General features: G+C 35.1%; 12 protein-coding genes across 18 annotated transcripts in view; 6 read left to right on the top strand and 6 right to left on the bottom strand.

The window, feature by feature from the left end:
* LOC106712427 (antitrypsin-like) overlaps positions 1–6,055 on the top strand; it is a 16,041-nt gene extending 9,986 nt beyond the window's left edge. Inside the window, exons 6-8 of the mRNA XM_045686296.1 lie at positions 2,095–2,304; positions 4,063–4,207; positions 5,800–6,055. Coding sequence (XP_045542252.1) covers positions 2,095–2,304; positions 4,063–4,207; positions 5,800–5,930 — 486 coding nt within the window. The 3' untranslated portion in view covers positions 5,931–6,055. The remainder of the gene's footprint in view (positions 1–2,094; positions 2,305–4,062; positions 4,208–5,799) is intronic.
* Positions 6,056–8,629: 2,574 nt separating this feature from the next.
* LOC106712466 (serpin B10) lies at positions 8,630–16,489 on the top strand. The gene is made up of 7 exons (XM_014505050.2): positions 8,630–8,680; positions 9,461–9,634; positions 9,703–9,915; positions 12,243–12,482; positions 15,580–15,783; positions 16,057–16,177; positions 16,380–16,489. Exons 1-7 carry the CDS (start codon positions 8,630–8,632, stop codon positions 16,487–16,489), a joined length of 1,113 nt encoding a protein of 370 aa, XP_014360536.2.
* On the bottom strand, positions 12,508–14,172 carry LOC106712467 (neuronal acetylcholine receptor subunit alpha-10). Its single transcript, XM_014505052.2, has one exon. It carries the CDS (start codon positions 14,034–14,036, stop codon positions 12,762–12,764), a length of 1,275 nt encoding a protein of 424 aa, XP_014360538.2. The 5' UTR covers positions 14,037–14,172; the 3' UTR covers positions 12,508–12,761.
* Positions 16,490–21,781: 5,292 nt separating the features above from the next.
* On the bottom strand, positions 21,782–25,557 carry LOC106712305 (dnaJ homolog subfamily C member 5). The gene is made up of 2 exons (XM_014504813.2): positions 24,822–25,557; positions 21,782–21,992 (listed from the first exon to the last, which is right to left on the bottom strand). The coding sequence occupies exons 1-2, from the start codon at positions 25,411–25,413 to the stop codon at positions 21,967–21,969; spliced, it is 618 nt and encodes a 205-aa protein (XP_014360299.1). The 5' UTR covers positions 25,414–25,557; the 3' UTR covers positions 21,782–21,966.
* Positions 25,558–25,589: 32 nt separating this feature from the next.
* On the top strand, positions 25,590–26,910 carry LOC106712376 (protein Mpv17). Its single transcript, XM_014504899.2, has 2 exons — positions 25,590–26,389; positions 26,507–26,910. The coding sequence occupies exons 1-2, from the start codon at positions 26,195–26,197 to the stop codon at positions 26,861–26,863; spliced, it is 552 nt and encodes a 183-aa protein (XP_014360385.2). The 5' UTR covers positions 25,590–26,194; the 3' UTR covers positions 26,864–26,910.
* A 1,529-nt stretch (positions 26,911–28,439) lies between these two features.
* LOC106712310 (S-formylglutathione hydrolase) lies at positions 28,440–30,221 on the top strand. The gene is made up of 5 exons (XM_014504822.2): positions 28,440–28,537; positions 28,625–28,848; positions 29,198–29,443; positions 29,536–29,755; positions 29,968–30,221. The coding sequence occupies exons 1-5, from the start codon at positions 28,511–28,513 to the stop codon at positions 30,148–30,150; spliced, it is 900 nt and encodes a 299-aa protein (XP_014360308.2). The 5' UTR covers positions 28,440–28,510; the 3' UTR covers positions 30,151–30,221.
* Positions 30,222–30,415: 194 nt separating this feature from the next.
* Positions 30,416–33,778, bottom strand: LOC106712334 (presenilins-associated rhomboid-like protein, mitochondrial). Its single transcript, XM_014504847.2, has 9 exons — positions 33,626–33,778; positions 33,361–33,553; positions 33,096–33,224; positions 32,855–33,017; positions 32,680–32,775; positions 31,438–31,562; positions 31,243–31,344; positions 30,907–31,004; positions 30,416–30,567 (listed from the first exon to the last, which is right to left on the bottom strand). Exons 1-9 carry the CDS (start codon positions 33,670–33,672, stop codon positions 30,477–30,479), a joined length of 1,044 nt encoding a protein of 347 aa, XP_014360333.2. The 5' UTR covers positions 33,673–33,778; the 3' UTR covers positions 30,416–30,476.
* Positions 33,779–35,548: 1,770 nt separating this feature from the next.
* LOC106712319 (sodium-dependent phosphate transporter 1-B) lies at positions 35,549–43,293 on the top strand. Of its 2 annotated transcripts, none has more exons than XM_014504833.2 (10): positions 35,549–35,659; positions 36,195–36,770; positions 37,245–37,490; positions 37,672–37,854; positions 38,000–38,155; positions 38,730–39,205; positions 41,438–41,667; positions 41,777–41,962; positions 42,055–42,201; positions 42,393–43,293. In XM_014504833.2, the coding sequence occupies exons 2-10, from the start codon at positions 36,578–36,580 to the stop codon at positions 42,481–42,483; spliced, it is 1,908 nt and encodes a 635-aa protein (XP_014360319.2). In that variant the 5' UTR covers positions 35,549–35,659; positions 36,195–36,577; the 3' UTR covers positions 42,484–43,293. The 2 variants fall into 2 exon arrangements, with proteins under 2 accessions (XP_014360319.2, XP_014360318.2); XM_014504832.2 differs by having other exon boundaries at positions 35,549–35,721.
* A 2,163-nt stretch (positions 43,294–45,456) lies between these two features.
* Positions 45,457–51,287, bottom strand: LOC106712220 (integrator complex subunit 8). Its single transcript, XM_045686299.1, has 9 exons — positions 51,098–51,287; positions 50,647–50,856; positions 49,969–50,066; positions 48,886–49,016; positions 47,211–48,795; positions 46,928–47,102; positions 46,504–46,849; positions 46,052–46,295; positions 45,457–45,696 (listed from the first exon to the last, which is right to left on the bottom strand). Exons 1-9 carry the CDS (start codon positions 51,213–51,215, stop codon positions 45,457–45,459), a joined length of 3,147 nt encoding a protein of 1,048 aa, XP_045542255.1. The 5' UTR covers positions 51,216–51,287.
* A 4,961-nt stretch (positions 51,288–56,248) lies between these two features.
* On the bottom strand, positions 56,249–60,284 carry LOC106712335 (lipopolysaccharide-induced tumor necrosis factor-alpha factor homolog). The gene is made up of 3 exons (XM_014504848.2): positions 60,034–60,284; positions 57,600–57,891; positions 56,249–56,463 (listed from the first exon to the last, which is right to left on the bottom strand). Exons 1-3 carry the CDS (start codon positions 60,044–60,046, stop codon positions 56,358–56,360), a joined length of 411 nt encoding a protein of 136 aa, XP_014360334.1. The 5' UTR covers positions 60,047–60,284; the 3' UTR covers positions 56,249–56,357.
* A 1,209-nt stretch (positions 60,285–61,493) lies between these two features.
* On the top strand, positions 61,494–103,567 carry LOC106712222. The gene is made up of 3 exons (XM_014504715.2): positions 61,494–61,958; positions 100,603–100,972; positions 103,215–103,567. Exons 1-3 carry the CDS (start codon positions 61,494–61,496, stop codon positions 103,565–103,567), a joined length of 1,188 nt encoding a protein of 395 aa, XP_014360201.2.
* A 6,612-nt stretch (positions 103,568–110,179) lies between these two features.
* On the bottom strand, positions 110,180–142,770 carry LOC106712426 (matrix metalloproteinase-14). Of its 6 annotated transcripts, none has more exons than XR_001357075.2 (15): positions 142,493–142,770; positions 136,378–136,690; positions 121,869–121,998; positions 119,803–119,907; positions 118,702–118,870; positions 116,821–116,896; positions 115,799–115,876; positions 115,393–115,524; positions 115,068–115,239; positions 114,648–114,851; positions 114,282–114,538; positions 113,834–114,008; positions 112,394–112,586; positions 111,165–111,272; positions 110,472–110,550 (listed from the first exon to the last, which is right to left on the bottom strand). XR_001357075.2 is itself a non-coding variant. In XM_014504992.2 (13 exons), exons 2-13 carry the CDS (start codon positions 136,534–136,536, stop codon positions 110,438–110,440), a joined length of 1,770 nt encoding a protein of 589 aa, XP_014360478.2. In that variant the 5' UTR covers positions 136,537–136,690; positions 142,493–142,770; the 3' UTR covers positions 110,180–110,437. The 6 variants fall into 6 exon arrangements, 2 of the variants coding, with proteins under 2 accessions (XP_014360478.2, XP_014360479.2); XR_001357078.2 differs by having other exon boundaries at positions 113,924–114,008; XR_001357077.2 differs by lacking the exon at positions 112,394–112,586.
* Between the last annotated feature and the right edge of the window lie 1,409 nt (positions 142,771–144,179).

Genomic DNA, 144,179 nt, shown 5'->3' with positions numbered 1-144,179 from the left:
AATTTTTATCAAAATCGGACCACCAGGGACGGAGATTCGCGGTAACACACATAAAAAAAAAAAAAAAATTCAGTCGAATTGATAACCTCCTTCTTTTTGAAGTCTGCTAAAAAGTACTCTGACACGTTAATTGCTATATGTGCGTTGTCGTAAAAGAGCTAACAGAATTATTAAAATCTATTAGACCAAGACCCCAACGTGAAGAAATCGATTGTTTTGACCGTCGATTCTTAACTATGAAATATCGTTTAGCAGATGAATATGAATATTTTTTAATAATCTAACAAACATGTTTTAAAACTATTAATGTTTTAAAACTTGTAAGTTTTTTGGACGATAAGGTCCTTGAGTAAAATAAAATATGATTTAATTATGAAATTTAAAATGTATACCATATGAACGCCACTTTCTCATAAACTAAGTGAAACTCAACGTTTTATTCTTACTTCTACTAATACGAGGGTGGATTGAAAAGTACTCGGCCTAACCAAGAAAATAAACACATACTAAATCAGTTATATTTTTATTTTTCTACATAATCACCATCAAGTTCAATACACTTTTGCCACCTCCCCTTCCAAGCATTTAGATCGTTGAAAAAAAATGATTCTTCCTTAGAGTCAAAATATGCGTCTACAGCTGCTTTGACCTCGTCGTTTGTCGAAAATCTTTGACCTCCCAAGTGCTTTTTTAGGTTAGGGAACAGAAAGAAGTCTGATGGTGCCAGATCAGGTGAATACGGCGGATGCGGTAACAGTTCAAAGCCACAGTTGTGAATTTCAGCCATTGACTGTACTGACGTGTGAACACGGGCGTTATCTTGATGAATCAGGACTTTTCTTCTGAGCATTCCTCGACGTTTTTCTTTTATTTCCTCTCGTAAACGACGTAGTAAGGTTCAGTAGTAATCAGAGTTTATAGTCTGACCTCTTTCAAGATAATCAATCATAATCACACCTTTCGAGTCCCTGAATACTGAAGCCATCACCTTATTTGCCGCTAAAATCGACTTAGCCTTTTTAGGGGGTGGCGAACCAGGTCTTCTCCACTGTTTTGATTGTTGTTTTGTTTCCGGTGTACAGTAATGAACCCATGTTTCATCCATAGTAACAAAACGATTCAAAAAATCATCTGCATCGGCTTCAAATAACTCCAAACAGTCGCGTGAAATAATCAATAGCGTCCTTTTTTGTTCAACTGAAAGCAGTCGCGGAACCCACCTCGCAGACACCTTGTGGAAACCCAACTCGTTGACAATGATGTTTTGAGTTCGTTCATAAGAGATGCCTATAATCTCGGCTATCTCTCTAATTTTTAATCTGCGGTCTCCCATTATTAAATCAAGTACTTTTTTAATATGTTATTTTCGTCAGTAGTTGACGTCGAAGGCCTTCCAGAGCGGGGTTCATCTTTCACACTCTCTCTACCACGCTTAAATTCTGCTATCCATTTTTTGACGGATGAATATGACAGAGCACAATCGCCTAATGTACTGACCATGTCATCATGGATGGCTTTTGATGATAGCCCCTTCTTATGGAGGTACTTAATGACGGCACGCTGCTCGATTTGCTCCATTCGCGGAAATTATGTCCGATTACTTTGTTAATAAATTTATAAAATCACAACTAATTATCGCACACGTTTCGAACTTCACACAATGAACTAGTCTGAACTGAACTAAATAATGTGGGTAGATTTGATTTTTAGAATTGAATGGATCTGTGTTAGGCCGAGTACTTTTCAATCCACCCTCGTATTATAAATGCGAATGTTTAGATGGATGGATGTTTGTTTGAAGGTATCTCCGGAACGGTTCAACGGATCTTGATGAAATTTAGCACATTTGATGTAGAACATAGTCTGGAAGAACACATAGGCTATTTATTAAGTTATTTTTTAAATGCCGCGCGTACGAAGTCGCGAGCAACAGCTAGTGTTATTTAATTAAAAACTATATATTAATAATTCAGCGAAAACTCCAACGAAACCTACGAAAAGAGTTACATCTGTTATGCGTGTAACGTTCTTGTTAGTCAGTTGGGTCGACTTCATTACCATTAATATTTCTAATAGATATGTGTTTTGTTATAGTTATTGAGAATGCATTACGTAGGTGAGAACGCGAGCATGTTGATCGTATTGCCGAACGAGATAAACGGACTGGACGGTGTGCTGAAGAAACTTGCCGACGGCTACGACTTGATGGCCGAAGTTGATAATATGTTCAACACTAAAGTGCAAGTGGCCATACCCAAGTTCAAAATCGAAACTGAAATCGATCTGTGCGATTTACTGCCAAAGGTAAAATTTTACTTGGTATTTATTAAGTATTCTAATTTTTTACTCGTCTGATTTTTTTTTTGTTCAAGATATTTCCTAAAATCGTCCTTTACAATAAAATAAGTTTATACTCAGTCAGTTTTGGCTCAAATGCACACAATAAAGAAATCATTCTTTAACTTGTGGCTTTGTCATAAAAGAGCTCTAAGTATTGTCATCCTTATAGTAGGTTTCTGAAACCAAAATCCTCGTATAAAACATATTGTCATCTCAGAAATTAACGGGTAATTATGGCAATGTTATTGACAGTTTGATAAAAATAAACAAACCTTTACGCCCACATGATAAGAAGTCGTTGACTTATGTATACGCTTCCAACATCGTCTGTTCAATCTTACTAATATTATAAATGCGAATGTTTAGATCAGGGATCCCCAAACTATTTTAGACAAGTGACCACTTTTCCAAAATGAAATGTTACCTCAGACCCCCCCATGGCCATTTTACCTACTTTTAAGATCAATTATTATTATTATTAGTATTGTTTTTCATTCTGACTTAGGTCAATAGAAGAAGACAGAGTGAGAATTAGCAATGCTTTAAGTACGATACGACCACTTTGGGAATCCCTGGTTGAGATGGATGGATGGATGTTTGTTTGGAGCTATCTCAGGAACGGCTCAATGGATCTTGATGAAATTTGTCAAAGATGTAGAACATAGTCTGGAAGAACACATAGGCTACATATTAAGTTCTTTTTTTAATTCTGCGCGGACGGAGTCGCGGGCGACAGGTAGTATAACATTATGGCATTTTAGGACTGTCAATTTACATAAACGTAGATCAAAACACTGACTAATATAAAACATGACGATCATTCCTAATTTAATTCATTCTGTTGAAATAAACAAGCGTGGTATGATTTAACTATTTATTGAACAGTTACTTAAATACACGCATTATAAAAGGTAGCGTGAGTTATGGTTGCAAATACTTATGTCCAAGGGACAAATTGTTGCCTGCGTAGTAAAAAATTCTACTAATTTAAATGTTGCAAATATTATAACAAAATTTATGAGAATTAAATACAAACAATTTAATAATTTATGTGAATTAATTGAACACATTCCTAATTCCGGAGGCCTAATTTTAGTCCTCTTTCCCTTCTTACCCTTTTCCTATAAGCATAAAAAAGTATGGGCAATGGAAGTGGATTTGATGGAAGAAGGTAGGCATAGGAAGGGGAAATATTTACTTTCTGTGCGTCTCCTCCTCCGTCGATTAAAGGTAGGCTTCGCCATTTCGGCAAATTCATGTGTCTGTTTGTTTGTTTGCCACCTTATATTATAAAATATAAAAAAAAAAACAATTTTCACTTTCCATCCAGTGAGTGGACGACGATAAAAGGAAATTTAATGTATTGTTTCACACTACTCACTTTGAACCGAAGACATTGATGTTAAACCCGTAGTCTAAATATTATGCCCAATGCGTAACCCAAAGAATTCTGGTCAAATTCAATGAGGTGTCAACTTTTAACATTACTCATAGTTATACATTACTCCAGATAGATGACTATTCGTCATTATTGAATGATCGTAATACATAGAAATAATAGTATTTGCCATACATACATTTATTTTTATGTAAAAGTTACAACCACAGATACAGTCGAAGTTTTTGATAATAAATCGACGGCAAAAAGATAAGATGTTAGTTCTGAATTTATAATAGTTTATAAAATAAGTAATAAGTATGAATAAAATTATATTATTACAGCTTGGAATTAAAGCCATCTTCGACAGAAACAATTCAGGACTTACTAAAGTGTTGAATACAGATGAAAACTTATACGTATCAAAAGCAGTGCAGAAAGCTTTCATAGAGGTGAATGAAGGGGGCACTGAAGCTGCAGCTGCAAGTCGTAAGATATATTTTTATAGTTTTTGCTTATCTTCTTTGTATATGTCTATGATCCTTGTAAACATTACTCAAGTGGACCATGTACGTGGCAGTTGTGGAACCCACGATCCTTTACGCCGCTAACGTTTGGGCGACCGCGGCAAAACGGAAGGGGACTTTGACGTTGTTGAACCGGGTGCAGACGGGGTTTGCGCAGAAGACTGTAAGGGCGTACAGGACCGCGTCTCTGAACTCGGTTCTAGGGCTTGCTGGGTTGCTTCCTCTGGACCTTCGGGTCCAAGAAGCGGCCTTTCTTCACAAAGTAAAAAATGGTCACCCCCAGCAAGTGCTTGTAGACCTTGAGATGGAGGAACCGATCCCGTACGCCCAGACGCCACACCCTGTGCACCTGGAGGGGCTGCAGTTCGACTGCCTGGCGGACGGTGACGAAGTGGCTCGGCGAGCTGCCGCCGATGTAAATATGCTAAATATTTACACCGACGGTAGCAAAATTGAAGGTAAGGTCGGCGCGGCGTTGTCCGTTTGGGATGGTGCTGCGGAGACTCTCTGCCGGAAATTAAAGCTGAGACACATCTGCACCATATACCAGGCGGAACTGTATGCCTTGCACGAGGCAACCCTGTTCGTAGTGAAGAGCCCGCGCAACGCGTTTGGTATTCATTCCGATTCCAGGTCCGCCCTCCAGATGTGTAGTAAATGATGAGTACCTCCATCCCCTCGCAGTGAAAGCGAGAGAAAATTTGAAAGAGGCTAGAATGCAAGGGAAGGATGTCAGATTATATTGGGTGAAAGCGCACGCGGTGGTGGAGGGAAATGAGAGGGCGGACGAACTTGCGAAACAAGCTGCAATCGGAATGAAGACCAAACCCCACTACGAAAAGTGTCCCATTTCATACGCCAAGCGACAGATCCGTTTGGAATCGCTTGGGTTATGAAATGGGCGCTAGAGGGACGGAGAAACTGCCTCGACAACCAAAGTCTTCTTCCCAGATGTCGTAGAAGCGAATCGCGTCATTAGAACGATGGAGTTGACCCGGTGTTGACGCAAATTTTAACGGGACATGGGGGGTTCTCCGCTAACCTGAGCAGGTTCCGCTACAAGAAGAGCCCCTCCTGCGTCTGCGACCCGGGCCAACAGGAAACCGTGCTGCATGTTATCACTGAGTGCCCGGTACTTGGGGCGATGAGGACCGACACTGAAATAGAAATAGGAACAAAGATAAAAAGAGAAAATTTAATAGTCCGGGAGCCAGGTATATTTTTGGTCAATTATTTATTCCCGAGCGAAACTTCGTAAAATGAATAAGGGACTTATACTATGAATACTCGGGACCGTCAGCTGCGACTCCGTGGGTGGGTTGGGCAGTGGCAGCCTCCCACGCATGGAGATTTTTTTTTTTCAGTAATTTCCTCTCATTTGAAAATTTATCACACTATGTAGTATTTTGAAAGAAAAACATAGCTGACCATAACACGGTGGATTATACGTCAGCTGGCTCCTTGAAGATGAAAAAAATATATATTTTCATTCATTCATAATTTTGGTTGTAAAGACTTAGCAGTTTTTGTATTTATATAGTTTTTCTGGCGCAGGCATGTTGATGATGTGTGGGAGCTCGCGGTTTTCTGCCCCCCACTTCCGCGCTGACCGGCCCTTCCTCTACGCGCTGCTCGACTCGCAGAGTAACCTACTCTTCGTAGGAGCGTACCGCGCACCGGCATAAGCGAGAACATTCTTCAAACATTTATTGAAATCAAAGCAAAATGTTTGTAATCAGCTTTGCATATTTAATTTATCTCATATTACGTTTGTCGTGTCGTGTATGTGCCAATTAATCTTGCAATTTTATGTCACATGTTCGCTTTGGTGCAAATTTCATTAGTATCAAGTTGTATAAAATGCATTCAAAAGGACCATAAAAAACAATCTCAAACAAAATGCACTGAAAAGTAACAAGATAATGTCATGAAAACTCTAAACTCTAAAGAAAGTTCTCTTCTTTCTTGTAACATGTCTATATTGTATAATTATTGTTATTTCGCAGTCGGTGTCGGCAAAAGTAAATAGGTGACATTTTATATTTGAGATGTATTAGACATACTTACGTTTATGTCCCTACTATTAGAATAGAATATTTCATTTTATTAACTCGTTGTGCTGTTTAGAGATTTATTCATGTTAACTTTGAATAATGTAGAGCTCCGATATTTCTTAAATATAATATTGTAACGATCCTTACAAAACATATCTACAAATTTTACAATCACAGATTGCATTTTTTCATTTATATTGTCTAGAATTATAAATACGATGACTGCAAATAACTAAAATTCGATTAAATTAAACTTGAAAGAATTAAAATTGAATTTGCATTTATATTATTTAATATTTGTTATATCAATATCTAAGCAGATTTTTATTAACTATTCATCGAATCCAGAAAGTGTACTTATAGTAAGAAGACAGTGTGAGCTTAGCTTTTGCATTTATAAGATTTTTTATTTATTTATTTGTGTATTATTATTCAATAAATATTTAATTATATAAGTCTTGCGTTTACTCTTTTCTTCCTTAACATAAACTTTAATATAGTATGAGTACATGTTAGATGCTGATGACATCAATGGGGGGGTGAGGGGATGCGTGTTTGACATTCCCTTGTCAAAGTTGTTGGGGAAGTACCATTTGCAGAGTTAGATGAGAAGTTGTCTGCCGCGATTCCATTCACATGGAATAAAAAATAAAAAAATAATTAGTAGATTATGTGTTCTTTCAGACTATGTTTTACATCTATGCCAAATTTCATTAAGATTCGTTGAGCCATTCTGGAGATACCTTCAAACAAACATCCATTCATCCAACCATTACAAGTCCTCTGTTGACTTTGGAACAATACACACTAAACAGATATAATTTCCCCAGGGGTTCTCGTATTGAGGATGACTGCTGCTGTTGGGACAGAATTCGTAGCAAATTGTCCCTTTCTTATTTTAATTATGGTATCAAAAGCTACAACAATAATTGCTGGTACTTACAAAGGAGAAATAACTGAGCATTGAAATAAATTTTTCTAATTACCTAGATGTAAGTAAATGTAAATGATTAACAATTCAAAGAAGTCTGCCAAGTATTTTGAATAGTTTCAACGTCTACCGTGACTAATATATTATAGTTCTATTCATAAATTAAAATTAGATAATTAGACTTATTTTCACTATTAATAATTTCTAAACTGGGTTTTTTTTTAAATCTATTAGCTCGTAGGAATGTTTGACTTGATGCCGTAAGTATAATATGTAGTATGTAGAAATTATGAAAATATTATTTTATTCTGAAATAAAAATAAATTGTATATCATAATAGCTAGACCAAATCGAATCAAAGACTTACAAAATCACAGTACGCCTTGTATTTAAGTGACGGACGTTATCGCGATTATAAAGCATATTAATTAGCTCTCATTAATTTAGCTGTAAGTAGCTAACTTTTGAATATGCGGAACAGAACGTATTTTCTACAGCTGCTTGTGCGATGCAGTGGTGCTCCGACTCGCGTCCAGTTTGGTGCCGCGATTATTGTGATATTTTTATTATGTTTGTTTCTCGTTCGTACACTTCGAGCATGTGTTTAAAAATGTGTACTCGTCAACTTCGATTTGAAAATCTGTAAGCGAATCTAATGGACACATGGTAAATTGATTACAGCAAAGCAGGCATGACTTTCGCCAGTGTTTCGTCGCTCACTGCACTTCTACTTTTATGTTCGAATGTTCGATCCCATCGTTTAAATACAAATTTTACATTTGCTATGCCCAGATATTCATTACTGACCACATTTGCTCCGAGCACACCAATAATGTGTTATTTTACTGAACCTAATTGTTTTTTCACTTATTATTTACATCATCCTGTATATCCAAGTACTTCTTATCCATATTTGGATGCAATTAATAAACGACAAATTGGTCGCATGAGACACAATTACGTCACACCTGCGTTTTCTTCAGGAACACATCAAGCAGGGATACGACCACCGTTTAATTTATATGGAAAATTAAATCAAAACGTTATCCTCAAGACGAATAAGCAAAGCGAAATTACATCGAAAAATGTAATTAAAGCAAATCAGCCAGTGTTTTATGGTGCACTAGGAAATGAACCTTCAAATGCAGTTCCAAATATCAACAATCATCTATTGCAATCGCTTCACAGTTCTGTTTACAAACCTAACACAAATATTATAAAACCAATAAGAAATACCAGTGCACCTGCAACAAGAACGAACGCACCGACAACAGAAATTTTATCCTCTAGCAGTAGTAGCAGGGAAAGTACCACTGTAACAACCAGAAAAACATTAAATTTTAGACCTAACACCAGTTACGAACAATGGAATTCAAATATGTATAGTAATTTTGAAATAATGGCTAAATTTATTCGATCACTTGATTCTCTAGAAAGAAAGTTTTATAAGGTAAGATGGACTACGATGGACCATGATATTTGCGTTTTTAAAATTACTTTTAACAATTTTATGATATAACATGTCGGTTTAAGTTGTCGCCACTAAAAGTCGAACCTTAACTTTATTTGAAATAACACATAATAATGTTTATCGCGATTAAATAAATAATTATTAACATACATATGATCAATAGAGTTCCTTGCCCCTTCTTTCGACCATAAGTTAAGTCGCACATCAATAATTTCCCACTCTTTTTATTGAATTATTTGGTATTCGAATGAGGAGTTTTGAATTTTTTTCCAAGGAAGTGTTCATTTTGCCGAAAAAATAAGTTATAAATTCTAAGTAAGATAAATCCTTGCTAAAATAAAAATTCAAAGAATGTCTATTTTTATCTGTCGATAATAATAAAACACTGAAAATAAATACAAACTTACCTAATGATAAAATAACCCACCTTTTATTCATTACGATTTGAAGTTTAATTTCAGAAATTAGAAACACTCCGATAAACTAATGTGACGTTATAAGTAGGTAGATATCAAAAATTTTAAAGATTGTTATCGAATAATTTGTTTTGCAATTCGCTATACAATATAAGCATGTGTATTATTAAAAATTTATACAGGAATAATCAATCACGTAAATTACGTAATACTGAATAAAAAATATTTCTGGCCTCGTATTACCTCGAAGGAAATCCTAAAACGGCATTGATTCGGTTGTTAATAAAAGTAGAAGAGAATCAACATTGTTTCATCGTATCATTCGTTATTTTGAACCTTTCAGGTCACTTTCGAGAAACTAACATCCTCTAGTCCCGTTGAAAGAAAGGAAAACGGAATAAGTTTTGTCCAAACGGGAGTATTTTTACATTTGGCATTGATGGCACTGTCCACAGAGGTCGACGTCGAAACACGACGTGAGATCGAGGAGTGCATAGCTCTTGAGCTCACCGACAGGGTATAGACTTACATGGTGATTTAAATACAAGCTGAAGATTTTTTTTAATTTAAAGCGTTATTTTACAGGAAAAAATGTACATATTAAGAGAAATAATATCGTCTCTCCCAAAGACCAGTGATGCTCTAAAGTTCCGATTATCATCAAGGTTGGTAGTGGGTCGTAGCCAGGCGCTCAGACCGCAGTTCCAGCACGGTGTGGCGCCCGCCATGCGTCTGCGCATCGACCGAGTCAACACCACCAACACAGCACAAGCATTAACAGATACACTAAATAAAATGGTAGCGTGTCCACATTCATATGTGTATTTTATCTAGTATTACATGTATTTAAATTTTATCAAGAAAAACATTCTGACCAGTTAAACTACAACTAGAATTAAAATAGAATGCTGATGCTTTATCTCAGCACGCTGCATCCTGCAAAAATACTGTCATTCGGTTATTAGCCGACTTCAAAAAGAAGGAGGTTATCAATTCGACTGAATTTTTTTTTTTTTTTTTTTTTATGTGTGTTACCGCGAATCTCCGCCCCTGGTGGTCCGATTTTGATAAAAATTATTTTAATCGAAAGGAAGTGCTTGCAGGTGGGTCCCATTTTTTTGTTTTTTTTTTTAAATAACTAGAAGACTAGTAGATTTTGAATAAGCTTCAAAATTTGTTGCGAAATTTAGGGACATTTTTGCTTTCAGCGCTTACGTAGGCTAAACTATAAGACCTACATCAAAATGACGTATGGCGAATTGTAGCTCTTTAAATGTGCTAAATAAAAGTCCGCGATAGCATATATCTATCTTTTATAGTTTTCTCACAATAACCATTCTTTTCTTTACGAAACATTAATTAAATTCTTGCCCTATTTCCGACGCTATTATTCAAGTTCAGTATTAACCCTTATGTAAATAAATATGTTCATTATCAAGAGAATTTAATGTAGATTATATTTGCAATTGAAACTATATCATTCTGTCTAATAGTTTAGGAGATATCGTAAGAATAAAATTACGCGGAAACGAAAAATGCTACATCGCGTTACAATGAATAGCACAAATTTGCTTTCTGGGCTTACGTAGGTCAAACTATATGACCTACATTAAAATGATGTATCGAGTAATTGTAGATCCTTAAATTTGCTAAATAAAAGTCTCAGGTGGCATATATCTATCATCTATGGATGTCTCACAAAAACCATGTTATTATGAACAAACTTCGATTAAATTGCACACGAAAAACAGCGTCGTAAGCTTACGGCGCTATTATATTATATTCGATATGAATCCTTATCCAAATAAATATGTTTGATGGCTAGAGTATTAAATGCAGATTACATTAGCCTTTAAACTATGTAATTCTGATCAATAGTTTGGAAGATATTAAATTATTAAAAACTACGCGCATTCGAAAAATGCTACTGCGGCGCGCGGCTGGACAAAATTAAAGGCACGCTACGATGTATTTGTTCGTTAATTTTCAATTTGTTTACCGATTTTGATAATTATTTCATTGTTTAAAGGATAAGTGGTTATCTGGTGTATTCTAAATTAGTTTTTGAATTGAAGTACACACATATTAAATAGGAAAGTCCTTTTCTTTATTTGTCTTATTTATGTCCTTATACGTATTAAGGAAATTTGTAATTAAACTTCAAATTCACTAAAAATTGAGAAATAAAACAAACATTTTAAGAAAAAAAAATAGCCGACTTCAAAACAAAAAAAACTATCTCAAACAAAATGCGCTCAAAAGTAACTTAAAAAAAAAACAATTTCAAACAAAATGCACTCAAAAGTAACGTAAAAAAACAATTTCAAACAAAATGCACTCAAAAGTAACGTAAAAAAAACAATTTCAAACAAAATTCACTCAAAAGTAACATAAAAAACAATTTCAAACAAAATGCATTCAAAAGTACCATAAAAAACAATCTCAAACAAAATACACTAAAAAGAAACAAAATAATGTCATGAAAACTTCTTTCTTTCTTTCTTCTCTCTTTCAAAAACCCTCTAAACTCTAAAGAAAGTTCTCTTCTTTCTTGTAACATGTCTATATTGTATAATTATTGTAATTTTGGAGTCGGTTTCGGCCTAAGTAGGGACATAAACGTAAGTATGTCTAATACATCTCAAATATAAAATGTCACCTATTTACTTCGGCCGACACCGACTGCGAAATAACAATAATTATACAATATAGACATGTTACAAGAAAGAAGAGAACTTTCTTTAGAGTTTAGAGGGTTTTTGAAAGAGAGAAGAAAGAAAGAAAGAAGTTTTCATGACATTATTTTGTTTCTTTTTAGTGTATTTTGTTTGAGATTGTTTTTTATGGTACTTTTGAATGCATTTTGTTTGAAATTGTTTTTTATGTTACTTTTGAGTGAATTTTGTTTGAAATTGTTTTTTTTACGTTACTTTTGAGTGCATTTTGTTTGAAATTGTTTTTTTACGTTACTTTTGAGTGCATTTTGTTTGAAATTGTTTTTTTTTTTAAGTTACTTTTGAGCGCATTTTGTTTGAGATAGTTTTTTTTGTTTTGAAGTCGGCTATTTTTTCATCAAAATTCATATGAATTCTCATCTCTTTTATATAAAAGACTGTGTTAAATAGGTAGAAAAAGATTCGAAAGGAGCGATGCGTGATACATTCGAAGAGGAGGAACTGTCGGAGGGCATGCGCGCGGTGTTGCTGTCGACGATGTACGTGCGCGCGCGCTGGCGCTCCGCCCCCACCGTGCTCAACGGCACGCACTCCTTTCTCGACAGCGACTCCGCCCCCCAGCGCACCATGCGCATGATACGCATCAACGACATCATGAGATATACGGAACTGAATGAATGGGACGCAGAAGTAAGTAAACAACTTTACAATGGTATTTGAAATTTATTTGTGTATGAGCTTAACAAAAATCAAAGTTAATGAGTGTAACAGTTAGACTGCGGCGAATGCATTTCTCTATTTTTAGGATACACAGAATGAGCGTATGTTTAACGATTTGTACCTTGTTCATGCTCATAATTGGATCTGTTTATATTTCTTGTCCACATGCGCTAACCTGCCTCTAACTTTTAGCTCAAGTACTTTGTATGTGCAATGTAAATGACAATGATATTAATGAATCCGTAAGATTCAATTATCACGAGGTATATATGAGATTATTAATACGAGGTAAACGATCAACGCCACGATGAAGACAACGCTGTTGAGTAGATTAGCAAACAAAATCCATTCACTCGCGGTGCGAGATTTTTCTTCGTTTAAATTAGAGCCGTTGCCATCGTCTGAGAGGGTTTTAACCTCTGTGGTGTCACAGGGGTCGAATTCTGTGAATACGACATACTTTCCGGGCCCGCTGGTCACCAGGCGGTTGGCGGCGGCGAGCCAGGCCGGTGGGGGCACGACGCGTCGTCGTACGGACATCAGCACCAGCGTCACTACCACTCCCGCCAGCGTCACGATCATCGAGTCCCGGACAAACAATAGGATAATAGGCGTGTCAGCGCTGTGCTTCGGAATGTCGTATCCTATTTCAGTCAGAAATATAAAGTGACCGAAGAGACTGAAGCATATCATAAAGAGTCGCGTATTGTCCTTTATATCGAGAACAAGCGAAGTCAGCGTGAGTATAACGATGGCTATGGACGGCACCACGACGATCGCCGCCGGCCCGGCCGCCTCACGCTTCAGCATAAAAGTATACTTCAGCATCGGGTACGTGCTGTTGGGGCAGCAGCTATACTTTCCGGGCATTCTTTCGTTCAGCACGTTCGTTAGACGCCAACCCGGCCCGTTCTGGTAGTCGTCCATCACGATGGGAGAATTGTTGTAGAAAGTAAAGTTGACCTGCTCGCCGGTGTGCATCCAGGAGCCGAAGAAGAGCGTGCAGTTCTGAGTGTCGTAGGGCCAGCGGCGTAGCGAGGTGCGGCAGATGCCCGAGTGAGCGACGGGAGGCACGCACGTCACGGCGCCGTCGCTGTCCAGCAGGCAGGTCGTGTAAATGTTGTCCGACTGGTACAATGAGGCGTCCGCATTAAACAGAGCCAGTCGCGGCGTCCAGATTTCGTGACTCTCGATCTGAATCTCCTTGATACCACCATAGTTTGATGGAGTCCACTTCAAATATTCGTCTTTCCACGTCAACGCCATCCAGCTATGCAGTGTGAAAGTCTCCTCGAGGGAATCGAAGCTAATGTACTTTAAGACGACTCTTAGTTTTACAGTTACGGTTTTCTTGTGATCTGTCACGGGCCGATTGTCGACATTGTACGCGCAAAGTAAATCTTTGTGAAGTTTAGCTTCATCGTGCAGCGGCTGATCCCGTTCTGAAGGGCAGGTGTCGTCAGCATAACAGCAGATAGAATAGAAATGTAACAGAAATATCAAACGTATACAAAGTGACAACATGATGACCTGAACGAATCCAAATCTGGAATAAAGTTTAACAATGGTATGATCTGAAAACTGAATATAAGGAAACGCCCCCTGAGATAACGCGTGCTCTCGTTACTCGATACCTATTACCAATTGCCAGACATTATTTTAAATTTGATATGCATAACTTTATTAGTACCTACTGGTATCTACATATAGCAATATAATATGCACTTAATTAATTAAATGTTGAGTTATGAAAATGTAACAATAAAGTAAATAAAAAACGATTACACTGCGACTAGGGATTGCAATCCGGCGTCATTTTCAGTCCGGCCGGATACGACCGGATTCCCATCAATCCGGCCGGATCCGACCGGATCCGACCGGATTGATTAAATCAAGATGATTTTCGCTTTTTAGTACAAAATAAGTAAGTTAATCAAGTGTCACTGCACTAACATGTAGGTAGCTTATTAAAAATAAATCACAAATATATAAAATCGACTTTATTTCTTAACCAATGTTAAGACTAAATAGACAACAAGAAAACAATTAAAATTTAGTAGTGTAGGTAACTAGTAATAATTTTACGACGTAACGAGTAGCTTAGTCTTTCTAGATTTCACTTTCACAGATAGATCAATTTATAAGTAACAATATTAATTATCAAGTAACTATAATATCTAATAGATACAATTAACCTTACGTAATTAACTGAAATGAGATCAAAATCATTATTAAAGTATTTGAGAATGCTAACTAACAAGTCTTATAGGTATTTATGATTATAACAGCTAACATCATGATTCGATGAATTTATCGAACGAATGAATGGCAAAAATTATCACAATAATGAGTTTAGGACTCTTTAGTTTAAACAACTTACGATAAATAATTATTTTAAGTAATAATTGTAAAAAAATATAAGTATAAAAAGAAAATCAATATTGATTTTGAAAATAAGATCGTAGAAAACAAATATTGTTAATTGTGTCATCAGCTAAACGACTTCTAATAGAGCTGCAAATATATCCGCACAACGCATTTAAAGTACTTACTCATGCAACAGCTATATTATTTTCCCACAAACTGCTAGCACCGGATCCGGTTTTCGGATCCGGTATATTGGTACCGGATCCGGTAACCGTTAAATGATGCCGGATCCGCCGGATTACCGGATCCGTTTTTCCGGATTGCAATCCCTAACTGCGACATATAAAATCTGAGCGTCGGTGGCTCAGGGGTTAAGCACTTGACTTGCAATCTGCAGGTCCTGGGTTCGAATCCCGCCATGTACCAATGTGTTTTTCGATTTTCGATTTACATATGTACATTTATCCGACGTTCTTACGGTGAAGGAAAAACATCGTGATGCAACCTGCACATATCTGAGAAGAAATTCAATGATATGTGTGAAGTCAACCAACCCGCACTGGGCCAGCGTGGTTGACTATGGCCTAGTCACCTCTAACCTTGGTAGGCTCCGAGCCCCTCGGTGGGGACGTATAGTGAGCTGATGATGATGATGATGATGATGATGATATAAAATCTGAGTTTCATTGCTTTTTCGTAGGCTATAGAAATATTTTACGCGACTCCCGGTCTCTCTCTATTATTGCTGGTTCCACGAGGACGTTCGCTACGACAGCTGGCGGGCCACGTGGCGGACACCAGCATCTACCACGTGTTAGACCGTATGTACACGCTTCGTGTGGCTGTCACGTTGCCACTGTATACACTCCGCATGACGCTCTTGCTACCAAACAAATTACAAGCTGTAAGTAATGCCTTCATATCTCTATTAACTATGATTTTGTGGGTAGTTAGAAATAAATATCTATTACCAAGTACTTGACTCATATATTACATAAACTGAGACCGCAAATAGTAAGGTATATTTTAAATGCAAAAATCAAAAGAAAAGGTCTCTCAGTTCAAAAAATCTCATGAAACACTTTAACTTAGAATCTACTTTGAGATGCTAACACTGTGATAGCAATTATCTGATCATAAAGTTGGATATACCTTTCGATTTCGTTTAATATCTTAGATGGGAATATCTCGGCTGGTAGACGATAGCGATGCGGAGTGTTCCGAGCTGCGGCTGTCCCACGCGGTGCAACGCCTCATGTTCTGGGCTGAGGCCGGGAGAAATGCGTTCAAAGACGATGGTATGTTTAACACTTTCTCACTCCTGTTCCATAAAGACTGTGCCTTCACATACTTTTGTAATGCCACATATGGTAGATGTTGCATGACGATCGTACGGCGACGATTGACGGAAATCGTGTTGAATACAATAAACCTTTTTTTTTAATCCTCTGATACGTTACAAATTATGAATTGCTTATGAATAGTATGTTGTTTACACAGGTATTGAGTGGGACGAAGCGCCGGAACTGGAGCTGGTTGTCAATCGCCCTTACGTCTTTTTTGTACGTTGGAGAAACATCACTATTATGAACGGACATTTTGTTTTATAGAACTAAACTACTTAATATTATTATTTTACTAATTTTTTTTATTATGTTATTGTATTTAATTATTTTAATAGTTTTAATGTTTCTATTTCTACATTTTTACAATGCCTTTTGTTTGTTTACTGTTGAAACAGCAATTCAAATATTTTCCTACATAGAGCAGTGTATATTCTAATTAGGGCAAAAGTAACACGAAATAAAAGCAGGCCAGGACAAATTGCTTACTCATTCATTGCCACGTTGCCAAGTGTTTCTATATGACGATTGTCCTATATTTTATAATACAGTCAAACAGTAAATTGATTAAATTTGAATTGTGTCCTTTATAATTCAGCTTTATATAGTAATTCAACTTTAATTTATAGTAAACTTGAACTTCCCGCCTTTTGTATTGATTGTACTTCTCTTCAATAGGCATCAATTACGTATTCAAATAGACTTTAAATATATCTGGAACAGTAGCACTTGGCACTAAACGAGAATATACTCGAGATTTGGCAACAAAATCCTGCAATAATTCATACTCTTTGTATTTCAATGGTGATCCAGTTTGAAATTATTTGTTACAACCTAACACACGTACGTAATATACGTACAAATACATATGTGTACTTGAAAGAATAAATGTTATAATTTTATGTAAGTGATAATTAAAATTAGTCAAAACATTTACAGGTCAATTTCTGCAGAATATTTCTGATTTTAAACTAATTTTACCAAAGCCAAAAATTAAAGGTTTCAGATTTAAATTTTGTTTGTGTTCAAAAGATTACCTAATCGTAATTGGTCTTAAGATAGTTAATGATTTAAGTACTTAAAAAAAATGAAACAAACACCTCATAGTTATCGTCATAGTTCCATAGAACATGTCTTTGTACGATTGAATTGTGTATCGTCGAAAAAAGAAATAATATAACAATAAAAACATTTATTTTCAATACTTAGATCTATCTTAAAGCTTTATTAATGAAGAAATCTGCAGCCCGCTTAGGCTTGTGCACGGTGTGGGGCTCGCAGAGGATACGGCCGAGTGTGACCGCGTTGACGCCGCTGCGGTGCAGGATGGCGTATAGCTGGTGCGGCGTGGGCCAGTGCGGCACACGCGCAAACACCGCCGTCGCTGCGCCTGCGCAATCGCGCATCACGGCCAGCTCGGCGCCGCGAGGACCGTGCACCACCCACTGGTCCGCGCTCTGTTCGTGCAGTGTGTACTTACCTAAATACATACATTATAATTTACTTATATTATTAAAAAAAATACAGTCGAATTGATAACCTCCTTCTTTTTGAAGTCGGCTAAAAATAAATATTTAGCTTGTCTATGGTACTCCGGAAAAATACGAATTGAATGCAACCTCACTTAACCTCCTGGTCACAATTAAATGTTACTTTTGTCTTCAAAAAGTGCACAAACGCTATACGAATAAAATTTTTGGTGCATGGATAAATATATTTATGAGACACGTTAATTTACTTTTTCTTGCCTTGGGGTTTTCATAAAAAGTAGAACTTGATCATAATCTGTAATATAATTCTTACAAAGATTACTACTAACTTTACTATTATAGTTAATTTATTGCTATTTATTGCTACAAGGATCTCACTTCTTTGTAAATTTTGTCTACTGGGTCCTTGTGAGGACTTAACCCAAAATCCTTGTTGTAACAGCTAAGGGCACTAACTGTTCGACTACAAGGTCGTTAAAATTATATAAAAACATTCAAAACCTGTCACGATGTCGATACTATGTCCTTGTAGAACTAGTTTTTAAAATATTCATGTCCAGATATATGTAGATGTATTATTGGAAAAAGTAACGGACTTATCTCTACAAGTATGCTAGTTTGGAAGTTTTAAATGTAAAATATACTACTCGAATGAGGCATACAGTTGATGAAAATGTTCCTATTTCTTATCAAATTTTAGGTACGGAGCGAACGTTAATTATAACGTTACCTGAAGACAAGAAATCTCAATGTATAGATTTTTCAAACATTTTGTCTCTGTTTACGCAGTAATAAAATATAGGAAAATCACTTTTTCTTACCGTCATCTGATTCAAATATAATTATATTTTCTAGAACACCAGAATCGCTGCCGTCACCTTGAAACACGTGTTTCCCGAGAGGTGAATCCACTTCTAGATAGCAATTGTACCAATCCACCGCTCCACTAAAGTTTCCATACTTATAAATGTATTGTTCTCGATCCTGGATGATCGACAAATTCATTTAGACCTATGTTACTCCAGTAAAACATAATGTCGTCTTAAAATTAAATTTCTTACCGAATTCCATCCGAATCATCTCAGTTTAAAACATGTTTAAACGGAGAATGTAAACAGGGATGACGATATTTTTTATACAGAGATTTTGGCTCAGAAGCTCACGGTTAAATTTAGAACGTAAACAGAGTAATATGTATTTTATTTTTAGTGTAACAAGCAATTAGAACAATTTGAATAAAACTTACCGCATCAGTTATACCTCTAATATTCAACATGAAGCAGTTCACCGCTTTTGGCTGTGTGTACACCGTCATCCAGTTACCCATCAAATTGAACACATCTAATTTGGGCCCTATCCTATAATACGGGCAATATACATTTGTACCATTCATATCTCCGTAAACTATAAAAACCCGTGATATAATACAGAAGAGCAAGTATAATAATGTCATGGTTCACTGATGAGTTGTCTACAGACACCTAAGCCGATTTTCATCTCTTATATACGAGGAATGAAGTTATTCAAACAACTAGGATAACATGATGTGAGGCTAAACGATGTATCAAATTTCATAAAATATTATGATTTTCTTAAGATGGTTCATGTTAAAATTGATGGAAGCCTATGTTTGGGAGTGGACCAGTCTAACGCACTGGTTTGAGCGCTTTCAAGACATTTCACGAATACGTTTAGGTAAGTACATAGAAAATATATATATATATATATATATATACCATAATTTAAATAAGACGAATGATAGTTCAGTTAAAATGTGCTTTAGTGATTTTTGTTTAGGTTTACAACCAAACGTTTTTTTTTTTCAATAAATTAAAGTAATTGGCCATGATTAAACTTGGTTGTAGGTAGCAGCATTCCTGATTATTAGAGGAAATACTTGATTGTTTTTTAGCATTGAATAGCCTGTGAAACGCCACTATCCCTAGTGAAATAGGCTATATTTATTACATTTTTTTATAAACGTAACATGTTAATAATTTTTTATTTTCATTACATTCCCATTGACCACGCCAAATGGGACCTTCGCTGTCGCCAAACGGTGGAGTGAAAGAGAACGATAAATACATCGTACTCGCTCGCTCTCGTATGTTGAATAGCGGGCATTAGTATTGTTATCGATTTAGAATTACAATACTCGTAGAAAGCGAGCCTGTGAATAAATAACAATTGTTAACGCAACATCCTTGTAAAAGATATTAATTATAGGGAAGTAATATAGACTGGTAGATATTGCATGCACGGGCATAAGCCATCTCGGAAAAGTCTAATATATTGCTTAGCTTCTAAAGCGTTATGAGATCCAATTTTAATCCAATTTAAGAATTGATGTCTTCAAATTTTCATTGTCGGATGCTCGATTCTTTGGGAATTCCGCTTTTTATATATGTCGAGACTTATAACACAGAATTATTTCATACCCTAATTACTAACACACTGCTAGAACAAACCATTTTATAATCGAATTGTCAAATATATAGATATAATATAGAACGGGGCCGCAAAGTACTGGAATGGCGGTCACGGACAAGTCGACGCAGCGTAGACAGGGCTCCCGCAAGATGGACCGATGATCTGGTCAAGGTTGCGGGAGTATCCTAGATGCGGGTTGCACAGGACCGATAATTGTGGCGATCTTTGGGAGAGGCGGCCTATGCCCAGCAGTGGGCGTGACCAGGCTGAATAGATAGAATATATACCATAGTAAAAAATCCTTCGTTAAGTTTTGCTTCGAATAAATGATACCTACGACCTTGTGATTCACGAATAATGTAAATCATTATACTACAATTAACATAATATTCCTTACTTAACAATAATGATCCAATTTAAATGGTAAATAATGATGAAAAAAATATTTGAGGGTAACGACATATTTCTGGGCGATATTGGAATGATAATCAGGTGCTGGTTTTACAAGTTTATTAACATCGAATCAACAATAATACTTGGACGTCAATAAATATTAACTCGGTAATCGGAAAGCTAAGCCGCTTAATTACATATATTTATACATTACATAGTTTGTAATCGACTGTTATCTTCTCTAAGAGTTTAGTGTGAAGAATTTTTACATATATTTAGAAATTATTGACAAGTATATAACAAAAGTTATGTTATGGCGCCTAAAGAACGTTTCGTTGGTCATTGTCTCCCAAATGGCACATACTAGAAAAGTGAAACAAATTCATATACAAGAAAACTTTTTTTTATGTTTACACATGTAACATTGCAATCTTAATGCTCATTAGGCTTGATTATATTCATTTTATTACAGAAAAGCGTATCTAGAGATATTATTTTTATATTGAAACACCGAGTAACGTAACATCGTATTTAACATGTTACTATTAGCAAACTTTTTTCATGTACATCATTTTTTTTTCATATGCAAGTACAGTTCCTTATTTTCATCTTGCTTCATTATAAATGCTTCATAACTAGTCGCATTTGTAATTCATATATGAGATCTAAATAATTTCAAATGGGTTATGGAGACCATGCGATATTAGAACATTATCTGTGATTTTTATCCAACACAAATATTATCAGGTGGGTTTTAATGAGCGATGACCTTTACGCTCGCTTTCGTATGAAAATGTTTACTGTATTTATGCATCTTTAATACGGATATGGTGGTATCACATCAGTGTTGATACGTTTTTTTTTTAAGGTTTAAACTAAAGAGGATTATAAATATCGTTTATTTGGAAATTGTAATATAACTAGCGCATCGACTACTACACAAGCTTTAAAAACATTTTTATATTATAAATTACAATTAAATTGTTTATTTTTTTATATAACAGAATAAAACTTAAAATGGAAGAAAAAGGCGAAATAGAAATTGAAAAAATCCTGAATTGAAGATTATCCACGATGAAGCGATAATCGTTAGTTATTAAAATTGAAAAAAAAATGTTTAACGAGCTCTCCATATCATTAATAACTTAAATTTGTAACAGCATATAACAAAACAAAATACATTTATATGGAATTCTTGAAAAAAAAAACAAATAAAACAAGAATTTTTCCAAACTTTAAGTGCAAGACAGGGCAAACTTTAATCATGTAGTGTTACCACTAATAAAAAATGATAGCAAAAATATTTCATAATATAAAAAATACATATAAAACAAAATTAATATTAGGCTTACATTTGTAAAGTGTGTTGTGATGGATTTTAGAAGTCAGTTCTTCATTTCTCTTATTATTATTACACTACTTGTGATCACTTCATGTGTATTTGGGAATACTGCTTCCTGTAACCAAGAGATTACACAATTACACATATTATTATTTCAATTCAGAGATAGAGAAAAAAAAAACACTAAAACTAAGGCATTAGTCAATGATAGATAAATAATTTTACGTAGATATTTATTTGATTGAAAATTATGAAGTGTAATTACATAATAACATTTCCATTACTTCACACTTTGTCATTATAAATACTCATTGACTAGTATCATAACACTATAGAACATGTCAAGACATAACCATACCAGAGTCAGCAACATCAATCTGTTAATTTTCAGTCAACATCTATTGTCTGTTTTCTATTACTTTCACACTATGTAAAAAAAACATGACAACGGAAAATTGTTACAGAAAATGTACAGAGCATGGACACAAGTGCTACATATGTATATCTAATTATTAAATATGTATAAAAGTGGGGTGCAAAATTTATATACTAATAAAAATGTTAAGCTACCCTTTCACTTTTATCATCGCAACATATTAGAATTATAAACTGCCTAAATTCAATGTGGGGAAATCTTTTAAATTTCCCCACTTATTGTGTTCACTTACCATTTCAGTAAACAAAATTCACAAGTATAGATTAAAAAAATCAAATTACTATTATACAAATTTAGTGTTGCCATATACTAGTAAAATAACTCGCTTATAGTATGGAATAAAGCTGACCACTTTTACAATAAGATAATCATTTCTAGTCAGATTGTGTACCAAAATTATTTACCACCTACTTTTACTTAAAATAAAATCAAAAATTCTTTTTTTTTTTTAAATCAAACAGAGATATACCTTATAGATATATCTACAGACCTGGACTATGTAGTTCTAAGTCTAATTTTATATGTTTCAACAATTTTCACATTTTTACAATGTTAACAATTATTCACCATAACAATGATTGATAATATACATAAGCTAAACACACACAAATTCAAGCAGAATGTTTGTTGTTGTTTACATTTAACAACAAATAATAAATACATTATACAGATGGTATATATTAGAAAACATTTTACAATAGTTAAAAAATACTGAAAATATTCATGTTCCATGAATGAAATACTGTAAACATCACACATGTGGACAAATCTCATATTTATATTATAATTTGGACATGACAATTGTGATACCAACAAAACTAACATATATTTGACTGCAAGTAGACTGTTTTACAATTATTATTTAAAAAAAAACTTCTTAAGTAAATTATCAACTTCACTGGTATTATGTAATTAATAAAGAAAGTAATTCAGATAATAAAATGTTCAAAGTTAATAATTTCTTACAAAGAAAATATTGAAAACATTGCCCATTGCAGATGTCATTCATCACAGTGTTGCCACATGCATTGCTTTTGCATTAATAAAGTGATAAGCAAGTGCATCAAACATTGTACATCAAATTTACCTTAATGAGTAAATAAATGGCTTTTATCAACAAACTTGGAATGTTTTTTTTTTTAATCTGAAAAGAAAGCAAAATGACAGAATCCAATATCAATGTTTAAAATATAGCATTTTATAGAATATGAATAATGTAATTTTCTTGCATTACATATAAAAAAACAAACTTGTTTAAACAACTAAGTTGATTAAAGTATCAACAAGATAAAACATTTGCTTATTAGCCTATTTAAGATTTGATGTGATTACCTTTAATTGTGATTACAAGTTAATTAAAAAAAATGTGATGCTAATACTAAAATCCTTTCCATAAGAATGGTAACAGAACAAAAATGCATATCTTCCATTAATTCATGAGTCATGAGTCACATGGTATTTAAATGTGCTTAGAGTTTTAGGGTATGTGAACAATTATTGACCATGTCATACTCTGCAATCTATTTTTAAATGGTATTTGAGCCATATGTTTCCATCAACTATCATTACTAGTACTATTGTGAACATAGATTACACTCATGACATCCTTACTTCAACAATTTTAAGGCATATCTAAAAGCCAATGTAACAATAACCTTATTTATCAAGTAAAAGGATTTTGTAACTGAGTGTACTCTTCAATAAATTAGACACATTGAAAAGCAAAGGTTCAATTGTGAGCTCAGACGTACCAATGTCACATAGAAGCATATAATCATCAGAGGTTGTAGAATTATATTTTTAAAAGAACTAAAAAGTGAGTAAATTTTTGAATTTGTTATGAAACCAAACCAGGTCAATTCACATAATACATACATCACACTAAAGTCAATAAATAAATTATATAACAAGAAAATACTTCAATAAAGTAAAATTTATATTATGGTTATTGAAGATATATGTCAAAACACTTTAATGTCTTGCATTTGAAAGTAGTACAATGTTAATTGTTCCACAGCTACTAATTATATTTTATTGTGATGTACATTGAGAAATGTGATACTTTATCTTACTTGTAATTATTCTTAGTGTAGGTACCAACAGAACTAACATTACAGCTGTAATACAAATGCTGCAAATTCCATTCTATTGGACATTTCGTTGAACACATATTCCGCTAAGATCCAATATAATTTCCCATAAAAAATCTCAAGATTAGATAAATGTATTTGCTAATATGAATAATAACTGTTAGTCACTAGGATTCATTGGTGTTCAACTTTAGCATTTTAATGCCTACCAATGTCAGTTTTTATTTAGAACCAATTTTGAAGTAATTGGGTATATAACAAATACACAGCTACAATTTGTAAGCAATATCATAGCTATAAATGTTTTATCAAACATGTCTTGAGAAATTGTAATCCATCTTAAAATATTATGTAATGATTAAATTTAATTGAAATTGAAGGCAATAATGTTAATGTGAAATTCCATAATTCACCCCACCTGTGTTGAGGCCGGTGTTTTCGGAAGCGGCGGAGGCCACGTTCGGCGGGGGCGCCGGCATGGCGATGGGCGGCGCCTGCTCGCCGGCGGGGCGCCCTTCGCCTCCCGGCTGCACGGTGACTGCCTGTACGCCGTCGGAGTCATCTCTCTCGAGCGTGTGGTAATCTCCGGACTCTTCGGGAGGACGCGGTTTGCATTTGCCGCAGCAGCAGTTACAGCAGCAGCATAAGCAGCAACAGAAGTAACATCCTGTCAAAATACCGCACACCACGACCAAAGCTTTACACCAGGTGCTTGTCACAACAAAATAGGCGTTGACGTTTTCCTCTCCGAATTGTTCCGCAATGTAAAGTCCAAGTGATCCATAATTGTCGTAAATATTTCTCTTCGTCGTGTCACTGAGTATTGTGTGAGCACGATTTACTTCTTTAAACTTGTCAGCTGCATCAGGATTGTTGGGGTTTTTATCAGGGTGATATTTTAGAGCTAATTTACGATAGCTTTTCTTCACGTCTTCTGGCGTTGCAGTTTTGGGAAGTTGTAATATTTGGTACAGACTGTCTCCTGCAGTGGATAATTTTCTTTTGTCCATCGTTGTGAATGTGTTTAATGATGATCCTCGCACAAAGTTAACGAATTTCAATATTATTTTAATGAAACACGACTCAAATACCGATAAAATTATTATCCATTGCTCAAGTAAGCTAGCTAGATAATTGTACAACAGATATCTTAATTTTCAGTATTGCTAGTAATTTTAATGTTGCTATATATGTAAAACTTATTGTGGTAAAAATTATTCATTTTTGGTGTCTTCGTGTAAGTATTAAATGAGTGTATAGGATAACCGCCCTCGTCACTTAATATGATGCATGCTATGTATTACTTGTTTTTACCATTTCATTTTTGAACGTGTAAATACTTCAATTACAGTATACTACAAATTCTTCCCTTTTCTTCTCTTTGTCGTGATATGTCAAATCAATAACTTGTCAATTGTTAATGTCACGTCATTGTCATTGGACTACCAAGGAACCGGAAACCTGAAAAATACTTGATCGTAACCCGCAATTGTAGTTATATACTTATAGCATTGAGTATAAAAATAACTGGCATATGAAATATTGACATAACTGAAACATTATATACCCAAAAATAATTGACTTTTATTTTATTTATTAAGTGGAAATATAGTTTTTAACACGTGTTGAACAAAAATAATAATGTCGACGAAAAATAATGATGAAATTTAACCTGAATAAATTTACCTCAAGTGTATTGTTTTCCATGACCATAGTAAAGTTGTATAAATTAGAACACTTTTAAAATAACCTCATTTTTACAAAGAGTACAGAGAAATTAATATACAAAACATGACTGGTCGACACATTCTGCAATTGTATCAAAAATTTCTTAACAAACATCCATATTTAGTCCAAGCTATTCAAACTGGAGCTCTAATGGGTGCTGGCGATTACATATCTCAAACATTAGTAGAAAAGAAATCTGTGAAAAATGTTGATCTTGTCAGAACCCTAAGGTTTTCTTCAATAGGATTTTTTGCTGGTGTAAGTATAAATACAGTGCACACACAATGTTTTAAATTCACTACTTTTGCCTGTGAAAATTATAACTTCTTATTTTGCCTCTGAATACAATGATGATTATTAATATTTATGTTTCAGGGTCCAGCATTGCGAGCTTGGTATGGGTTTTTAAATAAATATATAGGTTCACAAGGTAAAACTGTAGCACTAAAAAAAGTGTTTGTAGATCAAGCTGTTTTTGCTCCAAGTTTTCTTTTTTTCATCCTTGTCACTTTGGGTGTAATGCAAGGAAAACCTTTAGAACTTATAGAAAAAGATATCCAATCTAATTACTTAGATATACTAAAAACAAATTATTATGTTTGGCCATTTATACAAATTGTTAATTTTTATTATATTCCCTTGCAATATCAAGTTTTGATTGTCCAGAGTGTAGCTCTGTTTTGGAATACATATTTGGCATGGAAAACAAATAGAAATGAATTAACACAATAATATGAATGGTTTACGAATTAGAATTTTGGCATATTATCTGATATACCTTTGTATAATTTACTGATTATAAATAATGAAACTCAAGTATTAAAACCTAGTATTTTTTATTTAAGCTAAAGTAACACAACAGTATAGGCATTATTTTGTTTTGATATAAATTAGTACAAGAAAGCATAAGTTAAATTCTATTAGTACTGCTTGGTGGAAAAGGATGTTTGTTTCCTTGATTGTCAATGAGTCAATGACTGGCATATCACTAATTATAATTATGTATCACATTAAAATAAAATTTATGGACTAAAAATTGGACTTTTTTTAAATTAATTTTACCCAAAAAAGGATCCTAAAATTGTTCAGTGTTGTCATTTACATTACGTTAAAAGAATTACTATTAAATAACTAAATTTTGAACTAATTGTTATTTATTGGTTAATATACTTTCAATGGCAAGTTACCTTTTTAGGTTACAAATCTGGTTTTGGTCTTTTTATGTTAGTTCAATGTTGTTAAATAATAATTTAAAATCAAATCAAAATTATGCAACAATGGGCTTAATTGTGAAGTTGATTGAAATATAATATTCTAAAGTTGATACCTCCTGAACAACCTATATTTAATCGAAATCGATATTTCGACCTTAATCGCCCTTCACTGTTGAGGTTTTTATGTTGGTGTCCATATTTTTCCCTATTGCTCGTGTGTTTGAAATTGGAATAAAATATTTTTTGTCTTGGCATCTATTTGTCGCGCAAGTGGTAATGGTCAAAAAATGGTCCCAACGTCCCGTTACTTTACTAAAATTGACGACCTGCAGATCAGCTCATGGTTCACGTGTGTTCAGATCGGTGAACCGGCTCTCAGCTCAGTTAAATTTCTACTTGCATAGAGTTATGATTTTTGTCAAGAACCGCGAGTCACCAGGCAGCTTGCGGCTCGTCGACTTACGTAGTCAAAGAGTTTAGTTAGTAAAGTCTAGTATTAGTATTACAGTCTATTATATCTTGGTTATTATAGTACATCGCGATGAGCCAAAAGCTGCCAATTTAACTGTTGAGCTGCAGCGCATCGGTCAAGCCTACGTGACCTGAACATTTGAACCGATTGAGAGCTCACCGATTACACACGTCAATATGATATTGAGTGAAGTGAATTGATAATTTTGTCGAATTCTCACAGTCACGTGACTGATAACATTATATTTGGACTTGACCTTCAAAATTGGCTTAAAATTTTCTTCCGTGTAGTTGTAATATACGTCCCAAAACGAATTATAGCAAACGCTCGTTAAGTTGGTGGGTCAAAGTATAAAACGGTTTAAGTCTTAATAAAAAGCGGCGAGGTAAAGGTAGGTAAACTTTAAACTTGATTGAATAATTTTTATTACAACAATCACTAATGTAGTCAAAAATTTACAATTAATGATTTATAACGAAAAGGTTATATAATCCATTTGCTAACCTATGCTCCTATCCCATCCATCTATCGAATTATAAACGTACAAAAATCGTTGCCGGCACACTAACCTAACTTGTAAGATGATTGGTTTATCAAGTGGTTATTTACATTCTGCACAATCACCGTAATATCACATTATTGTTTCATTTTATTACCAGCTCTCGTGCAGTTAAGTCGATTATTTAAGAAAATATGCTACAAGATCTGGATATACGAAATGTTAGTTCCAGTTTGGCATTTAACTTGGAGTAAAAGAGGTAGTTGTATTTATTTTCATTGACTTTATATTGCGTGACTAATTTTCAGAAATTAAGGATGGATTCCTTGGAATTAGTTTCATCAAACAAAATTTTTGGCGGATTACAAAAAGTATACACTCATGAATCTGCTGAATTAAAATGTAAAATGAACTTTTCTATTTATTTACCACCACAAGCTGAGGGAGGGGATGTGAAATTGCCTGTTATCTTTTACTTGTCTGGCCTCACCTGCACTGAACAGAATTTTATTACCAAGTCTGGCTTCCAAAGGTATGTTGTTGTTATAATATTTAAGATGTACTACAAATAGAACTAAGTTATACTAACCAATCAAATTTACAATTAAAAAAAAAACTGTAATCCCAAATTTCTAGAGAAAATGGCATTTTTATATAACTAGCATAAATATTGGTTTAATTTCACAGATTCCTTCCAACATGGAATTTTAAAGGATTGACGAGCAAATAAGTTTTGTGTGAGATTAGTAAATTATTTTGATAATTCAAATAATCTTAATTAGCTTTATATCACTATCATTGTAACAATGACCTTAACATTGTTTATGTTAATTTTTATCTATAATTATTCGTCTCAATGTAATAATTTTGTGTTTTAACAGATATGCAGCTGAGCATGGCATTATTGTGGTTGGACCGGACACTTCTCCTAGAGGAGTTAAAATCCCTGGTGATGATGAATCATGGGATTTTGGTGTTTCTGCTGGATTTTATCTGGATGCAACTAAGGAGCCATGGTCAAATAACTACAGAATGGGTAGTTACTTGAACAAAGAGCTGTATGATTTGATACTAAAAGCTTTTGATAATGTAGTTGATCCTGGCAGGATTGGAATTATGGGACACAGGTAAATATGGTTTTGTCTTATTTATGACAACAGCTGTAACTTTATTATGGTCACGTTTAAAACTTTCTGTTAATTTGTATATTGATTTTTAGCATGGGAGGTCATGGTGCCCTTGTATCCACTTTACGAAACCCAGGGCTGTACAAGTCAGTTAGTGCTTTTGCACCCATCTGCAACCCCACTGCCTGTCCTTGGGGAGTTAAAGCCTTTACTGGATATCTTGGAGATGATGAGAACAAGTGGAAGGAGTGGGATGCCACTGAGTTGGTTAAGAAATATGAGGGACCACCACTAACTCTGTTTTTGGATCAGGTACCTTTCATTTTACCATTTAGTGTATAAAAAAATTGATTTAGCATATCATATTCAACATATTATGTATACATTTTACTCTCCAATTTCTTATGAGAGCCTGTTTTGTTTTACAGTCATGCACTCAGGTTTAAATTCTAGAATAATTTACGAATATTAGTTTTCCTTTGGCTGTAAATTGTAATTAATTAAATTTATATTTTATTTACCAGGGCGCAGCTGATAAGTTTTACATTGAAAAGCAATTACTGCCTGAAAACTTGGTAAAGGCTTGCAGGTCTGTAGAAGTCCCTGTCATCCTGAATTTGCGTGAAGGCTATGATCACTCCTACTACTATATATCTACCTACATCGGTGAACATTTTGATTTCCATGCTAAAATCTTAAAAGCTTAATTGTTCTAATTTGCAATCATTTTTATTGCATTTTTTTAAATGTGGCATTTCCGTTTTATTTACTCATTTGTGCAATACTCATAATGCAATGTAAATCTTTCAGTGACTTATGATATTGCATTTAAAATCAATTTATATTTTTGTACATATGTTATAATTCAATAAAAGAATTTTCATACAATGAAATAGTTTTTTAATTATTGATAATTATTTAGATATCTAAAATAGATATTAAAATAAATAAACAAGTAACATTTTTTTCAGCTCTGCCTATTTTTGTTTAATAGGAAAATATTATTGCATCTATTTGTTGTATTCCCAAATTGTTATCTTGTGTCCTTTCTAAAGTTATGGTAATACTGAAGGAATTTGTCTCGGTTTCCCCAAACATGTTGACCACCCCAGTAGCACCACACTCTGGAAAATATGAGTAAATTACATTATACTAATATTATAAATGCGAATATTTAGATGGATGGATCAATGGACGTTTGCAGGTATCTCCAGAACGGCTAAACGAATCTATATGAAATCTGGCATACATGTAGAATATGGTCTGAAAGAACACAAACGCTATTAAATAAGTTTTTTTTAATTCCGTGCAGATAGAGTTGCGGGTGATAGCCAGTAATAATATAACTCAAGTTTCTAGGCAAAAGGGGTATGCAATGTATTTATTCTTTTAGCTTCTAAATCCAAATTGAATTTGGACTAATTAAGTTATGAAAAAACTATTAAATTATGATTTAATCTCACATTCCAAATAAAGCTCCTCCAAGATGCGCTGCATGGTCGAAGAACCTCCAACCCAATACAACTCCAGCTAAGTCAATAGCCATTATAGCTTTAATAGCCTGTATTTAAAAGAGATGTACAGATATAAATTAAAGACACATGAAAGATTATGATATATGCAAAAATATGAAATATGTACACTGTTTAACACTTTTTTACATAAACATTTTAGTGACACTGATATTAACAGCATAAATCAAAGTTAAGAAATATAATTAAGTAGTAATATCATAAAGTTTGAAAATGTATAATGTATTTGTATATGCAATATGGTAAAAAAATATTTAAATCACTTACCGAACCCGCAGCAAATGTGTACATTGGTAAAAAGATTATACTTAATCTTGTGTCAGGATATTGTAGACAAACAAATGACAAAACGGACATTATTGCACCGGACTGTAAGAACATAAAACATGTTTCACATTTATAATAATCTAGTATGTTTAAATATTTTCTTCTATTCTTAAATGTCTAAATAAATCAACTTACAGCTCCTAGACTTAAGCCTGGTTGATTAAGTAAAACTTTATATAGCACACTGGCAAAACTACTTATTACACCTGCACTTAAGTACATGGCGACAAACTGTTCTTTGCCAAGAGATGCCACAGCAGCTGAAAAGATATTACAATTAAAATTGTCAGTATTTTGTCAAATAAAAATTGTACGAAACTAACAATTACTTTAAATATCATATCGAGGGGTGAAAGGCTATTTGTTTTAAGCGACATTTTTTGCGATATTGACTTTATATATATATATATATTAGGGTGATTCAAAAAAAATTTTTAATTTTTTTTTTTAACCGATACCCTCTCAAATGATTCTATTTGATATTAAAAAAATTCTCACCAAACCCGAGCCCTATAGCTCAACTCTAAGGGGTCGCTACTGTTTTTTTTATTTTCCCATTTAATTAACATGGGAAAAATCGTTTTTTGTTTTAAATTGAATTTACACATAATTAACGCAATTTTTTATAAAAAACGATTTTATATTCTTAAAGTACAGTCTTCGAGCTTTCCAAAACTCTATTACAAAGTACAATTATCTTTACATAAAGACTAATTACAGCTATTTAAAAATCACTAAATTTCGAAATTTGAAAAATGCTTGGAATTTTTTTTTTTTTGCACAATCCTCAAAATTTTTACTTAAACTATTAGTAAGCATTGAATTTTTATTTAATACAAATTTCGAAAATGGTTTTTAGTACGTAGTGTAGGTTGCAGCACACATGATATCAATAAGATAAATGAATTAAGTGTATGATTACAAGTAATCATGGAATATAATTTTGTCACATATTTTTTATATTAATAATCTAAATAAATAATTGAACATGTTCATTCTGGTTAATAGTTTTTTATTAATGATAATTAGAGTACAATGTAGCAGTTAAGATAAATACGCCTTTCTGATATGTTGTTAATAAATCGGTTAAAAAAAAAAAATTAAAAATTTTTTTTGAATCACCCTAATATATATATTCAGAATCAGAAAAATTCCCTGATTCTGAATATATATTTAAGTCAAAGAAAAATTCCCTGATTCTGAATATATATTTAAATCAATATCGCAAAAAATTTCGCTTAAAACAAATAGCCTTTCACCCCTCAATATGATAATTTGATGTTTACTTCGATGTATTTGTAATTCTACAAGTTTTAATATTAAAAAAAAATAATTTAGTGTGGCAAAAGAGACTAATAGTATGTAAATTAAAAGTACCTGGCATGAAGCTGTAGAGAACATACATATTGGCTGCCAAATGAAAGGGTGAGTAATGGCTGAATGTGGACAGTACCATTGGAATACATTTTGCAGCTGAAAAAAAAACACTTGTGTATTTAATAATAGTTTAAATAAGAAAATAGAGTAGATGTTTGTTAAATCAACTATATACCTCCTCCTGGGTTTGAACAAAAGTATTTAACCATGAAAGGTTGTAGGGATCTTATTCTCCAAGCCCCAAATACTAAGAGATTAGCTGCAAAAATGGGGTAGAACACTTTGTCACTTGGTCTAAGTGAGTTCCACCATTTAGTTAATTGATTTACTTCAGATTTCTGAAAAAAAAATGTATAATAAGTACCATCAAGGTGAAAATGCAAATGTGGAAGTGAATATGTATTGATGTAACTTACTGAATGTGTTGAATATTTTTTTTGTTGAGAATTCAGCCAGGTGCCAGGTTTTCTGAGCAATGAGGCAGCATGGGTACGCAGATTTTCATATTCCCAAATAACACATCCAACAAGACTTGCTGTGGAAACCTAAACCAAAAATATATAGAGAGGTTGTTCCTCGCAGATAAACATTATTTGTAAAATTGTATTTTATGTGTGTATTCAACAATAGGTGATTGAAGAATGTGAAAGTGTGTTAATAGAAATAAAAACAACCACTTACCCCTACAGTAAAAAGAAACGGTTTCAATAATCCTTTAGAGTTTAAAGGAGTGGACTCGTAGCTTAGATTGTCTAAAGGATTTGGCTCGAGTCTTGGTCTCTTTGCACCGCGTCGGCTGTTGTGAAATGAATTGTGGAGTTTAAGACGTCCGCATCCTAATCTGCTTGAACCTAATTTAATAAGCTCTGGTTTGCTAAAAATTATTAAATATTTAAGTGGAAAATTACACAAAAGGTATTAATATTTCATCACTGATTTATCTTACCAACAGATTGTAAGCTCTCCAAAAGACCGGACATTTCGAAAAAACATTGTAAAATGTTAGATTGTAGTTGTTTTAATTCCAGTGTTACATATTTTATTTCTATATAGAATTTTGTTTTATATTTTTATATGTGTAGCTACAAAAGAATTAAAATCTGTGACTTTTGATATACAGCTTCTAGCTAAATAAAATGTCACTGTCACTTGTCAGTGTCAGATTTGGTCGCATCACATTGCGTTTGAAAGTTTGAAAATTAAAATAAAAGATGACAAATGATGCCAATCGTTTAATCTTTCCTTTAAGATTTTACCAGAATTAACATATCTTTTGATTTTATGTCCCAAGACCTCTATGTTGTAAACCCTAGGGCCCATTTTCTCCTTAACGACTAGCCATCTGCAACTCTTTAAAAGTCGGTTATTGGAAAAAAAAGCTTAAATCACATACTACCGTATTTTCTACAAATACCCACTCGTGTATTGTCAAAGACATTTAATAGATAACCTTTCCTCCTTTCCTTCCTTTTTCGTCAAGTAAATGACTTATAGGAGTCATAGTAGAATCCATACACAGATATACATATACATCTAATATATAAAATTCTCGTGTCACAGTTTTCGTTGCCATACTCCTCCGAAACGGCTTGACCGATTCTCATGAAATTTTGTGAGCATATACAGTAGGTCTGAGAATCGGCCAACATCTATTTTTCATAACCCCCCCCCCCCCCATTTTTTTAACTGCGCGCGGACGGAGTCGCGGGCGACAGCTAGTACATGTATATATAGCATATATTATATAAGTATCTACTACTAGTAAGTATCTTTTTAAAACAAACTTTTGCACCAACAGGTAAGTTTAAGCCGACGCGTCGCTATGACGTTTTTGGCGCCCATCTGGATTGGGAGAAGTCTTGCGAACAGAGATACATTGTAAAAAGAGCGCGCGTGTGTTTTCTTTGCTATTGATGGCAGTTGGCGCCAAAGATATAATATTAAATAATTTGTCCATGACAAGTAGTAAATAAGTTCACATAAAAAAAAAGACTATCTGTCGGGCTCAATATCTTTAAGGGGTCTCCTTTAGTGGATATTTAGCATGAGTTTAGAATAAGGTTTAATTATGTTTAACGTAAGTTTATTTAAGAATTAGTCTCACTTAAGAAATATGTTTATTTTTCTGTGTAATGAACTTTTGACTTATTTGCAATGATTTAAAATTTATTAAAAAAAAATTGCTGTAAATGATCTCAGATTCTTCTGCTTTCTAAATTCACAGCTTCGCGTACTTTTAATTTTTACACATTTTACTTGCTGGAAAATTCAATATGGGTTTCGCGTATTATAACTTGAAGATATTATTCGGTAACTTACATCTTACTAATATTGTAATCTTATTAGTATTATAAATGCGAACGTTTGGATGGATGGCTGGATGTTTGTTTGAAGGTATCTCCGGAACGGCTCAACGGATTACGGAGAATATAGTCTGGAAAAACAAATAGGCTACTTATTAAGTTTTTTTCAATTCAGGGCTGACGGAATCGCGGGCAACAATCGTATAGACTAAATATGGCTTTGTCAATGGGTAAATGGATATGAATAACGGTGTTATTTCTCTATCTCTCGGGATGTTTCTTTTCAGAACTAAAGGTATCTCATAAGAAATATTTTTCTACAATGTTTATTCAACCTTTAATGATGGCGAAGCAATTTACATTCGCATTTGTAATAGTAAAAGCAAGCTAAAGGAAATTATTGCTTTTATTAAGTGTGTTTACATTTTGTGAGATTATTTAGCTGTTTTACTTTTTAACTGTTAAGGGCCATGATTTTTTATCTTGCTATTAGACTGTTACGATTTCAGGAGGGGTTCTTTTGCAAACAATCGCAAATCGAGTGTTCCACTCAACATGGGGCGGTAAGGGGGTGAGTGCGCGGCGGGGTGGCGGTGTCCTCGGCGCATGCTCTATTGTGCCGGAGGCCTGACTTGCGCGACCCCACGTTACTTCAGTACACAGCTGAGAGGCCCAAGGTGATATATCGTGCTTCTTAGATCGTAACGTTCCGTGTTAAAAAATATTCCACTTTCCAAAAGTAAGTACGCGTCATTAATACGTTACCTTAATTAATTAGATGAGATAAGTATTTAAATAGCTATCACTAAAAGTGAAGACTTAAAATAGATTGGCATTCACGCTTGCTTAAAATATAACGTAGTTATATGTAATATGGCATTAATGAGTGTGTGACGCAAATGCTAGTACAAATCTTAATTTGGAGACACATCGTCCTGTTTTTTTTCGCTGCCCTTAATATTTTATAGCTGGAATATTGAACGGAACGGATAATCAATAGCAAGGATGCCATGTGTAGGAAGAGGCCACATGGTAGACAGAATTTCATCATGATTCGTATTCGAATTACAATTTATCGACTAAAGTGAAATTGTATTGGTAACTTAAAATTATAAACACCTTTAATTTCTTTTTATTTCCCTTCATTATATTTTCATGTTTAATTTTAATTTTCTACAAAAAATAAAATTGATGTAATTTTTTTTTTTACAGAGATGAAGCCAAAACTATCAAACAAATACCTCCAAATCGTAACGCGTCTTAAACACACAAAGTTGTGACGCACAATTACCAACACCCGACTCGAATTATTTTTAATATTTTAATCATTTATAAATGTTAGGAAAAATACTTTTACTATCTTCTTTATAACCTTTATCTTAAGTCTGTATTTAATACCTATTTTTCTAAGGAACGATGACTGTTTGAACTTGGAGAAGGGGATTGTTAGTGAGAAGTTTTAACCATTTTTATAGAAAGAAGCAAAGCTCATTGTTAGTTGTTTCGTTGCGTAAACATAAATAGAAAATCTACATTGCATAGGTGCTATATAAGGGATTGAAAATAATAAAAATACAATAGAATAAAGTAATAGTATGGAACCGTACGATCCAGATTTGTTTTGGTTGGTGATATGTGGTTTCGTGGTAGCGTTTATGCTGGCTTTCGGCATTGGCGCCAATGATGTGGCCAACTCGTTTGGCACCAGCGTGGGCTCCAAGGTGCTCACGCTAACACAAGCTTGCATACTCGCCACTATCTTCGAGATCGCCGGGGCTGTTTTGATTGGTAAGTTTAGATTATATACATAACATAATACTTCTTATTAACATGTGAAAGATTGTCGGATATATGTATGAAAGTAAAAAACGTAATTTTTCAAAGAATTGAATCGAAAAAGTTTGTATAAGAAAATTTGTGATATTTTCTTGCAAACAGTTTTCTTCAGGCTTAGTAAAAATTTATATACTCTACCAGATTCCAATTGGAATATAAAAAACACGACTTTGAATTAGTTTAGAGAATTTTCTACTCAGAATTACGTTTTTTTAATATAATGAATTTACTTTTACAAGTTTTCTGATTATTGCATAGCAGTAGAGACTTGAAAGCGTATAGGTACCTTAGGTTAATGTTCTTTCTAAATTAACACGGTGCGCGGTAAGTCCTGGTTAAACTGTAGAAACTATTTAAAGGATTACTTACGATTACCCGAGTGGTTTACGAGGATTATGTTAATATAATGTAAACAAAATCCCGTAGGTTATAAGGTATCAGACACGATGCGCAAGGGTATTCTGGACGTGTCGCTGTACACGGACGGCGGTGAGCGGCTTCTGGCGGCGGGCTGCCTGGCCGCGCTGCTGGCGAGTGCAGCTTGGTTACTGGTGGCGACCGCGCTGCGTCTGCCCGTCTCCGGCACCCACTCCGTAGTCGGCGCCACTGTCGGCTTCACGCTCACCGCTAAAGGACCCGTCGGCATACGCTGGTCTACCCTCGGAGCAATCGGTTAGTTGGAACTGCAACTGTCACTGATTGTCGCCGTTAGATCCCTTTGTCACACAACAGTAGTATTATCATTGCCTGTCTCATCATTCCTTGAGCTCAAAATTACAAGGTTGTTTTATACCACGTAGCTTTTTTACTTCAGTTTGCAGTAATTTATATTTCTATAGTTTATCGATTGCAGTGTTATCTTGGTTCATCTCCCCGGCGCTAAGCGGCGCAGTGTCGGCCATGATGTTCTGGCTGGTGCGTCGGTTTATTTTGCGCGCGCCCGAGCCGCTCGTGTCCGGTTTACGCGCGCTGCCATTCTTCTATGGCGCCACTGTAGCCGTCAATGTTGTCAGTGTTGTGCATGATGGACCCAAATGTAAGTATATTGAGACCGAAAACGTTTTCAATAGACTATCTTTGTGACAAGAGAAAAAAAGAAGAATAATGATGACGTTGCTAAATGCTATTCTATATCACGATATAAAAGTTACCGAATGTTTGATTGTTATTATTTGTCCCAGTACTTTCGATGGACAAGATACCGATGTGGATAGCGTTGTCGGGGTCTATTGCCCTGGGCGTGTTGGTGGCCGCGCTCGTGCGGATCTTCCTGGTGCCCTACTACCGACGTTGCCTCTCCGCACCGCCTGTTAACTTTACATTAGGATTATCCAATGGTATTATTGCTAAAACTAAAATAAGTAAGACTGTAAAAAAACTAAGTATTCGGGGTAATACCTTTTTGCACAGAAGGGAAGGTTTCTGTGGTAAAAAAAACAGGTAAAAATAACTTTAGCTCGAACCATAATTATCTTGAAAAGAGGATGAGGGATGGAATTTAATTTCCAACAAATGCACTAAAGGCATTTTAACGAGGAAAATGTTGACCTGGATTCGTGGAGCGTTGACGCTTACAAAGCCCAGGTCTTTAACGTTTCTTAATCAGCGACACGAAAATGTATGAATGGCCGTAGAAATAGCAGGTCACGGGCGCATTTAGCTTTGAAAACAGTTTGCGTATGACAAATATTGCTTTGGACAATTTAGTTTTATATTACGAGCTATTCAACAAAATGAGGTTACGGACTATGGCATAAAATTGCTCTAGTGGACTAATTAGGGCGCTAAGTAATATTTGTTCATCGCCACACACAAGCAGCTTTATATGAAGAAAGTCCGGAAGTAATCTACTAGAATTAACAACTTTGCATTCCTACATCAACAAAGCATAACTTGCATTGTGTATTTTAGAAACAACACCAGCGAACACACCGACACATTTCGACAAAAGTGGAATAGTGCAGCGTCCTACATCTTTGCTGTCAGACGACGGAAAACTCCTCGAGGCGATCGCTGAGAGCGCTGAGATGGTAACACTGAGCGACGCCGACAAAGGTTCTATGGACGTGCGAGAGATGAACGCGAGGAACCGAGCTTTGCTGGCCACCATGGACGACTGCAGCATCCTCTCGAGAAGTTTGAGCCCGCCGAACCATTCAAGACTTCAATTAGTAGACGCAGACCCTCAAATCAACACCTTAAAGTATATCGACGAGACTCTGAGCTGCTGCAAGAGCTTGGACTCGTCGCAGCTCGCGGGCATGGGCGAGAGCTACGGCTCCGGCTCGAGAAATGGCTTCCTCGGTGACTCCTGTGATACTATAGCCCGGGGAGAGAGCAACAGAGCGAATGCTTCGCCACCACCGCCGCCGCCTCGGCTCGACAAGGTTTGTATATTCCCGACGATACAAATAAATAGTCATAGGTGGGCACAGTTAATCAAAAAGTTAACTTCGTTAATCGTTAATTCGTTAAATAAAAATTTAACTTCGTTAATCGTTAAAGCGTTTAATTTAAGAAAATTTAACGCAAGTTAAAGTTAACAGTTAAAGTTAATTTTGGTTTATATTACGAGTATAGGGCGCAAGCGGGAAATGGCCATACGAATAATCTCCAAATCATATGGACTGATTTAGTCGAGACTTTCAATAGAACTTAGGCTATGTTTTTACTGCGCTTACGAAATCTCGGGCGAGCGCTAATCCTATCTATAGTTTAGTTATATAATATACTCAAATAAAATTTTGACGATTGGGGTGATGTACTACTGCCTGTACGATATTAATGACATAGCATGCACTAGTTACACACACTTATATACTTCACTGACAATGATGGACAATTGACCTTTTCAGTCATTTTTTTATCGACCATCCAACTTCACGAAATTAGAGAGCTAACTAAATTTAGACAACACAAGTTTTCTATTAAACAGTGAGACATACTCGTATTATGGTAATATTCAAAAGAATATCAATCTCAAATCTCAAACAAAATGCAGTAAGAAGGGACATAAACGTAAGTATGTTTAATACATCTCAAATATAAAATGTCACCTATTTACTTCGGCCGACACCGACTGCGAAATAACAATAATTATACAATATAGATATGTTACAAGAAAGAAGAGAACTTTCTTTAGAGTTTAGAGGGTTTTCATGACATTATTTTGTTACTTTTCAGTGCTTTTTGTTTGAGATTGTTTTTTATGTTTGTAAAGGTCACTTGTGCCGACGACATTTCATATATTAATTTTAGTATAACACAATTTAACATTATTTCACTAACATAATTATTTTATCTTTTTCCTCATTCTTTCTAGTTTTATCGTATACTTTTTTTTTGTAAACAAACAAATTATCTTCGCTATTGTCTTTACGCAGCGCACGTGCATCCCCGACCATTAGAAGGGTTGGGGCCATAAATCCATCGAGTTCGTTATCGCATTCTCTGTGCGGCTGTCCATTTGATCCTTTGTTCATATTTTTAAAGTGCAAAATTATTTTTCGTTGACTATGAAGAAGCCCCAAAAAAACAAACGACGGTAATAAACACCTAAATCCCTTTTGTTTTTGAGGAATGTTTATTGCGTGCACATTTCGTCTTTCGTATTTTTAAATTTATTTTTCATTGTTTGTTTCTTATCTACGCAATGACAAAAAAATCCTATTTATACGCTTTTTCAAATGAACCATAAACGATTTTTTTTATATTTTTTGCTGTCTTTAAACTTCAATATTAAAATAAACATTTTCGTCGCCAACAAAGTTTAGTTGTAATTTAGTTACGACGTTGAAGAGTTATGCACACTTGATTATTTTGATTGCAATTCAACGCAGTGTTTATCTTTTTTACTAGATTTTTGCGTTTCACGTATAAGACAAAGTGTATGTATTTAGAATAAAGTACTTTCGTACCTTATGTTGATTTTATAACAAAATCATGTTCTAAAAAAAAGTGATGTTAAATAAATGAAAACCAGTTTTAATGTGAATAAAATGTAATATAGACTTTTCGAGATATTTGTGTAATGTGAAATAATTAATAAACTTTGAAGGTGTCTAGCGCCTAAACTTCGCAATATTTGATAGAGGTAAGTTTGGTTAAATCGTCACTATTTTCTAACAAGGATTCTGCGGTACTCTTTTGATCACGTCTTTCCCGGCCGCTCGGTGTATTGTATAACCTACATACACTCGGACTCGCTCGTTCTCTCTCGTTCTCGGTCACCATTCGACTCGCCGACGGTCCCCGAACATAGCCGAACTTACGAATGTAGCCTGATGCTTAATTTAAATAAAATGACAACATGTCAATAAGTGTCTATTGTTACAATTAACGGACTAAATTAACGGAAGTGAAATTTAACGGAAGTTAACAAGAGCGTTAACACTTTTTGAATTTAACTTAAAAGTTAATCCGTTAAGGAAAATGTTAACTTCGTTAATTAACGATTAACGGATTAACGAGTTAATGCCCAGCTCTGTAAATAGTAAATATCAAAAACTCAGTTCCACTTAATAATGAATGTGTATTGTAAATAAGTACAAGCAAATGTTACGTGAGGAGGCCTACTACTCTACTTTGTCTTTCTTGTGGTGTAAGACGATAAATGGTAGGGTCCGGAGAGCAGCGCGTGGAGCATAGAGCGCGACGGGCGCGAGCTGCGGGAGGGGCGGGCGGCGTTGCCGGCGCTGACGCCAAACTCCAGCGCGGCGCCGCTGTTGCGCGCCGGCAGCCCCCGCCGCGCCCCCCCGCCCCCACCTCCCGACACGCTGCGTCTCTTCTCCTTCCTGCAAGTGCTCACCGCGACCTTCGGTGCCTTCGCTCACGGAGGAAACGATGTCAGGTTTGTGAACACAAGGATTGCTATATTCTTATATTTTATTTCTAGACCCCTCTCTTTTCAAGTTAACCTGCCATCATTAGCATTACCATTTATCATGTTGTGTGTGCAGTAACGCGATCGGTCCGCTGGTTGCGCTGTGGCTGCTGTACTCGGAGGGCGGGGCGCACGCGCGCGCGGAGACTCCGCTCGCCATCCTCGTGTTCGGGGGCGTTGGCATCGCGCTCGGTCTGTGGCTGTGGGGCCGCCGCGTCATACAGACCGTGGGCGAGGACCTCACTAGCATCACTGCCGATACGTATGTGCTATACCTATTCTGCTGATAAGTTATGTATCTGTTTAGAAGACGTTGATCGTCAATGTGACCTAGTTTGTTCAAATGTATATCAGGGGATTCACAATCGAGCTGGGCGCGGCGTTGACGGTGCTGGTGGCGAGCAAGGCAGGCCTGCCCGTCTCCACCACACACTGCAAGGTCGGCTCCGTGGTCTGCGTCGGATACTTCTCCGAGAAATCAGTCGATTGGAGTCTCTTCAGGTAATCTTCGCTTACAACGTAAGACAATATTATGACACATATCCGCACAATTGACCTTTTTATTTACAATTTTCTCTGGCACTGCAGTTAACCTTCACACCTGTAACCTTGTAACCTGCACACAACTTCGCGTGCCTTGTAGAAAAAGGGTCTAAATGACGATAAAGTGTTTATTACTTACTTTTTTGCAGGAATATAATATTCGCGTGGTTGGTGACAGTGCCGGCGGTGGCGGGAATGGCGTCGCTTGTAATGCTTGCCTTGGAGAAGTTCGTTGTCTAAGCACGTGCATGCGTCAATTCGTATCTAAATATAAGTCGCGCGACACTTTGTAGGGCAAGATGTCAACTAGATAGATGAATGTTTCCAACAGGATCCACATTTTACAGCCCAAGTAATTCTATTTCAATAGATTTTTGTGTTTTTGCTTTATTTGATATCTCAATAGGAATCCCTCCGTACACAAGGTAAAGTAAATGTTCGAAACCAATATTGCATTCTTGCGTTGCGAGTCTCGTTGAATCGAAATCTATTCAAAATATTATTCGAAATGTCAACTAGGTATGGATTGGGTCCACCATCTTGAAAATCGCAGCAACTTCTCTCACGACGGTCTGAAGAAACAGGTTGCGAGCGACTAGTTTTGGCGATTAAAATACAAAAGATCGATGACGCGTGCCTGTGTACGCACCTCCATAACATTGTAATGTACTAAAATCGCCAGGATTTGAAACTATACGTTATCTTGTGTACGAATGGCCTTATAGTACAATAACGTTTAACTTACTGTATTACAATTCACCTTATTAATTCCTTCTTGAAGAAAACATTCCATTAAAAACAACTGCCCTGATTTTTTCTAAGATTTCGCCGGACGAAAGTTAATTTAGGAGAGATGTGTAATTTGCTTTTTGTTTGGAAAGTGTTTTACTGCATCTGCGTTAATAATGTGTGATTCTACAGTAGTTAGAGTTAGAGGCGTTGTGTTAGACATCATTTAAGTTACCAAAATTACTTTAATAATAACTGTACTTACTTACTGTAGTATCTATAAAGTTATATGTATGTCATAGAAAAGCACAGTATTTTAACTCCTCCTCACATTATGTTATTTATTTAAAAGATTGTACAATTAATAATTTAATGTTCTGGAAGTAATTTTAAGAATAACTTTAAGATCTTTGATTACCGCAAATAAATACGCCTCTACTCTTTGTTATGTAATTGTTGAATAAAGGTCAATAGTTCGATTATATTGTTTTATTTTTCTATCATTCAACTTGCGCATCGGTCGCTTAAAAAACTTCCTGTTCGTATCAACGACCATGATTTAGAGTAGAGCCTGTGCGTAGTACTGGAAGGATGTACACTTAGGACACTTCCTAAACGTGATTCATCGTAATAGTCTAAGATCCCGCTGCAGGATTGGTGCGCTCATCGACTTTTTGTTTAAAACCAAATTTTTATGTTTATTTATAGTTAAGAGAATATATATTTACTAGGGTGCCTATCAAAATTTGGCCGCCATTATTTTTAAAAAAATTATTTTTAATAGATTTTTGGTAAAAAATTTCGTTTATTTATTTTTTAAATAAAATAACGTCTACATAACGGTAATTAATATCAAGATTCTAAAAAATCACGGTTGCCGTTGCGCACCTGGCCGCACCTCTTTGCAGCCAGGTGTAAACAGGTATGATTTCGATAAATTTATACGTTTATAACCTATTTTTATTAATTATATGTCAAATTAAAGCTAATTTTTTTCTATTAATTATCATATAAAGTTGCTCAATTAAATCTGGCCGCAAATAAGGGTTGCTGGCTGTTAAAGATAATAAATATTTAAGGTAGAGTGAAAGAGAGTTAGCGCGTAACATCATTTGTCAGACGAGGACAGCGATTGCCGGCTGTGCGACGCTTTTAAGCCATTGCGCATGCGTCGAACGTTAGTGTTCTCAACCACCGGGGAGTAATAGAGACGACTTATAATAAATACTCCAAAAAATATGTAATTTTTTTCAAAATGACAAATTTAAAAATTGCAACAAAAAATTAATATTGATTTGATATATCGACGGTCTAGTTAGGAATTTGTCTAACTCTGAATTTTTTAGAGGGTGATTTTTTTAACATTTTGATGAAGCAATAATCCAATTACAAATTATTTGAATGATTCAAACTTAAATATTATATCTCTATTAGATATAAATAATTTTAAATGGTTTTTTTAAATGATAATAAATTTTGAAGTAATTGTTTTTTTTCGTACAAATAGAAGATTCTCTAAAAAGGAGTTAGATAATTTGCTAATTAGAACGTCGATATTTAATATTAAATAAAAAAAAAAAAAAAAAAACCAAGGTGACTTAAGTAAAAGAAAAATAACAATGTAAATATAAAACGTTGTTTATTACGAACTCCAAAACAGCGTGGTTTTTATGTTAGAATAAAAATGCCGCATCTGTTCAGTTGAGAACACTAACATTCGACGCATGCGCAATGGCTTAAAAGCGTCGCACAGCCGGCAATCGCTGTCCTCGTCTGACAAATGATGTTACGCGCTAACTCTCTTTCACTCTACCTTAAATATTTATTATCTTTAACAGCCAGCAACCCTTATTTGCGGCCAGATTTAATTGAGCAACTTTATATGATAATTAATAGAAAAAAATTAGCTTTAATTTGACATATAATTAATAAAAATAGGTTATAAACGTATAAATTTATCGAAATCATACCTGTTTACATCTGGCTGCAAAGAGGTGCGGCCAGGTGCGCAACGGCAACCGTAATTTTTTAGAATCTTGATATTAATTACCGTTATGTAGACGTTATTTTATTTAAAAAATAAATAAACGAAATTTTTTACCAAAAATCTATTAAAAATAATTTTTTTAAAAATAATGGCGGCCAAATTTTGATAGGCACCCTAGTAAATATATATTCTCTTAACTATAAATAAACATAAAAATTTGGTTTTAAACAAAAAGTCGATGAGCACACCAATCCTGCAGCGGGATCTTAGACTATAATCGGTTAGCTTAAAATCGTCGAAATCAAAAGTTTACGATTAGTAAGGAAACAATCGCAAAGCTATTTAAACCTACGAAAAGAAGGAAAATACCAAGAAGTTCAAAGTCTCGGAGTGGATTGAACCATTGTATATACCCGACGATACCTGGGACGGCCGACTGAATTTCCACCATATGGAAAGAAACAATGAATTATTAATAATATATTTATTGATCTCTGTTAGGCGACGTATTGATTGGTGAGGGCTCTGAGCAGACGCGCGCGCCTGACGGCGGCCGCCTCGCGCTGGATGTCCTCGCTGTTGTTGGCGTTGAGCTCGAGCGCGCCGGCCGCCTTCACCGCGCGCGCGCGTCTGCCGCCCTCCCCGCGCCGCGCGTGCAGCGCCACCGCCACCTCCAGCAGCGTGCCGTCCCACAGGCAGCCGTAGTACGCGTCCATCGCGTCCGCCGCGTTGCCGCTCTAAATACGTAAAACATATAAAAACTAGATTTTACCCGCGACTCCGTCCGCGCGGAATAAAAAATAGAAAACGGGGTAAAAATTATCCTATGTCCGTTTCCTGGTTCTAAGCTACCTGCCCACCAATTTTCAGTCAAATCGATTCAGCCGTTCTTAAGTTATAAATAGTGTAACTAACACGACTTTCTTTTATATACGAGTATATAGATATACATTTCTAAAATAACCAACGATTCATAAGAATTCTTGAAACATCACAAGTGATTAATGGTATGTCAAGACTCGGGTTTGCAAATTTGAGGACAAAAAAGATGCACCAAAAACGCAAGAACACTATACAATAAAAGGTAGAGACCTTTTCTGCGAGGCACTTGAATGCGGTGGTGTAGTCGGGCTCGTCGGGCAGCTGGCAGAGCGCGGCGGCCTGCGTGGGCGCGCCGAGAGCCTGGCAGCAGCGGGCGGCGCGGCGCGCTATGCTGCCCTCGTCGGGAGCGCGCTTGGCGAAGTGCCAGCTGCCCGCCGCCAGCGCGCACAGGTAGCGCCGCAGCGCCGCCCCCCACCGCCCGCCGCACATCTCCACGTCCCCGTACAGCCGGAGCCTGACCAATTTATTGAGGTTATCTTAAAGATTTAATCGTTACGACTTAATAAATTCAACAGAATTTAATTTAACTGAAATGTGTATTTGGCACCAATTAACATTTCAAATATAGGCATTTCAAATGCTTCAATACTATCAAATTTTTTGTCAAATACAAAAAAAAAAATAGTTCGTTCAACTGACGTTTTTTATTTAATAATACTCACCAGGAGGTATTATAAGGGTACAACTTCAGGCTTCTTTCGAGTAGATCCGTGAGAGATTCGATAATATGTTTGGTATTGTAGTTGTTCATATTGGATATGGTGGAAGGCCAAAGGGTGGTGTACTCCACGACCAGTTCCAAGGAGCTATCGTCTATTATCAGATTGTATATCCTGGCGAGGAGCGAGAACATGACGCTGATGGCCAGGGGCTCTCTCAGGCTCGCCAGGAACGCGTTGAACGAGTTCCTCGCTTCAGACGAGTTAGATGCGTCGCGGGAGTGCGAGGGCACTCCACTGGAAGTTCGCTTTACCGGACCGTTAGTACCGTTGCAGTATACCGAAAGAGCTGAAATCAAACACTTAATGTAACATATTTGTGCCAACATGAAAAATCCGGCTCATATGAAATGTAATAACTGTATACCGTAGTCCCACAAGGCGCGTGGGAATTTCCTGGTGGCTTTGCCGCGCTGCAGCTCGAGGCAGGCGGCGCAGAGCGCGGCGGCCGCCTCGCCCGCGCCCCCCACTCCCCCCACCCCGCCCGACACACCCTCCCACTCGCACGCGTTCACCAGGCACGTCCAGCACGCCTCCACCACCTACATTACCATTTTACATATCAAGTAAACCAGCTGCATTTCTTTTCCTGCAAATACAGATTATATTTTGTTGCACACATCATAAAAATATAACCCTCGTTCACTTACCTGCGGTCGAGGCGGAACGCTGTCACCAGATGCGGCGGCGGTGATAGCAGCCCTGCATTTGTTGGCCAGCACTGTCAAGTTGAGACGGTGGTGCGGCCACTCGCTGAGCATGACATTCACTTGTAAGTAAAGGACTTCCCATGACAACAGGCGACACAGCCGGTACATTATCGAGTCCGAGCCCCCGCCGAGCTGGTTGCGGACCTCGCTTTCCAACACGGAGAGCAAAGATAGAGCGACGCGGGAACATCCGGCCTCGGCCCTCGCTCGCGCCGCACCGGAAACTACGTATCCAAAGTCTTGCAAGAATCCTCGAGGCAAAGACACTAGAGCATTGCCCAAGGTGCCGGCAGGCTTCCATGACGGACTTATTTTCCAGAGCGGAGACGAAGGCGACGTAATTGCTAACGTGACCAAACACATTCGCACATCGTCAGCCGTCGAAGCCTCTATAAGTAGCTTCTTCAGCTTTCCCATTCCGAGTTCGGCGACGCTTTTAGAATCGAAATCTGGTGTATCCCAGTCGCCGGTGAGGAGCTCTCTTGGAATATCCATGTTCTCATCGTCACTATTCATGGGATCATTGATAATTTGTTCCAAATTATCATCAGATATTAATTTCTTTCGTATCTTATCGCTCGATTCTGCACCAACATATTTTTTTAAGTACTCGTCTATTCTATCGATTGGTATATTGCATTGGGACGTTGCTAAATGTAAAAAGAAAATGTTTAACTTGCTCCAGTCATCTTCTGATAAGTTAGATTGTAAAACGGGGCCTAGAGCCCAAAATAGTAAGTCATAAAATTTGTTACCCAGAGTTTTAAGCTTATTAAGGAAATCAGGGTGTGTTGACGGTATGCCACCTTCGAGAGCGTATCTCACGGCGTTTAGTGCTGATACTCTATTTAATAGATCTCTAGCAACAGTAAAGGCACCACTGGAAGCCGATCCTTGTATATCTAATTCTACAACTTCTCGATGAATCATCGGGATTTCTCTAGCCAGGTTGTCGGCTTGTAAAATGGCTATGATCCCTGCATAATGATTAGCTACAGACTCTTGAAGTTTTTGCAAAAGCGTAGGTTCTTCATTAAGCAATTCGTAGCCTAAATTTAGAGCTCTTATATAACCTATAATATCATCATTTGTCATGCTAGCATAATTAAAATTATTCCAAGGCATTTCTCTTTGAAATCCATAACCCTTTATTTCCACAATTTTTTCAAGAAGTTTTGCATTTTCTCTGCATCCGAGTATATGTTTTTTTGCCATATCATGTTGTCCATAAAAGAAGTAATTATAACATAGATCAAAATGAATTTGCATTCCAAGTTCATACTGGTTAATGAAGACATCCCCTGCATTCCAGTTGTGGTTCATATCATTACAATCCTCTGTCAGATGTATAAATGTCTCCATTACTGGTATTTTAATTTGTTTAGGACTTCTGTAAGTTGTACATTCAGCTAGAACACTTTCTAAATACTTAATACTTTGCAGGCGAGATGTGTCACACATTCGAAGTATTTTCTCAAAGTTTTGATTCATGGGACTGTAACCTGTATCTGTTTGCATTCCAGGTCTAATAAAACAGACAGATTATATTAAATTGATATAAAATAAGTATTCAATTAAAATTATATATCTTTCAATATTTAGTAGAAATACTTACACATGTACAAAAGGTATTTTTGTAGACTTAGCGAATAGGGCGGCTTTAACAGGAAACCTTAGTATCCATCTATGATATAAAGTCAGTGCAAATTGCACTTGAGGTTTGTTTAATAACTCTGTCGGTATTTCCTAAAATTAATCGAATATATTTTATTTTTATTTAGTACTAGCTATTCGCCCACAACTCTGTCTTAGCGGAATTAAAAAAACTTAATTACTAGTCTACATATTCTTCCAGACTGTGTTTTAGATATATGCTAAATTAGATCGAGATCCACGCAGCCATTCTGAAGATACCTTGTAACAAACATCCATCCATCCATCGAAATATTCGCATTTATAATATTAATAAGATATGGTGGCAAATGCGCAAGCAGCAACCTATTCCAGCAGGTTATATAATCTACAGATCTAGGAGAGTGCCAGTAACTCCAATACAAATATGATTTAGAGTGCAAAATATCATCTTATGTACTCCCTAATTCCCAATGGTTCATAAAATACATTCAAACCTAAAAATTCTATCAAGTATCAAGGAAAATTTCACAAATTCCATTAAAAATAACTAGAGGCTAAAAATGCATTCTAATTAACTGGTGTCATATCTTAAATGCAAAAATTGTGTAAACCGGATAGAAAAAGGATATTCTGCCATATGCCAGTCTTTGAACATAATACACTATGGGTAATAGTGCCCTTATTGGACAGTACCCACAAATATAATAAGGTCACTTAACACATCTGAGGAGAGTTTTAACTGATGACATATTAACCCAAATAAAAAAAAATTACAACATTCTTGACAAAATAGTTGTTACATCAGCCTTCAGCAGAGATTTAAGTTTCTTTGTTAACATAGTTCGATGTTACCTATGTATGAAGGCCAATGTGTTTTTTTGCTAAAGTAAAAGGACCTATGCGGCATCTTTTTCTATATGGTTGAAACTTTGAGAGCCTCTTCTGAAAAGTCAAATTGCACATTGACCCTTATTCATAGGAGCCATAGAGTTTAGATTTCCGTGTGAAACTGAACAGAACTTAATGAGTTTATTCCATAACAGCATGCTAGAAACATATTTACCTGTGGTGGAACTGCAAATGCTGTGTCAGTAGCTACATAAACAAGATCTTGCATCAACTGTTGCTGTATTTGTGGTGGTAATTTTGTTTCAAATACATCTGTAATAATTTGCTAAATTATTTATTTATTTATTTCATGTAACATTAGGTAGATATACATATTGGAAAAAGTATTACATTAGTTTTGGAAAAATATTACACACACATAAACGCTGACAAGAGAACTAAGAATCAAGACAGTTTGTCGCCAGTCATGCGGACATGTGCACGCACCCAGTGTCACACTATCGGGCAGTCAGACTTGTCGCTAAGGCCTCTTATTATTGTCATCAATATTCATGTGTTTCATTAAAATAAAGTCCTTTCATACTTAACTATACTATATACAGTTTTATATGAGATAGTTCATATTTAAACCTTATTGCCTCAGTATCCGAATTTAGAATTCTGAAAAGTACTAGCTAATCTAACAAAACTTAATAGACGATTCAACATCCAGAACATATTGAATTGTTTTTGGTTTGAACCAAAATGTTGCAGAAATATAATTTGCCCACTTTTCTTACTTGAGGGCTCCTCCCTCAGTTAGTGGTACCATTAACGTAAACAGAATAAGATTGATATTACAGTGTTTTACGTCATTTTTATACTAAACAGTATATAATTTAAATAAGATTACCCAAGTTCCAATTAAGTGAGGCAGCTATCTTAAGAGCTAAAATCTTCAGTGCTAGTTGTTTTCTAGAAAATTGTAAAGGTGTCGTCGTCACTGTTGGAGGACTGGGAGGACCGTCCACATCGACAACTCTTTCACTTGCTGCTTTTGATACTGAATAATTCTTAGCATCAACTGATAAGAACTCTTCTATAAGCTCACATGCTGATGGTTCTGTAATTAAGAAAATGTTATTTGTTAGTTTAAAACCAAAAACCCAACTGTCACACAAAGGAAGAATCTGAATGGAACCTCACTCATAGAACAACACTTCACTCATTAAAATCAATTTAGGCTCCTAGAGGTCAAAATGGATCTTACATGCATGAAAGCATACATATGCACAAAATTCATGAGGGTAAAAATTTATTAAATCAAATGTATAATATTAGAATAATGATGACAATTTACTAACCTGGATTTGGTTTGCTAAGGTGTTTTTTTAATAGAGTAGGATCAAGTATAAATTCAAACCACAGGATAGTGTCCGGTGATATGGGCACAGTTCCTGGTCTTAACAAATCTACATCCATTGCTTAGAACCTACTAATCTCATATAAGAAAAATATATCATCAGAAGAAGTCTTCGGGTTTTTTTTTCAGTAACCCTGTTGTTTTTATTAAGATTTATATTGCTATCTTACTTATTCTAAATGGTTAATGGAAATTGGAAATTAATGGAAGTACTTATAACCGATTCATAAAAACCTAGGTTATTTACAACGTAAAGTCAAATCAAAATATGTCAATGTCGCAATGACAGATGACATTATGGCATTTTGATTTTTAAATAATTTGAAAAGACACACGTAACGGGAACGTACTATATTAACAATAGTTTCAATATTTTCCTTTTCATTTTGGTAAACCTACTTTTCTATTTGAATTTATCAATTTTCTATATTATTTTTGTGATTGTTGATTGTGATTTTAATTGAAGATCATACTTTATATTCATTACACCCATAGGTGGGCACAGTTAATCAAAAAGTTAACTTCGTTAATCGTTAATTCGTTAAATAAAAATTTAACTTCGTTAATCGTTAAAGCGTTTAATTTAAGAAAATTTAACGCAAGTTAAAGTTAACAGTTAAAGTTAATTTTGGTTTATATTACGAGTATAGGGCGCAAGCGGGAAATGGCCATACGAATAATCTCCGAATCATATGGACTGATTTAGTCGAGACTTTCAATAGAACTTAGGCTATGTTTTTACTGCGCTTACGAAATCTCGGGCGAGCGCTAATCCTATCTATAGTTTAGTTATATAATATACTCAAATAAAATTTTGACGATTGGGGTGATGTACTACTGCCTGTACGATATTAATGACATAGCATGCACTAGTTACACACACTTATATACTTCACTGACAATGATGGACAATTGACCTTTTCAGTCATTTTTTTATCGACCATCCAACTTCACGAAATTAGAGAGCTAACTAAATTTAGACAACACAAGTTTTCTATTAAACAGTGAGACATACTCGTATTATGGTAATATTCAAAAGAATATCAATCTCAAATCTCAAACAAAATGCAGTAAGAAGGGACATAAACGTAAGTATGTTTAATACATCTCAAATATAAAATGTCACCTATTTACTTCGGCCGACACCGACTGCGAAATAACAATAATTATACAATATAGATATGTTACAAGAAAGAAGAGAACTTTCTTTAGAGTTTAGAGGGTTTTCATGACATTATTTTGTTACTTTTCAGTGCTTTTTGTTTGAGATTGTTTTTTATGTTTGTAAAGGTCACTTGTGCCGACGACATTTCATATATTAATTTTAGTATAACACAATTTAACATTATTTCACTAACATAATTATTTTATCTTTTTCCTCATTCTTTCTAGTTTTATCGTATACTTTTTTTTTGTAAACAAACAAATTATCTTCGCTATTGTCTTTACGCAGCGCACGTGCATCCCCGACCATTAGAAGGGTTGGGGCCATAAATCCATCGAGTTCGTTATCGCATTCTCTGTGCGGCTGTCCATTTGATCCTTTGTTCATATTTTTAAAGTGCAAAATTATTTTTCGTTGACTATGAAGAAGCCCCAAAAAAACAAACGACGGTAATAAACACCTAAATCCCTTTTGTTTTTGAGGAATGTTTATTGCGTGCACATTTCGTCTTTCGTATTTTTAAATTTATTTTTCATTGTTTGTTTCTTATCTACGCAATGACAAAAAAATCCTATTTATACGCTTTTTCAAATGAACCATAAACGATTTTTTTTATATTTTTTGCTGTCTTTAAACTTCAATATTAAAATAAACATTTTCGTCGCCAACAAAGTTTAGTTGTAATTTAGTTACGACGTTGAAGAGTTATGCACACTTGATTATTTTGATTGCAATTCAACGCAGTGTTTATCTTTTTTACTAGATTTTTGCGTTTCACGTATAAGACAAAGTGTATGTATTTAGAATAAAGTACTTTCGTACCTTATGTTGATTTTATAACAAAATCATGTTCTAAAAAAAAGTGATGTTAAATAAATGAAAACCAGTTTTAATGTGAATAAAATGTAATATAGACTTTTCGAGATATTTGTGTAATGTGAAATAATTAATAAACTTTGAAGGTGTCTAGCGCCTAAACTTCGCAATATTTGATAGAGGTAAGTTTGGTTAAATCGTCACTATTTTCTAACAAGGATTCTGCGGTACTCTTTTGATCACGTCTTTCCCGGCCGCTCGGTGTATTGTATAACCTACATACACTCGGACTCGCTCGTTCTCTCTCGTTCTCGGTCACCATTCGACTCGCCGACGGTCCCCGAACATAGCCGAACTTACGAATGTAGCCTGATGCTTAATTTAAATAAAATGACAACATGTCAATAAGTGTCTATTGTTACAATTAACGGACTAAATTAACGGAAGTGAAATTTAACGGAAGTTAACAAGAGCGTTAACACTTTTTGAATTTAACTTAAAAGTTAATCCGTTAAGGAAAATGTTAACTTCGTTAATTAACGATTAACGGATTAACGAGTTAATGCCCAGCTCTGATTACACCTTTAATCAGGTATAGATATGTGACACTTCCCCGTTACCAGCTTCCCAGTTCCCAGCTTCTACACGTACTTTATATCTACCCTCTAGCTAGTTTGAATCCTCAGAACTCATTTACTCTCCGATGATTGAATCTCAAAAACGAATCTGAAATGCATAATGATGAATACGCAATATGAAGAACATAATAATTATAACTTATGTATCTTAATATTTAATTTTACATCAAAATTTATACGTTATTTTATATCACACTATGTTTCTTAGGAGCTGACAACGAACTGTGCAGCTAGTAAAGTCGCGGGGCAAAGATAAATAACATATGAGACTATGCAACATCTATATGATGCTATGTTATCCACTTTGCGCGGCATATTTAGGTGCGCTTGTAATATATTTAGCGTTATCTATCTAAGTATTCGATAACCAATGGATATATCGCGTGTTTCTGATAACTTGCACCGAGCTACAAACAAGTAGTAGTTTATCCGATATTTATCTTCGATAGTTTGTTATAAATTAGAGTTATAATATCTCTCCATATTATATTTTTGTTATATGTAGTAAGCAATAGAAATAACTTTTCTTTAATACGTATGTTAATGAAATGTACATATAACTACTAGTGTGCTGTAATTTCTAAGTGGTCTGTTATTTGTAACACTTTCCTTTTGGTATATCGAGAAAGCAAGTGAGTGTATTGTTTTTGTTCTCATTATGTTTAAAAAAATAATCACTAATGCATTTGTAGTATTTCCATCGTAGATCTCATATTGTGTGTGTTGATTCAGTAACATCTTGGTGAGGTGTGAAATTTAATCAATAGAACACTTTTTCGTTCATTAATATAACTTCGTCAGATTATCATCAAATCATACTTATATATAAATAAGCTAAAAGAAAATATTGAGTTAATCGATTCAATTTTTCGAAAATAAATCGACGAAGTACATGATCGAATATTACAGTGGATACAAACTCATACGAGCAGATAAGGCAGAGTAATAACGATGTGTACATCGAGATGGACCTCCTGCGCGTGGGCTCGGAGCCAGTGGGCATGCGCTGTCGCCACTGCCACGAGGACGTCATGACCAGGGCGACATACAAGAACACCACTCTAACGCACATCATTGCAGTGATACTGGGGGTGTTGTTTTGGTATGTAAAAAGTTTTTACGTGTAAATATAAATAAATAATCGTAATTATAATTAGATTATTTAGGGAATTCATTATCTAAGTATGAATACAGAAAAAACGTCAAATCGCGTCTATCGTTCAAAAAACTTGAATATCTAATAAATTTCTGTAAATAAAAAAACGAACTGAAAAACATTGTTGTACACTGCAATACTCTTACGATGAATAATTTTTAAAATTTCAGGTGGCTGTGTTGTTGCATAATACCGTACGTAGTAAGAAGATGGAAAAACGTGGAGCACTATTGTCCCAATTGTCAAAGGTTTCTTGGAGTTTACACAAGGAAAACGATTTTATAAAAATGCGAGTTTCTTTATATAGTGATTAAATTTAAATTTTAGTTTTTTTAATTAGATTTAGAATATAAGGTACAAATGTGTCTTCACAGTAAACTATGCAAAAAAAACAAGGGAAATTATCCATCGAGTGTATGTTATGTCGTTAAAGTTTCGAATTTGTCAATTTTATGCGTTTTTTTCACGATACATACCCAGAGCTTGTTTGTCAAACCGTTCAGATTCGAAACGCAAAGGAAGACCGGACGCTTATATAAGGAACCCTAAATATATATTTTTTTTTATTAAAACATTTTATATGCTACAATGTCTGATACAATTTAAAACTGACAACTTCTCTATTATTTTCCTTGTCACATTTAAGAGATTTTAGTTTTGTAAGTTTATTTTGGGCGCAATATCTTTCCTTGTTCAAATGCAACAAAGTTACGAATGATGCTTCTGGAAACTTTTCCTTTATGAATTTAAGTCGGAAATCATAAAACATAATTGATAATTGAAATGTGTTCATTTTACCTTTATTGCAATCATTTGTGTTGTTAACATCGAAATGGACTGACGGTAATTACGTGTATGCATTTTTTACATAAACGTTTTAATAAAGTGTATTTGGAACATTTGGTACCTTTGCTAACAAGGTATATTTAGGTTAAAAATAAAAAAAGTTGAGATTGTATAAAAATTATATTTAAATAAGTAGAACATTTCGAATAAAAATTATATTTATTTAAAATATATTTTTTTTTGTTTTAATGTAAAAATGACATAACCAGTATACCTTAAACATAAAATATATCTAATTACTTAATAAGAATCATAAACATATCACAGAATAGTATTTTTAAATGTTTGAAGAAAATTATCAAGAAAACACAATTGGAAAAAATCAAATCGCATATGTATGTCTATACATTCATATATACGCCTTGTATTAAAAGTATACCAATATCGTTATATACACAAAAATATATAAATAACCTGCATATATCGAATTTTTATTTCAATATAATATTATATATTTTCGATTGCAATTTTTTATTTATTACATTTTCCTAATTCTTTTACCGATGTTCAAAAATAGATATTTTTTCAAAGGTACACGGGCTTATATATTACATTAAAGATTAATAGGCAATGTATTTAATCAAGATGGTGCGTAGGTACCGATGAACGCTCTACATTTAGGGCAAAAATGATTTGCAGATTTACAAGATCGCATGCAGTAGGGGATGAAACAACCGCAACAGCATCTGTAAAACGACAAAGTATAAACTTAAAATAAATACAATAAATTATGTCTCGTTTCAACTGAACGCATAAATAATGAAAACAAAGAAATGTTAAATACCGCTTTTACAATTTTTCAGTTATTTCATGAAAGCTATATTGTAAAATAAAAGTAGTTCATGCAATATGTGAGAAAAAGGAGTATGCGAGAAAAAGGGAATTATTTTGTATTTTCCAAGTTTTAGCGGCAACTACATTTGTTATGAATTACGACGTGATGTGATACTCGAATGCGTACAATGTGTGTTTATTAGCGGTGTAATTAAAGTGAATGACTTGTTTCTCGTATCAGAGTGTTACGTCAGAGAGATCAAATATCATTCATTGTTATCTCTTCCTCTCCGCAACATAAGTTCTTTGAGAAAATGTAACTGAGGCATCAAAAACAACATTTTTGATAAATTTGTACAAACATAAGGTGTGCTAACAACAATCACACTTCATACTAAGATTATAAATACGAATGTTTAGATGGATGCATGGATGGATGGATGTTTGTTTGAAGGTATCACCAGAACGGCTCATGGGATCTCGATGAAATTTGGCATACATGTAGAACATGGTGTGGAAGAACATATAGCCTTAAAACTCAAAAAAATCGTGAGTGTATTTTATATTGTAACCTAAAACAATAAAATAATATACTTGTTGACCGTCTGCCATATTGCTTTCAAAATTATAAAAACATAATTAGTAATTACTGGCAAATGATTCAACCGACATTGAGCGTCGGCTGTTGTAACTGTGGGTATTAACAATTAGTCATTTAATACATTTTTATATTATTTAAGTACAATTTAAAAGCGAGAGGAACAATATGTGTTCACATTTGAACGTTAAAATAATTCTGAACTTAAAAGTAAGAGATAGGAAAATTAAATATATTTTGTTTTTGTAGTGAGGCCTCACGACAAAGACCTTAAATCGTTAGAACATATAATCGATCAAAAACGTTCTATGTTAAATATATAATAATTATAATAAAGACGTTGGACAGGTGCCGTTGTTGGCGTCGAAATACTTCGTAAAGGTTTTCCAGTAATTGGAAATTTGTAGTTAGTTACTATTTTCATTATTTTAAAAATTATATAAGACTTACCCAGTTAATATACAAAGTCCAGCTGATATAATATGCGTTCGATTGTTAGCCGCATAGTGTACCCTGGTGACGACAGATCTGTTGCAGTTAGGGCAAGTTATGCCTGTTGGTCCAGGTCCTATCTTGATTTCACTGGTATCGGATGACGTGGGAGCGCTGGTGACGACAACCGTGCGTGGCTGAGCGGTTGGGGCCGCTGGGGGTGGTGGGTTGTCGCCGAAGTACGATGGCGGCGGTGCCGGGTTCGGTGCGCTGTGCTCATACGGTGGTGGAAGACCCATTTTATTTTCCACTGAAATATAATTAGAATTTTGAATTTAGTGTGCTTTAATCTAGAAGCTAGAATAGGGTCGGACGCAGGCCGTATCTCATTCATTCCAATGAATTGTAGTTCATGTTCAAAATCACGAGTAAAAGAAATAAGAGATTAGTACATTTATAAGATAACCGAGCGTATTTAACCGACTTCAAAAACGAGGATGGTCTAAATTAGTCTGCATGTTTTTTATGTTAAAATATAGGTGCAAAATGTAAAATATCAATTGAAAACAATTCATACACTGTACAATTAGCATCGCATTGTTCAGTCCAATTTGTGAGTGGGTCAAAGCTGTTTATTCGTGCAATAATTTCAAATTAATTTTCCATGTATGAATGGGAAAGCGTGCGGGCAACGTGTTGTAAACACTGATCACGTTCCCATTGTGCTCAGTTTACGTTCCGTTACACGTTTGTTGATGTTACATGATTATGCAAGTGCAAGTAATTGACATATTGTGTGATTTTGCATTTAAAATTCAGAATATAAAGGTACTAAGATAAGTGACGATTGAAAACGACTTAGATCTATTGAAATATTGAAAATGGCTGTCGCCGGCGACTCCGTCCGCGCGGAATTAAAAAAAAAACTTAATAAGTAGCCTATGTGTTCTTCCAGGCTATGTTCTACATCTGTGCCAAATTTCATCAAGATCCGTTGAGGCGTTTCGGAGATTCCTTCAAACAAACATCTATCCATCCATCCATACGTCAACATTCGCATTTATAATATCAGTAAGATATCATCATCTGTCAATTGTCTTTGACAAAACAGAGATAAAAATGATTTTAAAACGGGAATTTTGGTTTAGTGCGATCGGGAAGCGATCGATAGTGTAATAAAATTCAAATTTTAAGTTATTATGGATAGAACCTTCGTAAACCAGTGAAACGCTGCTGGATACAGACAGTAGCACTCAAACCTAGTGGTGGCATACAACTGACATAATGTAAACACTAATTGGCACCAATGAGCCAACAGTCCATGACAGGCCCGCGCTAATGTCCTACTGTACTGGCATAACTTGAACCACTAGACTAGACAGTGTGCTCTATACATTCTCTTTTAAAGGTGATATTTCACTGTTGAATACATCTTTTATCTATATATATAAAAGAAAGTCGTGTTAGTTACACCACTTATAACTCAAGAACGGCTGAATCGATTTGACTGAAAATTGGTGGGCAGATAGCTTAGAACTAGGAATAGGACATAGGATAATTTTTACCCCGTTTTCTATTATTTTTTTTTATTTCGCGCGGACGGAGTCGCGGGTAAAAGCTAGTTTGTAATAAATCATATTATTTAATAATAATCTAAGTGTCTCGGCAGTGGAAGCTCACAGTTAAAACTTCTGTAGATTATTCTTGCATTATTTTCCTTAAGAATATTGTTTCGTGTTGCCACCTTTAAATTATTTCTCTTAGGTTTAAGTTGACTTATTAGATGTCGATGTTGTAACGATTACAGTGGTGCTATGTAGGCCGTAAAGACAATCATGTTAGGCAATACCGGAAAACTTTAATATCTGTTGAATCTGAAACACCTTTTACCGTGCGATTTTATTTCTTATATAAACGTATCAAGTTATCAAGACATTTTTTTTCGAAAACAAACATGTTTAAAGTTCAGATTGTAGGCACAAATGATACAAATGAATATTATAAATGTGTTAATAATTAAGTTATGTAAATGCGGTCAGCATTGCCAATTGAAATTAAGTATTTTAGAAGCAAACCGGTCAAACAACATTAACCACGTCATCAACAATACAAGGAAGGCAATTTTGTAAGTAAATTCATTTGGAATATACCTGTTTTGCAATAAAAAAAATTCTTGGTAAAAATTATTCTATAGGCATATCGCGTTTCGTTTTTTAACTTAATTTAATATTTAGTAGTAATACGTATTTATGAAAATAAAAATAAATAAACAATAAATCACAAGTGAATTTATTGGTAATCCTAAATGGTAACAAATAAAAGTTATATTTGTTATATTTCTTTTTATGTGTTGCCTTGAAAATTTAGATTTGTTCTTCTTTTTGTAACTTATGAAATTATAATAATAAGTAAACAAACACATTTCTTAATGAGATCGGTTAAAACTGCTTACTTGTTGCGTCCATTATGATGAAATTTGACCTTCGCTCTGATTTCTTAATCCCACTAAACTCTTGAAACACTAGACGTATCGTAAAAACTTTCTGTCGTAATCAACGATTCGGTACACTGTCACACTTTGATCGAATTTAAATGATTTCAAAATCACGTAAGAACTGTTTTACAAAGTTAAAAGACAAAATTTGTCTTTAAAACTGTTGTTTACTTCGTAACGTTGCGCGGGAGTGAATGCACTCGACCTGCGCGCGCGCAACGTCGCTCTGCGGGACAAAGACGGATGCTAGTCGTCATAAGTGGGAGAGGAACAGACTGTGAAGCCGTACAGCCTCGGTTAACCCTTTTCGCTAGCACACGGCTGGTCGCGCCTGTCTTATTATAATGGCAATCAACGAACAATGCGCAATATTGTACAAATAGGTATTCTAGATACAATAACTACACAATCGACAACGTCTTTTAATTATCTTAATTATTTACTAACGTTCTATGCCCGGCGTCGTTTGTGCAAATATATATTTGCAGAATAATAATAAATTCATACGCTAACCTAACCGAGGTTATTAATGAATAATGTAACTTTTTCATGAAATTTAACAATTAACATAATACATTAACAGAATTATTTATGATCGAATGCGATAACAAGTTCTCATCTGCACATACTTGATTTACTCCTTTCATGTAAATAAATAAATGCAAACTAACAAATCAATCATAACAGATGTATAGTTGTAATTTATTGCGAATAGTTTTATTAACCTTGAAGCCTACATACATTGTTTGTACGAGTATACTACGTAACCGTTACACCTACTTCCAGAAGCTGTGTCACACAATGAGTCTGCGACTTGATATATTCCAAAGCATTGGAATACTTATAACTTAGACCTTTGTCGATTGAATCACCTGCACCTGCATCAAGGATACGTAAAATATTGTTAATTTTCACACACAAATATTTGCATCCTGAAACGAGAGAGATGTGCAAGGAAAGTGCTGAGAAAATAAAAAAAGTGATTTATTTAATTCACATGTTTTATATCACCATATTATTTATATTAACTGTGATACTGGAATAACGCCATCTATTCCAACAAAAGTATCTTACTAAAACGTATTTGGGTGCGATGAGAGCCGAGGGCGGGCGGACGCGCTACGGTGCTACGAGAGGGCGACTTCGGCGACGGCGGCGGGCGGGTCCGGCTGCGCACGCAAGCTTACATAACGGCAGCGGGTGCCGGGCGCGCGCAGCTAGCGCGGGGCGAGGGGCGCGGGGCGATCGATGCGCACCCGGGGGGAGTCAGTCGAGCGGCGAGCAGCGACATGGCGGCGCGCCCACCCCGCGCGGCGGCCCCGCGGCCCGGGCCGCGCGAGTAGGTCGCCATGCGCGATGCGGTATGAGGCAGCGCCGCGCCCGGCGGGCCGGCCCCCGCTAGCGGCGCCGCCCCCGCCATGCGAGCGCCGCCGCTGCTGCTGCTGCTGCTGATGGCGGCCGCGGGCCTGGCCGTGAGTCCGCTCGCGCGCCTCAACCCCTGGCTGAGCGCGTGCGACCTGGAGGAAGAGGGGGCGGGCGGCGGGCACGAGTGCGGGCGCGCGGCGTGCGGCGGCGGCGGCGGCGCGCAGCCCTCGCTGGCGGGGCGCGACGTGCCGCACCTGTGCGCGCTGGCGGCAGGCACGCGCGCGCGCCGCCTGGCCGAGCTGCGGCTGCGCGCCTGCTGCGAGCGCTCACCAGCCTCCGCGCTAGACCGCGGCGCGCGCGCTGACGTGCTGGCCGGCGGAGAGCGCTGCGAACGCACGTTGCGCGACCTCCTCGCGCTCGACGCGATGGTCGCGCGCGTGCACTGCGACTTCGCCACCATCCTCGATCGCTACGACTGCGACCAGCCCTTTTCGGTTCACACTTGTTACGAGTGCCAGGTGAGTGTTCAAGTTCGATGATTAAGTGGCTACGTCTTTATTCTGCCTGCTGGTGTTCTCAAGAAAGTGAATTAGTTTTAACCTCCAATTTCATGACAAATTCACTTAGTATTGGGAACCATACAAGGCCTATAAGAAAGCCAACTTGTGCATTACGTAGTCAAGGAAAAACAACTATTCACTTAAAAATTACGACTTTGTTTTGTTGGGTACATCTGGAAGGATAATTTTCCTCAAAAAGTAAGAAACATAACGGAATGAGTTACTTATAAAACACAGTAATCAGGCAATTAGATCAAATATCAATTTCAGGTATTATATGGAATCAATCAAATCAAACAAAAGGGGTAAGGTATTGTGCGGGGAGCCGTTACTGGCCGCCCCATAAGCACGCCGCGTGACTCGCGCCTCTGGCTACACGATTATATGCGTATATCGATCCATCTGAACAAGTCACACTTGAAAACCATGTCACAAGGTAACAGATATGTGATTTGACCGCATGATATCTCCATGTCTCGGTTTTTAATCTGAAGCGAAAGCTAATCACATGTAAGTAATTTTAGCGAGTCCTTGAATCAAGTGAAATTTTATAATTCAAAGTTTTCGACGTTGTGCAACGTATATTATTATTCTTACTTTATCCAAATAGCAATTTCATAAGTGGTAAAGGAAGATTTTAACGTGTAAAAAAGGTTTTTAAGCGATATAGAGGATATATTGACGTCATAAAACGTACAAAAATGTTTCGTATTATGAAAACAATAACAACATCCACAAATAAGAATGTTCAACAGTAAAAAGTTTACTATAATACATTTTATCTTGATATGATATACTTTCCCATGATGGGCACCAATCCAAGAAGTAAATTTTCCATGATCTAACATGAGCAGGCATTGCATATTCATTAATAATGGTTATTATCTGTTTATTTTTTTATTAGTGTTTACTAACACATTACTAATTAAAAAGGAAATTTATCAGATTTTTCTCTTTAATATAAAGTTGTCAGTGGACCCAGCACGAATATTGCGACAAGCGCCTTCGTATCTTCATCGTCAAATATGTCAAAATTAGTATGAGATTTTTGGTGTATTTTACGTTCGACACAAGTCTTGGTACAAATTTTGGCAATGACGTTTGTCATAAATATTCGTGGTAGGTCTAATATATAATATTTCCACGTCACAATGTTAGTTACCGTACTTCTCCGAAACGGCTTTACCGATTTTTACCAAATTTTATATGCGTATTCAGTAGGTCTGAGAATCGGCTACTATCTATTTTTCATTCCCCTATTATTTTTTTTTTAACTGCGCGCAGACGGAGTCGCGGGCGATAGCTAGTAACTCTATATTAACGAAAAAAATCAGATAAATTTCCCTTTTAATTAGTTATGTCTGTGTAACCCACTAAACAATTGCAATAATTGTTTACTGTAAGGCAAACTACGGTCCGTGTAAGGCAAAGTCAACTGCCCATCCCTCAATAGAATGCTTGAAGTAGTCAGTATATTTCAATTTTAAGGTTTGAAATTCCAAAAACTTCTTATATGTAAAAGCGTTGTTCATGACTCCGTCCGCGCGGAATTTAAGAAAACTTTATAAGTAGACTATGCGTTCTTCCAAACTATGTTCTACATCTGTGCCAAATTTCATCAAGATCCATGCAGCCGTTCCGGATATACCTTCAAACAAACGTCCATCCAAACATTCGCATTTATAATATTAGTAAGATATTAAATGTTTTTTTATATTTATGTACTGTCAGACGGAATCAAAACCCGTAAGAAAATTACATCAAGTCACAATCTCATTTCAATGTGGCAAAGTGCAAGTTTTTATTTCATGTAAAATGCACTTTAAACAAATATTACCGCATTCAATAGAGTTCGTTTAGACGAGCAAATTGGCATCCGGCGACCGGTCATGTCATGTTCACTCCCTATTGTACCTTCGACAAACGTTTCCTTACTCGCTGTAGTACAACTATAGATATTTTGCTCTCACTTTAAAAGAATAAAGTAATTTTTTTTAGAGACGAATCGCCTGACTAATATGGTATAATATTGATTAAAACACCTTAATTTTTAATAGAAGGAAATAAATAAAAGAATTGATAAAAATTGCTCTAATTTAGGCTAAAGATAGTGCGGAAATAGTTACAGAAAATAATAGTAATAACATAACCTTAATAAAAAAACAAAAAAAGAGCATACATACATAAAAACAAACTTACATACGAATGAAAATCATAACCCTCTTTGTAATACGGGTAAGCAAACACCATCATCATCAGCTCACTAAAAGTCTCCACCGAGGGGCTCGGAGCCTACCCTAAGTTAGGGGTGACTAGGCCATAGTCAACCACGCTGCCTAGTGTGAGTTGTTAACAATAATAATAAAAAAACTATTAAGTAAATCGGTTTATGTTATGTAATATGTACGATTATCGTACACATAATTGAACATTGTCCAGACGTTAAACTTTTGAATTTGATAATTTTATTATCTTTCAAATTTACTGATCTGTTCTGAAAACAGGGAAAAAGCAACTGTACAATATCAAAACAAACATGAGATATTAATTGAGGTTGAAATAACTTCCGAGTGTCGGATGTGTTGCACAGTTGTTAAACAATGAAAGCGTCTACAAGCATTTCGATACGGCCATTTGGCGTGCGTGTGGCGTGCCTCTAACCGTTCGCCGAGTGTGTGGAGTTGTCACCTGCCTCTAGAACACTGGAAAGCTTTCAAGCATTTACCACTCCGTTAACTTCGCTACGTTATTACAAATACAGTTCTTGTGTTTCACGTCGAATTTTCAAATAACGTTTTCGATTCGTTATAATTTAAATCTATTGCTACATTTCTTCGAGATAAATACATGGAAGATTTATTTTAAATCTTCTTAATAATACTAAAACCTTGTAGATCTTTCAGAGTTACCTACTTAGAATAAGTAAAAAAGCATCTTAGTTAATATTTATACTTATCAAAATAGTACATACTGGCTAAGGATTGTATATATTTTTATAGAATGAGATGTCGCTTTTTAAACAGAAAGTCGAAAAATTTATGAGGTAATATTGTAGCTCGAATTAGACTACTGTTTAAATTTAAATATAATTTTCTTACACAAACTACGTAAAAGCCTAATTGGATTTTGTCATAATGCTATCTACTAAGTAAAGCAGGAACTGGATTAAATTTTACTTTTAATCCCAAAATGTTTCAAAGTGAGGTTTGCGGTTTTCAGTTTACATTTCCGAAAAAATGCGTGCATGTTTATACATTACGGTGGATCATTATTACAAATATTTGCATAATACATATTATACTAATCTTATTATCTCACTAATATTATAAATGTGATTTAGATGGATGGATGGATGTTATTACGTATCTCCAGAAAATCTAAACGGATCTAGCTAAAATTTGGCATAGATGGAGAACATAATCTGAAAGGCCACATAGGGATTCACAAAGCTTTTTATATTTCTCGCGAATGAAGTCGATATAGGAAATCTCACTACATATTAGAAATGCGATAGTTTGCATGGATGGATATTTATTAGTAGGTAACTACAAAATGGCTAAACTGATCTGGATGATATTTGACACAGAGCTACTCTCTGGAATAGCACATATACTAATAAAAAAGTTTTTTTTTTAATTCTGCGCTAACGAAATTGTATAATATTTACAAGATTGAAAACTTTCACAACATCGATATTAAATTTTTTATTGCGGCGACCGTAGTGGCTAAAATTGCACTAAATTTTTCATAGACTACGTTGTAATTTGATAGCGGAGCGTGTATATAGGTGTACGAATGTAGACTCTTTAATAAACTTTAGATTTCAAATCATTAACATCATCAGATTTTGTCGGCCCACCAATATCTTTCACAGTATGCGTTCCTCCGTCTTACACATACAAAGACTTCCCGCAGTCCCCATAAGTCATCAGTCCACCAGAAGGGAGGACGCCCCAAACTCGTGGTCCCCTTCCATGGTCTCCATTTCAAGATTTTCCTCCCTATTCTAGATTTAAAGAAATTAAAAGTTAGTAAGATAATTAGTAATTTTATTTCATTTTAGTTAATATCATCTAGTGAACGTAAATATGACGGTATTTCAGCAAAACGTTTTTAAAAGGGTGAGTTGGTTTTCTAATTAGGTCGCGTGAACTCAGATTCCTAAAAAGGTTTTCATTGTCATTGAGAGTTCTTTGAGAGCCGCAGTGCAACATTTGCTCTCTGATACGTAGATATCTTTAAATATTTTTACTCTGTTCTTATTTTAAAAGATACACATGAAAGATAATATCGAAAATAGAATATCTCTAACGAATAAATTGGATAAAGAAATTTAACGAATACTCGTAGTATGCAGTTTTAATGTAGTGCAGTGCAGTTTTAATAACATATTTTAATAAATGTCGACTTATGCCTTGTTTCTAAAGCTCATTTAAAGACTGTTTAACTGTTCATTAGTGTCATTGAACAAAAACACACAAATTAAACATTCTAGTAAACTTATTCCGCCATGTAAATATAAACTACATAGCCTAATAACTTTTGTTTACAGGTTTTGTTATTTCGTAGAAAATATATAATTTATTCATGTATGTACTACTATATATTTTTTTATGAATACGCCTAAAATGCGAAGCAAGTTTAATCGATCGCAACCTTTAATCGATAGAGGAGGAGACGCATAGAAAGAGGATATATCATCTTGCTATACGTTCCCTCCTCCATTAAATCCACTTCCTGGTGGAGAAAGGTGGACTAAAATTAGGCCTTCTCACTTCACGACTGTCTTCTGCACCCAACAAAAATTGTTGTTGAGGGATCTACCACTGTAAATATATGTTAAGTTTGATAGAGTAACTGTAATATGGGATAATGCAGTCATAATATTTTATCAAATTTAAAATTCATATCTGTAACTAGACAAAACATAATAACAGTGAGACGTTTCATTAATTCATAATGACAAAAACAAACGAGATATTGTGCGCAAGTATTTATTGGTATTTTAGGATAATTCCTGAAGTTTATCTATCTTTTTTTTTTAGAAATACATACTACGAATGTTAAGATGAATGCATGGATAAACATCCATCCCTACTAACAAACGTTAGAAGGTATCAAAGGAAAAGTTAGTTCTTCGATACATTACTCATATTAATATGTTAATCGTATTAGTCAACCATTCTACTTGTAATATTTAGAATATTCAAACAAACTCATGGCAGTAATGTTTATTACCGGCTTGCAAATTATAATCATGGAACTTCCGTAATGTATTTTAAAATAAACGGACTTAGTAAGTAATAATTAAAAAAAATAATAATATCGATTACTATTAATAATAATTGAAAACTGTTTTAATATATTTTTGCTATAACTTTTTATTCCATATAATATGTATATACGTGTATTATATGTATATATGTATAATATATTGATGTACACAAAAATCTTAAGAGTACCACATAAAAGGTAAAAAGTTCTCTTTCAAATAAAACCTTTTTCTGTCCCTACTTAGGTATCCATACCTAAGCAGGCCGTGATAATTGTAAATGAGCTCGCGGGTTCGAATAGACTCTCAGGTACCTTTATAGAAGCGTACTCGTTGATTCCGACTGAAAGCGGTTATGCGGACCGGCTTAGAATAAAGTTTTCATTCAAAAACATGTCTCGTATTGAGGTTAAGTGTTTGTGCGCAGGCGTGGATTTCGCGCACGCGCTGTGCTAACTCGCGCAATGATTTCGTCTCCCTTTCGCCGTATTTTGAATTAAGCATAATTATAAGATATAATTTTGTATTAACACGTTTAATATAGCTTACTCGATAGCCTATTAGTTAATAACCGCAAATGACATCTCGTTGTCTTGTTTCGAATCACTGTTAATGGTATTTCAAAAATCACAAACCTACTTGTTTTCTGATTAATAAGATTGATTGAGTTTTTAAGACTAATTAATATGATCTGTTTGCGTACTTGTACCAATGCATAAATTTACGCGTATTGTTACTTATGTCACAGCTATTAGATTGTGTGCCTATTTTAAAGTATGAATAATGCAAGTAACATTTTGTTAAAATATAACAAAGTAATCAACAATTGCAGCACTAGGAGATGATGTAATATAAGATAATTTTTTATGTATTAAACTTTAACAAAAGGCACTTTATATATTAAACATGGAAATTAAAAAGCTAAATATTCTCAGAGAAGAAAATGCAAATAATCGCGGTATGCAGAGCTCTCTCATAAATACGACCGGTAGAAATAGTTACGGGTATAATTATGTCCGTTGAGGGCATAATTAATATGGAAGCGGATCGCTGTCGTGCATTCGTTTGTCTCGCTGTCGCCGTCGCCGTGAGGACGACTTTTAGTTTTCCTCTAACAGAACTTTGGCGGGGATCTTCTAGCCAACTGCGACCTACTTGATAATCGTGACCTATATTTACGAACATTTGGTTATTTTATGTAACACATTAAGGAGGGAACATTTTTAAGAAAGGTGACTGCATGGATATGTCTAAAATTTGGCATGTTAAAATTATTACTTAATAAAAAAAAATCAAAGATGTATATGAAAACTACCAATCAGCATTATGCGGGATGGACTAAGACCTAAACACCACTTATTTAGAGTGGAATCGAACTCATCCAAGAAGACTTTAATGAGTTGATTACATGAAAAGCGGTTAAATTGTGTTTCGTCGAATCGTATTCCGGGGTATACGACGGAGTGTGATAGGGGTACAGTTTGTAGTCTATTTTTTACCCAACTGACAAAGAGGGCAATGTATTTCGCGCGTATGTAAGTTTGTTTTTCATATATGTGGGTTTGTATGTATTTAAATTCCATTGAGACAGCCTAAAGCTTAAACTACTGAACCGATTTTGACGAATGAGGTGTCATTCTATTCGCCTTTCCCCTCGGAGTTTCATGTTAGATCGGAACAGAACACGTTTAGTGAATCTTCTCTGTTTTCGAGAATATTTGAAAAATAAGTGTTACATATTACATTACAGTTTATTTAGATTAAATTTAAAAAAATCTATGGTTTAAAAAGTGGCTATATCTTTTATTAGTCTCAAGCAGCAGGGTTTTTTATTTTTTTAGATGAAGGTTAGGTTATTAAATCAACGATTCCTTGTTATTGTGTTCCGTACAAAAAACCTAGTTGGTACAGAGAGATACGTACTGAAGTGACTACGACTGTTCGTTGTGAACACAAAGGAAGTGTTGTGGTTCGATGAAGGATCGTTATTTGCGAGACTGAACTGAGGGGCCCTCGAGAGACTCGAAGCGATCTCTTCACGACGAACAGAGATACGTAATTTGAAATACACGACGTTCATTAAATTAGGAATGTTGCACACAGTAAGCAATTACGTGACTTAATTTGTGATTTATGTATTCTAGTTGAATCTGTTGAATTATTTTTATTCAAAAAGTTTTTGTAATATAAAGTTACCAATAGACGTGTTTTTTTCGTTACATTTTGTGTATAGTAGCCGTAATTTGACAAACAACGTGAATGTCGCCAGAAAAAGTATAAGTGTTACTAAAGTAATATGTTTATGAAAATGATATATGCGTATAAAAATAGATAGGTCTACTAATAAAGCTGAATGCAGTTATGTGGCCGCGGCGGCGTCGCGTCCACTAACCTGCGTCAACGCGTTTACGTGCTCATGTTTTATTAATGGCCGCATAAATTACTTTGTGCAACTGCTGAGAAAATTACTGAGTCTCGGCGGAATACTTTGGAAGGCTTCCATATTGAGCGGGCGGCATCGTTTCCACTGGTAATTTTAATTGCTCGGTTTCTCCTCTTGCATATGTACGCCTCCTCGCCTCTTGCCATACAACTACTTTCGTTTGCCTTTTTTTTCGGCATTTAATCGCATCGCACATACTTTTAGTGTTTTCATGCCTTTTGCTTTTTAGGCAGAAATTTTGTGACGTATTTGAAATGTTTGTGAACTTTTTACTCTTATTACCAACATTAACATACTCAAATTTTCAGTATATTCTAATATAAATACATGCATTTATTATTATATGAAAAGCAAAGAAACATTTGTTGCGCTTTTGTACTAGTGTGAAAATTCGGATCGGATTTAACTTAGCAATTTTAGGATAAGAAAGTTTTAAATATACCTAATGTTACTTAGGAGTTAACAGTATAATAAATATTATTAACTTAATATTTTTTGTACTGTTAATTTCCAAATTGAATTTCTAGAGATCGGAGTTTAATATTACTTAGGAAAGTGAAATATAATTCCATGAATTGCAAGAAAATTTACTTTTTATGAGGTTTCAATGAATAATTTCATAACTGCATTGGAGTAAGGCGTTTTTCAACATTGCTGCGTTCTGGCTTAAAAAGAAACTACTTTTTTTAATTATTTGCTAAATCGTTGATATTATTTTGTAATTAAAAAGTTATAGTAATATTTTTTTGTAATAGTCACACATATTTTTATACATAATAAATAGCACGTATTTTTAAGTGTCTTATGAAGCGTTTGGCTTTGACCACAATTATACTCTGACGAGAGTTAAAAGTGGACAAACTTTGTAAGTGCGACCGCCACCGCTCCCCGGCGTCAAAGCCTCACAACTCGCTTACAAAGAGGTTTAACAGAGTAAAGGTTAACAGACGTACCGTCTAAAAGTTGCTCATTATAATTAAAGACGGCTCAGCTTATGAAAATAATGTACTGGGGGTACGATTTTTGTGTAGTATTTAAATCACCAGTATTACACTTCTCACTGCATTAAGCTAAATTTTAACAGCTAATTGCAAATTAATTACACTTAATTAATTTGCAATTAGCTGCAAACTTCACTACATATTTGTTAAATTATATATTACAAATGATTATAAAGGTAAGTTCTACGCGACCCCTCTTAAATAACTACTTTTTCTAGGTAATTTAATAATTAAAATTGCATAAGTAATTAATGTTGAAAACTGTATCATTAATATAAATTTGGGCGATGTTAAACTCAATTAGGGGAAAGTAAGACCGTATCCATTACACATGCGCGCTCCAAAAATTAGTGCAAGTAACTCGAGTGTCAGAAGTAGCGTTATAATGAGTACCCGCGTAGCGCTTCGTAGCCCCGTAGACCAGTAAATTCGTAGGCGTCTAAATATTACAAGTTGATTCCTCTTTCACTTTCATACTTAAAAAGCTTATGAAATATTTTTCCAGTAGATATATATCTAGATTCATTAAATTATTAAATTAAAATGAAAGTTGTAAATTTCACAGGTTTAAAATGATGATAAAGAAATTATTATGAATTATTTCTTCGACGTGATCCGATATGATTTTTTTAAATATAATATAACATAAAAATAATCAATTATTATATACTCGTATTTTCTTATTATCATTCTCTTACATTTGTGATTTTTAGTGTAACTTTGTTCTGGATTAAGCAGTATTAATAAAACTAAATATTTACTTTAGACAACTCGTTTAAATCATTCGAGTTGAGTAAATTAAAGCATGTGTATATAAACCTAGTGCTTGTTCTTATGTGAATAGTGGAATATCATTCGGGACTTGAGGCTCGGAGTTGAATATGAAAATGCACAATTGAGCAGAGCGGAGAGCTGTAAAAACGTAGCAATTACGTAACGAGTCCTGCGAATTAGTGTTTGTGTTGGCGCCGCGCCAGACACACGGCGACGGCGGCGTGGGCGGTGGGTTACAGCGAAATAAAGAAAAGTGTAAGTTGCACTCGTTGAATAAATCCTGGGCAAAATGTAATTAAATGTAACACGTATGATAAGTGATCACTACGAATTAAAACCACAAATATTTGATAAGTTTTTTTTTATAAATCAATTGTCAAATTTGATACAATTGGTGTGAGCAAATTGGACAATTAATTAATAGTAGCTAATAAGTATTATGAAAATTATAAAATAAACGAAACGGTGCGTTGACGAAAAGACACATACTTAATATTTTATGTGTTTTAGGCGAAAATATTAAATAAATCATTCGATCCTTACAGGATTACGTAAATTTCAACGAAAATCTTTTTTAAATAAAATTATGTGAAACCTGAATGAAGCTATCTAGTTCGGCGCAACTCAAGAGCATTTAAGCAGATCATGCGGAGCGCCAATGCAGCTCTTGAGCGCCCTCTGCTGCTTTATGATGGGGAAAGTTGAAATGGGGCTTAACAATACACTCTGTGCTATATTTTCATATCATCTTATTTCATAAAAACAAAAAAATGAAATTCTAATACAAGTTAGAACTAAAGTTGATTTAATTCCTGCACTATATGAATCATTCAGTGGTTCATAGTACGACGTTTTTAAATCAAATCTTAGTTTAAGTATGCATTATGAAGAATTTTCTCCTGGGAATCTTTCTTGTCCATCGGTGTGTTATTGATTATTAATTGCTCAAATTATATTTTTTTCTATATTCATTAATATTCAAAGGCATTAAATATAGGCTTGTTTTTTTAAATACGATTTGACAAAATTGTAATATTGTTCTAAGCTGTAACAATAAGGTGGCCCTTGGATGACTTCTGCTATCTCTTGCATTATTCAAAGATACATACATACGTCCTCCTTTCCTCTGCACTGCGGCTTGCCTTTGTTGGCTTTGAATATTCTTATTATTGGACATGTTCTCTTTAGAATTTTTATAACACTAGTTAAAATTTCGTATTATTTCCCAAACCCAAATAAATAGATTGTAGAAACTTTCGTGCAAAATGTGAACATTAAGTAATTACATAATTTTATAGCTATTGTTAAAGCGCTATTTTCTCATAAGAGAATGCTTGAATTAATGTCCAGATTTGTTTTTTTTTAACTTTGACATTATGTTAATAGAATCGCATTGCAGATTTATCGCGATATCATGTATATACATTTGCAGTTGCGTTTTTCAAAGTTTCATTGTTGATAGTGTTAGTTAACTAACTCGTGAATCCTGCTTCTAGCAAAAGTATAACGTGCGTGACCATACGGACATAGATTGAGTATGTGTCAAATGTTATATGAAATGCAGATACTTCATTGATATGCTCGTGGCATGTGTTCAAAATTTGCGTGTTGAATATCGAGTGTGGATGGCGGGCTAGGCGGGGGTAAGGCGGAGTGGGGTTTAGGGGGGTATGCCGATACTCGTGCACGCGCGACATCTTCACCGTGAAAGAAACACTTGAGATTCGTCTACTCCGCTCGGCATCGCCTATTTTTTTTAGCCCTCGTTCAATCTAAGGCAGTGCTGTGTTTTTTTTTAGTCTTCCGAACGCCGTTCGACTATGCAAGGCTGGGAATTGTGTGGGGCCAAATACGACAGCTTTAAGCGAGGAAAAAATGTTGTAACAATGAGTTTTGCACATTTTGGATCGAAATTAATATTTGATACGATTAAAATGATGTTTTTCGAAGTCTTATTATATAATCATAGTGTCTTATTAAATAAATCATAATCCATGTACAAAGTTAAGGTTAAAAAAGTTCCATGATAAAAAAACCACCGAGGCTTGTTTTCTCTTTCAGTTGATTTATAAAATTAACTATGATACAATATCGTATTTGTTAGCTGTTTGTTCACTCTAGTTAGACTGTTATGTTTTATAGTGAGACAAAACTATTTTTATTTTTTTATAGGAATATTTTGTTGACTTTAAGCATCTGAATAAATTCTGTAAAAAATTGAGGTGATTGATTTTTGTAAGATTCGATCGTAAATTGACCAAATCTATATATATAGAAGAAAGTCGTGTTAGTTATACTATTTATAACTCAAGAACGGCTGAATCGAATTGACTGAAAATTGGTGGGCAGGTAGCTTAGAACCAGGAAACGGACATAGGATAATTTTTAGCCCGTTTTCTATTTTTTTTCCGCGCGGACGGAGTCGCGGGTAAAAGCTAGTTAATTATAAATGTCTCTATACTTCTATTTTATTCACTTTTTCCAAAAAAATAAAATAAAAAAGTGCCATTTAATACAGATTTTATATAAAACTTATTCAAAGTAAATCTTTCTGGACAAACCACTTAGTTATAATTAGCCAACAAAGAGATTGTTCATTTCTTTTGCCTTTGTTTAGTAGTTTTTCGTAAATATTCACGCGGATTCGTCGCAAAAGCTTTTCACTTAAGCCTTTGTTCACTTATGCCATTCTCTGTCATAATGTCGACTCAACCTCTGTCCATTTCGGACCTCGTTTATAATAAAAGAAAGAAGTATTTATATAAGATTACTTTTTAAATTTTCTTGTTGCTTTTTTGTTAATTGAATGTTTCTTTTTCTTTTGGACCTAACTTTTAAAATATGTCATCACATTCAAATTTTCAACTTTAATTTTTTGGAATTAAAAAGTAGCTTATATGCTGTTCTAGACTGTGATTTATACTGTGCCAATTTCATCCATCCATTCAGCTGTTCTAAAGTTACAAATCCACCTACAATTCATACTTGAATTATTCAGATGAAGATTTTTATTTTCTTTCATGAAAACAATTAAACACCATAGAACAACTATGAATAAAATTACAAAGTCCAGAAAACATAGTTTTAATGAATGTTATAGTTGATGATGTGGTACGAGAGCGAGCATGTCTCGTGGGCATCCCGTGCGGGTCCCGCGGGCCCTCTGCTGCTCCACTACTATTAAACTGATGGCGACACACAATAGATATACATAACATACACTGCTGGATCACTAGCAGTCGACTCCTTTAAAAATTTGCTTATAAGTTCATACAAAGATGATGAAAAAAATGGCCTTGAAAATAAAAGAGATTGTGAAAATGTCAAGAGTACAAATTAAACTTTAAATCTGTAAAAAAAAGTAAAAAAAATGCAAAAAAAACATTATAATTAAGTAGACTATACTTTTTATTCACTATATTTCTGATAATTCGGCGAATCGATTTAAAAGTTTCGTAGCGCACATTTCAATGTAGACCGCACCGTACGCATATAGCCGCTTTCCCAATACGCCTAGCTTCGACCAGTACACTGTTTGACTTGAAATCATAAAAGTTGTTCCCGTCTATTAATCCACGGAGGAACGGAGGGGGAGGCACGCGGCGTGCGGGGCGGGAGGGCGACGCCGATCAAACAGGCCGGGGAATCAATATGGCCGCCGCCCAGCTGATCCGTGACCTCTGCCCCCCCGCCAGCCCCAAGCCGCCCCCCACTATCCAGCGTCTCGTGTCCCGCGCCCCGCTACGACGCTACGCCGCCCGCCTACGAATTTGAAGCTTCCCTCAGATTTCTTTCGCGACAGTTTTCGATTCTTATATTAATTTTCTTTTATATGTACATGACATATTTTGGTGATATGAGTCAAAATGGAATTATATGTTAACAAAGTTGTTTTAGGACATAAAATAAATTTACAACTAGTGCATGTCGATCATTATAATGCAATTTAAATATTGAACATGCTATGGAAATATTATGCACTAACATCTTACTGTGATAAATTTGCAGTTAAATAAAAGTTATGTAGCGACACAGAAATAATAATCGGAGTCATTTAATCTCGCATCCATCACGCGTCAAAGAAGTTTGACACTATATCCTGACTTGGGCATCATTCGACATGATCTTTGATTAATTTAACCTAATGGATTAAATCACTTTATGATTTCTTTGTTTATGAACTATTGTATTCATTTCGGAAGATATAATTATGAGCCATAGATGAAAAATAAAATACTCTTTACAATATATAAATACGATCTATTAGAATTTATTGTTTAGCGTTAAAACTCTTCACAACTCGAACTAGAACTATTACTTTTATTCCTGGTTTACATTATGCCAGTTGCAGGCCAGTGCTGATTTTAGCGCTACTGTCCTGCTGTACTGGCATAATGTAAACCTGGAATAATATGTTATGTCGTTAGTCAAGATTTATAGAATTACAAAAACCGGAGCTACAGTATACATGGGAAAAATTTAAACTAAAGTAAAAGTTAAAATAAAGAAATGCATTGAAGGCATGAAATTTTTGAACAAAAAGATGTTATGGATTGTAAAACGCGGACTGTGATTAAAGAAGCTGTGACTCGTGTTATGTTTTATATCAGGGATTCCTAAAGTGGACTCGATATCGGTTTCCTAGGGATCGACATAAACGAAAACTGATTTTGGGGGTCGATGAGGTCTAAAAATCGACATCTATTAATAATAGTCTGCTAACTTAAAGCATTGCTAATTCTCACTCTGTCTTCTATTGACCTAAGTCAGAATGAAAAATAACACTCAGTAGCAGCTGTTTTAAATTAGCGGACCATTATGAATAAGTGGGTTGATCTTAAAAGTAGGTAATTTGGCCATGGGGGTCTGAGTGCACAGTTCATTTTGGAAAAGAAGTCACTTGTCCAAAATAGTTTAGGGATCCCTGGTTTATATTATTTGAAGTTAGTTGCAATAACTAGCTTAACAGGATAGTCTAGCTGTGGTGAAGTTTGAACAAAATTATTATAACAACAATCGAGTTTTAGTTAGCTCCGGTGTTCGTTGCGTCGCCGTTGCTGTCGCCCGAGGCCCACAGCCGATGGCTACTTTAATCGCGTTCTCACCTTTCCCTCTATACATATTGTAAATATATGCAAACTTTGGTGTTGTCTGGAACCGATATTTGATAGAATTTCTTTTTTAAGTGTAGTTTAAATTTCTTCAATGTCACGTATGGTGACTTCTTTAAGTGTTTTTTTCGGAGAAATGTGCGTGGAACAAAACAGTTTTAGATTCGTTAATGATAACTATTTAACTAATGTAGCGCCATGAGCCTTATTTGATCAAATTGACCATTAACACAACTGCGTCTCAATTGACAAGATATCTACACTCTGAGGTGCATGTTATTTACAAATTAGATTTATTGATGATATCAACAGTTCCAATTTACCTATAAACTATGATAATGTCATTACTCTAATGTTACTTCTAATGTTACATTAATGTGTGTAAGGTTAATACTACTAGAACACGTCAAGACCAGATAATGTTCGCGAAGGGGCGTGTAGAATGCAAATACCCTATGATCGATAGTGACCGATCACAGCCAGTTTTATGTCTCCACAAATCGTACTACAAGTCTTAAGCACATGCGAATCCGTTGCAATAAATACTCAGACGAATAACCCATTAATCTTTCCTCGCGTTCAACATTTTATTGTTAAACTTCGTGAATTTTCTTATCTGTAGCGATTGACTACATTTTTCTTGTTCTACGACCTCGCGCTGTGGATAATTACATATATTATCTTTTATCATATAAATGTTTTTTTCTTAAACTTGAGTTTTATATTAGAATAAAAAGATTCAAAAGAAATCATTTTGGAAATAACAACTAAATACCTAAATGACTTAAAAGAAACATCAATTGAAAAGTTTTAACTATTCTATTATTGAACTATCATTATGTTCTTAATTTCGTTTAGGCTCATACATAAAGCAAAAGAAATCCTCGAAACTCACGCGTCACGCGAGAATTGTGCACACAACATTGAATCGCCCACCCGAGTCGTATATTCGGTCAGTACAGGCGTAGCGACTAGATGTCAACTGTACAGATTTGCTTCGGCATTTTCTCTCCACGATCTTGACAAACAGTTTGCGAGCGACTGGTGCGCTTGCCTGTGTACGCATGCCTGTGTACGAAGGGCTTTTTAGCAGTATTTAGGAACTGTCATGTCTCATTGATGCCAAAAAATATTATTCATATCTATTTCAGTTTGACATTACAAAATAAATTAGTCAACGAGCTTATTAGCTTAACATAGTGAATTAGAAACGTTTTGTTGCAAATTTGCGATGAATTACGAATAGTTAAATTGATTGAATATGCGGAAAACCAACACCGATGCGTAATGTTATTTTGTAATACTGGCCGAAATTCATTGTTGGTATTAATCCATAACTTTTGCATTTGTTGTGGGAATATTCAAGCCGCTTGTCCGAAAACAAATGCATTATCCGTATTACATTTCCAGAAATAAATAAACCGTTTTGAATGGAACGTGTTGTACGAAATATGTCCTCGAAGCGTTAATAAATTGTCTATTGTTGTAGTGTAAAAAACTTCTCATGATTATCATTAGTGATGCAACGGATGTCTGTTTCCGTTTCCGCAAGTGCGGAAGTTCCGCGCGCTTTTCAACATCCGTTTCTGCTTCTGTTTCCGCAACTTTTATAACGGAGATAAAACGGAACTTTACCACGGCTGAGAGATTCAAATGCGCGGCGCGAGGCGCGCAGTCCGTGCGCGGCCTTTCGGCACTTGTCGCATTTGTTTTTTTACGCATTTTTTAATCGTACGTAATATTTTCTGCTGCTGTTTGAAACGATCAGTTTCTCTTGCTGGAGTTAACCAATGGAGATATCCAATGCCTTAATAAATTAAAAACGAATACACTGTTTTTACAAAAAAAAAAATTGTAAATATGTTTTCATATTATTTACACTTCTGTTTCCGCATCCGCTTCCGTTTCCGTTTCTGCTAAAATTTATTTTTGACATCTGTTTCCGTTTCTGGTTCCGCTAAGACACTTCCGTTGCATCACTAATTATCATACTGTCTTGTTAATAAATCAAACTCCATTATTCTGATTTGAGACAAGTGTCGCATGCAAGAAAATTGGTGAATGTTTACGGGACCTTAATGCTATACTGCAGAGTTTTAGAAGTCATTAAGGGAGTCACTTAGCTCTAGATTTAGTAGGAGGAATATACCAAAGAAACTGCTTAACCGTCTCAGTGTGGCGGTTAAATTCGTATATGAAATAGCCCAGACTGATGAAAATAATGCAATTTTACTCCAAAATTTTTCCCTTACTCCGCTTTGTATTTTTAAAATCTGATCATTGAAATACATACTACACTTATTTGTCATTGTATTTCCATTGTTTTGTTACACAAAGCGATAACATTATTACCAGAGTTGAATACGGTGACATTGCAGTTACCTTGACCCAATAAATATACATTGAAGAGTCTGTAGGCATGTAGCGGTAAAAAAATTCTTTGATATTAAAAAAGTTGTAGTTACGTTTTGTATACAGAAAAAGTATACTTGTGATTTATTCTAGAAAAGTAGATATTATTTAGTTACAGACTATTCTTGTGATATTAAAATTGGATTGTCTGATGTTTTTGTGAACTTGTAGTTTCTCGTTTTCTAAGCGAATACTGTCCACTTCATTACTCGACAAAGAATCAAAAAGATTATTTAGATTTAATTTGTCCTCGGCTCATATATGTACATATATGTGTCCTGACTGAGAGGCTCAGAACCTACCCAATTTAGGGCTAACTAGGTCTTAGTCAACCACGCTGCCCCAGTACGTTGGTTGGTTCACTTCACATATATTTTCTGAATTTCATCACATATATGTGGTGGTTGCATCAAGATGTTTTCCTTCATCGTTAGAAAGATCAGATAAATTTACGTATGAAATTCAAAAATCGAAAAAAATGTTGGTAAATGGCGGGGTTGGAACCTGTACGTGTAGATTTCGTACCGGTTCTGTCAAGCGCTCAGTGACTGCGCCACCGACGTTCTTTTTCAAATGATAATTTTAAAATGTGAATTATATTTCTGTTCTAGTCAATAAAATTTCTAATTTGAATAACACTCAAGGCGATTATTTGCTACCCACACTGAGTACGTTGGGATACTTAACGTTACGTTACTTTACGTTAATCTACACTAAGCGACTGGGTTTTAATAACCATTCAATGACTGAGATTGGGTACAACTTAAGCATTTCCCTATCATTATATTTGGGCAATGGATGATTGCATACTCGTATGTACGGCGGTATGTTTAGGTGATCCACAATGTTTGTCGCACTGCGTATTGTTGGGGATGAAGTTAGCTTTTAATTCGCGTTCGCGAGTGAAAGAGACAGGCAGATAAGGAGGTGAATTGTGTCATGAGAATCGATTTTTAGTGACACGTAAATGAATACTTTCGCTTTCGTGAACTTTAATAACAACTACATTTGATCGATTTTATAATATCTTTATGTTCTTGACCTATTTTAATTTTAGTACTGATCTTATTCTGTAATTTTTACACAGTAAATATGTATGTATGTTTATTTTATTTTTACTCATTAACGAACGTTCATTTAAGAGTTTCGGTTTGTGAGTGCTACGGGTGTCATACTGGAAATAAAATAGATTATCAGGACACCATCTAAAATCGGTATATTGGCAAAAACCATAACTTCCCTATCGGTCGGAGAAAAGCATTTAGGTATTCTTTTATCTCACAATGTAGCAAGAAAAATATATTATCTTCGTTAGGTAGCGATTGACTTACATGACTGTACTTTCATAAGTACGTTATAAGCTAGGTGAGGCTCTCGCTCAGCAATAACCGTGGAGTTCTCTTGAGATCGCTTCACAATGCGGACACGGCACCGGCAGCGGATTGCTTCTCAAACAACTCGACAATTCACAATCCATAGAATTCACCTTTTTGATCGCTTCACAACTTTTACGTAAAGTAGCGACATGTGTGTTGAAGATTTACAAGGATTCATTTTACAGTGTTTTAATATTATATCACATGTTTCTGTTCTTGTGTTTATTATTGACTACTTTTATGCTGAAAGATCAAAATATTTTAATCAAATAACATTAAAGTTAAGTTTAAATTGTTTAATGTTCTTTCCGTATCCGTATCCTAATCCGTATTTTTAAAATATCGTTAATCAGATGTGCTAATGTTTGTCGATTTATTAAACGTACGGTATTGAACATTTTTAATTACATTATTAATAAACTTTTTATTTTTACGATCATGTCTTTAACATTAAATTGCATCAACCTATAATTGCTACTCGCTACCTGCTGTATAGGTATAATATTATTTTTTTCTATTTAAACGCTATAGTTTTTCGTCCAATTGACTTCGATATCCGAAGTAAATCCACTTAAAAGTGTCGGTTAACGTTTTCGTCTGCGTCCTAATTAGTCTAAATCTGAACAGTATAGGAAACAAATAAGGCGTATTGTATTAAAGCGAGCAATAAATTAATGAGAACGAAGCTCGCCGGAGACTGAGCCGGTCACAATCCGCTTGACCCAAAAACCCGGTGGAGTGGCGCGCAACGATCGCGCCGATAGCGCGCGACTCTGCGCTCTGCCCCGCGCCTAACCCCGCACCTTCGACTATAAACAAACGGACTAGGCAAAGGGCCACCGATAAACTAAATATAACAAAAATTACAATCACACATGTGCGTATTAACGTTTTTATAAACGCATATACTATCTTTAAAATTTACACACTTTCACGTCCAAACTTCTGCATTTATAATAATAGTAAGATTGGTTTTATTTGACAGGAGAGGCTCGTGTGCTTGAGCTTGACAGGTCCTGTCTCTTAAATCAAAGCTCCGAGCACCGCGAAACCGCTTTTGTTATCTACACTAATAATCTGCTTTCGCCACTTTCATCACTACCGATATAACGCTCTTCGTTAGCGATATGCTTCGTTAGATGAAGGTTACTGATGATGCTACTCTTATTTTAAAATGCGCACAGTATTTTTAATTGACCTCAAAATTTGTGTTAAGTATTTTTTAAATAACTAAACTACTAACTGATGAACCAGTATAAAGTTAAGCGGCAGTATAGTAGCAGACTGATAAATAAGACTAGTCTGTCAGGTTTTGTTTTTGATTGTAAATTGGGTGTAATTAATTTCATGGAAACCCCAGATAAACATATTAAACAAGTTTACAGTTAATGCCGAGGTATTTAGACGCGGCACGCGATCCCGTCGCTACGCTCTCGTCCGCATTGAAGCCTGCGAAACCTTCGCGCGCCCCGGAACGCGCGGGGGGGGGACGATGACCTACCCTTCACCCTTCGCCCCCCCCACATTGGTCCTGTAAGTTACTCGGGGTCACGTGCGACGAATGTTAACCTTATATCTAAGCAGCTAGAGATATTTATCGCTTGAAATCGTCGATTCATTCTTTCGAGCATTATTGGAAAAATTTGTTCAACGGTATTCGCGACTGTATCTCAAGTGGATGGAGTGTGAATTATGCTGTGGCATTGAGGGCAAGTAATGGTGGCCCCCAAATGTACCGGCTGATGTGATTCATGAGAAATAATTTTTCAAAAAAAATATTTTTTTTGGGATACGACAAGGGTTTCATTATTCATTTCAATTATTGTATAAAAATGCTACTCCGAAACCGAATTTAACCTTGGTCCGAGAATGTTATAATTTAGTACACCATACAATTCATCATCATCATCAGCTCACTATATACGTCCCCACTGAGGGGCTCGGAGCCTACCCTAAGTTAGGGGTGACTAGGGCGTAGTCAACCACACTGGCCCAGTGCTGGTTGGTTGACTTCACACATATCATTGAATTTCTTCTCAGATAAGTGCAGGTTGCTCCACAATTCACAATAGCTATTATTACGAACATGTTGATTTTGTTCTGTATAAAACACTGTTTATCCATGCCTAAGTACGTATAACAATAGGCCGGTACTTGTTACAATATATTAAAAGAGGTCACCGATAATGACCTTGATGCCGGCTCTATGTAATCTCATAGCTCGGGAGCCGCTATAAAGAAAACTCGTGAAATTCCTGCCGAGGTCCTTCTCAGTTGCCTTTACTGTTTTCATGTCACGTCCTCTTTTACGTTACAAAATAAATGTTATTAAATTAGAAGCAAGAAAGGACCATCGGAACGTCGAGAGTTATCGACACTTACATTATTATTTGTTCACATCGGACTTGTACAATTCTGACCTTTTTACTTTTGTATTAAACCCGTTACACACCTTCAGTTTTTATTTGGACAAGGAAAACGGAGATAGTAGTAATAGCTACTTAACCTTCAACTTTAAGCGTATTAATAACAAGTAGTTTTACAATATAACTTTTAAATACGTGAAAATGTGGTGTCGCGTGAAGTAATGATGAAGTAGGGCAAGGAGTATGAGTAAGATTCCTCACAAACCGGACTGAATCAGGGCATCATCGAAGTTGTTAATTTATTTTTGTGTGTTCCGTAATATTAAAAAAGTCTGTGAATAGTTAAGTTATAAACAATTTAAATTCATCAAGGAATAGCATTATTTGTTAATACATGTTAGAAGAAAATACACGTTACACGAGTCAAACAAATATTCAAAGTGGTTTGTGACTCATTGCTAGGATGGGCATTTGTTATGACTTCATACGTCAATAAAAGCTAAAATAGCTTGTACTAGGAAAAGAACCACGTCATTTGTTAATCTAATTTTTTTATTGATTTAAATAGATTTAATGAAATTCTGCGTTTCGTTAATCGGCGAGATATACCGATACCGACACCGACTGCGAAATAACAATAATTATACAATATAGACATGTTACAAGAAAGAAGAGAACTTTCTTTAGAGTTTAGAGACACGCAAAATACGCGCTTGTCATGGAGTTGCGGAAAACTGAGCCCCTACTACTAACTACTAGAGTTTAGAGAGTTTTCATGACATTATTTTGTTTCTTTTTAGTGCATTTTGATTGAAATTGTTTTTTTATTGATGTCATAAAACCTACGCAATGTATTGACTCACTTATTAATGCGTACTTGGTTTAAAATTTAATATTAACTTTAATTGAAATTAAATGAGAAATTAGAAGATTACTATTTACTATTAGAAATAACTTTGTATGTGTTGGTATCTTAAATTGTCGCGTCTATTATTTTTGTAGTCAGATAATTACGACCGAACATTTTATTCACTATTTAAACGTCCAGTGGTTATTTTAATGCGATCTGAAATTATTCGTAAAATCAGTATTCCGAATTAAAAACGACGTTTCAATTTAAATATACCGTCAGACTGCAGTAGTCCGGGAAAAGGCAGTTTTAAACATCATTTGGCACTGCATTTCAACATAATGTTGAGAGTCGCTGTTGCATTGGAGAGTCATCGCTTCAAGAGTTATGCTAACCGCACCGAAGACAGCCACACTCAAAAATGCCGTTGCCTTTTACAAGTTTTTTTTAAACGAGCTAGTAGTACATTTTGTTGCAAAATGTAGACAAAATAAAGCCAATTAAGTTAATACTTTTAAGCTTTTACGTGGCTTATTTTTAACTTCTGAAATATGATTTTAAAGTTTCGTGTAATTTAATTTTTTTTTTCATTTCATTAGCTGACTATTTAACGATTTGTTTTTAAATGAACTAAATGTGACACTAAAAATTGATTTAAAAACAAGATTTATGTACATTTATACTGAAGAAAATATGTCACTTGTTAAACTTACTTTACTTGATCAAAAGATTGCTTGACATAAAACAATAAACAAAGCTTGCACTTGCCAGGAACATTTCAACAAATCGTTTCATTTTGACGACATATGGATTTTCGTCGTGGTCTGTATGCAAGCCAATAGATTTATATCGCGATGATATAATGCCCAAATAAGAGAAACAAAGACAAAATATTTTTCAAACAAAGTCAACGGTTTTGAGACAAAGAAAACAATTTGTAAAAGTAGTACAATTACGGCCAATATTTGTTTTGCTCAAGAATTAATACTTCAATTTAATTTGTGTAACTTTTAATCGTTAGATAAGTCGGAAAGGACAGAGGATTTATAACAAAAACTAGAGTACCTATAGATCCTAAAACTTTATAACAGGCTTATATATATATCTGTCCTCTCTGTATTAAAGACTAAATATCTGTAACTCTTTCGCTTGTTTCAAAATGTCAAAGGGTAGCGTTAGCATCAACATAAGCTGATTCGCTTGTTGGTTTCATTCAGCAAAAAAAAAAAAATAACGATATTATTTGTAAGATAGCGCGAGTATATTTGGTGCAGTTTGTGATATTCGCATAGTGTCCGCATCCGCGATAGGCCATACTAATCCACTCCATACTGCAGGTGGCCTCCATCAGCCGCTGCGCGACCGCGCCGTTTTCCCGCTTGGCGGGCTGCCATATTTTATTTTCTTTTTAAAATCCAATACTCTTCGATGCTCTCGAAAGCTATATGCCAATTATAATATAAAAACTTTTCTCTATACATATAAATCTGAATATATGTGCTTATATTCAAAACAGTTGTGATTCTTTATATATTTGAAGAACGATTTTAATTCATAAATTATTCTCAATCCTTTTCCATCAGTAGATGTTCGTATCAACCTTTGTATATCAATAAAATGTTGCAAGAGTATTAAACTTTTCCAAAGCGATTAGCAATAAAAAAATAAACAACCGTATAAAAGCGACTTAATATTTTCCAGCGAAATTTCGAGCAACAGGTATTGGTAGTCATAGGGCTGCAAGAATTCGTGTTTGGCTGCGGAACAATGTAGGCAATTGTCGGATCGATGTCGGCACGTGCAGCGACCCTGCAGCGTACCCGTCCCGCGTCCCTTGCCCTTCCGTCAACGTGACCCGCGGACACGTGACACATAAACTATTCGTTTATTTAGAAACCTTCCCAACCTAAAATTCTCTTATATCACCTTTTGTACCGGTTAATGGTACAAAATAATTATCTTAAAAGTAATACCGAATAGCACTTTGGTTTTGCAAAATGATCGTAAAGAAATAAATATGTGTATATAATCAAATACATTTTATAAATCTTCCACTAAGAATTTTTCTTTTGTAGAGTAAAAATTAAATTGATGTAGCGACGTACGATGAAAGTACTGTCAATTTTATAGATTTAAATTACATTATACCAATTGTAGTAAGAGGTTTCTTCATCGTTATAACATCTGAAAACTAAAATCCATACATTAATATGATGTCTAACCGATGTACCAAAGAGGCAAGATTTTATTAAGACATTTTCAGAATAAACATTTATAAATAGCTTGATACATTAAATCTCGAACAAGTTGAACTAACTATTTCAAGGAACAACCTAGAGGTTGTTTCTAGAGAAACTACATAAATAGTATCAAAAGTGATTGTAGTCGCCCTCTGAGTTACTGTATCTGTCGAGTTAACGTCGGTATTTTCAATTCGGACCGCGCAATATCAAGGCGGCGAAGTGGCACATTGGAGGCGGTACGATGCATATTTTATGCTTCTCCGCCAAGCGTCAACAATTACGTCAACACTTACCTTACCGACGACGTGATGGGCCTCGGGAGAATATGACAGATACAGTATGAATACACCATTCAAAGAGAGACGTCTTCAAGGTATTTGTGAAGATCATAAAGTAATTATGACAGTCTTAAGATTTTAATTAAAGGTATATAAATGACAGAATTAACTACGTGACAAGATATTTATGACAATAATTTAATGCTTTTATATTTACTTCTTATTTACGTATAAATGATCTAAGTGTATGTGCTATGGTGTATTTACTAGTTGATTTCTCACTAATTGAACTTAAGTATTTATTGTCCACTGAAATCTAAATAACCAAATAGGCTCTTGTTGTACGGAAACAAAGCAAGTCGTATCCGAGTAATTGGGATGATTTAAATTATCGGTCGCAAAGAGGTCTCGATCAGTTCGCTCGTTTAAAGCGGAATTAAGCGGTCTTGATGAAGTGTTCACTATTATTCGACGACAGCTGTTCCTCGAGGACGTTTACTTGCAATATTTGAGACAGAACATTAATCTTGCTTGTGGTTTGTGATGTCAAAACGCGTAAGCCCCGCAACCTGCACCCTTTACCCCTGTTTATAATATATTCGAATATATTTCAGTTCAAATTATATTAATTTATCAATTTTCAAATTGGTTTTGATGACTGTGCGTTATTGGAAACATAATTAATAATTTAATCCAAACAAATAATTTAATGCTATTTCTGTTTTGTAACTAGTAACTAGTAACTGGTAGTCAAAAGTATTTTTTTTGTCTTTTTGTTTTATTTGCATATTTGCATACATTCTGACTTAGCTGCATATTAAGCAACTTTCCAGTTACACAGTGGCGTAGCAACAAACCGCAGCAACTTTAAACTTCAAACTTTGCACAACATGACATAATGTAACAATATAATAAATGTGCAATATCTCTAGGATTTGTCGTTCATTTGGAATTCCTTTTTATTCGTTAGACCAAATACATAAGACTAAGTACAAATATGTATTTAGTCTTGCAATTTATATATTAATCGTATTAAACGAAAGATTAGTGATGGTGCAAAAAGTTTAATTAGAATAATGAAAAACTGAAAATGTATAAATGAATGTTGGATAATAAAAATTTGACGTCCTTCACCGTGAAATTGCGTCGCACAGTGTACACTGTCAGGATATTTTAATAAAGCTATCTCTGATGCTTGCTCGGGAGTCTAATTCATTCGCGAAAGGTACACAGTCCGTTTGCTACTGTTTATAATTAATTCAGGAGCTCTTGGGCCTTTTGCCTTATTTTTTTAAAAGAAATTATACTGTCATTTTACATTTTTTTGTACTTTGTATACTCTAAATTTGCAAATTAAATATATGTATCCTGCCTGATGAAAAATGAACTTGTTTTAGAAAATATATAAGGAAAGTTTTCTTAAGCGCTGTGCACTTTAACGCGTGGGCCAATGTAAATGAAAAGCTGTATTTATTGAAGGGAGTCGTTAGAGTGTAAACGGTACCGACCGCTCGCTGACAGATAACAAATTATTACAAATTGCGGTGTAGGCTGGCGGCGGAGGTGACAGCAGGATCCGGCGCACAATGCTCGCTACGCGCCGCTACGAGCTGCTAAAATCTTTCACATCTTCAAGCTACGTATACAGTAGCCGATGTAAACGTTGATTATTTTTTTTTCACATCATGCGTGTCACTTCTTGTGCTGCGTAACTGAAAATTTTACAAATTAAAAAAAAATCTAATTAGTTGTAATATTTAAAAAATATACCTTAAGTTTTATGTACGCCAACACAGATTTTTTATTAAAACTATGTTGCGCATTCCAAGATTCCAGTTCACTAGAATACACTATCTAGTATGTTCTAGTGATGTAAAATCTTTTCAAAAATTAGAATTGCGATGTTCAACAAAGATTTCGTAGAAAGCGTCAGCGACACGTTTCTTTTTAAACTGTGTTTGCTAAATTGCCAGAGGTTATGACACGCGTGTGTCGAAGAATTTTTTAAAGAATTAAAATATGTTTCCTTTCTGCGTACTTGCGATAAGGATTTTAGAGGAACAGGGGTTAAGAAAAAATGTAGACTAAAAAAATTAATCACAAATCAACCATTCGATGTCACAATATTTTTTAAAAGTTATACATTCAATTCTCATCTTAATTGGAATGGCTAATATACAATACATTTCAATACAATAACTGTCGCTCTCTTTTATTATTATTGCTGTATACAAAGTTGCGTTAAAATAATTGTAGACATTTTTAAATTGACTAGAAATTGTAAAGAACATGTCCACAGACTACTTAAACACACAGATTAATGTTAAAACAATGAACATCGTGTGTAGCAAGCTCCCGAGAATGCGGAATTCTCATGAGAACTGTTAGAGAACCTTAAACAGAGACACGCTAAGAAAAATATACTTTATGTCTTTCCGTCAAGGTTCAATATCCTCTATGTAAGGACCGTGTCTTAATTAAGCTGCTAACATTAGCATTAAAAATGCAATGACAAGAGAAAATGAAAAGGTGTGTGGCAAAATGTAAGGGATTTTTTTTGCATTTCATGCATTTTAGCGACCTATTGTAGTAGTCCGTTTTAATTAGAGACCTGAAATAGAAAGTGGAAATATTTTCAGTTAGTTTTTTTTCATTAAAATGTCAGTTTGAAATGCGACCGGTCGTTTGCAATGTATTTGTTACTTTATGCCCTGATGGGATAGTTTTAATTAATTAAAATTATTTTTTGTTTCTCTTGCGTATGAATTTGTGTCGGTTTGTAGGTTTATTGAAATAGAGTCTAATCAAAGATGTTTAATTTTATACTTCATAGTACAGAGTGTGAAATGTTTGCACTTCAGATAAACATTTATAGACTGCTCGAGTGGTGCCATCAAATAATAAATTAATTAAAAACAGTAGTATTTGTTTTAGAAAGTTGCTCTTGGTTTCGGTAAGGATTTTAGTGCAGACGAGAGGGATGGTATGATGCCCACGGGCCGCACGGTCCGCTGTGGAAGCGTCTGATCAACGCGTCCGGGATAAAGCGATAAGAGGATTAGTCCCGGCCGGCGGCTTGTTTGCCTGCTGTTTATTTTGTTAATTTCACTCTTTATTGTTGCCATCTCGTTCATACCTCGGCTTCTGTCGCGGCTTAGCGGCGTATCAACGGTTTTACATTTTTTAGCCGCTGTAATTAATTTAATGTTGGCCAGTACATACGTTAGCCAATGGAGCGATTATTATTATTAATAATGTCACCACTTAATTGAGTATTTACCAATAAAGTTGACTTGTCTTTACCATTGTTAATTATGATAAAATAAACTCATTTCATATGCATTACAGGATAGGACGGTCATACCTACGTAGCTTTTTGATTTTTAATAGTAGGATTAATAGCAGGCATTTGTGTGCGCGGAATTAAAAAAATCTGGAAAAAAATATACCCTATGTCATCCGAGGACAGTAAAGCAGCAAAACAGTGAAAACATTTTTGAAATCGGTTTAGTTTGAGAGACTGTTCAATGAAAGCAAACAAATAATCAAATCATTCATTCATCATTACACATTTCATACATCATCATACATTTATGGGATACATAAGGGGGTGTGTGGGTTGTTGATTTTAGAAAATATATACTATGTTATTATTATTAATCATGTTCAGCAATTTACATTGTATTCCATTCCATAACATTTATTCACCAATAAGCGTACAATATTTTCCTCGGTTGTTAATCTTTACCAATTGCGAAACAAGAAACAAATACAATCAAACTTAAAATTACATGCGAGCTTTCGACTTTTTGCTAAGCTTTATTTTGCTAAGACTTTTGCTTTATTTCGTGTTTCATATTGTCTTTGCAGGTACATTAACAAGGGTCGATGCTATTTGATAGTATTTAAAAAATGAGATATCTTTGTATATCATAATTTTACTTAAAGGAGAATAATCGTCTGCGTTCATAGCCATCAGGTTATTCTAGAGAGCCAGCGTTACGATAAACATTTATAAAGCTTTTTGTTTGTTTTTATAAAAAGTATTTCTTACCTTCAGTTGATCAGAAATTTCATAACGCATCCCGCTGTATCATTCAAACCCAATCGTTCTTTAATATTCAGTTAGAATTGAATTTTATGTGAAAAAAAAATATATATCAATAAAGCTCAAAATAAAATATCACTTCCATTTGGAAACTATCGAAACAATTTAGTTTTCATATCAGAAATAAAATAGCAGGCAAAACAATAAATCATCGCGGTATTGTTTTGCAAGAATAGAAGTTATTACAACGGATTGAGGATTGAGTAGTGAGGAGTGAGATGTAGGTTACTTACATTGTATTGTGTGAAGGGGGCAGGTAGTAGGGGAGGGGAGAGAGAGAGCGGGAGCGGGAGCGGGCTGCGGTGTGATTTGATCAGCATGACGCAGCACTTGCCCGGCCGTGTCTCATCCATCAAGCGGCGGATATTATCTGTTATAGACTTAACTAGAAATTCTAGATTATTAAGACGTCGGCATGCGGTGTGAATAGGCTGCTCATTGAATGCTTTGCGTTAATATCGGACCTTTGATAATAACCTTTTGTTACATATTCATTGTACGGAATATCGCATGTTACTGGTGAAGTTTTCACTTCGTTAAACTCTTATCGTGTGGTTTGCACATTTATTGATATTTTTGTTACTGAGTTTTGATTGTAATATAAAAAGATTTTCGTTTGTCCTCATATTGTTATTGTTTTCAATAGCAAAAAGACTCAAAGCATTAAACGATGTAAGAATAAACTCTGTTAAACTCATTTAAATGATTAATGGCAACGAAATAATGTTGTGGCGATAAAGTTAAAATTTCAATTTCTCAGCTTACGATTAAGCTGATAAAAGATCGTTGTAGAAACGTGCGGAATGAAAAAGTTATCGTTTGATTTATCGCAGTACATGGCTTACGGTCATATATTTCCGCTCGGACCAAATAGCATAGCTTTCCCACGTTTTCAGCATCAAAACTAATTTAGAACAAAATTAACTGAAATTTTGTGCTCGTATACATATTTGTAATACCTCGTATTAAATTTGATATGAGTTAAAATTTTTGAAAATTTTCCGCTTATTGAGAACAATCAGTATTATCTAAAAGCAGTTTCTCTTTCCTTGAATATTGTTAATTTTTCCACGAGTTTTATTTTCTTTAAAGAACACTTACTCAATAACTTCATTGAGTAAAATAGAATAATGTGGTCGCTGGGGGCGTTTTATTGGGCACTTTTTATTATCACGTATAAATGGACACTAGAGGCCGCAAATTGCCCGCAGATTATGAGGTCGTTAACATACATACGACGCACGCGCGACTGTCCATCATACACTTTTACAATACTACTACATATATACCTTACTGTCATATCTATCCCACTCACTAAAATTAAATATAGTTTAAGTACTATTTATAACGTTTAATAAAACAAATGAATCACACACTCACGTCCTTAACCAGTGGAGCTTAGCAATGCTTACAGATTAACTTTTTACATGTTCTTTTTTATTTTGTTTAATAAATAATGACATTTAGTTATTAGTTATCATTTCATATCACTTTAAACAATAATAACAAAACAATTAAAAATGTATTTGGAAAAATTAAACAAAAATAAATACAAGGCAACAAAAAAAAAATACTACGCCGGTACTCCAGAAAGAAATATGATAGCCTAGAATCGCTGGAAAGTTATATTCATGATTACTGAAATAAATATTTAATGTAATTAAGTACGGTATTTTAACCTTTGTACCAACATAAGAGGTAGAATACGTATCAGTAGTGGGTAGAGCAACTGGTTTTGGTGTGTGCTTGATCATTCAATTTCTGTTAGACTAAGAAGTTGAATTAAACGTTTGTTAGGGTCATCACATACTTATTCAGGTTATATTACATTTCAACAGTTCTTTATACTTTTTTTTAACTCATTCTGTTCTGAGTGCAGAAATAGCAAGTGCACTTTTAAATAAATAGAGATTAAAAAGTGTCGATCGAGTTACATACGCGAGTAGTTCCCCGTTCATTACTCTATATAGGTTTATGAGTCAACTTGAGTCATTAGAGAGTTCCACTTGAATAAATAAGTCGCGTGAGGTCGCCGGCGTCGAACTACTTACATAATTAACGACCATCTAATTGGCCGACGATTAAGATCTACTGGATAGATATCTCAAAGGAAAAAAAACTTCGAGTTTTCTTTGAAAGTTAATAAAAGAGTAAATTTATTTGGTAGTAAGTATTTTTACAGTAGCACGAAGGAAAAAAAACCACGAACCTGATGTTAATAACTGCATATACACAGATGAATAATAGATAAATAAGTTGTATGGGAGAAAGGAAGATGTATAATTGTACAGGAAGAGAGAAGAAGAAGATAATGACTGTCTCGTAGATATTAATCGTAATGCAATACTGTCATGCATTTATTCTAAGAGCAGTAGAGACTCTGTACCTCCATAACCTTTACTTCAAAAGCGAACCTCCCTAGTATTCATGCCAAACACAACTCCGCTACAGACTGTTGAGGTGAACGGACGTGTTCGCTCGCCGCACATCTGTCGCTCCGCCCGACATTACGTTGAGCAATCCGCACCTGCGTGCGCCATAAAAGGTGCCGCCGTCCTTTGTTCGCGAGCCGATTGTGTCGGCGCAATTTTTATTGCGCCCGCCTTCTGGTAAGCGCTAATCATAGTTTCTAGGTAGAACGTCGTAACGTCTATTGTTCCGCTAAGGAACTATTATTGCTCTGCCATCTGGCAAGCCATCTGGTTTCTTGGGATAGCGACGTCATTGTTTCCGACTTCGGGAACTGCGTGAAAGAAATTGTGAAGTGCAGTTTTCACTGCGCTGAACAATATCTTAATAACCGCAATTTTGAGAAAGGCTAGCGGATACCTAACGGTGATAACGAAGCTAGTCAGGCAGCCCCGTTCGCCTGCGTTTCCCCTTCAGGGAACCGCGTAATTCGGAAGGGACCTCCATCATTGGCCTTGGGTAGTGCCCTAGTCAACGGTGGTCCACGCTTGGCCATTTAGAGCCCACGGGTAGCTTTAGTTAGACCTAAGTACACACCCGAGTGCACAATAAGATCGGCACTCGGACACACTAGGGCTACACGTAGTAGGCACACATCCTCCCTGCTAAACCCAGCAGGGAGGGAGCTAGGGATACACACCCCGGCATCCCACCGGGAAACTACATATAAATTAGATACGGTCCACCATTAGTCCAAATGGCGGACCAGAGCTTAGTTGCCGTCCTGGATTTTCTCAGGACAAAATTCCCTGATGTTTTTAAGGCACTTACTGCCTCGTTGCCAGACACGGAATCCCAGGCCCGCTCAGGGCCGCCTATGTCAGACTCTACGTCCAGCGATGCGTCAGTACCCAATAGTGATGCCGAAGAGATGGAGTTAGACTCTCCGTTATCCCCAGAAAACCCCGACGACGCAGGCGGGTTGTTCACGGAAGTGAAGAATAAGAAAAAGCGCAAGAAGCGCTCTTCCCCCGCCCCCTCGTCAGCATCATCGTCCCCATCTCCCGTGCCTCAGAAGGCGCCGCGCCCACGTTCCCAGCCCGAACCCGGCTCTTCCCAGCCGGTTCATATCCCAGCCCTTATGGCTATCCCAATCGAGGCAACTCAGTCTCCGTCGCATATCCGTCCGGCTCCCCCCGCAGCCCGCGCGCTGGTCGACAAAAAGCCACCGCCAATTTACGTTCAAGCCCAGGACAAATGGCCGATGATCCAATCGGCTATGTCTAATAAATTTAAGGTCGTTGCTTCAGCGACCGCACAAGGTATCAGGATGCAGCTGGAGACCGCCGAGGCCTTCAGATATGTAACCCGCTTCCTCCAAGAAAAGGAGGTGTACTATCATACTTACACGCTCGCCGAAGAGCGCATCCTTAGAGTGGTGATTAAACGCATCCCTAAGGAAATCCCCGTCGTAGATATCGTCCAGTCTCTTAAAGACCAAAAATTTCCGGTCATTAGCGTCTTCCGCATGACCAACAGGCGCACTAAATTGCCCATTGACCTGGTGCAGGTCCACTTAGACCTGTCGCCCGAAGGGAAGGCCATTTTTGACGTTAAGTCAATCTGTGGCCTTAGCGGGCTACTAGTTGAACCGCCACGTAAGAATGGCCTACCCGGTCAGTGCCACAAATGCCAGATGTACGGGCACTCAGCCCGCAACTGTTTCGCCCGCCCTAGGTGCGTGAAGTGCTTAGGCGATCATGGTACGTCGGAATGTTCTAGGCCGAAAGATAAATCGCTCTTAGAGGCTTTCGGGAAGCCTGCATGCGTCCTTTGCCGCGGTGATCATACCGCTAACTACCACGGGTGCCCTAAGGCACCTAAGCGAATTCAATCGCAACCCCAGCGACCGTCGCGACGTCAACCGCTTCTGCTTCCGCCGTCAATCAACGAATTTCCACCTCTCCAACCATCGTGGAAAACGAACGCACAAAACACCCCCGCATGGGGCAGTAACAGGCCCACCGTTAGCGCACCCGCGTACAATACATCTACCGCGCCCATTGCTAAACCGGTACCGGTCAAGCCGGTGGCAATGCCTACGCCACCTAAAACGTCAGGGAATCCGTTTGAATCCCTCAATCGTCTTTCAGGCCTCAACATGGAGGAAGTCTTAACGTTCGCCGACGAATACGAAAAGGCGCCAGGAAATATAGGCACCCGACTGTACTTGATTAAGAAGTACAAGCACATCGTCAGTGCTCTCGAACACAATTAGGCTTTCCGATGGCTGCAAACGCGTTAAATAATTGTAGTCATCCGCCCGTCGCGCATAATAATGGCAGAGTCAAACCGCGTTCAATTATCGTAGCTTTTTTCAATTCGAACGGTGTTAGGAAACAACGCGACGAAATTCACAACTTCCTTCGCGATCATCAAGTCGACGTGTTACTCGTGCAGGAAACCTTTCTCAAACCGGCTATGAGGGACCCGAAAGTCTCTAATTACAATATCGTTAGAAATGATAGGACCGGCGCCCCAGGCGGTGGCACTGTCATTTACTATAAAAAATCCCTGCACTGTGTACCGATTGACACGCCCGCGTTAACGCACTTAGAGGCCTCGATCTGTCAGCTAGCCATGACTGGCCATGCCCCCATTACGATAGCTTCGGTCTACCTTCCTTGTAGATCAAGCGCAACCATCATACGCTCCGACTTTGAATCGCTTCTATCTATAGGAGGAGCCACCATCCTTGCTGGTGATTTCAATAGCAAACACATTCGATGGAACGCTACCAGAATCAGTAAACGCGGCCGTGAGCTTGACTCACTGTCGGACTTACTTGATTTTGAAATCATAGCGCCACTAGAGCCCACTCACTACCCCCACATACTGGGACACACTCCGGATGTGCTTGATATTGCAATCATTAAGAATATTAACCTAACCTTACGTAATATTGAGGTGATACATGAGCTTCACTCAGATCACCGACCAGTTTTGCTACAGCTAGGGCCCTCTGCACCGGCTGACCCCCCAATTAAGACAGTCGTTGACTGGCACAAACTTAGTGCCAGGCTCAAAGACATTAACTCCCCACATCTAAACGACATCCCCGACATAATTAATTCTGATAACGATATGCGCGTCGCGATCGGCTCTCTAACAAGTCATATCCAAACTGCCATCAAGGACTGCTCAAGGCAAATGCCAGAGTCAGACAATCAACGCTGGGCACTACCACCAGATGCCAGAGACTTGTTGAGACGCAAGAACGCGGCTACCCGAGCTCACGATTTGTATCCCACTGAATCGAACCGAAAACAGCTACGTAAATTACAGCGTGAAGTAAAAACACGCATAGCTGCCATCCGGAACGAACGATGGGATTCAACGCTTCGAAATATAAAGCCATCACATTTAGCATTCTGGAAACTTCCCAAGTCACTTAAAGGCGACACGTACTCAACGATGCCGCCATTGTCGCGCCCAAATACAACACCAGCTATGCTGGACGAAGAGAAAGCCGAATGTCTTGCAGACAGCCTCGAGGCCCAGTGCTCCCCCAGTAGCCTACCGGTCGACCCTGACCACCTACGGAGGGTGGACAGCGAGGTCGACCGAAGGAAAAACGAACCCCTTCTCGACTCAATTCCTCCGGTTACTAGCGACGAAGTCGAGAAACTAATTAAAAATCTACGTCCACGCAAAGCTCCCGGCTCAGATGGCATCACCAATAGGGTGGCGAAACTATTTCCAGTTGCCATTATACAACTTCTCGTAGCCATTTATAATGCGGCAATGACCAAAGGCGTCTTTCCCAGCGAGTGGAAGGACGCTGAAGTCATAGGGTTCCTCAAACCCTCAAAGCCACCTACCAATCCCACGTCTTATCGCCCCATAAGCCTTCTCAAAACCCTTGGGAAGATTTATGAACGATTAATATTAGCACGCCTTCGTACCTTTATGGACACAAAAGGCATGCCTATTGCAGAACAGTTTGGCTTTCGCGCCAAACATTCATGCACCAATCAAGTGCACCGCATCACGGAGCACATACTTGTCAAACGCCAACGTGGCCTTAGCACCGGAGCTATCTTCCTCGACGTAGCGAAAGCGTTCGATAAAGTATGGCACAACGGGCTTATATACAAGCTATATGAGTACGGAGTACCCGACCGTCTCGTATGCATAATACGAGACTTCCTAAGTAATCGCACGTTTCGCTACCGCGTCGAGGGAGTGTGCTCACAATTGCACCCCGTTCGAGCCGGGGTGCCCCAAGGTTCGGTGTTAGGGCCAGTTCTCTTTACCCTATACACCAATGACATTCCCCGCGTACACGGTGTAGAGCTAGCTCTATTCGCCGATGACACCTGCGTATACACATCTGGTCGTTCCCCCGATGCTATATGTCGACGTCTCCAAACCGCTGCCAACACGTTAGGTGCTTGGTTTCGGAAATGGAGGATCGAAATTAATCCTAGCAAAAGCGCGGCACTATACTTTTCACGCCAGAAAGGTGCTGCTCTTCCGTCCATTAAACTCATGGACAGCCCAATACCTTGGGAAGACCAAGTTAAATACTTAGGTGTCACACTTGACTCTAAACTTAACTTCTCCGCTCACGTGACCCGGGTCAGGAACCGCGCGGCTTTCATCCTAGGTCGTCTTTCCGCGTTAATTAATAGAAAGAGTAAAATGTCCCTTCGGAACAAGGTGACACTCTATAAATCAGTAGTTCGTCCCGTCATGACGTATGCTAGTCCGGTATTCGCGCACATCGCCCCGAAACAAATACATCGACTTCAGGTGATTCAGAATAGATTCTTGCGCAGAGCCACGGGAGCCCCGTGGTACATGCGCAACAGCAATCTTCATATAGACTTGGACTTGCCCACCATTGCCCAACACCTGAAGTTGGCGTCGCGTCGTTATTTTGACTCTGCCGTCGGTCATCCAAATCCGCTAGTTGTAGGTGCCGCCACCTACAATCCAATCGCGCTCGGTAAGTTTCGTCGGGATTATCGCAGACCTAGGCACGTTCTTGACTTTCAAGACGATGCAATTACTATCGCCCAGGCTAAGCTCAAACATCACAAACAGATCACACGCCGCAGTCGCTGTCGGCTGCGACAATCATTCTCGCGATACGGCCTCATAGCAGGCAGGTTTTCTCCTATTAATAGTAGAAGCGTTGCTGGAGTTTCTTCCGCCACTTCTTTTCCCAGCGCTAACGCTTTCCGAAGTGGTAGTAATGTTAGCTGTATTAATAATAGCAATCAGATAATAGCAACCGATCAAGCCGAGGTTCGGCCCTCTCGGGCACCCTTGAATCGGAATGCTAAACGCGTAATGAGTGACAGCCCAAGCCGAGGTCCCCTCTCGGGGGCCCTTGCGCCCAGTCACTCCATGGAGCGTCCACCGAAGCGACCTAAGAGCTCGGTGACCTCCCAATCCGGTAATAATAACGAAGTAACAGCCCGAGCCGAGGCTCCTGAGGGAGCCCTCGAGCCCAGTTACTCATAAACGAGGTTTAGGCTAAGCGCCATCTGCGCCCGGCCACCTCAAGCCCGGTGAAGCTGTAAATGCCTCTTCAAGGCAAACAGTGACGACTCAGTCAAAAAAAAAAAAAAAAAAAAAAATATTCATGCCAAAGAAATAAAAATTTTACAAACATCTACGTTTTTATCACTATGAAGTCAATTCAGTCGGAATTAAGAAAAAGTTAATTAAGTAAGGAAAAGATTATAATCAGTTAAAACACTCTAGTCACTAGAAAAAATATTGATTATATTAAGTACATGTTAGAAAGTAGTTGTATTATTACCATGGTTACCCAGCCCGCTAGTCAGCTAGCCTGCTGTGATGACTTCGTTGAATTTGTTCGACAAGTTGAGCATTTGTTTAACTTGTCAGATATCGCTGTTCACTAATGAGCCTCGCGGGTATCGAACATTAAGCTCTTCGTCTATTATATTATCGTACGTATCTGTAAATTATGTAAATGTTATAAAGGATAGATTAATTCTAAAAATTCTATTCAACAATAACAAACTTTTATATAAAAAATATATAAGAAGTGTTTTGATTATCTATGTATTTATGTTCATGTAGAAAACCGATTTTTTTTTAAAATATTTATTTAAAACATTCTAAATAAAATTGGATTGATGACACTGAAGGATTCTGCATTATTAACAGTTACGTACAACAGAGGTAAAATAAACCTTTCATAAGATATCTAGACTTTTTTTTTCATTAAAGATTTTTGTGTATAGTATTTAGCTCTTACTCAGATCTAAACCTATTACTATAATTAACTTATTTCTTCTGACTATAGGTTACATCTTTTTACGTTTATTTACGTTTTAAACTAAAGTCGTATTCCAATGTGAATAGCCACATATCGTTTAAGACTCTGCCGCATATTGGACAGGCAGGTTACAGTAGATGTGTCAATTAATGCCCTTCCGTTAGCTTAATAGCTAATAGTCATTTAACGATTATTCCCTCTACTAATAGGCCATTGACACAGGCTTAATGAAATTATCTCTAGGAGGTGCACTTAATACACGCTCGAATAATCTTAAGCAACTTCGAGTTTGAGCGCTTCTATTCAATTTTAAAGTAAACTGAACTCGGTCTTTACTTATCTTATTGAATAAATATCAATTATAAGTTCATCATCAGCTCACTGTACGTCTCCACCGAGAGGTTCGGGGCCTACCCTAAGTTAGGTGTGACTAGTCCATCGTCAACCAAACTGATCTAGTGCGGGTTGCAAGCAAGAATAATATAAAAAAATGATAACCTACAGGGTAATTCCCGAAAACGTAATTTTACTTATATACCTACAGGTTGGTACAGAACTCTCGGTGCATGAGTCCAACTCGAACTTGACCGGTTTTTTTTACATTTCTTTGGCAATGAACCGTATATAAAATTCATAAGAAACGATTAGGTATATTATTATTTGAAAGAAGTTTCGTACAAAATAAAGTAAAAGTAATGCATAAAATTCAGCACCGAGACCTCAAATTAATTGCAAGACACAAAACTTGCTGAAATTAAGTAAGTGTTTTAATCAATGTCTTTAAAAGTGTCGAGGTCCGATATTAGCGCGGCATTCGTCACGCGCCTTCAGTGTCTCCGGAGTAAAGGGGAGCGCGAGCGGAAGGGGGGAGGCATTTAATTGCAAAACGTCGTCACTCGGCAAAGCAACGAGTCACGCTTCGTGGATCTTTTTGTCTTCATGGCGAATTCATCTCAAGCTTTCATATTTTGCATAAAATAGCATCACTGTTTCATACTACTTTTTCCCTGAAATATGTAGGAGGTTGAGTTTTTTATGTTCCACTAAAACCCATAATATCTTCAAAGTATTCGTTTAAAAGGGCTTCAATATTATAAAGTTATTTCTGTAACAATAAGCTACTTTTAATGATACCAAATAATGGACATTAATTGATTGAGCTGCTTAGAGTAAATTTCAATTTTGCAACGTCTTAATGAAAACTGTTTACTTCTTCGTGAGATAAAAACCGGCGGCGCGACGGCGGCGGCGTCGTGGCAGCGGTGCGGTGCGCTTGCTGGATAACTAATTAATCACTGCCTCGACGCAGCCTGATTTCCTTAGGGAGTGAAAAATGCCGGATACGATAAAAGTGAGGAGGGTCGGGCGCTGCGCCGGCAGCAGCTGCGACCTGCAGCGCCATTGCGGTCTGCACACCTCGTAAATCTAGCCGTGCCTTATAAAACAACGCCGCGCCGTACATCTTCGCCCAAATTTTATCAACGTCACGTTACAACGTGATTAAGTAGATTTATGAACTTTTACCTTTTATCTTGGCCTTTGTTGTATTTATGTTGCGAATACCGTTATAAGATCCCAAATATAGATAGCCGAGCGGTTTTAAAGATTTTGTTCTAATTATGCAACGATTACATTTACAGGAGACTTACCGGCGCTGGGCGTGCAGCACGATGGTGCCGCTGTGGGTAGAGGAGGGCGCAGAGGAGGGCGCGGAGGAGGGTGGGCGGTCGCGGCGCGCGCCGGGCGAGCACTCGGCGCGCTGGCACGCGCGGCACCTGGAGCGCGTGGGGCACCTGGACCGGCGGCGCGGCAGCGGTGGAGGCGGCGGTGGCGTGGTGGGCCGCTGGGTGCGTGCCGCCGCTGCTGGTCCAGGCCGGCCCCTGGTGCGTCTCAAGCCCTGCCTGTCCGTGTGCCAGCTGGTGGAGCAACACTGCCCTTACTTCCTGCCGGCGGACCGCGCGCCCGCCTACCCCACACAGTATGCTGGCGAGCCAACGTTCCTATGCCTCGGTTAGTCATTCATGTCAGTCATTATGTGAATTATTCATTCATTTATTCAATCATTCAATATTGTCGAGGTGAGAGTATCTGTGTAAATTTGCTTTTGGTTTTCAAACTAAATTTGATCTTACCAAAATATTAGGTCCTTACATATGAAATTGGCGTTTTGTATGGGAGGAACAAAAAGTCGAATATTTTTTGATATAATATATTTAATTAATCAAAGTATGAACCATTATTTTCTATGCACTTTTGCCATCTCATAGGTAGTTCATTGATCCCTTTACTAAAAAAACCAGTCGGACGGGAATCAATAAAATCTTTGAAGGCAATTTGGACTGCCCCATCGGAGTTGAATTTTTTCCCTTGCAAGAAGTTATCCAAATTTCGAAAAAAATGGTAATCTGTTGGAGCAAGGTCCGGGGAGTACGGAGGATGTCTTAGACTTTCCAATTGAAGCTCTTCTAATTTAGTAGCCGTCTGTTGCGCAGTGTGTGGTCTAGCGTTGTCGTGAAGCAGCAGTGGCGTGGAGCGATTGACCAGCCTAGGTTGTTTAGCCGCTAGCTTTTCCATCATGGTTTGCAATTGCTGACAATAGACATCAGCCGTAATAGTCTGGCCAGATTTGAGAAAACTGTAATGAACAATACCGGCACTAGTCCACCAAACGCTTACAAGTAACTTTTTTGGGGTTAATTTTCGCTTGGGGCAGGATTTGGCTGGCTGGCCAGGATCCAACCATTGCGCTGAGCGCTTCCGATTATCGTAAAGAACCCATTTTTCATCACAGGTAATGATTCGGTTTAAAATACCTTCATTATTGTGCCGGTTTAGTAATGTAACGCAACAGTCGACGCGCGTTTGCCGGTTTGCTTCAGTCAATTCGTGAGGTACCCACCTTTCAAGCTTTTTAATCTTCCCAATTTGCTTCAAGTGAATTAAAATAGTTTTATCACTAACATCGCAGCCTGCAGCTAACTCGGACGTGGTTTGCGATGGATCCGCTTCTACAATAGCCTTCAACTCTTCATTATCAACTTGAGTCTCAGGCCGTCCACGGGGCTTGTTCTGCAGATCGAAATTTCCAGAACGAGAACGTTGGAACCAAAAACGAACTGTGTTTTCTTTTGCAACACGACCGCCATACACATCATGCACCCTTCGAGTCGTTTCCGCAGCACTAGTGACACGGCGGAACTCGTACTAGTAAATAATGCGATATTTTAAGTTTTCCATTTTGTAAAATGAGTGACGCAAACAGAAAAAAACAGAAAAAAAAAACAAATGAATGACGGTCATCGAACCACAAATACATGAGTCTATAGCTGTACAAATTTGAATTTGGAATTCCTTACCAAAGAGGAGAAATTCGTGATTAAAGTGGCCAGTACGAAAAACGCCAATTTCATATGTAAGGACCTAATATTTGACAGAGTTTATAAAGTTAAAAGCTATTTTCAACGCAATATGTTATCAAGAGTTTAATTTCATTTTCTGTATCGCAAATTTATGTTTTACTTGCTCTACTTGTTAAATGCTTCCTGTTCCACTACAATAAAACCAAATGTATTATTAATTTCAATTTAAAAAATAACATTTATAATGATACTCGTATTCCTATTTTTTTTAGTTCAAATTTTTTCATGAAATACTACGTAATATTTATGCAATATTTTACAAAATGCTCGGCATTGTTGGTAATAACAATGGGTGGGCTTGGGCACGACGCAGTGTTGGTGTTCAGACAGCAGGGAGAGGGTTGAATTAGGCGCGATTAGCTCCCAACATCGCTTGGCCGGGGTTCAAAACGAGAGAGCTCCAAACAAATAGTGGCTTCTGCTGTGAATGCAGACGTTTTTATTTTTCCTTTCACACATAGCGGTGGGCAATTGTTGCTCTCGTATTGTCTATGCCTCGCTCTCTTTGTTCCCGTTAACCGATCACGCAACTGCTTTCGACTGTTTTAAAATTGTTTTTTTAATACAATACTTAGAAAATTATTGTATTGTATTGTACTCTGCCGGATGCACATATTTTTAAACGCATACAAAAAAATTCAGTTATAATCGAAGCTGCTAACAACAGAGCGTTTTGTTTTAAAAAATTATCACTCTTTTATAAAAATACAACGGTTACTTAAACTTTTTTTTGTTTTCATATTAGTTCACATATTTGGTAACATTTTCAATAAATTAAAGTAGGTCAATGTCTCGCAAGTTGTTGAAATTGATAAAGTGTACAAATGTTGTAGACGCACGCATACCGGAGACCGGTGCGCAGGCAAACAAGTCAAACTACGGGGCGGACGAGTGCTGCTACTGGCACTGCGAGGCACGCCTGTGCTACCGATGCGAGTCGCGGCTGACGGAGCCCGCGCGCCCACCCGCCGAGCAGTGCGCGCCCGTCGAGGACCGCGCGCCCGCCTGCTCGGTGCCGTACGCGGCGCGTGCGCCCGCAGGCGCCGACCCGCCCAGCGTGCCGCTGGTGGCGGCCGCGCTGCTGGCCTGCCTCGTCCGTCTCGTGCCTCTCACAACCCACCTCTTACCCACACGGACCCGCCGGTCGCCACGCGCACCGGTCACTGTGCGCGACTCGAGGTTATAGTTTTACGTTACCGTGCGCCCGCACCCCCAAGTGTCGCGGTCACCGGCCGCGACCAGAACTTCTGTTAGTGCTGACTTATGATAATAAATAGCGCGACGAGTCGCTCCATGAGGCCCGCGCCTCGCGGCCTCCCCGTGAGCGCGCCGGTGCTACTTAGACTATAAGTTTATGTACGTGTACGATTCATCGACACACAGTCACACACATACAACTAAGAAACACCAATAATTATTTACGAGTCTCGTCTCGTTTGAGCCGAACCAAGCCACTATAGCGATAATTTCGGCAGAGTCGAGCGTTATTAAGATGTTTGTGTTAAGATGAGAAATGTTCGTATATTTTAAATAGTGTTTTACAGTTGAAGCGTTTATACATCGTTTGATGTGTGCTGCGTTACCTGTTTTCTGTTATTTTTGCTAAAATAGTTTATATAGAAGCAATATTTTGAACATCAAGGACGCGTGTTATGGGAGGTGTACAGCAGCAGCAGGCGAAGCGCGCACTTGATACTAGTTTGTACGTGATACTTTTTATACGTGTGGAACATTTGTTAGCATCGCAAGTGACAATGGAGGTTCTCGTCGCTTGGCGAACATCAGCGGTCGGGGTCGCGATCCACGTTCAGCATGTGATGGAGAAAAAGACTTCTGCTTTGGTCGACTCGATCTATGAATTGCCCGCGGATAATAACGTTTTACACTCCGAAGTCTCTTTTTTCAACGTGGCGTCAATAGAAAATAATTGAAATCGGTTCTTATAGAGTTATTTTTGTAATGTAACAAAACAAGACAAGTGGTTACAATGCGGCAAGTCCGGTAGCGATACTGAGACTACCCTGTTCGATACTGGAAGCAAGTAAGCTTTTCCTAAACTCGGTTTTTCTGGTTGCCAATTCGGTGCCAGAGTGAGTTGCAAGACTTGTTGCACTGTCGAACCGCCTGCTGGCGCCTAAATCTCTGGTCTATATTACATCCATAATATTGACTTTATATATTAGGATAACATAAAAGTAGTTGTTGTTTTGTAAGAATAAAATATGACTTATGCATATAATGAAGGTTATATGTATTTATATCCGTCTTATGAATTATCATTGAGGTAACACAGATGTAATATGGTTGAAAATGATTTTAATATAAATTTGTTTTGATTATGTATATTGTATATTATGTGTATAATATTGAGTATACAAACAATAACTAGACAACCTTCACGATTTAGCCATGTTGCAGTACAACGTTAATAGTTAGTTTTTTTCTTATTTTTTAAACGACGTAAATGATAAAGGTGTCGTTAATAATTATGTGATGGGAAAACAAAATATAAATTAATGGTTATTAAGACTTTATTGAATGGACATTTGTTGAAAATGTAGTCCTCGCCAGGGGGCGTAGTTGTTGTAATCAAATAATATTGATAATAATAAGTAAGTTATTTTTTACGTTTTTATTGTGTAAATATATCAGAAACGGTTTGTTGTTGCCATACCCGTGTTTCAAGTCACCGAAGGTGCTAAACGTCTATTAATGCTTCTTAGGTTATTATTTGATTCACTTACTTGCAAAGAAAATCTAAACTATGTGGGTCTGTAGAATGATAGATTTATCTAACAGTAGACATTGCGATAGGGAGACCTACTAATTTTATTAGTCTTTTCAATATTTGACGTAGACCAGCCTTACTTTTATTTAAATATTATATAATTATTTTTTAAGTTTTGAGCTGAAATTGGTCGGTTGATTTAACGTGGATCGCATGGTTCAGAACGTTGGGTCGTATTGTTTCAATCGATTAACTCACTCAATCTGCAAGTGATTCATAGTGCCTTCACTTTCAGCAAAGTGAATGTATCGCATCTGCCCACTTTATTTAAACATTTCTGATTAATTCTTTATGTTCTATTTAAGTGATATCAATGAATTGAGCGGTGTATTCAATAATCATTTATAAAACATTTAGTAAGAAATTGATTTATACATAATATGATAAATTAAGTAAAGATTATAAAAAGTAATAATAGTTTCTAATAGTAATTTCGATACCGTGTTCAAAAAATATATGCCCTTATCAACGAATATTTTATTTCGTCTTGTCATAGGTAAATAAAAATAATTAGTTAACAAAATATCAAAACTAAATTTTTCTTTGTCAGATTTTTTAACGTTTAATTATTTTCTCCAGGAAGGAAGGATATCTAGTATATGTATATTAAAAAAGTCGAGAAAACGGGTCTTATAGATGAATACCTCAATTTGTTGAAGTTTTAAATCAGTTGTAAAATTCAATAGGGTCCTTATTGCTCTCTTAGAGGCGGGCGTCTTTCATGATATCTACGTGTATGTGTAAAAATTATCAAAGATTAGAGTTAGAGAATGAATTATTAGAACATAATTGGAACAATTTCGAGCACTCGTTAAAACTTACACATTGACCGTGAATTCCTTCTTTTTGGATATTTCTACTCTCACTCTTAATAATCTTCACTTGTCCACTGTTAAATTTACTAGAGTAGATGAATTAAAGACCAAAAGCGAGGAGTTCGACATGTTGTGTATCTACGCTTTAATAATTTTGCTTAATTTAGAATTCACGCGCATACTAAAAACTTTCGCTCTAGAACATACTTTAGCTCTTTCACACTCTAAGAATTAAATTTAATTTCATTCCTAAATGTAGTACCTAATTAAAATTATTATTTCTAATATTTATTGATTTGTTTGGCCACAACTTATAAATAACATTTTCACTACAATAATTAAAAAACGTTAATTAAGACCGTCTGTGTCAGTCAATGTGAGTCAAACGTGGAACGTCCTGCTTTCCTCCCAAAGCACGCACTACAAGTTACGGTTTCGGTTCGCCATCCAGTTCTCAATCTTGTACTAGCTTCTTAAATCTTGCTAATTTAATTATTATTTCTGTACATTTGATAGAAACCGCCTATTATGGTTGATTTATATAAATGGCCGACCGTTCCGACTCGAATGACCATTTTGGCCTCAACTATAATTGGTTGTTGAAAACAAATATACAATTTCATTATTATTTTCTAAAAATGACATCCCAAATTCTTCTTACTCTAAACGTTAAACCAAATGTCCTTTATGTAGATTTAGTGTTCACGAATGAATTTGATATTACGTTGAAAGTTTTGTGATAGTGTTAATATTATGTTTTTGAATAATATACGTATATTTTGATGTACATAAATAAAGTGTAAATGTATAACGCACAAATAATAAAGAAAAAATATACTAAGTATGCGTGAGAGCGTACGAAAAAATATGTATTTAGCTGTAAACTGAAAATGTTAGAAATATGAAAACCGAAATTATCACGCACCGTCTGTTGTTACGTGCATTTTGTTTTATAAAACATGGTATGAGAGATATAACAAATTACATTTCCGGAGTCATTATACGTAGTTAGAGCACACGTGGCCATATGATGAACTCACATCTAAATTAAAATAATGTATGGCCAATTTCATATCACAAACGTGCGTGTTACTTGTTTAACAATGACGTAGAGCCAATTTTTTTTTAGTTTTAAATGTGTTTGTTAACTTTTCTTCCTCATTATACATATAATCGAAACAATTTGAGATGTCTTTATTCCGAAATCTTGTTTTCTTTCACCTGGCTTATTCAAATACTCTTAAAAAAATATAGTCATCTCGTTCATTCTCGAAGAAGGGGAAATAGATGTATTTAATACGACCCATAAATTTTAATTAATTAGCAAATGCACAGGTACTTTTTTTGTTTTCTTATTTCTTTCATTTATTTCAAATCTTGCGAACATAATAGAATATGAACTGGTTTGAACTGATGTGAACTTGGCCTTAACAAGCAGGTACTATAAGACCGATTATCACATTAGGTTACACTCCCTCTCGGTCGACTGTCACACACACGCACAAAACATAATCAGAAGTCGCTTTCGGGGTCGTCCATTGATGTTCTTCGGCGAGAAGTTTGCGTTAAGGTAGCGTAAGGAAAACACCAAAAGATAGCCTTCGTTGTACAATACTATGTTGTATTATATAATAGTAACAGAATTCCGTGATCTGTTGGTGTTACATTTTATACTCTGCAATAATTTTATTAACATTACACTTGCGAGATAGATATATGAAAATTTTATATAAAAACATAAGAAATTATTTAAAATATGGTATTCGATGATATAATAGAGTAGGATGTTGAGTTTTTGTTCGTGTTAACGTGTAAATGGTAATATGGTGAAAGTGTGAGTAAAAATATTTGCAGTTTGAAAGTATCTTTGCAAAACAACGAAATAAGATGAGCGAGTTTCGATTTTATAATGTGAATGTTGTTTGAAATCTGTGTGTTAGGTTAACGGCTCAACGAATATATTTACAAATTTTATTACCTATGGTATCTGTCCTATCCTCACGAAACTGCCCGACGTTACATAAATAATTCAATTCAGTACATATCCTGCTTTTATATTCACGAAATTAAGTTAAATAAACAATAGAGGATCTACTTTAGTATTTTTTAATAATTGACAATGATATAAATAACATTGAAGATAAAATTTAGTAAGTCCATCATAATTTTGAATCAATATAAGAGATTGCGCGCAAAAACCCTAATTTTAATAGTTTTTTTATTGTCCTTATATGAGATTTATAAATAATATAATTTCAAGGTTTAATGTTTAATGATATTAGCAGCATATTTGTTTTATTCAAATAATTATAAGAATTATAAAATTTTATCTTCACTATCAATTGGTTCAATAAACAATATCAATTAGTGATTTGGGGCATGGTTATGCGCGGATAGGATAGTACATTGCAACACAACTACAACTGTGGTCAACTTTATTACAATAGTTTTGCCTTCACTGATTATATTCTTCAGTTGAATGTTGTTTGTGTGGTCATCAAACAATCCAATAGAACGACTTGGCCTTCTCAATTTTAAGAACTTAGCTAGTAAAATAAGAAACGATAAAATATTTAAAACGTCTTATGATAAATCGTAATTGCATATTTAGAATTCGAACGCATTTAGAATGTTTATCGTTTACGTTATAAACACCCCGAAAGTAATTCTTGTATTCTACACATTCTCCAAAAGTTGTCTATTATCTAAAAATATTATTATGTATTCTATAAAATGTTTTGTATGTAGTCCAACGTGGCTAAAGGGTAAGGTAATGGTACATAAGTGTTTTTTAAGCGGTCCCAAGTTAACTTAAACACACAAGGTGTTCACCATTAAGTCACCCCTTAGCTACGCGATAAGACGCTAATATATATGTATTGGTTTGATGTCTGTTTATAAATTAGTGTACTATAATACATGTAATTAGTGTCATTTCCATTTAAATATAAATGTTTTTGTATTAATTTGATAGATACAAGTTTATAGTTCTTCAGAGAGTATATTAAGTTGTATAATTTGTGAAGCAAGATTTCTTCTCCCTGTACAGTTAGCTCCCGCGCGACTGCTGTCACCTGTTTCACTTGTTTTCACGGTAAAGCGACGCAATGCGACGCGACGCTCCACTCTCACTCTGCGTGAGTTAAATAATCCTTAAAAGTTCTAGATCATATAAATATATATTAATTTACAGTGATAACTAAATGATAGTCAAATATTTCGAAAGAAAATAATTTAAATTAATTCACCGAGGAGGTTCGATAAAGATATATTCGTGCATGGGGCCGCTACATTTGTAATATTAAACTATATTCATAGTGAGAGAGGTAGTGTAGTGTAAAGAGTAAATTGTAAACATTCAACATAAGCGTGAGCGGTTGGCTCGGCGCCGGCGCCGGCGAGTACTGCCACACCACGCGGCCGTTATCAATTGTATATTGATATGATCTAGGATGTGTCGTAGGTGTTTTTCAAGTAGTGATCGTGTACTAAGTCTTATGTTACGCCTTCTAAATGATAAATGGGTTACAGGCACAGGTGTAATGCAGTAGTCTGCTTTAATTAAAAACCACATTAATATGTGACTATCAATACTTCAAATCTTCTTGGCGATTTCTATTTGTCTTTATTAGTTGTTTTTACTCGTTTGTGTGCATAGCAGTATTATCATCCGATTAAGTTATCATACAGCAATCGTATTTATACCAAATCTCTGCCAAAATGATTTAAACTAATTGTAGCGCTTGCATTAAAGGGTCGTAAATGCCACGCGTTGTTGCGTAGCACACCCCCGCTGCGCTACAGGAGAGCGTAGCGCTTTGCGCAGTCGATGCTACGCCTGTGCCTGTAAACCATGTAGGCAACGTTCGATATTCGAAGTAAGATTAATCACGTTCGAATAATTGTAGACAGATTTTGAAGTTTAATATTATTTGCATTTTCCTAAGAGTTAGAACGATTGAGACAGTAGGTCGAACGACCGTGTTATGAAGAATTGTGGAGATGTTTATAAAAAAATACGTTTATGAAAATGATATAAAAACGAAAAATAATGTCACATAAACTTGTAATTACTAACATAAGAAGAATTATTGGAAAAAACAGAAAAAACGTTGAATAAACCAATTAAAATAAAGTCTTCTTTGTTAATTAACCATTAAGAATACCTGCCGAGGATTACGAAATAAAAAACGTGTTACCAATTTAAATATTTTAATATAAAAATGTTCGCTTACGTCAATATCACACTCGAACTTATATCATCTATTTATATTAAGTATAAAAACTATGACTTCACATTAAATTATCGTTCTCACAACAGTATAAAAAGTTAAGCATTCACAATCACAGCAAAACGTTCGCTATATTACAATACAGCTGACGTGACAGGCACGGACACAGGCACTCAGGATCACAGGGGGCACAGGGGACGGGGGCTTGTGCGACGGGGGCGCTAGGAGCGCGCCGACAATACCAGCAGCGCGCACAGCGCCGCCAACGACGCGAGCGACGGTCGCACTGACACGCTGCCATTGCCGCCGTTGCCACCAGAACGTTCGCCTTCATCTATCCCACCCCACACAAACAAATATTTAACTATTCTCATACTCTCAATGTGTGAAACACAGAAGTGAACGCGTACATAATTTTAATCAATTGAACTTAATATCCTTACATCAATCTATAACCTGTGTGATGTACTATAATTAATAAAGACATATAATGCAGAAAGATTCTATACGCGTTCAACATTATGCTTCACTCATATAAACCGCTGTGGCGAAAATTTTAAACACAATTAATTCGTAACAATTTATTCAATATCAAATCAACTTTAAAGAAGTCAAGTACTTTAAAACTAAGCGGTTTAAATGAGAAATTTAAAAATAAAGGCTTTAAGAGGAAACATATCTATGTAGGTCTCTTTATTTTCAATAAAAATGCAACGTGTAGTTTTCTAAAGTCAAAATAAAAATAAGTAAACCATAACAGATATGCTTACTCTCAAAATTATATACCTACAAACAAAATAATTAAAACAACTCACATGTATGTGGTGAAACCCACAACAAAAATGAAATAAGCGTATGTTAAAAATAACAAGAAACACCAAAATATTTTCATGTTAGGTATCATGCTTGTACGAAGATGGTAGCAAAAGAAATGTAATGTGAACCTACGATGCGGGTGAGTGACTCCGCGGCGGAGGACCTAAGCCCTCCTTAGGTAACGGTGGCCCGAGGTAACGAGTAACTACAGTTTAGCTCCGTCTGTCTGTATGTGGCCAACTGAAAAATTAACTCGCCTTTAACAAATCTATATTGAATTCATTAAACCGTTACCCATCCGTTCTAACTACTAAACTAACAACGACTACAATTATATACTGTTCAAAACGCATGCAATAGTTTATGTAAAAATATATATTTACAACACATAATTCTCCGTCACACTACATTCGTTACACACATCTCATTCTACTTTCTACCATAATATTTTCCGCTAATAAAACTACTACACATCCTTATATAGTAAATATATACTTAAATAAACAAAATATAACTCTTGCACGGTTTTATAATGCATTGCTAGTTATTATTAGTCACAAATAACACACACTTAAACCTTATACTGATTTAAATTATAAAAAAGTTATTTTAACACACAATTCAACTCTTGTACCATTAATAATACTACGGTTAATTCTAATATGTTAGGATTAAAGAAACGTGACGTGTGCCATTATTATTTTTATTATGAAACATATATCTTACGTATGTATACGAAGATAGAATAAAAGATTCTTCAAAGTTTCAAGACGATGACACGTAATTTTCGCAATTTTGTTTCTAAAAACATTTTAAATATAAATGAGTTATTAAGTTAAGTAAAATTGTGCAAATGCCGATTCACATATGTGATATTATTAATTTATTCGCAGAAATGTCGCGTTCAAAAACCAATATGTGCACACGTTATTTTAAACATAATCGGTTTGGCACATGTTCAGAAAATACTACTGCATCTAATAATACTTATTTACTTTTGAAAATTAATAATAATATGTGAATATTTTCTTTAGTTTTAACAGTCGCCTGCAAAGTGTTGACAAACTCTATAACAATATACGGCTAGAAATAAAAACAAAAACTAAATAAAATGATTAGTGTTAACAAAGCCATGGAGCATGCGTGCAACTGACTGTAACCGTCTAAAACCCAAAGCAGTCGTACAAAAACATATCGTTGTCTTAATTTTTTCAATAATGAATTAAATCTGAGTAAATAAATAAATGAGAATAACAATTTTGTTACGAGGGAAGGCTATAATATGTTTTTATACGATTGTCAGAAGGAAGTCATAGTAAGCTTGTATTCAAACATGCAAAAGTGATATGAAACCAACGTACAAGTGGCGCGTGAGAAGCTCGCCGGTACTAAAATCACCGCTTATTTCTATAATCTCACTGGTACTCATATTTTCTCCTATTTAATTAATTGAGTCTTTGTTCTTTATAATAATCTCTATGTACAACGTTCAGGAACTCCAACGAGGCTATTCCCTGAACCAGAAGAATGATCTGGGAGCGGATGATTTTACACCTAGAAAGACAAAATACACAAACACACATGACGCGAGGTGAACGAGTGCGTGCAACGCCCGCGCCGTTCAGCGTGTGAGACGTACACACACATTGACAAACAAGTGAACGTACATATTTGTGTAACATTCGTTGAACAGTGTACGTGTACAACATAAAAACATTAAATTATCAACAGTGCAACAATTGTGTTCTTAATAAATTTAACTTTACTTGTATTGTAACCATATTTGGTGCCAATATTCGTGAAATTATCACAAATAAGATCAAATTTAGTAATATAATAATCGTCACCCATAGTGCACTCTGTTTTTTACTCTATGTGCAAACAATAATTAAAATAAAATTTTGTGTGTTGTGTAAAGTTTAAACATTTTGCACAGAATCCAAGGACCTTGCTCCTTTGGCTCCGTTTCTATAGCAAAAGTTTGTACTGTGCGAAATATTTAAGTGCAAAACGCAGGTATTTTCATTGGCGCCCAGAAGCCTCATCTATGTCGAACAGGACTCACCGACAACCACTGCCCCCAAGAAGCAAAGCTAACCCAAGCCTGTTTGGCAGATTTTGTTAATTTTAGTCGTGATCGGTTAATTTATTAAAAATGTTAGAACTTTGAAAATATATACCATTGTAATGGGAATAAAAAGTTAAATTGTTATTTCTGTTAATGTTACAATTGTGAGTTAAATATGATAAACAATCTCAGATGATATTCGTGATAATGAATATATATAATGAAGTAAAAATAAATATGTAGCTGAAAACAATGAAAAATGAACACAAAAAAACATAATACAAAGATACGACATAAAACAAGAAACAATATTCATGTTAAAAAGGTAACAGATAAAAATAATTAGTTTCTAAACTACGATAGTACATTTAACAAACAAAATGGAGACAAGAACAAAACTAATGAAAGACATTCAGATACAGAAGGGCATATAGAAGCAGACATTTAACAGTGGTGCCGGCGACGGTCAGCCCTTCTCTGTAACTGTAACACGAATTGCTCTTGAAATAGATTTAGAATTTAATATAAAATGCAACAAAAACACTAACTTTAGAAATGTTTTATCATGATACCAAAAGAAAGGATAGTTTTTGAATATTTTCATAATTTAACGTTATTTTTATTTGTTGTGGCATTTATTAAAATTCGTTCTTAACGCCACCTTAATCAAGAGCCTGTTATTTCATTATTTCAAAATAATTTTTCGTTCGAATCTGGGCGTCGATGAATCTACCTGCGTCAAAGAGTATGTCGCCGACGTCGTCTTCGTCTGGCAGTTGAGTGTATGCGGCGGCTTCGTTGGCATCAGAGAGTCGCGCGTTACCTCCGACTGTGCCGCGCGGCGCACTGCTGCAGCCCAGCCACCAGTAGCCGGTTGAGCGCGGGAACGCCGGCTTATCTGTGTCCACCTGTACAACATTATTGAAAACAAAAAAAAAAATTGAATATTAAAACATTCATTGAAGTTAGATACTTCGTCACTCTACTCAACTTTCTAATCGACCATTTTGTATTCTGATCATTTGTGGTGTTAATGTTTAATCTTTACTATCAACATCATGCCCACACTTATTCCCACTTCGTGTGATCTAGACATAATAGATTTTTGTCTCCAAAAACTGTTATTCCCATGTACGTATGTACGTAGAATTAGTAGTTTGTTAAGAATATTAAATACTTACACTGAAAGTTCTGTCGTTGAACCGCCAGTAAGAACCGCCCTTAAAGAAGTACGTGTAACCATTAGTGTACTGTAAGGCTGCATCTATACTGTCCGGGATGCCTTCCCAGTTGGACAGGGGCTTGGGGTAGGTCGACTTGACGGGCGGGCGCTGCGCCGGGTCGAATCGCCAGAACTTCGCGCCCTTGTAGAAGTAAATCTTGCCATTGCCCGACCATACTAACGCTGCGTCGATGTTATCTGGTATACCAGTGAACCCTGAAATGTAAATAAATATCACCCATTACACACTGTTGTTTACTTTGCTTCTCGTTAAAAATATTACTTGATACTTTAATTAAATTCTAATTTTAATTAGCGGTCTAACCTTCACTAATTTCCTTTGGATAGTCTCCATCGATATTTTGTCCATTATACCTCCAGTACTTGGAGCCTTTGAAGAAGTACGTTTTTCCGTTCTTGTAGGTGAAGGCAGCGTCAATGTTGGCGGGCAGGCCGGGCCAGGCGCGCGAGATGAGGCGCGGGTAGCCCGCCGCCACACCGCTTTCTGTTAATCTCCAGTAGTACTCGCCTATACAACACAAATATTATAAGTAAATCAACTATATCACCATCAAAGTGGTCCTCTATTCGGAACAGAACTCCCAAAAAGTTCGCTAGACTTAACCCCTTCTTGTTCCCTTTAAGAGATCATTAACGAGGAATGAATCAGTAAGGTCGTTAGTTCTGCAATACGCCTGGAACTTTGTCACTAAAGTTCCATAGTAGTAATACTGTTGCATCATACCCTTGAAAACAAATGTGGCGCCATCGGCTGAGTTGAATATGGTGTCGAAGGATGGGTCGGCGCAGAGCGCGGCGTCCTCGGTGGAGGAGGGTGGTGTGGTGACGCGGGGAGCAGTCGGTCGCGCGGGGTAGCCGCCGCCGATGTCCAGTTGCGTCTTGTGCCCGTACAGTGCCTAGTAAACACGTACGTGGATGAGAGGAGACGAATAAGTAGTTCTAGTATACATTATATAATATATAATTTGACTAGTTAGATAAATGTTATAGTATTCTGTTGGAGACAAATATCTTAAATATAATTATCCTATATTATATACTGTATATACCTGTATTCCTTGGATGTCGTCTTGGTCGAGTTGGAAGGCGGGGTCGTATCCACGGTAGAAGGGTGCCATCAGAGCGGAGCGGACATCGCTGTGAGACAACCCCAAAGAGTGACCGAACTCGTGCGCTGCCACCTTCATATTAAAGTTTTTATTATTTAAATGTTGATTTAGCATTTACATCAAATATAATTTTGTGAGCAAGGAAAATAAAATATATTTAAAATATTTCTTATAACCAAGACTAGGTTAGTATTCCAAACTGCAAGTTAATCTATTCTATATGATTAGTAAAAGCAACGCAAGACGTACGAGTATTACCTTGTTGATTACTTATTACAATAACTTATATACGCAAATATAAAATCACAAAAGCACTGAATCTTAATTAATCATTTAATTTACGTACTTGGAAGAGATTGGTTCCCCGCCTCGAGTTAATTGACCAGACCTCAGCATCGTCGAAGTGAGCATCACCTCCGTAAACCTAATAAAAATCAAATATTCATCAAAAATGCATAAACATAAGATCATAAGCCGTATGTCGTTTAAAGAAAGTCAAATTAATTTGAATTAAACTAATTTTTATGACGTTTCTTTATAAGTGGTATTTATTTACATTTGGGTATTTCTTTGCCTTTCCTCCTACAAAGACACGACATTGTTCTACACTTTTTTACACCTCTATCAGCCGTCATGCTAGAATCACTTCACATCACTTCTACTCGTATAATTTAATTGGTTTGACAAAACATAAAAGAAGGATTGGGAGATTTTTATTAAAAATTGATGGCAATTGTTATGGTTTAAAACATCCTAGTATTAAATTTAACAGAAATCTTTAATATATTTTTATATCTACATTCCAACTTATCAAAAGTCTTCTTCGATAAAGTCTAACAGCATTTCAGACAGACACACAATCAATTTCAATAACTTAAATAAACAATAAATTTTCTTTTAATCGTGTGAAATACAAATATAAGCATTCATTTTGTTATACAAAAGGCAATAGAGCAACCGTAACCCGTAGCTCCTTTTGATTTTCCATACATCACTTATCAACCAATAATCTGGTCGCGGAATGCCAGCATTCTACCGTATAAAAATTTAAAGTACAAAATGATATAACAAATTACACCAACAAAGGTATAACAACATCAATAACAAAACATCACTTTCACATTCACAGTGACAATTTGTTATTTCCGCCGTTTAACAATATAATGGCGTACTTAAATATTTCATATAAAATGTTATTTAAAAACTATATCAAACTCTACCTACTTGCTAAATATTAATTGGCGTAATCGAAATTCAGTGTAAAATAAAAGTAACTATATTGATGTAACGTAATTAATGAATGAACCTTATGTTTTGCTGAATAATTAGTTTAGTTTCGTAATATGTTTTAGAAAAGACAGCACTTACGGGGAAATACGCATGGGCCAAAGTACCACCGGGTCCGTCGAACGGGTCACCATCTCCATGCTCACCCTTTTCGAATCTGTAAATGGACAATTATTAACAATAATTAACTAAAAAAAATTAATATTCATAAACTCGATATTATAAAATACCTATGATTTAGTACCTTAGCTACTAGAACTGAACTAACTTAAGCAATGTAATTTATCGAAAAATTACATTTTAAAACCAATTGCGGTTTACGTACAATTCAATAAAATTATTTCCTTATTACAACGCAAGAAAGTAACACTTTTGGATGTATCTATACCTACTAATATAATGAAGAGGAAAAGTTTAATTGTGTTTGCATTGAATAGACTATTACTACTTTTGAAAAATTCATTGTTGGGAAGCTACACTGTCCCCGGTTGCTATAGGATATATTTTTTTTAATTCTAAGTTTTTTTTAATTCCGTGCGGGCGAAGTTACTGGTCACAGCTAGTATTCTATCAATTAAAAAATTACCTTATCATAACATGTGATAACAGAATATTACAATTTGATGTACACCTATAGGTGTACAAAAGTGAGTAACAGATGTTATGCTCCGGCGCATATGATCCCGACTGCTGTTGAAGTAATTATCATTACGTGACATTCTGACAAAACATTACATTGACACATTTTTATATTATTATTATTATCTTTTTCCTACATTGTATTAAGTTGATGACGTCGTAGGACTCACAAACAACGCTTTAGCTTTTTGTTCATAAAAAAATAAATAATTTTAGATAAGAGCAAATCAAATGGAATTTAAATTTTGTTTATCGACACCTTCAAAATTTTATGCGCTAAAAATCAAATTTATAGACGGATCTTATGATTGTTTGAGCTCATAAACATACCGATGTCTTTTTTTTTAGCCAAATTCATTTCGTAAATTGCATTGATTTTTTTTAATTCTACTGGATCTGCACAAATTAAACATTATAATATCCTTTTAAGTTTACAAAATATTCCGAAAGTCTTTTGATACGAATGGAAGCGTTTTTGAACTCTTCACTAAAGGAAGATTTCTTGATATGTGGAGCTGAGATTTCACATACAAAGTTAATATGTAAAAATTAATAGTTATAAATATCCGTGTGATGGATGTTTTATGAAACAAATTTCGTGCCTAATTGTATCCAACATAATTGATTTAAAAATGAAAACGTTTTGTGGATGCAACACTGGACAGCCTCGGCGCTCAATGACGACTATTATTGTACGGTTACGCAACGCAGATTACCATTGTAACGACATAGAGTTGTTACATCAATATTTTTTGTATATTTATAACGAAAAATTGTATACTTAAATTGTGTAATATATCGAAATTGAACTATCAATTCGTAGTAGACAACACTTGATACTACTAAATAGCCTTGCTCGCTCAAAAAATTGAAATAAATAGTAGTTAAAGGAAACTGCATGTAATAATCTATATATATATAAAAGAAAGTCGTGTTAGTTACACTATTTATAACTCAAGATCGGTCGAACTGATTTAGCTGAAAATTGATGGGGAGGTAGCTTAGAACCAGGAGACAGACATAGGATAATTTTTACCCCGTTTTATATTTTTTATTCCGCGCGGACGGAGTCGCGGGTAAAAGCTAGTAGAGTATATTTAAAGCATCATTCTCACAAAATATCAACAGTTATAACTAGTATAACTTACGAAAACGCTTTGCAATAGTATAGTTGTACACACTAATAAACAAATAAATTTGGACACTTTTGGCTACCCTGTGCCTAATATAGTCGGATATTACTCGTATACTCCGACTTGTCTGTTTTTTTTTTTATTTAACTATAGCTTGATGCTGACAAAACAGTAATGTTATACAACATACCTTATTTCGATGTGTACTTGGCCGGAACGCTTCTGTGTGAACGTGAGGTCGGTGTAGTCAGACCATACGGAGAATGCTTTGGCCAGCTCGGCGTCGACTTCGGCCTGGTTCAATCGCGTCGGATACTTTGAGATCTTGTACGTAAGGTTCTTTACACGCCATCTCGAGCCTGAGAAGGAAAGACGAATATGGAACCATCTATATATAAGGATTGTAGTGTTAATTATACCTAGTTTGTCAATTCAAAAGATTATGAGATAGATTAATGGGTACTCTGTTATGACAGTGATACTAGTTAATCTTTGAAGTGAGAGACTGGCTTAGTTCGACTGTATACCTCGTTTAACATTTATGCGAGTCTAAATTATATTTTTATCACGTGGTTACATGTAAATAAATAAATATGTACATGTATAAATATAAACGTATTTAGCTGAACAAAGTAGATCTTTGTTTGATTATTTGTTTGGTCTGATATTTTTATCAGTTCAGTGTACTGAGCAAACCAGCTGTCGTCTTGGGTCGTTTAAGAGGTTACGATTAATTGATATAAAATGCAGACGGCGTTTATTCACTTAATATACGTATGTAAAATTTACAAGTATAATATCTTATGCAATTCCTTATTTGTTCTTATGCTCTCGGCACGTGACCGCGAGTTCAGAAATAACTGCAGTTTTATTTGTCAAACCATCTGACTTACTTTTGCCCGGATTAATTATAAAAAAAAATTACTGAGTATGAAAATAGTGACTTAAAGGTTGAGCCTTTGATATATTAACTGGGACTATTAGATCCTCGACCAGTTTGAACCTACTTATCTTACTAATTATGTTTGTTAGAAGGTATCTGCAGAACGGCTGCATAGATCTGGATGAAATCTGATGTAGAATAGTCTTAAAGAACACAGACTATTATAATCCCGGAACCATGTACGGTTACCGTGGGATACGTTTCATTTACATTTTAACTCGATAACTCCGCAATGGTTCAACACATCTTATTGAAGTTTGACACAGATATAGAACAGAGAAACACACCTGAGACACTTTCGCACCCTTTTTTAATTCTGCACAGACGAAATTGCGGGCAAAACCTTACCTTGCAACGCGTATCTTTTCGCTCGACTCTCGCCAAATCCAACTTTGTCTTTAACACCGCATCTCGGCAGCGACATTACTTTAGCTGTTTCATCGTCCAGTTCACCTGTAACATAACCATATCATAAGTAAACGTTTCAGTCGCTAGATTTCATATTTATTTATTAATCTATGTGTGGGGAATCACAGATCACTTATCATAATTTCTTGTTTGCACATCTTGATCTTTAAAGCGTATAAAGTATATATAATAGTATAAAAGATGTTATTACTCGAAAGATAAATCGTCTTGCAATCATATCATCAGTGTCGTCAAGGAAATAATTATACAATCGAATTCAGTTCGCGGAAAACTTCATCCGAACCAGGATTGGACGTAAAGTCAATACGAATTACTTAAAATTCAATTACATATGATAGATACACTTCACGAATTAATTATATATCACATAATTTAAATAGTAGGTACAATTAACTATTTAAATAAAATAAGCACGTACACACAGTGTATTCGGCTAATGGAAAAATACAAGATATTTTTCCTGTTTTATCCCATTTGTTAGATACTGCCGATTACGTTTACTTTATGGAGTATATTTTCCCATAAAACCATCATACCAGGTTGACTCACGGCGCATGCATGCTATCTAATTTTCTATTCATACAATAAGACATGTTAGTTTTAATGGACTCCTTAAAACAGCGTGTGCCGCGTCTCAACATGAATTATGTATACGTGGCCCATAATACTTCGTTATTTGCTTACATAATAGTGTCTTTCTGAGGAGCTGGTGGTATATATGAATCCAAACATTATAGTAGCTCACGATTTCTGACGAGACGCTGTTCACAACACAATTTTAAACTGAACGTAAAGGACATAAAGCTCGCACCATCCTACAGTGGTTTTCTTCCTCAACTTGTTCAGCCCATCTGGTACTACAAAGGCTTGTCGTGTAGTTCAAGTTCCACCATAAAGATTGAATCTTTTAATACACTAACTGCTTGCCGTACCGAGGCACGTATGAATGCGAATTTTCAAGATCTACCTACATAATGGTATTTAAATAGCAGGCCGTAGTCCACGGTACGACCAGTGTTCGCACGTGATTGTATTGGCTTTGTTATCAGCGGCAGACATCGCAACGATTTTATACTTTGCGTTTAGCTATAACATTAATGTTTCATACAAACCAAATAATAATAAAATCGATTAAAATAGGATTGGACGCTCTTTTCAATGACATGGCAAAGGATTTGTCCATGTCCTAATTAATCATTACGTATCAGGCAATCCGCTAAATAGTTAGATTTTATAACGTACGTTTAAACGAATATTTTGTGCAAAAAAATACGATTAATAGTACTAAAGTGCTAAGCTCACGTGCTCTCGTGTCGTAGCAATATAAGGAGGTCAAGACGTCTCCGATGTGGGTTACTTATTACATCTATTACGGCAACTGTATAATTTAATACGCACATAGTCACGATGGATATAAATACACAGGAATTAACATCACGAGATTGCCATATGGTGCTATTAAATATAATTTTACATTGACATTTTTTGCATTAGTTCAATTCCGTTCAAGTAAAGGTGTTTACACATTTTATTGTTCGTACTCTCCTGCGTTCTTAGTGAACTTGAAGCTCGCACAAGTGTTGAAAAAGTTTAACTGCCTACTATACGCTATACTATCCAAAAAGCTGGTAGAGTATACAACATTGTATCTTAAATCCACAAAATCCTCTTTAGTGAATGGCTGAATGTTAATAAGAATTATCCCAACATTTTGTGCAAGAAAGTTATCATCATACACTATAACCTTCTGTGCAATTTCATTCTGTTCATATTCATAATAAACGATAGATCTACACAATTAATAAAATTGAAGTGAAGAAGTTACTTGTGCGTACTGCTAAGGATTGGAATAAGTTGCCGGCGCACTATCCGTAAGTCCAAAACAGCTGGACCTAGTTTGATGGAGCTTTTATTGGAAAGTAGTTCATTTGTGCAAGAATAACATAGGTTTTTTTTATAATTCTGATAATAAAATCTGATCAAACCTGTTGCATTAAGTCCGGCGAAACTTTGGAACTCAGCGATGGCGCGTCGCCACGAGCTCTCGTCCATGATGTGGCCGCTGGAAGGGTTCCGGACTGAAGGGCTTAAGTAACCATACTGCGCTAAATACATCTGAAATAAAAATACACATATAAAGTACATTGTGTTTTCTTAATAAAAAAAATAGTTAAGTGGAAACCTAAGGTTAATTTATTTTGCATACAATAATTCAAATCTCTTTTCATTAATTGTACATCTAATTCAAATATTACTTTACGTATTAATTTTACTTTACCATTATCTTTATGTACAGTATTATAGATACATAAATATATAGTCAAATATAATGGAAATGAGAGATTATAACAAAGCTAAACAAATTTACCTTCACAAAACTGTAACTACAGACTTATTAAAAACAGACATGTTTGTGAAATTAATTTAAACATTGAAACTTTCCAAAATAAATAAATTGTCAGTAAATGAAATTATCAGCAAATGATATGAGTAAATATAATTTCTCAGTTCCATTGAATTGGCCTATAAGCTTAATACTATCCTAAGTTCTAATTCTAATTAACACCACCACAATATACTTAAAAACAACGCTACTATGGTCATTTCAGAATGAACGACTCAATAAAACAGGTGAACATACTTAGACGAAATTCTATTGAAATAAAATATATGTTCATTGGACATTGGCATAGACTACATATTATATGCTATACTTGATAGAGTTTAAAAGATAACTACACTAAATTGTTTACAAGCGTCTTAACTTATGTAACACTAGATGAATCATATGTACATAACCTTTATTTTTATAAAAAATACATTATACGAATTATAAAACTTATGTAGAGTAATTTGGTCTGTTATGGAAATATTATCGTTCTCTATTCAAACAAAACTTAATTAGTATTTTTTATCTTTACAACTGTATAACTTAAGATAATTATAATACTTTTTATTTTTTCTTGAATTGGTAATAGTATGATGATATATAGCAATTACTTTTTTATTTTTAAACATCTCGAACAAAGTTATATGTAAACACTCGTATTACAGTGGTAAGTATCTATTATTGTTGGAAGAAACCTATTATTATTTTTTCTTCTATTGTTCTCGTTAACAGATTGCATAAATTAGATCAACATTTTTTTCTCTGCTGTGTCCGACAATACATCTAATAAACTTTATATTGTGTATATCAGGGTACGAGATATTTACGTAGCATTATTCAATCAGTGTGCAAATTTTAAGTTTTTTTTAAAATATAGATAGTGATTTGTTAATCTTTATTGTATTTAAGTATTATCACAACAAAGTCAAGGTCACCCCCCCATTGTTTATTGTCTGCGATATGGATAATAATAAAACAAAAATGAAATGAAATGCTTCTGAGTATAATGATATAAACAAGATAATTCAAAATACCATGTGCGTCATTTGTAATATTATTACGTGAAAATTTAAGCTACCTTATCAATTGCCGTAACTAATATTATAATGTAATATTTTTACTTCGAATTGAAGAAAATTACAAACTAAATACATGTGTTTTTTTACCTTAAATCTTTAAACTTCGTGTAAATAATTATGTGCATGTATATACAGTTAGTAATCTTGCATTACAATAAATTCTTACGATGTTCTTGGATCCCCACGGGTGATAGTCCAGATATCGATATGACTAGAAGATAAAGAAACACGTTTACAAGCCAATCAAAATATATAGATGTAATAAGTGTCCATTTTACAACTTATCATTAGTTAATTGAAAATTTTATACCATTAACATAGTTTTAACACAGATTAACTAAGATTAAAAGACAATAAATTCCACAAGAAATCATCAAAAATTCTAAACGAAGGCAGGATTTGCGTATAAAATGAGTACTCGATAAGTTTGCACAATATAAGTAACAAAATTATAGTAATTGACTACAGTAATACTAGTAAGGTAAACACAATTCTAGAATAAAGCTACTCTATATATGTTTTTCCTAAAAAAAAAAATTGTGTATTTATTTTGAGACAGTGTGTTTTAGCGCGCCTCAAGTTATGAAGCATATATGTTATGTAGATAAAAAAAATCATGGGCAAGGAACTTTACAGATTGGAGTTGAAGAGACCGAGATACAGCTGACCTTGGCGACAGCCGGCGACGCCTGTCGCGTGACCTGCATCACAATGTGCCGGCACATGTGTCGCCCTGGTACCACCACGCCGCCACTCCGTCACTCATTCTTTGTTACCTCTTGCTTCGGGGAACACGACGTAGTCTACCGACGCAGTCAATACCCCCGAAAGAACGCCGCTATTGTTCTATGGTAACGTATGAAAATGTCTACAGATTTATTATGTCTCCTTAAATATGCACACCTGCGGTTACCATCATCGTTGCATCTCGGATCATGTTGATAACAAAGGAATATTTAATATCTTTTAAGTATTAAAATTGCGATGTATGTGCAGGCTTTTTGCATACAGTATCATTGTCTTTAATATTATCAAAAAACCTAGTTCATTTAAAATAGAAATGGGACGATTTCTTAGGTGGATCACGTATTTTTTTAACTGTAATGTTTTACACGTCTGTAGGAGAGAAACGAACGAGTGCAACCAAGTAATAAGAAGCGTCGAAGGATTATGCATTATAAATGACTTACTACAGGGACTAGTTTTGTTTTTGGGCGCGCTGGTAACGAGTCGCGTTCTCTGACATCTGAAGTATTGTTTGTCGTTTGCATACAGAAATTATTTGCACAAAGAGTGTTACAACTTTACACTGAGATATAAGATGCTCAAGGTTACTTCAAAAAGATCAAATCTCAAGAACTAAACAGTTCATTTTTATAAGTAAATATATCGAAACACTAAGAAATTAAAAACAATAATTATTATATTTTTCTACTTTAAAGTTCGTAATAGTTTTAACAAGAAAGTTGAATGAAATCGCTTAATTTTAACATATAAAAAGTATATAGTTGTTTTTAAAGAAAAAGGTCTTGACTGGCAACAAAGATTAAAAAGTCGGTACTGACGTGGAATGTTTTCGCCAATTAGCGGCATATGGTCGCAGATTTAAAAGCGCCATGGCAATTGGTATGGGCGTATCGAGGTCAGTGTGCCTCAATGAATAACGGTTGGAAGCTGGGCTTACGACCGATCGGCACAATGCGGCCCGTAAACCCACGACCCACATTACATTCCAAAAACGTAATGACGCATAATGTTAAAAATATGTATATAATAATGTTATCTCTTAATAATTCCAAATTTTATCTTTCTCTTAATATTCCAAATACAAAATTAGGTCGTTGTATCAAACTCTATATTGTATCAAAATCAAACTCTATTTATTCTCTTTAACATTTTTCAGTATAAATTTTATGTCTGTAATCAAATATCTTAAGAACATAAATTGTTGTTATTTGATAGAATTAACATTTTTTACATTATATCTCATAGAAACATCCTTCCAAATTAAAAGGATCTGTCGATAAGAAAAAAAATCAAAAAACCCTTAAATATGGTAAAGAAGGATGCCTATTTTCAATTGACTAGTAAAATTTTCCTTTCCAGACTAAAAAATAACCTTAAAGGAAATTTATGTTACAGTGAAATAACAATGATTATAAACAATAAATCAATTTATAATTAATCGAAGTCACGTCAAAATGTCGCCATCAATAAGAGAGAAGACGTTTCATGTTCCATTATTCATTCGCGTTAACTACAATAAAAATAAAATAGTGTTGATGTACTCGTAGGCAACACTCACTTCCGGTCGGGCCTTTGTTTGTTGTGTGTAAAGTGTTTGAATCATACTGTTAGGCTACGCATGCATCGCCACACAAACTACAAATATACCTTTTACGGAAATTTTTAATAAAGAAATATTGACTCTAGATAAATAAAACGCATTTAAAATCATGAGCGGTCGAGGAATATTCAATGAGAATACTGCTTTTAACTACTGATAGGTTTTTTACACTCAGAATTTTGTAAATAATTTTTTCCTTACACTTTACATTTGAGTTTTATAAATAATTTTTGATGTACACAAATCGGACTTAAAAATTTATTATCGATTCGTCCATGTACAAAGATTTATTTATTGTATGTTGAATATATCCGACGAAATAACATTGCAACTTGATAAATCTAAAGTTTGCACGTGATACATGCGGGCAGTTAATGACAAAGCACAATACATAGTGGCCTAGCATGGGCTGCGTGATCGTAATTTGTCAAGCTATTGTCATGTGTTTGATAACATCGTAAAATAATTTTTGTTATATAATTGAACAAATATATTCATACAGATTTCTAACAGACTAAAAGTATCGGAGTTAATTCATGTTAGTTAATTCTTTATGCGTTTGTGCTTAAAATTCTTATTAGAGATAAAATAATTAATTCAATCTTTCTAAGAAACTAGAGTAAGTAATACTGATATGCCATACCGTGAATGAGAAGATAAACATAAAAATAACAATCGCAACAAAACAATCATAATATTGTCGTCGTGTGGATGAATTCGACGGGGAATTACTAAGGACTCGCAGAACACAAACGTAAAAGAATATGTAATATAATACAAAATAAATAAAAACTCTACTCTTTTTAAAGTTTTACAGCTTACATTTTGTTGTTAAAGCAAATATGTTTTTCGCTAGTTGATTTGTAGCTTCTTGTACTCTTAAACTTGACTGATTTTAAGAAATGAATTGTTATTCAATTAGAATTCTTTCCGATTGTCAGGGATATTTTCAAACATGTTTTTAATTTTTATTTAATCAACTTATATAATGTTTTTCATAGTTCATTTATGAAGTAGTCTTTTAGTGTAAACATATAGAAATAATACAACGTCTGCTGTACTCAGGACATCAATTGTTAACAAATTACGGCATTGAAAGTTGCAATTACGATGTTATTATAGTTGGAGTGAAACGAACTTAGCAGCCTTGTTAAATCCCACTAAGGAAGATGATTCCGGATTGCGTCGTTATTTACATTCTTAATGAGGTAAAGACCTGTCTTTAGCATTCAATCATCATAGACATCTTTTGTTTTTCTATTTTGATACTCATTTTTAATTTAGCTTCATAATCGATTAATTATCTTAATAATTTGTCGCTATCATTTATCGATTGAAATGTTTTTTTTTTACATTTCTGCATAACCAGCATTATGGTGTTAAAGTAAAAACTGTTATCTTATGATATATCACCATTGCTTTGCCTTGCTTAGGTTGATATCATTTAACAAATTGCTATTATAGGAAAATCCTTCTGATTGATACACGGAGTACTCTATTAAAATCTACTCTGTGGTTGTTCTAAATTTCTTTAAATTCGAAAGCCATTCTAGTATTTGGATTGTTTAATAAAGGATCATTGCATTTGTAAAAATATTTGTTAAATAATTATAAAAATGTATTCTTATAAGACAGTTGTATACTAACTTGTTTCTTAGACATAACTAAACTTGTTTGTACTACGACTTGTAAGTTAAATGATTCACATTTAATTGTTTATAATAATATGCAAATGTAAATTAATAAACGATTGTTTACAAAGCACCTGTTTAATTGTATTACAGATGAAGAAAAAAGATTTATGTTATTAACATTCCCTGCGTGTAAACAAAATAATGTTAATCGGTTTTATTAAATTACTGACACGTGCTTTTTCCATCTAACTCCTGCTTACATTTTGCTGCGCCACTCCTGACTCGTGGTATGAATTAGATTTATCTAACCACAGTATATACATATAAATGGCTTATTAACCTATTTAAGAATAAATTGTTCATAAAAGTTGTTATTGATAGTACACGTGCTGACATAATTTGAAAATAATAACAGAATTCCATGATATATTTCGTAGTTATCTCAGTGTTTACCTCAATACGTGTAACTACGTTACTCTACACGTGTAAATAATGATACAAAATTGAACGCAGTTTAATAAAATGTTTTATTTTAGTATAATTTTCTGTATGAAACAATAAATAACATTTCAATAAGTGAATGCAATTAGTTATGCTTAAATATGTCAAGTTTTAGTTAAGAATATAGTTAATATAGAGCATTACTACGGGAATTACTACTGCGTGTCTTGTATATAGTGATGTAAAGGTGGCGCAACATATACATTGTAAATTATGTACTCAATATATAAGATGTGAATAGGAATGTGCATTGATAGTAAACAAACATCCTGCGATGAGTCGACATAAAAATCAGACAAATAAACCTTGGCAATAAGATACAAATAGAATACATAATTAATATGTATATGTTTCTTTTGTTTTTGCTGTATCTATTTAGACTTGATTGTAACTATAAAGTTAAATGATTAATCGTGGATTTCTGAGACTAAAATCCCCGTTTAAAACATATTATTTTTATCTCTGTTTTGCCAAAGAAATGTTTGTTTGGTCTCAGAAAACAAAGGTAAAATTCTAAAATCTTAAAAAGGTATTTTGTATTAAACATTAGAATGGAAAAAAATATAACTAATTTCGCGCTAATTACTTGCCTTAAGTGATAAACAGATATAATAGTTTCTATTGTGTTGTGACAAATGTAAAGGTTCATCTACAGATAATCGCCACTAATCTCTGTCAGCCAGCTTATCCCACCTAATGCTGGATCTTATTCATTAGCACACGCAATAAATAATAGCAACAATAATTATTTTCAATTATGAAGTCATTGTCAAATGATAGTAAATAGAATCAATCGCGTGTGGACGGACATTTTCTCCTAGTAGAAGGTAGAAAATACATTTTTTTTATGTCCACGACCGCCCTCTGTCAGTCACATGCGTCTGCCACGTGTACGCATCATACTTTTCTGATATAATTGACAATGATTTGCTGATTACTGCCAATCGATTTTGTGCACGTGTATTACAAATAAAAAAAATACACATTGGGTAAATACAATGTATGTGAAACATATGCGAAATAAACAACTTTTAGCTAAGACTTTAAGAGCCGACTTGTTGACACTACTATAATAGTTTTAGTATGTAATTTTTTTGTTAAAAGTTTTGTTGTAATTTTGCTAGTAGAGAATACAAAATGATAATATATAAAGTGCGATGACAACTACCATCATGTCATGTAGAGACGTCGCAGACAATGCTTGGGAGCGTCAAGTGGAGCGCTTGCGGCCGTGGCGCGCGTTCTGAAGGTCGACGGGCGCTTCCTGCGTGCGTGACGCGCATGCGCGAACCCCTCCCCCTCGCACCTCTCCTCACTTGTCGCAGGTGTCAATCGTAAAAACACTGACCGAATGCGACATCTCCGGCGCGTTGACCGTTACAAGGAAATAATTTTTTAAAACTATTTAACTTTAACTCATTACTTGTGCTTAGTTTGTAATAGGTTCCGTAAATAGTATTAGAATATTGAACTAGTCATTTTAAAAGGCAATAGACTCCATTGATTCTTTCCCCATGACATACGGAAAGTAAATAAGAATTGAACGACACCTTACTAAATTAAAACAATGGGAGATAAACTCTTATAAACTTACTAATAGGTATATTATCGTTGCTCTGTTTTGACGTAAGTATACATGTATTTATATGTAACAATGTAAAGAAAGGATCTCGCGAACAATATCGGTTAACAGCATTTCGCAGCAGCCGTTAGTCAAAAAATAAATTGACTTGCGGTACCATCGAGGTGACCGGGTCGCCCCATGCGTCGGCGCTGTTTGAGGTAACGACTTATTGTCAGATGCGATCTATTCGCGCTGCGCGAAACTCGTCCGTATTTTTAAATATGCTGGTGTTGTTTCACTTTATATTATGACCATTACGTGCGGCCTATTTTATTGCGACACAAAGCGACTCGTCTCAAATCTTCCTTCCTTCATGTTAACATCCATTCTTGGAAGCCAGAACCTTTTATTTTTTCATCATAAAAATCTCACGATACTAACAGTTCTCTTCTTATAATCTTTTCCTTCCGTGAAACATTTAAAAGATTATTTTCTCAGGATTTGCAGACGTCGACCCCTGTTAAAGGCTTCTATGTAGTTCTATGTATATCCAAATTTTGTTTTTAAGTCACGTCTAGTATGCTAACGCTGGAGGTATCGATCTTTAAAATACAAACCCAAAAGGTATTGTTACTATGCTGATTGTGTATGCAGTGTACGCAACGATCCACAACGGCTAGATATTATCTGAACAAAACGAACGTATTACGTCGATATATTTGTATGTGACATAAATTAAAAAATCGTTTTGACAAATCGAATTAGAAGTTATGGTGAGTTAAGAAATTTAAGACATTAAAATATTTAACCAATAGGATGGTCATTTTATAAAGCCAAAGATTTTATCCATTATATTTAAAACGTTAGTAACTTATTACGTTGACGCTACGAAAGCTACCTCAAAGTTCAATGTTCCAAACGGCGTAGGAAATTTTACGGGAGATGTCCGTTCCATTGCGCATGAGTTGAATTTTGATATTGAATTAATCGCGCAGGTAAGGTTCGATGAAAACAAAGAACATCACAGGTTCCCGCACTCTCCGACTGGGCCATTGTTCGTCGTGCAGGAATTCACTAGGATAATGACCCTACCAAAAAGGGTGCGTTAATCATAACAGTATTCAATAAGCAGGAAATGCGTTTTTAATTCAGTCACGTAATATTGAAGTACATTGACTTAATATTTGAATATCAAAATTGAAAACATTCTTTCGTGTTCAATCATCGTAAAGTATACGCATAATATGTATATATACGTCTGTAGTCAGCCGTATCCTAGTAACGAAGGCAGCAGTTCAATACTTTTTATCACAGCTGATTCAGCCGTTGTATCATACAGATTGCTCATTAAATTACATTACTTGTAGACATTTGTATGCAAACATGTTTTATGCATACAGATGCTTAAATAAAAATAGATACCAGTACGTTCAAAAAAATCGTTAATATGTTACAAGAAGTAAATAATTAATTAAGCACTGTTGTTTAATAAAATATAAATAAATTAACCGATTTTCAATTACATTTAAGGAAAAATACCAAAAATAAGACTTGGACTTTATAACTGAAGTAATAAAACCAACGGTATTCCCATAATTCCTTTAACAAACATGCAAAGGTTTTCCTTCAGTTTTAATTACACGGTTGACAAAGAACTTGTTAGACTCTTGTTACTAAGTACTATTTAATTGATGCAATGGAAACTAAAAATGTTAAATATTCAAACATATTATTAATATTACTGGCTTTTAATTATTATATTTAACAAAAAAAGAAATTAAAAATCTCCTAGTTCCCCTGGGCGTTTGTACGGTTTTTTCCTCATTTAATTGATATGAAATTGGAATTGTTTAAACTTGGAGAAAGATGTAGAGAAGCTTTTAAGTTTATGCTTTATGTAATTTTTTATGGATTATTATTATACTATATTATTTACTGGTGTATTTATAACATATTACATACATATAAACACATTACTGCTGTCTTTTGGGTAAATTGTTATTTCGTCTATATAATGTGTAATGTTTCATTAAACCCAACGTAATATAACTGCATAACCGGTTCATTTCAGCTGGACAGTTACCAAGTCGTTCCCCTCGTTAGTTTGGTCTGTAGTTGAAAATAAATATAACATTTACTATATTTATATATGCATTAGCTATTCGCAAACTACAATATTTCAAAAATATATTTCTTCAGTCATAATCTACGTACAAATCTTCTATCACAATCTAGGTAATCTATCACAATCTAAGTACAAATTTTAAGAAAATATAAAAAAAAAAGTTAGTGCTATTGTAACAAAGATGAACAGAGTGCCAGTAACATTTAAAGACCGTAATCAAAATCGTTATAAGTAATAAGACTTTGTGATAAGATTTTAATGAAAAACTATCATAAACTTAGATGACTCTGCGCTTAAACCTATCATTTAATTAGTCAAATAAGTTTGTCTGGCGGTATTGATTAACGCATTATTTTGTTTTAAAACTAAACGGGTTAGTGGTACGTATGCTCACCTTGACATGTCCAGCCATACTTATTATTCAAAAAACAGACCGAGAAAAACTAATCGATTGTCAGAGTCAAGGTTAAAAAATAATTAGGATAGAATTAAAATAAAAACGTTAAGAGTTAATTTAATTTAATAAAATTACGATATATCAGCTTTTGTCTAAAGCATGCACTGTTTGAAATCAATAATTAAAGTATTATTCTTCTTAAATCTACTTTAATTATAGTAGAAATATTACTACTTTATTAACATTTAAAAAACTATTTACCTTATTAAAAAACTTATAAGTAAAACGGAACTTTCAAAAAGTTGAATAAAATACTTGGGTATACTATTCTAAAAGAATAAAAAACTTTCTCATTGAAAAATTATTCAAATAAGAATCCATAATTTATTCCTCAATATATTAAAATTGAAGTAATACACAATTAAAAACATAAATCGTGTTTGTATTCGAATGTTATAAGTAAATAACATACGTCAATAAATCATATAGACGAGTGGTCGGTGATCTATGACCTAGAACTTGTGGCGAACTGAGACTGGTTCCGTGACTCACAGCACAGCCACCGATTTCTGAGAAACGTTGTTGGTTTATTAGTGTTTCCTCCCGAATCAGAAGACATGCCTACCTTACAATGACTCACTTTGTTGGTCACCAATTTAATATAACGTATCCGGATAACATGTCTGATATATCCGACACCATTGAGATAAGTCTGTGGTTAGTTATGAATGAATTTTATTACTATTAAAAAATGTAATATAGTGTTACTATCTATTGTTTATTATTTGACTAAAAAGCAAACGTTTATTGTGGTAATTAGTATACCTTTAAGATAACATAATGTATAGTTTAGGTGATAAAACAAGTAACATATATGGACCGATTACTACGTGACATCTGGAAACAAAACACTACTTTGAATTCAAGAGAACATACGAGTAGATATCGCTAATTAACTGTCTAACTAATTTAACTTTTTTTAAGCATTACTTGAAGCCTATAGACCTATTCCATTAGTAAAGATTAATTAACAATTCCGACAAAATAAACACTATTTATTAAGTTATTACAAAAGAAAAATTATTTTACATTGTATGTTTTTTCGTAAGTATCTCTCTTTTTAGCCGACTTCAAAAAGAAGGAGGTTATCAATTCGACTGTATTTTTTTTTTTTTTATGTGTGTTACCGCGAAACTCCGCCCCTGGTGGTCCGATTTTGATGAAAAATATTTTAATCGAAAGGAAGTGCTTGCAGGTGGGTCCCATTTTTTTGTTTTTTTTTTAAATAACTAGAAGACTAGTAGATTTTGAATATAGCTTCAAAATTTGTTGCGAAAATTAGGGACATTTTTGCTTTCAGCGCTGACGTAGGCTAAACTATAGGACCTACATAAAAATGATTTATGGCGAATTGTAGCTCTTTAAATGTGCTAATTAAAAGTCCGCGATAGCATATATCTATCTTTTATAGTTTTCTCACAATAACCATTTTTTTCTTCAGAAACATCAATTAAATTCATGCCCTATTTCCGACGCTATTATTCGAGTTCAGTATTAACCCTTATGTAAATAAACATGTTCATTATCAAGAGAATTTAATGTAGATTATATTTGCAATTGAAACTATATCATTCTGTCTCATAGTTTAGGAGATATCGTAAGAATAAAATTACGCGGAAACGAAAAATGCTACACGAAAAGCACAATTATGCTTTCTGGGCTTACGTAGGTCAAACTATATGACTTACATAAAAATGATGTATGGAGTAATTATAGATCCTTAAATTTGCTAAATAAAAGTCTTCGGTGGCATATATCTATCATCTATGGATGTCTCATTAAAACCATGTTATTGTGAACAAACTTCGATTAAAATGCACACGAAAAACAGCGTCGTAAGCTTACGGCGCTATTATATTATATTCGATATGAATCCTTATCCAAATAAATATGTTTGATGGCTATGGTATTAAATGCAGATTACATTAGCCTTTAAACTATGTAATTCTGATCAATAGTTTGGGAGATATTAAATAATTAAAAACTACGCGCATTCGAAAAATGCTAGTGCGGCGCGCGGCTGGACAAAATTAAAGGCAAGCTACGATGTTTTAGTTCGGTAATTTTCAATTTGTATACCGATTTTGATAATTATTTCATTGTTTAAAGGATAAGTGGTTATCTGCTGCATTCTAAATTAGTTTTTGAATTGAAGTACACACACATCAAATAGGGTCCTTTTCTTTATTTGTCTTATTTATGTCTTTATATGTATTAAGGAAATTTGTAATTGAACTTCAAATTCACTAAAAATTGTGAAATAAAACAAAAATTTTAAGAAAAAAAAATAGCCGACTTAAAAAAAAAACAATCTCAAACAAAATGCACTCAAAAGTAACCTAAAAAAAAACCAATTTCAAACAAAATGCACTCAAAAGTAACCTAAAAAAAACAATTTCAAACAAAATGCACTCAAAAGTAACATAAAAAAAAATTTCAAACAAAATGCACTAAAAAGAAACAAAATAATGTCATGAAAACTCTAAACTCTAGTAGTTAGTAGTAGGGGCTCAGTTTTCCGCAACTCCACGACAAGCGCGTATTTTGCGTGTCTCTAAACTCTAAAGAAAGTTCTCTTCTTTCTTGTAACATGTCTATATTGTATAATTATTGTTATTTTGGAGTCGGTTTCGGCCTAAGTAGGGACATAAACGTAAGTATGTCCAATACATCTCAAATATAAAATGTCACCTATTTACTTCGGCCGACACCGACTGCGAAATAACAATAATTATACAATATAGACATGTTACAAGAAAGAAGAGAACTTTCTTTAGAGTTTAGAGACACGCAAAATACGCGCTTGTCGTGGAGTTGCGGAAAACTGAGCCCCTACTACTAACTACTAGAGTTTAGAGTTTTCATGACATTATTTTGTTTCTTTTTAGTGCATTTTAAGACAAAAGTTATTTTACGAAGTTTTATTATCATCATATAACTCGTGTATATCTATTCATGTTTCTTATTAATTTTTATATATCTTTTAAGAAATCACACAAGAGGTATTACCTGTATTCAGTGAATCATAACGTAAATCCTCGTACTTAATAGCTACTATTTCAAATGACGCAAACTCATTGAAAACACATATACCTTTAATGACCAATACGGATCAACATGTGCTTAACACGGTGACTCATATTACACTGACAAAATAAATAGTCGAATATACACCGATAAATGTATCCAACCCACGTGTATTTCATCTCGGTCGTATAATGCTCGTTTCTCAATGAATGAATTTACTACTGAACGTGGGGGACTACTACGGCAGTTGGTAACAATTTATTATAATTTAGTAGCGACCGATTAGAGATGTTCTCAGAAAAAAGTGATTCAGCGATGACGATTTGTATCATATCCGATACTGATCACGTTATATAGTTATTGGTATTTACTTCATACGGAATTAAATTAAAAATGACTCAGCATTTCCTTTTAGAGATTATAAACAATTCCATAACTACTAACCGTTTTAATTTATCTGGATATAGTTTATCACGATTGTTAATGATAGCCGAGATGAACAGAATCTTTTGGAATGTTTCATTAACATCAACTTGAAATTTTTTAATTCTGTTTTTCTTTTTGTAATAATCATAACAAAGGATAGCCAACATTTTTCCACTGGTTTAGGCATATCTTACTTCTTATAAATACAAATGTTTGAATGTATGGATATTTGTTAGAAAGTATCTGCAGATGAATATACCATCAAATAACATCCATCCAACCTTTCGCATTTATAATAATAGTAAGATTGTTATTTGAATCTAGCAAAGTATAATTTACGTGTGTGTGTATGTATACACTAACGGCCATTTTGATCACTAAGGCTTAGGTTAGATTAATTAAACGTCGCTGAGTGGGAGAGAGTGGAACAAAGATGTATTGATTTAACCGAAGTATCATCAAGCGACAACAAGGTAGGTTACTATAAAAATGATTGCAAGCGTTATTATAGATAATTAAACTGCATTTATGTTCTTGCAAACAATCGATGTCGCAACAGTTGTCAACGGCAATATTATATTTTATGTGATGAGTTTTTATCAAGAAATATTCGTTATATAAGAGCTACAACTTATTTTCTAAATGAAAATGCCTATTATATTGGTATCTAAATATGAATAAAACAAATAATATATATCGCGACCAATAAAAGACTTAATATCTAAATATCGTGTTATACTAAACTTTAGGCGATTGCGTTCCTTAGCTGCAAAAATTTTAGAATCATTTTTTGGTCCTAAAGGACCAAAAAATTGGTAGTAAACGTCTAATCACACCACATTTAATTTGTATCATAAACATTATTTTTACATTATACTAGTTAAAATTGTTTACCTAATTAATTACTTAAATATTATTTCATACGTGAATGTTTAATGTACTCACCATAGCTTTGTCGGTGTCCCCAAAGGTTGGTGCTGCGCTGCTTCTGCTGAGGAAAACGAAAGCCGCCGCAATAGTCCACAATATCCTCAAACTGCTTCTTAAACTAACGAACGCCATATTGCTTCTCGATATGCTATCTCTTGTACTTATTAAGCTCATTTATTTGTACTTTTTAATTCGTTTAAATTTATCTAATATTGATGTGAACGGAATTTCATTAGTCTTAATAATTATAATTATTCTATAAAATAATTATTCATTTATTGCTATCGTTGATATGTTCTGTTGCGATGTGACTTGCTCCTTGTTTGATCTGTAACAAAAAATAAAAATGAATAAGTTGTATATTCACTGAAATTTAAAAACAAATTAAAAACAACATTTAAAATGTCATCAGGAAGACATCTGTTACACCTGAACAATTTGGAAAAAGGCTCTCTAGCATCTGTTTTCAGTATCTAAGTAGATATTCTTCTTAAATGTGTATATTATTGATTATTTTGGAATAAAAATGGTGGTAATTAACTTCGTAGATAAAATTTTAGAAAAGAAACTGCTAAAAAACAACTGAACGTTAGACGCACGACCGTTAACTACAGCGTTGTTCTTCAATTGACTATTGCAGATTAAAAAATGTACCTAAAGCTAAACTGTAACGTTTAAGAGAGGGGATGCAGTGATAAAGGATTAGTCAAGTCCCAGGTAATAATACATTAAGTTTTATACAGTAAAAGATGCGAACTGATAACAAAAATCTCTTAAAATGCGTCATTACATCAGTGTACATAAAATGACTCATTCACCTTATCCATCGTTTACTTTAATATTTAACATCCGGCTATATTTAATATACCGTTACTAACGGTGATAAACAAAAACTATCTTAGATACTATAATGGGAATAGTATCAACTCTGTGGTGTTAGTTCACTCTTGGATAACATCATTCCTGGAGGTCAAAATGTGATTATATGGCTTTTAAGATACAGATATATAGATAGTTAAAATCAATAATAATTTGTGATCCTACCATACTATTTGACAGCAACGAAAGGAACGAAATATTCTACCTTTGGATAGTGTAATACAAAAAGCAACAAGATTTAAAGAAAGTTGATGTCACAATGTAACAATACCGCATTACTTTAATTGACAATTAGAGGAAAATTTATTAACTTATAAATTATTTGTCAATAGCAAATTGCGTAGTATAAAAAATAGCAACGTTTTTAAACGTTGTTTTAATTGAAGGATTCTAGAAGGATTTCATTACAAAGAGTGGTAAAAAATTCCGCACTAAATTTTGTCACTTCAGAATTCATTATTTTATAATACTTTAAAATACAAATTTCAACCTGTATTATGTTTTCGTTTAACTGTATTTTTTGTTATTGGAATGTGTAAGAAATGTTAATAATGAAACTAAATGAATGTGTGTCAATTTATTTTTGTTGTTCTATCGTTACATTTTTGTGACTAACTGTTGTGCTCTTGACGTGTGGTAACCATTCATATGTTTGACCCAGATTCGTCGATACAAGAGGGCTGCGGGCTTGTCATCAAACATTATTATCAATAAACAAAGATAAATTGTTTCTTTATAATTAAAACTTCGCTTTTTACAATGCTGAAGTATTTACACAAAATGATAGTAGTTTTTTTTATCAGTTATAACTATTTCTTGCTTGTTAGATGTTTATATTATTTCATAATGTTTCTTCTGTTCATTAGAGATATTTGGCCAAATGCCATTTACAAATATAGTTTAACGTAAATAAACAATACTTATTTTAGAACAAAAATAATTACTTACAAGACTTGTTTCTTTATCCTACAAATTACTAGTAAACCGTTTGATCTTTTAATTTGAACAATGTTATACGAATGGCTTTATCCATACAATAATCATTTAAAAAGATAGCATTTACCTTTTCCTTTTGACGAACTCGTTTAATATATCTTATCTACACATTCCGTAGATTATGACAGTTCTTTGTGGTTAATTACGAAAACTATGTATGTTGATATATGGTTAACCGTTAACGTAAACTTGTGAATTGCTTACATAAAATAAAATATTTATTGCAAATACTAAGTTTATATTGATTTTAACAGTTGCTATATTATTGTGTTTGTTATTTTTGTGTCCTTTGATCTTGTTTTTTTTTTTTACTATTTCTTATGATCTTTAAGTAAATACGTCTGACAAAAATTTGATTTTTATAAAAATTTGATTGAAATTGGCGATATCTCTTAAGCTGTGAAAAACAAAAATTACTAAATCAAATATTCAAAATAAATTGCAGAACCAATCGATCTTAAGCAATTAGCTTTAAAGCGTTACCAAGGTTCTTTTTTGTTGTAGCTACTTTTCAACAATTATCTTTTAAATAAATGACCCGAGCAAGGGAAAATGTCATAGATTATAAAAAACTATAAAATCGAATAGATAAACATAATAATATTTATCTCTTTGATTTTAATATTATTATACAATTAAATTTACTAAGTAGATGTTAAATAGTCATACTTTAAATATCTCCCATATTATTTTGTACTCTGATATAACTGCATGACTCATTGGAGCGCTATACTATATTCTATACTCCGATTTGTCTATTATAAGTATACCATATTAAATACCGTGAATGTAAAGTGTTAAGATGGCTATAAGTCGTTACCACAAATTGAACGGGTCGCGATCGGTGTCAGGTGTTGGCGGCGGGTGTCGAAGCAATGTTCCGGTCACCAGAGCGTGGCAGGTTTCTCCGGCATTGGCTTCGGATCTCTTACCTAACCCGCCTACCGGTTATTGAAACTTTTTTTACCATACAACTCTTACCTATAAATTAAATATTGCCATTCTAATTCGATGCCTAACATCAATTACGGTTTGGGAATTGAAAAAGCAATAATTCGTCTACGCAACTGTAGATTATTTGTTGATTACCAAATAATGTGAAAAGCCACAATTACCTTCGTATACTTGCGTTTTATATGAACAAAGCTCTGGCTGAAAGTTAGTGCTTTAGCCGATTCATAAATAAAGTATATCGCAGAAAGTCAACTCTTCGTTTCTTCCTCGACAAATTAAGTACTTAAATCATTATGTTCTCAGCTATAGTTAGCATTGTTTCCTGTTCTGTACCTCAGTATGATAACATTATTCTGAAAACTTATGTTTCAAGGCGTACTAGGCATATTAGGTAGCGAATAGAAAACTAGACCTTTCACGCTTAGTATAGAAAAAAATCATGATTTCTTTTACAACCAAGTCAAGATATTAAAAGTGACACAAGCTTGGATTAAGATTAAATCTTATAACGTAAGTTGAAGCGATCAACATAGTGAGACGTGATTTCATCGTACGCACGTTACCTGTCAACGTTCACCGCGATGTTTTATTATTGCACAGGCTTCAGTTGAGAGAATATTAAGCAGGTACTTCTCTCTCGGGCTTGACGCGTACAGATTCGCATCAGTCGACCCTGGAGGACGCTTCCTCCTTCCGGACGCACTCGATCAATACAAATAATATGAACGCATTATATCTAAGATCTTAATCAGGATTACGCATCATTGAACACTACTATGAATAGTTGATAAGAGTTTTTTGTACAATACTGTCTACCCCCGATTGTACGGGATAGTATAAGAGACTAAAATATTATTTTTTATTGGTATATTATGTAAACCTCCCGGAAACGCGGAATTATAAGAAAGAAAGGAAACTAATATTAATTATTTTAGTTGTAAGCACGTTAAGAAACAAGTTATTTGTTATTAAAATCTTGTTAAAGAATTTTTTTTGTTATTGGTAAATATTGTTTAAAATAATCTCTATTGGACATATCAAAGAAAATCTAGGCCACAATCTCAGGTCGTGGTCAACAATTACAAGGCTAATAGTCTAATAACTATAATAGGTGCATACAAATTGTATAACCTGTTATATAGTCAAAGTTTAATGTAGTTTTACACGACCCTTATATGATTTTTAGACTGGGATACCGATTTTACGTGAATCTTCAGATATTGTCTGTTCGACATATTCCAAGATCTGTTAGTAGTTTCGAAATTAGTGACTGTATTTAATTAAAACAATTACTACCAGTGTTGAATTTGATTAATGAACATTTAACAAAACGTACATCCTCAATCACTATTGATTAAAAATAAATATGACTGAAAACTACAGTTGTATATGTATTTAAGACAGTTGAGTTGACCTTTGTAAAAACATTACTACATTCATATTGAACTAAGCGATTAAAATGACTCATTGCAATTAGTTCGAAATATAAACAATGATTATTCGAAAAACCAAACTTTAATATTATCATTAGGAAAACAATTGATTCAAATATTATAGTAAAATCTGTGCAGTTTGACTGTATCGATAGATTCAACAATTTTATTATCACTCACCGCTATTTAATAGACAAAAATATTTGTTTCATCGTCCATGTTTTTGGAAAACAGTTTCTCTCACAATCAAACTTTAATTCAGTAAATTTCTTCTTAGTTTCGTAAAGAATTTCTAACACGAAACATGTAAGATCAAACCTTATCACTTATGATAAGGTATAACGGCCTTATCCACCGAATTTATCTGATAATAGTGTTCACGATACAACGCCCCACTTTGAAACAATTATTTATCGCCTTTTGAAACTGTAGTGCCACTTGTACAAAACTTGATAAATAAATAAAAAAATGCATCATAAAACGAGTAATTACATATTGAATGCATCTAATATGTGTTTATTAGCGAGCTTTAAAAGTATTAAGAACTATTTACATATCTCTACAATATAATTTTTTTCCAATGAGTATTAAGCTACAAGTACTCATATTGTTTCAATGTTAAATACCTTTCTTTCAGGCAAAAAAATAAGCTGCGAAACGCGGTGGTTATAGTTCATTGTGCTCTCAGCATATCTTATGTGTTTGTATGTCATTAGAGTAAAAAAAAATTAAAAACGAATCAAACAATGCATCGATATTCGCTTTATGTCGATTATTTATTCGGTACATGTAAGAAAGGCGAGTGACCAGCGAGGATAGCATTTAAATACAAATAGTACGACCACCCGTGTTGCATATCTTTAAGTATCAATGAACGGTGAAAAATGTGATATACATCTTAATATATATATTTCTTGTGTGCGTGTGTATGTGACTGAACTCCTCCTAAACGACTGGACCAATTTTGATGAAATTTTTTGTGTGTGTTCGTGGAGATTCGAGAATGGTTTAGATTTACAGTTTTTTTTTTTTTTTTTTTTTTAATTCCGCGCGGACGGAGTCGCGACCGACAGCTATCTTAATATATATATTTCTTGTGTGCGTGTGTATGTGACTGAACTCCTCCTAAACGACTGGACCAATTTTGATGAAATTTTTTGTGTGTGTTCGTGGAGATTCGAGAATGGTTTAGATTTACAGTTTTTTTTTTTTTTTTTTTTAATTCCGCGCGGACGGAGTCGCGACCGACAGCTAGTAAATATATACATTTTTATTATCAACCAATCCGCACTGGGCTAGCGTGGTTTATTAAAGCCTAGTCACATCTGACTTATGGTGGGCTCGAACTCCTTAGCAGAGTTGTATATCAATTTCACTGCTTGTAAATATTACAGTTAAATTTAAAATAATGTAAATGAAAATAGAGATAGGTGTAGAACTGAATGGTCATTTAAAATTATACAATTATTTGTCGTCTTTAAATTCTTAAGCTCCCAGACATATACTGTAAAGAGATAAAATTGATGTATTGTACCGAAACATATTGTGATTTGAGAACATTTATAGAATAAATAAGTTTTGCCTCCAAAACGTATTATATGTATACAAATTATGTATCGAAAGTGGCAAAAAACCAAGATTTTTAACGATAGGCTCGTCTCGTAAATATTATTGTACTACTCGTGCTGCTAACAAATACTGCTCACAGTACAATTCTGTTTGATCATTTACGATGTTACATTAGTTGATAGATAAGTAAAATATTTATGCGGTTATTGTTAAAGTATTCATTTATATTCTATTATGAAAAGTTTTATAGAAATAGTAATTACATAAAATGATTTTAAATAAAACTAGATTTATCTTACCGTAAAATAGTCCTTGTGGAGGAAACGCAATCCTTACTACTCGAATCATTAAAGTCTATAATTCCACTAGTGCGATCACGCTTAAAAAAATCTAATAACAAGTTGTATAAAAAATTGGAATCGGTAACACAGAGCACTAAGTAAGGCACCGAAAGTCCCGCGATGTTCACTTTTTTTCTTTGCAATTGACACGAAATTTCAAAGAAAATGTGCGTGTCGCGTGGCGGGAAAACTGCGACTGCGATCGAAGCGCCGGGGCACGACCTACCGCAGTCCGCGACTATGCCAGAGTGTACGGCGCGATCCGCGCCCTCGCTTATAATAGCACTAGCCTCGCCTCGCGCCGCGCACCCTCCCGCGCCTTCCTTCGTCCTCCTGCCTCCTCAGAAGCCTCCACTTGCCCCCTCGCCCGACTGAACTTAACTTTACAGCAAAGCTTTCGCCGAAACAACTAAATATTCTTTCACTCACATTTTTCAGCGAAAACTTTTGTTGTGGTTCGATAAAATCAAATCGATGTAGTTATATATTGATTAACGATTCGGAAAAGCGAAATAATTTCCTGTAACAGTAAGTATTGTAATGCGGACTTTAATATATCATGAAAATAGGCCTCATTTATTAAATTCAAACATCAATAAAATTCAATGGATGATCATAATTTAGTATTTTTTTATTAGAAATTAAAGGCCCAATAATAACTTGCCACAAAGTACGATTTTTTTTTACAATAAGTAAAAAACTCTTTTTGTATATTAGGTTTTTGGTAAATTCATTCGTCTTATGTAAGTAAGAGCACAATAAAAATTAACTACTTATATTTAATCTAATATTTTAATTTCTATATATATTAACTATACTACTTATATTTTAATGATAAATGAATATCGTTTATTTCGTATTTATTTCTCTAAATTTCAACAAGTCATTTTATTAGGTATTTGTTTATTTATTACCGGTTTATTTGCTTCAAATTATTTTTTAAAAAAACAGGAAACTTAAATTTCTGGTAAATTCTATGTTACTTAGTTGCATTTTTTAATAGAGTTGTTGACGTAATTACCATTAAAATACGTAAATTCATCGGTTTCTTAAGGAAAAACAAATTGTTAGTATTTACATCACCCCGACTGACTTTATCCCTATGACCCTCGGGAGGAAGTATTTAGACAAAAAGATGTCACAATAAAACAGACATTCTTCTTAATTCAGAGTCAGACAAGTAGAAAAGTATAGCAGATTATTTAGCTATATGTTATGGATCTAATAATAATCCAGCCAGGAACAAATCCATTTACAAATGCACAGTCACGGGGCAATGGTCCAAAATGACTCACGCTCGCAAGAAATGGACCCCGAAATACGAGTACATATGTAGGATATTTTCAATGCACATCTTTTATTATTCATATACAGAATGTTATTAATCGTATTTTAAACTTCACGCGGATCATCATGACATCGGACGCATCTGAATTGCCTCTTATGAACCAATTAATCAAGAAAATGCTTAAAAATAAAACAATTAAGAAGTGCTTCTCGATAAAGCTATTACGGTTTCATTCTTTAAAAGCAAACAGAGAAAATTCTCAAAAATGTTTCCTCATGTAAATTTGATATTATTAAAACTAAACAGGCTATTAACTTGACGTGTACTTAGTGTTTTAAAAAACATAAAATGTACGGC

The sequence above is a fragment of the Papilio machaon genome, chromosome 3 (assembly GCF_912999745.1).
Source record: "Papilio machaon chromosome 3, ilPapMach1.1, whole genome shotgun sequence".
Lineage (NCBI taxonomy): Eukaryota > Metazoa > Arthropoda > Insecta > Lepidoptera > Papilionidae > Papilio > Papilio machaon.
Note: the sequence above shows the minus strand (reverse complement) of the source record. Positions and strands in the feature narration are given on the sequence as shown.

Coding starts and splice junctions, on each gene's coding strand:
- LOC106712466 (XM_014505050.2), top strand. CDS start 8,630: ATGGCTAAATTTATTCGATCACTTGATTCTCTAGAAAGAAAGTTTTAT. Junction 9,635..9,702: donor CTCTTGAGCTCACCGACAGG/GTATAGACTTAC, acceptor GTTATTTTACAG/GAAAAAATGTACATATTAAG. Junction 16,178..16,379: donor AAATGCGTTCAAAGACGATG/GTATGTTTAACA, acceptor TTGTTTACACAG/GTATTGAGTGGGACGAAGCG.
- LOC106712467 (XM_014505052.2), bottom strand. CDS start 14,036: ATGTTGTCACTTTGTATACGTTTGATATTTCTGTTACATTTCTATTCT.
- LOC106712305 (XM_014504813.2), bottom strand. CDS start 25,413: ATGGACAAAAGAAAATTATCCACTGCAGGAGACAGTCTGTACCAAATA. Junction 21,993..24,821: donor AAACACCGGCCTCAACACAG/GTGGGGTGAATT, acceptor TCTTGGTTACAG/GAAGCAGTATTCCCAAATAC.
- LOC106712376 (XM_014504899.2), top strand. CDS start 26,195: ATGACTGGTCGACACATTCTGCAATTGTATCAAAAATTTCTTAACAAA. Junction 26,390..26,506: donor CAATAGGATTTTTTGCTGGT/GTAAGTATAAAT, acceptor TTTATGTTTCAG/GGTCCAGCATTGCGAGCTTG.
- LOC106712310 (XM_014504822.2), top strand. CDS start 28,511: ATGCTACAAGATCTGGATATACGAAAT. Junction 28,849..29,197: donor ACCAAGTCTGGCTTCCAAAG/GTATGTTGTTGT, acceptor GTGTTTTAACAG/ATATGCAGCTGAGCATGGCA. Junction 29,444..29,535: donor ATTGGAATTATGGGACACAG/GTAAATATGGTT, acceptor ATTGATTTTTAG/CATGGGAGGTCATGGTGCCC.
- LOC106712334 (XM_014504847.2), bottom strand. CDS start 33,672: ATGTTTTTTCGAAATGTCCGGTCTTTTGGAGAGCTTACAATCTGTTG. Junction 33,018..33,095: donor AAAAATATTCAACACATTCA/GTAAGTTACATC, acceptor TTTTTTTTTCAG/AAATCTGAAGTAAATCAATT. Junction 32,776..32,854: donor TTGTTCAAACCCAGGAGGAG/GTATATAGTTGA, acceptor TTTTTTTTTCAG/CTGCAAAATGTATTCCAATG.
- LOC106712319 (XM_014504833.2), top strand. CDS start 36,578: ATGGAACCGTACGATCCAGATTTGTTTTGGTTGGTGATATGTGGTTTC. Junction 37,491..37,671: donor GTCTACCCTCGGAGCAATCG/GTTAGTTGGAAC, acceptor TATCGATTGCAG/TGTTATCTTGGTTCATCTCC. Junction 39,206..41,437: donor CGCCGCCTCGGCTCGACAAG/GTTTGTATATTC, acceptor GATAAATGGTAG/GGTCCGGAGAGCAGCGCGTG.
- LOC106712220 (XM_045686299.1), bottom strand. CDS start 51,215: ATGGATGTAGATTTGTTAAGACCAGGAACTGTGCCCATATCACCGGAC. Junction 48,796..48,885: donor AAAATACCTTTTGTACATGT/GTAAGTATTTCT, acceptor CTGTTTTATTAG/ACCTGGAATGCAAACAGATA. Junction 46,296..46,503: donor TACCCTTATAATACCTCCTG/GTGAGTATTATT, acceptor TAAATTGGTCAG/GCTCCGGCTGTACGGGGACG.
- LOC106712335 (XM_014504848.2), bottom strand. Junction 56,464..57,599: donor GGACTTTGTATATTAACTGG/GTAAGTCTTATA, acceptor GTCGTTTTACAG/ATGCTGTTGCGGTTGTTTCA.
- LOC106712222 (XM_014504715.2), top strand. CDS start 61,494: ATGCGAGCGCCGCCGCTGCTGCTGCTGCTGCTGATGGCGGCCGCGGGC. Junction 61,959..100,602: donor ACACTTGTTACGAGTGCCAG/GTGAGTGTTCAA, acceptor TTACATTTACAG/GAGACTTACCGGCGCTGGGC. Junction 100,973..103,214: donor GCCAACGTTCCTATGCCTCG/GTTAGTCATTCA, acceptor CAAATGTTGTAG/ACGCACGCATACCGGAGACC.
- LOC106712426 (XM_014504992.2), bottom strand. CDS start 136,536: ATGAGCTTAATAAGTACAAGAGATAGCATATCGAGAAGCAATATGGCG. Junction 121,999..136,377: donor GGGACACCGACAAAGCTATG/GTGAGTACATTA, acceptor TTTTTATTTCAG/ATGTATTTAGCGCAGTATGG. Junction 115,525..115,798: donor GGGGAACCAATCTCTTCCAA/GTACGTAAATTA, acceptor TTTAATATGAAG/GTGGCAGCGCACGAGTTCGG.